Source organism: Symphalangus syndactylus, chromosome 19 (assembly GCF_028878055.3).
Source record: "Symphalangus syndactylus isolate Jambi chromosome 19, NHGRI_mSymSyn1-v2.1_pri, whole genome shotgun sequence".
In the NCBI taxonomy this organism is placed as follows: domain Eukaryota; kingdom Metazoa; phylum Chordata; class Mammalia; order Primates; family Hylobatidae; genus Symphalangus; species Symphalangus syndactylus.
This window is the reverse complement of record NC_072434.2, coordinates 16,074,140-16,215,562: the sequence shown is the minus strand read 5'-3', so window position 1 is coordinate 16,215,562 and position 141,423 is coordinate 16,074,140. Positions and strand designations below refer to the sequence as shown.

The 141,423-nt window shown below is 45.4% G+C and overlaps 5 protein-coding genes and 1 pseudogene across 21 annotated transcripts; 3 read left to right on the top strand and 3 right to left on the bottom strand.

Annotated features, from left to right (window-relative positions):
- Positions 1-10,275: 10,275 nt before the first annotated feature.
- IL20 (interleukin 20) lies at positions 10,276-15,941 on the top strand. The gene is made up of 6 exons (XM_063613578.1): positions 10,276-10,318; positions 12,546-12,734; positions 13,022-13,087; positions 13,207-13,359; positions 14,108-14,182; positions 15,209-15,941. Exons 2-6 carry the CDS (start codon positions 12,576-12,578, stop codon positions 15,284-15,286), a joined length of 531 nt encoding a protein of 176 aa, XP_063469648.1. The 5' UTR covers positions 10,276-10,318; positions 12,546-12,575; the 3' UTR covers positions 15,287-15,941.
- Positions 15,942-45,245: 29,304 nt separating this feature from the next.
- On the top strand, positions 45,246-51,270 carry IL24 (interleukin 24). Of its 3 annotated transcripts, none has more exons than XM_055234618.1 (6): positions 45,246-45,286; positions 46,770-46,971; positions 47,753-47,815; positions 48,925-49,083; positions 49,402-49,476; positions 50,372-50,455. In XM_055234618.1, exons 1-6 carry the CDS (start codon positions 45,246-45,248, stop codon positions 50,453-50,455), a joined length of 624 nt encoding a protein of 207 aa, XP_055090593.1. The 3 variants fall into 3 exon arrangements, with proteins under 3 accessions (XP_055090593.1, XP_055090592.1, XP_055090594.1); XM_055234617.1 differs by having other exon boundaries at positions 45,246-45,307; positions 46,776-46,971; XM_055234619.2 differs by lacking the exon at positions 48,925-49,083 and having other exon boundaries at positions 50,372-51,270.
- A 508-nt stretch (positions 51,271-51,778) lies between these two features.
- FCMR (Fc mu receptor) lies at positions 51,779-71,506 on the bottom strand. 14 transcript variants are annotated; one of them, XM_055234279.2, is made up of 9 exons: positions 70,104-70,288; positions 69,627-69,719; positions 61,484-61,816; positions 60,654-60,767; positions 59,455-59,677; positions 57,929-58,059; positions 57,444-57,587; positions 57,179-57,237; positions 51,779-52,566 (listed from the first exon to the last, which is right to left on the bottom strand). In XM_055234279.2, the coding sequence occupies exons 1-9, from the start codon at positions 70,138-70,140 to the stop codon at positions 52,438-52,440; spliced, it is 1,263 nt and encodes a 420-aa protein (XP_055090254.1). In that variant the 5' UTR covers positions 70,141-70,288; the 3' UTR covers positions 51,779-52,437. The 14 variants fall into 14 exon arrangements, with proteins under 14 accessions (XP_055090254.1, XP_055090255.1, XP_055090260.1 ...); XM_055234280.2 differs by lacking the exon at positions 69,627-69,719 and having other exon boundaries at positions 70,104-71,506; XM_055234285.2 differs by lacking the exon at positions 61,484-61,816.
- Positions 53,898-55,967, top strand: LOC129458788 (large ribosomal subunit protein uL13-like; annotated as a pseudogene).
- Positions 71,507-77,320: 5,814 nt separating the features above from the next.
- On the bottom strand, positions 77,321-95,461 carry PIGR (polymeric immunoglobulin receptor). The gene is made up of 11 exons (XM_055234363.1): positions 95,331-95,461; positions 89,499-89,594; positions 88,124-88,468; positions 86,085-86,741; positions 84,482-84,814; positions 83,230-83,556; positions 81,793-81,973; positions 81,263-81,384; positions 80,474-80,605; positions 80,300-80,358; positions 77,321-79,217 (listed from the first exon to the last, which is right to left on the bottom strand). Exons 2-11 carry the CDS (start codon positions 89,539-89,541, stop codon positions 79,122-79,124), a joined length of 2,295 nt encoding a protein of 764 aa, XP_055090338.1. The 5' UTR covers positions 89,542-89,594; positions 95,331-95,461; the 3' UTR covers positions 77,321-79,121.
- An 11,487-nt stretch (positions 95,462-106,948) lies between these two features.
- FCAMR (Fc alpha and mu receptor) lies at positions 106,949-119,408 on the bottom strand. Of its 2 annotated transcripts, XM_055234505.2 has the most exons (8): positions 119,035-119,408; positions 116,539-116,607; positions 116,008-116,068; positions 114,670-114,813; positions 111,167-111,505; positions 109,394-110,195; positions 108,652-108,770; positions 106,949-107,664 (listed from the first exon to the last, which is right to left on the bottom strand). In XM_055234505.2, the coding sequence occupies exons 1-8, from the start codon at positions 119,071-119,073 to the stop codon at positions 107,504-107,506; spliced, it is 1,734 nt and encodes a 577-aa protein (XP_055090480.1). In that variant the 5' UTR covers positions 119,074-119,408; the 3' UTR covers positions 106,949-107,503. The 2 variants fall into 2 exon arrangements, with proteins under 2 accessions (XP_055090480.1, XP_055090482.1); XM_055234507.2 differs by lacking the exon at positions 109,394-110,195.
- Between the last annotated feature and the right edge of the window lie 22,015 nt (positions 119,409-141,423).

Below are 141,423 nucleotides of genomic sequence, written 5' to 3'. Positions count from 1 at the left end.
CTAGGAAAACATCTAATAACCTAATCAAAACATGGGCATAAGATTTGAATAGACATTTCTCTAAAGAAGGCATACAAATGGCAAACAAGCATATGAAAAGGTGCTCAACGTCACTGATCATCAGAGAAATGCAAATCAAAACTACAATGAGATATCATGTTGCTCCAGTTAAAATGCCTTATATCCAAAAGACAGGCAATAATAAATGCTGGCAAAGATATGGAGAAAAGTAAACCCTCGTACACTGTTAGTGGGAATGTAAGTTAGTACAACCACTAAGGAGAACAGTTTGGAGGTTCCTCACAAAACTAAAAATAGAGCTACCATACAATCCAGCAATCCCACTGCTGGGTATGTACTCAAAGGAATGGAAACATTATATTGAAGAGATGTCTGCACTCCCATGTTTGCTGTAGCTCTGTTCACAATAGCCAAGATCTGGAAAATAACCTACGTGTCTGTAAACAGATGAATGGATAAAGAAAATGTGGTACATAAACACAGTGGAGTACTATTCAGCCATAAAAAAGAATGAGGTTCAGTCATTTGCAACAACATGAATGCAACTGGAGGTCATTATGTTAAGTGAAATAAGCCAGGCACAGAAAGACAAATATCACATGTTCTCACTTATTTGTGTGACTAAAAAAATCAAAACAATTGAACCCATGGAGATAGAGAGTAGAAGGATGGTTACCAGAGGCTGAGAAGAGTAGTAGGGGGTTTGGGGGGAAGGGGGGATGGTTAATGGGTAAAAAAAAAATAGAATGAATGGGACCTGGTGTTTGATGACCCAACAAGGTGACTATAGTCAATAGTAATTCGTTTGTACATTTTAGAATAACTAGAAGAGTATAACTGGACTGTTTGCAACATGGGAGATAAGTGCTTGAGGGGACAGATGCCCCATTTTTTATGATGTGGTTGTCACACATTGTATGCCTGTATCAAGGCATCTCATGTGCCCCATAAATATATACACCTGCTGTGTACTCACAAAAATTAAAAATTTTAATAAATGTTGATTGTCCTATTTAATGATTCTCAACTTTCCAATTTTATTTCCCATGTAACAGTGTTGTTTTAGGAGAGTTTTACTTGTACATTTATTTATTTATTTATTTATTTATTTATTTATTTATTTATAACTAGCAAGTATGAAGGCAAGAGACTCCGGCCCAGAGCAGCTGCACTTTCCTCTAGGTCTGCATTTCCAGATGGCTCTCTGATGTGTCCTGGCAATGGCTCTTGTAGTTTCTGCATGGCCAGCCGGGCTCCAGGTAGCCTTCCTGGTTCTCCCTGCTACTCAGGTACCCCTCCTGCAGGCTAGTCCAGTGCTCTGTTCTTCCTCTGTCACAGTACTCATCAGCGTAGGACTCTTCCCTTGATGCTATTCATACCCCTGCTTTGTTCAGCACTGATTGTCATGCCTAGAACAACCGTTGGCTCATAAGATGCACTCAATACTCCCCATGCAGCCATGAGCAATGCCGGACTGTGGTTGGCAGGGCAAAACAATTATTTCTGGATGTACGTCCACAGCAGGAGTCAGCATATCACATTTGGCCAAGAACTTTGGGAGAGGATAAATTCTTAAAAAGTTGCTATGAGCTCAAGTTACATTGTTTTTTTTTGTTTGTTTTTGTTTCTTAAGTAGCAGGTGAGACAAGGCATTCCAGAGATAGAGTGTTTTTTTTTTTTTGAAATGGAGTCTCACTCTATGGAGCAGGCTGGAGTGCAGTGGTGTGATCTTGGCTCACTGCAAGCTCCACCTCCCAGGTTCAAGCGATTCTCCTGGCTCAGCCTCCCGAGTAGCTGAGATTACAGGTGTGCACCACCACACCTGGCTAATTTTTGTATTTTTTTAGTAGAGACGGGGTTTCACCGTGTTGGCCAGGCTGGTCTCGAACTCCTTCTGACCTCAGATGATCTGCCTGCCTTGGCCCCTCAGAGTGCTAGGACTACAGGTGTGAGCCACAGAACTCGGCCCGAGATAGAGCATTCTCTAGAGCAGCAGTCTCCAACCTTTTTGGCACCAGCAACTGGTTTTGTGGAAGACGATTTTTCCACCAGGTCAAGGGTGGGGAGGGCGGATGGTTTTGGGATGAAATTGTTCCACCTCAGATCATCAGGCATTAGTTAGATTCTCATAAGGAGTGCAAGCTAGATCCCTCACCTGCGTAGTTCACTGGGGTTCACATCCTATGAGAATCTAATACCACCGTTGACCTGACAGGAGGGAGAGCTCAGGCAGTAATGCTCGCTGGCCTGCAGCCCACCTCCTACTGTGGCCTGGTTCCTAACAGGCCACCAACTGGTACTGGTCCATGTCCTGGGATTTGGGGACCCCTGCTCTAGAGCATTCTAGAGACGTCTGTATACTTCGCATTCTGTTACTGAAAGACATTCAATTAGTTCAGTTTGAGAGCTCTGCCACAGAACCACCTTCAGTGAAAATTCAAGTGCTGTAAATGAGGCTGGATCCAGCACCAGGTCCCATAGAAGGACCATCGTGGGAGTGGGAGTGGGTTCAGAATCTAGCTTTCATATCAGGAGATAAGTATGACTCAGCACACTCCGGTCTGGATGCCTCTGCTGATCACTTCCCTAACACTGTAAGAGCACTCTGTGCCTCAATATCCTTATTTGGAAAATGAAGAGAATAAGCACACATACTTCATGGGGTTGCATGAGAATTAAAGGAACTAGTAATTCATGAAGTCCATAGTGCCTGGCACACAGTAAGTGCTACAAACAAACAAGAAAGAGCCTGTGGTCACCTTCTAGTGCATCTTAACTCTACCCCTAGCACAGGCTTAAATTCCCAAGAACTGCAGCGCTTCCCCCAGGGCAGAAAGCAGTCTTCCTCTTGCTCCTTCCTCTCTACCTCCACTCCTAGTTGTGTTCCTTGGGACCCAGAATGGTTTTCCAGTTCTTGACAAGTCTGAGATATCTCAGAATCCATTTCCTGTCTCCAGATTCTGAGCTTCTGAGGGTACAGCTACTTTGTAAACGGCTGCACTCAGTATATAAATGTTCATTGAATGAATGAATGCACGCATGAAGCAAAGGCGGAGCCCACTTAAACGAAGCCTGTGGCTTTGTCATTGGTTTCGGAACTTCTCAGCCTTCTTTTTATCCTCCACTTGGATCCTCTACCTCTGTTCCATGTCCTTGGTTTCTAGCTCCATGGCAAAGGAGTCAGTTTTCTGTCTGTCCTTCTTGCCTTTCATTTCTCTTTTACCCCTGATTATTGTCCTATGGTCCTTAACTCCACATCCTGAAGCCTGAAGATTAGTGTCTCCACTCAACTCCTTGGCTGGCCAGGGCTCTGGGTGTCTTGCTAACTGGGGCCCTTCTCACCTAGGAGTGGTGCAGTCCCAAGCCTGCAGGCTAGAGGGCATCATCTGTTCCGACAAGGTCAGTAGTGGCAGAAGCAGCACCTTCTCACTTGGGCCAGAGGTCCTCAGCTTTTTCAGACCAGCCGCCCTATGAGTGGGGAGAAAGAACTCAAGACTTCACCTCTTCTTCCTCACCTCCTCAATGGCTCTAAAATGTCCTTCACACCTCACTCAAGAAGAGCAAGGTGTAAGTCTAGATGAGATACCCCTGAGGCAGAATGCAGGCAGGGTCCTTCTGGTACCACTAGGTGGCTAGAAATGGTGTCTAATGTGAAAGTGGTTGAATAGTAGAAAGCTCAGTCTCTCTGCAGGAAACCAGTGAACGAAAAAGTACTTTGAAGGCTAGAGTTTGAGACCAGCCTGGGCAACATAGCGAGACACAACAGCTACAAAAATAAAAAATTAGCCAGGCATGGTGGTGAATGCCTGTAGTCCTAGCTACTAAGGAGGCTAAGATGTGAGGGTTGCTTAAACCCAGGAGTTTGAGCTATGACTATACCACTGCACTCCAGCCTGGATGACAAAGCAAGACCCTGTCTCTATATGTCTCTCTAAAAAAAAAGGTGCTTTGAATTTGAAATTAGGGAAACACATCAGTAAGCAAGTCAGTTGACCTATTATGATGTATGAAGTTGGTCTAGATTCTGAGTGGGTTACCAAAGGAAAACAGTCACTGATTCTTAGAACGTCTCAGAGTGTAGTTTCTCAAGTTCTTGCCCACAGTTCATTGCAATTCTGCAATGAAAATTGTTTTCTGCCCAAAAATGGCTTGGTTAGGAAGCTGAGTTTGTTTCCTAGGAAGGGGAAATACCCGCTCCTGAATCCCGCCCAACATCCACAGGTCACCATACCTCAGGTATGGGAGGTAGAACTGCTCTCCGGCCTCAGGAATTTTGTTCCACTTTTCCTTACTGGAAGGGGTAAGGGTTCTTCTGACCCTGCCACATTCTCCATCCTCAAAGCTCACAAACCCATTAGTCTGTCAATGGGTTTGTGACATACTAACCCTTGCTCAAACCAGACTTTCTCTAAGAAATCTCAGATACCCTCCTTGTCCCTCAGAAGGAATCTCAGTGCCTTTCTCCTCTCCTCACCCAAATACCTATTATGAACACAGACTCTGAATTTTTTAGGAATGTCCTGATAACAAAAATCCTTTGCATCACCCCCTTTTATGTCTCCTCATTTTTCTCAGACTGTGTGTCACAACTGGGGAGTTGTGGTCACCATGCCCACAGGTATTACAGCAAGGCCTCTTAACATTTTGTGTGCCATGGATCCCTTTGGCATGCCAGTGAAGCTTATGAATTCAGAATAATATTTCTAAATGCATAAAGTAAAAGCAATAGGGTTATAAAGGAAACCAGTAGTAGTAAAATATAGCTGTCAAAATGTGGAAATGACAAATAGGTAATATATATGTGCTTCTTTATTAATGCATTAATTCATGATCTAGCAGTAGGCCTACAAACTGCTGACATTTCTAAGTAGTAATGAATATAAGTGATATTTTGAGATACTTGAAACCACTGTAATGTGATACAAAAATATTTGTGATTTCCATCAATGGCAAAGTCATTGGTACTGCTAATACTATTGTGGTTTGTATTTGTTGCCTATCCTTATAATTGAAGAAAATGCTGAATTTCAATTATCGGTTAGCAAGAAGAAAAGACATAGTGTCTTCCCATCTACCTTCTCCCAAGTTAAGAACTCCTGCATTAGAGGGTCTGTTGCCTTCATGATGCTATGAGGTCCCATGGAGGGGGATCCCAAGAGACCACATCTTTTCCACTTTGGTAGCCCTTGGGTCAATCCAGCTCAGTGGTCACACATGGGAGACTCTCTGTGCTTGTTTGTGAAATTAAAAGGAAAAGAACGGGCTGGGTGTGGTGGCTCACGCCTGTAATCCCAGGACTTTGTGAGGCTGAGGCAGGTGGATCACTTGAGCCTAGGAGTTTGAGACCAGCCTGGGCAACATGGTCAAACCTTGTCTCTACTAAAAACACAAAAATTAGCCAGGCATGGTGGCATGCACCTGTAATCCCAGCTACTTGGGAGGCTGAGTCATGAGAATTGCTTAAACCCAGGAGGCGGAGGTTGCAGTGAGCAGAGATCATGCCACTGCACTCCAGCCTGGGTGACAGGGTGAGACTCAGTCTCAAAAAATAAATTAATAAAATAAAATAAAAGGGAAAGAACTGGTACATCCCTACTCTCTCAGGTGAAGAAACTGTTAAGTCAAGTCCTTGTCTGGATTTTTGTTCCCAACTCCAATTCCAGAGGAGGAAATAAATGCCCAGTGTCTCTTGCTCCGCAGGCAGGGGGCAGGAGGAATTAACCAACTTTGGGGATCCAGCTATGTCAGAAGAAGTCTCAGGAGAAAGCCTGGAAACAAGTTGAGCTGGTTAAACAGAGCATGATGAAAAAACGCAGGAAAGGGAAATGATGTCACTCATGCTGGCAGCTTTGAGGACAAGGAACCGAAAATGTACGCTTCTGATAGTCAGCTACCCCGCCTATCCCACCCTGCTGTCTCCCAGGAAGGCAGCTGGAACTGCAAGTGGGGCAAAGCTCCCAGCACTACCAGCCTGGAAGTGGCAAGGGCCTTCATCTGCCCACCTTTTGAATTGAGGTTTTTCCTCCAGCAGAACCGAAGGCCCATGTACTTCCCTGCAAAGTGATGCAACTGGGCAGGGAGCTCAGCTGTCAGCAACTGTGACGTCCTAGACAGGGAAAACCCTGCACTGCAAACTCAGGTCTTGCTTTGGAAAAAAAGGAGTGGCTGGATTTTCTTCTTGCTGTCTAGAAAATTGTTTTCTGCCCAAAAATGGCTTGGTTAGGAAGCTGAGTTTGTTTCCTAGGAAGGGATTTTCCTTCTCTTCCTTCTGCCCGGCTTACCTTTACAATGCCACTGGCACCGATTATAGCCTGACTCCTGGGTTTGGAACCTCACTTTCTCAAGCTGGCTTGACGTGCCCATGAAATGTACCCCTGGCTTCTCTAACACAGTTGCATCCCCCATCTGTTCCACTGGAGCACTAGCAAGGTGCCAAGCACTTGCTGCCCTTGAAGACCTCATGGTTCATGCGCAGCTATTCCCACATCTCTCCCCCACTATAAGAGTCTTCAGTGGCCCTATGGCCTTAAGGGAGAAAAGTCAAGAATTACAGAATTAAGAAAGCCAAGTAGAAAGGGGCTTAATAAACCATTTCATTTATTTTCCCAGAATTTACAGATAAGGAAAGGAAGTTATTTTACCAAGACCACACAATGAGGTGAAGGTAAAGCTAGAGCTAGAACTTCAGTTTCTAGACTCCCAGCTCAAATTCATATTCTTTGGTATGGTATTCTTGGTCATTGATATTACAGCCATATTTCCAATTTGATTCTCCACGGCTTCTCCTCACGAAACCGAGCTCCAGCCAAACAAATCTATTTGCCAGTCCTCAAGTGCCTTGTGGGTTTTTCTGTCCTCTCATTTCTGTTTTGAGTGTCCTTTGTTCAACTTCGCCCTCCTCTCTATCCCTCCCAGGCATCTCTGCTCATTTAAATTCTGCCTACCTTTCAAGGCTTATCTCAAGCTCTCCTATGTGATAGTGCCCTCCTCTGTGCCCCTTGGCACTTAACTTTCTGTGCGCTCAGCAGTATTGATCTTGGTTCTGCAAAAGTACCTCTTATCCTCCAACAAGGCTGTAGGCAGGTAGTGGCCAGAGACCTGCCCGGGGCATCTCTGTAATCCTCACAGCATTCAGCACAGTGTCTTGCACATAGTAGGCATTTAATAAATATTTATTGAAAGAATGGCTTTTAAGATCTATCAGACACAAGGATGATAAAAATGATCTTATGTGTTTATAGGTTTATATAAATATGTATATATATATATAACTCCTGGGTGAGCCAGATAGACGATGTAGGTGTTATCTCCATTTTATTAATGAAACTCTGAATGCCTGAAAGGTGTAAAAACTAGACTTGGGTCACCCAAGTTCACCCTGAAAGTTGGTGAGAAAGTGAATATTAGGATTGTGTCTCCTGGCTCTCAGTCCCATGTGATCTTCAGTGCTAATACCCTCTACATTGTTTCCACTGAAGACTCATTTCTTCTACCAGAATTACGAGATGGGAAAGCCTTCCTTCTCAGTCTCATTTTTAAGAAAAGCTATTTACTATAGGAGTTTCTCATGCGTTAAGAGTGTCATGTAGTGGAATGAACACTTACTGAATACAACTTTGGGGTCTGCCTTTTACCAGGTGAATGACCTTGGGCAAGTTACTTCACCTCTCTGAACTATGGTTTCCCCATGTATACAATGAAGGAATTAGACTTGTACTTAAAAATCACTTCTTGCTCTAACAGTCCAAGAGGAATAGTCTATCATTAGATAAGGAAATTCTTGCCATTGAGGTAGAATTCCTTAATTGAAAAAATCTGTGGGCCCTTCAGGACTTATTGGAGAAGATGTGTGTCAGGGGAGCCCCAGGGTCCCCTCATAAGTTAAATCATAGAGCTCATGCTTTAGAACAAAGCAGAAAGAAGGAACAGTGACAAATCAATATATTCATCCCATAGTCATCAAATGTTCACTGAGAAGCTACTAGGAGCCTTTGGGTGTTGGGACCAAGAAGATGAACAAGGAGCTCTCAGGTTTGTGAGAGATAGAGACATACAACTAAAAAACTGTAATTGACTGTGATAAATACAAAAAGCAATATACAAGGTAAAGTTAAGGTGAAAAGGTGGGAGGAATCCATTCCGCCTTGGGAAATGGGGATGAAGAGACAGATTGGGGTGGGGCAGGGGAAGTTTTGCAGAGGAGATGAGGTAAGTTGGTATCTGTACAGAATGTGATGTGGAATGTGGTCAGTGAATTTTAAAAGAATAAAGTATTTTGAACTGGGTGTGGGATCATACCTGTAATCCCAACAATTTGGGAGGCTGAGGAGGGTGTATTGCTTGAGCCCAAGAGTTTGAGACCAGCCTGAGCAACATGGTGAAACCCCCATCACTACAAAATATACAAAAAAATTAGCCAAATGTGGTGGCATGCACCATAGTCCCAACTACTCGGGAGGCTGAGATAGGGGGACCACTTGAGCCCAGGAAATTGCAGTGAGCTGTGATTGTGCCACTGCGCTCCAGCCTGGGAGACAGAGAGGGACCCCGTCTTAAAAACAACTCAAAAAAAAAAAAAAAAAAGGATAAAGTATTTTGAGATAGGAAAAGGGGAGACTTGATTATTAAAATAGAATTGGGAGGCCAAGATAGGCGGATCATGAGGTCAGGAGATTGAGACTATCCTGGCTAACACGGTGAAACCCCATCTCTATTAAAAATACAAAAAAAGTTAGCCAGGTGGGGTGGCGGGCACCTGTAGTCCCAGCTACTCGGGAGGCTGAGGGAGGAGAATGGCGTGAACCTGGGAGGTGGAGCTCGCCGTGAGCCGAGATCGCGCCACTGCACTCCAGCCTGGGTGACAGAGTGAGACCCGTTTCAAAAAAAAAAAAAAAATAGAATTGGGATTGTGTGTGAATACTAAGTTTAATTAATCATTACAGGTAACTTAAAACAATGCAATTGGGTTCTTCTTGGTTAATGAAAAGGAATTGACTGACATGACTGGCTTATACAAGCCTAGATTCACTGAAAATCTTGATTTCAACTATTCTCATCAGATCACATCTCCCGATTTTGCTTTAATCACACTTATGTATGATCATGAGAAATGGTTGACTTGGCACCAATGATGGAAAAATAGGCATGAGCTTAAATAGTTTAAGAGATATTTAGATTAGATATTTGTACGTATTTTCAACATTTATCAAGCATTACAATAAAAAGGCATGGTCTTTATTTTCAGGAAACTTTAAGAAGGTATCAAAAGACGTTGAAAAGAACATTCTGATCCAAAAGGTAGAAACACAAAGAGTCATTGAACGTCAGAACAGGAAAAGACCTTACACACTGTTTAGTCTGTTTCTCTCATTTTACAGATTTGTAAATGAGATCCAGAACGACACAATCATATGCCAAAGTCATCCTGTAATGTGGAGTCTTTGGACTCAAATATAAGACTTCAGAATTTTAGATATTTAATTTTTAATAAGTTGATAAAGAACATATGATAGTCTCTACCATCTTTATGATTTCCAAAGCGTTGTCTGTAATTCATCCAAGGTTCTTTGAATTTAATTTTGTCCGGGAGCATGGTCCTACATGATAGACTAGTCCCAGCCTAAAAAAATTTTCCAGTGTCATTAGTGAGAAAAGACTAAGTTCCATGAAACAGAGGACAACATTAGATGCTTTCACTGCCAAAGAAAAATCTGCTGTTGGAAGTCAGAGAAGGGAGGGATTGGTATAGCCCAGAGTTGTTCAGGAATAAAGGATTTGGGTTTTGTCTTTAATGATGACTAGAGGGAAGGGTGGCCATGTTGGAGAGCAATGGTGGGGATAGCAAGGGCTGAGGAAAAACAGCAGGAATGAGCCCACAGTGTCTGGAGTTGCGGAAAAACTTGGTTAAGGGGAATTGGGTTTAGAGGAGAGAGCAGGAGAATCCCCCGGAATTCTCTTCCAGTTCAGTAACTCAGATCTTCTCTATCCTATCATTTTACCAAGCACGAAGGTGGAGCCAGAGGAGGTACATCCTTTATCCACAGCTACAACCAGTAATCCCCTCAGGCAGTGCTTCTTCCAGGAGGAAGGTGTTGGGGTAATCCGTCCTGCAATTAAACTGCTGTAGCGCTTGAGGAAGAACAACGCCACCAGAGAAATTCCAAGGTAGTTCCAGCCCTCACCTGCCTGAGCTCACTTCCTTCATGTGACATGTACATACAGATATAAATAACTTGAAGCCTTTCAACTTGAAACAGGCTCCTAGGAGACCAGAAGCAGCAGCCCTTCCTGAGCTCAGGTAAGAGACCTTACCCTCTACTGACACTGCTCACATTGTTCTGAGGATCACCTACTTCTCCTAATCATTTACCCAGGTATGTTCAAGGTCACATCTAAAGGACTCTTTTCCATGAGGACAAAATCTCTTTGAGGACAAATAATCATCATGTTTATCTTTTATCTTTGTACTTCAGTACCTAGCACAACATTCAAGACAGCGGGTGCTCATTAAATGCTCATCACATTGTTAGTTCAGGACAACTAACATCAATCTCTACTTAAAATGAATTGATCACTTGCTCTGTGCTAAGTGTATAAATCATAGATTATTGTATTTAAATAATCAATTTAAAATCAAAACAATTTCTGGGTTAAGTTTAATTATCACCATTTTGGGGTTAAGAAAATGAAACTCAGAGGTGAGTTGACTTGTCCAAGGTCACATAGAGGTAGGGTGGCCAAATCATTGCAGTTTACCTGTGGTTTTTCCAGTTTTAAAACTGAAATTTTTGTATCTCAGGAACCATCCCCTGCCCCCCAACCTCAGTCCTGGGTAAACTGGAATGACCCACATCAATGGAAACTAGTAAAGCAAGGATTTATTTGGACTCAGTTCTCTTGTCTCTGAACCCAGAATCCTCTTTGATTCTTTTGGGTTTGGTTTGCTTTTTTCCTTTTCCTACATTTGACAGTATCTCGAGTGGTCACAAATGTAAAAAATGTCTAGCATATTGCCTGGCATATAGGAAAAATTCAGTAAGTGATAATGATTATCAGTGCTGTGCCAAGCTATGGAGCCAGCCATATATATATGGATGTGTGCATATATATATATATATATATATATATATATATATATGTGGTGTGTGTGTATATATATATGTCTTTATAAATTTTATGTATGTTATTTCTTTCAAAAATATTAAACTAGTTGAGAAAATTGAAAAATTAAAAAGTAGGTTTATTACAATTCATGACTTTAAGTTTAAATATTTTATTTATGCCCCAAACAAAATTTGTTATAATTTTACTGTCCTGGTTTTAAGGGAAGGAAATTCATCAATAATATTTTCATCATATGCTTTTGAGAAACAAAGTTAATCATTAAGAATGAAACATGAAAACATGTGAATAGCAGTACATATTTTTCCTTTTGCTTCAATATGGCTCAGCATGGCACTGTCGAATTTTGTTTTTTTTAAAATTTTGATATTTTGTTCATCATAAACTTTTTGATTCACTTTGATATTGCATTAAAATATTTTTATCTTGATGACTGAGGTTTTTTAGTGCTCCCTTAAATTTTGCACCCAAAATGAGTGCCTCAATTGTTTTACCCTAACCTCACCCCATTATCATTTTATCTTAAAACTCAGCAAACACCCTAACCTGCTCTCTTACTGAGGAGCCTCATCCAAGAATAAGTGAGTTCCGTCATTGCCTTTCTTCTCTGACTTTTGGAACCATTTGCTTGGTCTAGGACCTGAGTTGCAGGGCCAGGAAAGGGAGTACCCTCGAAACCACCCAGGAGTGCCTGACTACTGTCCTCCTGCAGAGGGCGCTGTGGAGTCCCAGACACTTGAGTGTTAGGTGGAATCGGGCTGATTGCCCATCATGTCTTGCCTTTCCCTGGCAGTAGGCTTGCTATGAAATCATTGACTTTCTATTTGCCTCTGGGGCTTAAGCGAATCTGTTACCCTCAAATAACCTATCTGATCTCAGACAAATGCCAAACAGAGCTCAGTTTCTTTGCCCTGTGGGTGGTCATAAAATCCAGACAATTTCCCCCCAGGTGTTTTCGATGGCTCAGCCACAGCTTCTGTGAGATTCCGTTTCTCCCCAGTTCCTCTGTGGGTCTGAGGGGACCAGAAGGGTGAGCTACGTTGGCTTTCTGGAAGGGGAGGCTATATGCGTCACTTCCCCTGAAATGTCATCCTCTATCTAGTCACTGCAAGTGCCTGCCATTCCAGGCCTTACCTGCTGGGCACTAACGGCGCAGCCAGGATGGGGACAGAATAAAGGAGCCACGACCTGTGGCACCAACTCGCACTCAGACTCTGAACTCAGACCTGAAAGCTTCTCTTCACGGGAGGCTCGGCAGTTTTTCTTAGTAAGTTACGTGGATAGGCCACACTGTCTGAGGCCAGATAAGGCTGTTCTGTTCCCCCGTCCCCCCACCCCCCACCCCGTGGACACTTGGAGGAGAGGGAAATCAGTAAGTCACGCTCTCTTCTTTGAATTCCTAGCTCCTGTGGTCTCCAGATTTCAGGCGTAAGATGAAAGCCTCTAGTCTTGCCTTCAGCCTTCTCTCTGCTGTGTTTTGTCTCCTATGGACTCCTTCCACTGGACTGAAGACACTCAATTTGGGAAGCTGTGTGATAGCCACAAACCTTCAGGAGATACGAAATGGATTTTCTGAGATACGGGGCAGTGTGGTACGTAAGCAGGTATCTACCTCTCCTGGAAGCCTCTTCTCTTCCTTCCTTGTCCGTTTCTCTTTCCTGGCAGTCCTGGCAGTGTAATCATGAAAAGAGGCAGGCTGGGGACTGCTTGCCCAGGGGATGTATTCCCAAGAAATAACTGTAGCTCAAATATGTAAAATGTTTTGAGAAAGGACACCTCCCACTAGTTCTTGGCAGGGAGTAGATGAGAAGTCTTGATATTGAAGACCCTGGCAGCAGTCACTGACTCATCCTTGCTTGTTTTGTCTTCCTCTGTTTAGCAAGCCAAAGATGGAAACATTGACATCAGAATCTTAAGGAGGACTGAGTCTTTGCAAGACACAAAGGTATATGCTTGGCCCAGACAAACTCTGGGAGGAGAGGTGGGATGGAAGCATCTCCATCACCGCGGTCTTGTCTCTGCTCTCCCCTTTCCCCTCACCAATATACCTGTGTTTTTTTGCAGCCTGCGAATCGGTGCTGCCTCCTGCGCCATTTGCTAAGACTCTATCTGGACAGAGTATTTAAAAACTACCAGACCCCTGACGATTATACTCTCCGGAAGATCAGCAGCCTCGCCAATTCCTTTCTTTCCATCAAGAAGGACCTCCGGCTCTGTGTGAGTGTGGGTCTTGGGTGACAGGACACATCTCAGCATACAGCTTCAATGGCTTAGCAACTAAACTGTCTTTCCTACCTCCATTTAATGGATGGAGAAACTGAGTCCAAAAGTTCAAATAATCTGTGTTGAGACATGTGACTAGGTAATAAGAACTCAGTTTTATTGACTTTTGAATATATGCTCTAGGCAAAAAGTACTTTGCAAAGTCTAAAGAACTATAAGGTGCTAACTGTTTGATATTAATGATAACTCTGTTATCTTTGAAATTATACTTTTTCTGCAGGTGAGGTATCCTACAGTATATTAGTGCATCCTCTGTCTGGGCAGTCAATTAGTAGACCATTGAGCTTGACCTCAGAATATAGTCTGAATACGACCTAGGAATTCAATTCTTTTTTTTTTCTTATGGGTGCTCAAAGAGCTCTGGGATAGAGCTCCTAGACTACAGCTGGGGGTTGTGGGAGGCCAGATGGGATGCAGGGATGGCAAATGCCTTCAGTACTACCTGCCCATTTCTAAAAAAGAAGTGATGAGTTTCATGTTTGAGCCTAAAAGGTGGCTTCCTCTCCTAGCTGGTGATGAACTTAATGATTCCAAATGTGAGGTCTGAAACAGCTTTTCTATAGGAATAAGTATCCTCAGGGTTGTGCGTGAAAGAGTAGAATTTCTACCTGCTTCATGGCAATGGCAAGCGCAAAAAATCAGAATCCGTAATATAATCTATTATTCTATGGGTCCTTTTCAGCATGCCCACATGACATGCCATTGTGGGGAGGACGCAATGAAGAAATACAGCCAGATTCTGAGTCACTTTGAAGAGGTATGTGCAACTTTGGCATTGACTGGGATGGGTGTGTTTTAAGAACTGAGATCATAGGTGGGTGGGATGGATATTCACTGTTAGACATCCTGTAGCCTTCAGGTTCATGGCCCTCTGAAATCATGAGGACAAGCCCTTGCTTTAACCCAGGAGACACCCATCCAGGCTCTAGAAGAGTACCCTCGCTGGGTGATGCTCTGGAAATGGAAAGGGAATGGCCATGATTCCATCAAGTCACTACAATGACATCTGGATCTTTTAGCTGCACAAACCAGAGGCAATAGTTTTTCAATGTTCACACACTTGTACGTACCTTTGAAAACACTCACAATTTCACGCACACACCCATATCATTCAATTTCTCACCTTCACACCTTCTCATGTCTGCCAGGAAGGCCTGGAGTTCACTCCTCACTGACTAAATCCCACTCATCCTTTAAAGACTCAGCCTGGGCATCACTTTCAGGAAGGTGCTGGCTCCTTCTCTCAGAGTTAGACGCCTTCCACATCATCTTGTGGGAATTTCATCCCTTTATTCACTACACTACATTTTAGTTGCCTGTTTTTGCCGGTCTCCTCACTCAACTGTGGATAGGGATTGTGCCATTCACCTTTTCATCCCTAACCATCAGCCAGGTGATTGGCACAATCAATATCTGTTCAACTGATGTGTGCACCATAGGCAACCCCTACACACACACACAGGCACACACACACACACACATACGTTTCTTAAAGAAAATAGCTTGATTACTTTGATCTCTGTGATTCAAGAGTCTTAGGTAGCAGTTTTGCTTCTGCTACCCCCTTGCACCTCAGTTTCTGTGCATAAGACCAGGGTGATGAACTCAATGATTTCCCTTCCTTGTGTGATATCTTGAGATTCTATAACTTCTTTAAGTGCTTCATCTTGAAAAGAATGCTGTGCTCACAATTGTCAGCGACCTATCCATAAAAGAGAGAATTAACCCTGGAGCAAATGTTGTCTCATGAGTTGCTAACCACATGGGTGTGTGTCTCTTTCAGCTGGAACCTCAGGCAGCAGTTGTGAAGGCTTTGGGGGAACTAGACATTCTTCTGCAATGGATGGAGGAGACAGAATAGGAGGAAAGTGATGATGCTGCTAAGAGTATTTGAGATCAAGAGCTCCAGTCCTCAATACCTGCAGAGGCATGACCCCAAACCACCATCTCTTTACTGCACTAGTCTAGTGCTGGTCACAGTGTATCTTATTTATGCATTACTTGTTTCCTTTCGTGATTGTCTTTATGCATCCCCAATCTTAATTGAGACCATACTTGTATAAGATTTTTGTAATATCTTTCTACTACTGGATATATTTATTAGTTCATATGTTTATTTATTTTTTGCTATTTAATGTATTTATTTTTGTACTTGGACATGAGACTTTAAAAAAATTCACAGATTGTATTTATAACCTGACTAGAGCAGGTGATGTATTTTTATACAGTAAAAAAAAAACCTTGTAAATTCTAGAAGAGTGGCTAGGGAGGTTATTCATTTGTATTCAACTAAAGACATATTTACTCATTGCTGATACTCTGTGAGATATTTGAAATTGAACCAATGACTACTTAGGATGGGTCGTGTAATAAGTTTTGATGTGGAATTGCACATCTACCTTACAATTACTGACCATCCCCAGTAGACTCCCCAGTCCCATAATTGTGTATCTTCCAGCCAGGAATCCTACACGGCCAGCATGTATTTCTACAAATAAAGTTTTCTTTGCATAACAACTGCTTGGAGTTTGCAAATGTTTCAAGAGCAGAGACCACGTTGAGGATAAGTTTGAATCTCATTTCACCCCAGGTCCTCTTGCTCCTTTGAGGAAGAAGATGTAGGAACCTGGACCTTCTCTCTCCTGCAGATTTCATCCTCAGCTCTATCTCCTAATTCACACTGCTCTGACCCCACGACTGCCCTCCTCTCAAAAGGACTGTGACAGAGTGAGGGGCTTCAGCCATCTCTGCTTTCGCCTCATTGGCTTGGAACACTGTCCTATCTATACCTCTGTTTTCTTTCTCACCCCATACTCTTGCAACACAAATTACAATGGGCATGAGGCTCTATTATAAAGGTTAAAAACACACAGGTGCAAAGTGTAGGTCTAGAGTCCTGCCCAGGGAGGTGTATGAGCCCCCTTTTGAGGCCCTTCCATTTTGGATTCTGTCCAGCCTCAGAGTTTAGGTTGTTACCAGATCAAGTCCTTATCTTTGTGTCCAACTATTAAGTCAGTGTTTTCTTTCCAGGCCCCCTTCAGGTTGAGTGTCCCTGGACACCGAGGAGCCAGAGTTCTGGCCTGGCCTGGTTCCTTCCTTCTTCCCCCACCTCACTCTGAAGTGCACCCCCAGTTTAGTTGCTTAGTTTTCTCAGTCTCAGAAACAATAGTCTCAGGCTGATTCCCTGGGTCCTAAAGGTAACTCTCCTTACTGCTTTAATTTCTACTCCCTGTTCTTAGCCTGGGCCCTGACATAGTTTCAATGACTTTAACTTTTAATAACTCTCATTATACAAGTAACAACTGCCCAAAGAAAAAAAATTTGGAAGAAAACAGAAATATAAAGAAGAAAATTAAACTCACCCGTAATCCCACCACCCACAGACAACCACTTTTAAATATTTATGCTTATTTTTTCCAGATATTTTTTGATGGGTTCAAATCATGACTCAGCTCTCATTACCTAGTGATTTGTGGGAGCAAAACTGAACTTTATTTGGACTTAATTTCTTCCTTTGGGAAACAGAATGGTAATATCTACTTTACAGGGTGACGGAAGAGGTGCTCTTTTATGTTCCTTTGATTTGCTCCCTTGCTTTTATAAGTTCATACTCCCCACTGTTGTTGCCCATTTTCTATCAGGTTTTTACCCCTTTTCACCCTTTATCTATCAGATTTTTCAGTTGCATGTTTCCTGATTCTCTCTGACCAATCTGATAAACAACTTGGCTTCAACTCTGAAGAAACACAGTTGAGAGGTCAACTGTATGGAACTCAGTGCTAAAATTAGAATCATCACCTCCAAGGGATGCCACATGGCAAGGAGGAAGCTGGTTTCATCTGCTAAGGATGTGGTGAGTGTCTCCCAGATGGCCATGTCTGAGTTTCACCACAGAGCTAAAGACACAGCTCCTCTATTTGCTTCCTAGGAAGGCTTTTCTTTTTCTTTCTTTCTTTCTTTCTTTCTTTCTTTCTTTCTTTCTTTCTTTCTTTCTTTCTTTCTCTCTCTTTCTCTTTCTTTCTTTCTTTCTTTCTTTCTTTCTTTCTTTCTCTTTCTTTCTTTCTTTCTTTCTTTCTTTCTCTTTCTTCTTTCTCTCTCTCTTTCTTTCTTTCTTTCTTTCTTTCTTTCTTTCTTTCTTCTTTCTTTCTCCTTTCTTTCTTCTTTCTTTCTTTCTTTCTTTCTTTCTTTCTTTCTTTCTTTCTTTCTTTCTTTCTTTCTTTCTTTCTTTCTTTCTTTTTTTTTTCTTTCGACAGGTCTTGCTCTGTTGCCCATGCTGGTCTTGAACTCCTAAGCTCAAGAAATCTTCTGGCCAGACGTGGTGGCTCACGCCTGTAATCCCAGCACTTTGGGAGGCCGAGGCGGGCGGATCACGAGGTCAGGAGATCGAGACCATCCTGGCTAACACAGTGAAACCCCGTCTCTACTAAAAATACAAAAAATTAGCCGGGCGAGGTGGCGGGCGCCTGTAGTCCCAGCTACTCCGGAGGCTGAGGCAGGAGAATGGCGTGAACCCTGGGGGGCGGAGCCTGCAGTGAGCTGAGATTGTGCCACTGCACTCCAGCCTGGGCCACAGCGAGACTCTGTCTCAAAAAAAAAAAAAAAAAAAAGAAATCTTCTGACTTCAGCCTCCCAAGTAGCTGGGAATAGAAGTGCATACCACCACAACCAGCCAATTTTTGTATTTTTTGTAGAGACAGCCTGTTGCCCTGGCTGGTCTTGAACTCTTGAGCTTAAGCAATCCACCTGCCTCGGCCTCCAAAATGCTGAGATTACAGGACTGAAGCCACCATGCCCAGCCTTAGGAAGCATTTTCGACTCTTTTGAAAGTCTGGATGATAGGAAGCCTTGGTCTTTGGGGACTCCATGTCACTATGTTGCCATTGACTTGTTACCTCTTTGCCTGTCTATTCTTCTTCCCTGCAGAACCCATCTTCTCCTCCAAGTCATTTGTCTCTTTTCTTCCTGACTTACTGTAGCACTACATGAGGGAATTCAACAATGTTGAATAATGAGGAATTCAACAATGGAGACATCAAGCTAGACTGGAGGTTAAGGGAAAACTGCATGAAGATAGGACCGTTGAGGACAGACACTGAAGAATGGTTTATGATAGTCACTTCCGCTTACAATAACCAAAATTATTATTGTCAAGTATTAAGCACTTAGCATGTGCCAGGCATTGTAATGGAAACTTCACATATAGTACATTATTTAATCCTTAAAACAACCCTAGTCTTATTGAAACAACTGATCTTATTACCAGTTTGCAAATGACAGTGTGCTCAGAAATGGTAAGTACTTTGTGCAAGGTTTTACAGCTAATAGAAGTCAGAACCAAAATATGAATGTGGGTGGTCTGATACTACAGCCCTACATACTTTTGGACTTTCTTGTCCTTTTTCCCAACAATGGCGTCTTGTCTTCAGAAACACAGCAGAAAGGAATAATGAGGTTTGGTTTCTAGAGACATGAGTAAAAATTCTGACTCTGACTCTCACTATCGTGGACAAGTGACATCACCATCTTCAGTTTTTCATCTGCAAGTTGGGGATATTACTTGCCAGACTGAATGGATATGAGGACTAAATGAGATTGCCATAGCTAATTTGTACCAGTACTTATAATGTAAGTGTTCTAAGTGTGCTACAAATATCTGCCCATCTAATTTGCACAAGAGCATGATGAGATGTTTCCATTATTATTCTCATTTTACAGATGAAGAAATTGAAGATGAGAGGTAAAATATCATGTTCAAGTTCACTAGCTACCAATGGTGGAGATAAAATATGAATGCAGGTGGGAAGACTGGAGAGCCATGCTTTTAACCCCTGGACTTTGCTGGATGGGTAGAATGCCCAGGACATAGAAAGCACCTGACCAGTAGCAGCTCTGGCCATTATCAGAGGAAAATGATGAGGCTTCCTGCCAAGCTATAGCACTAACAATTAACTTCCTGGTGCAACTTACCTCTGCGACATCTGTGTTGAATTTTGTTTTTCTATGGGTCCAAATCTTGTTTCTTCAACAAGCAGAGCATAAGTTCCTTTGGAGATGACAAGATAAATATGTTAAATCTCAGGTTGACCTAGCAGCTCTGGTTAGTATTAGCAGTTAGACCTTAAATAGGCCACTCCCCTTCTCTGGAGGGAGTATATATTCTGCTGAGAGACTGAATATACAAACAGACAGCAGCCAGGCCATATCTGAAAATAGAACTCTGACCCAAAATCTGCAACAACCAGCCCAGGAAACCAATCCATTATCTACAGTAACCAGCCTAGGAAGCCGGCCTACTCTCATTATGTCAGACTCGCAGGAAGTAAGATCACTATCACTAGCAATGAGCCCTGGAAGCAATAACACCTTAAAAAGTTGGCTCCAAATGGGCAGGACTTGATTAATAATTGACAGCTTCCCTAATTTTTGTCCCTGCTTCCAACTTAGGATTGGCCAGAGAAAGTAAAAAATATAAACCCCAATCACAAAGCATGGCCACTTCTAGTCAGCATGCCTACAGCTTCTCCATGCAAACAGCCTCCAATCAGGAGATACCTGAAGCTTTTCTTCATTCAACTCTAAAGCTCTCCTACTCCTCTGCCTGCCTTGACATCTCTGCCAAAATGCAGGTGATGATGGCTGACTCCCTCGCTAGAGGAAGGTCTGAATAAATAGCCTTGCTTGTTCTCATTTGGTTTTCAATTATTTCCACACTGCATTTGTAGAATGACAGGATTGGAACAGATGATTCTGGGTTCTAGAAACTAGATGTGCTACCACTGTCTCAGGGAACCAGATGTAGCTGCTGCCACCATTGCCTTCCATTGGTGAAAAGGAACCTGCATGGTTTCTGTATCACCAGCTTTGGATTCAGAATTCAATGAATGCACCTGATTGCACAGGCTGAGGTGAGGCCATGTGCTCTGGATGACAAGGAGGCTGGACAAGCTTCCTCTGATAGGAGACAGGCTCTTTCTCAAAGGGAGAGGCATCCCAAACTTAGGAATGAGGTCCATGCCCAGGTGACCAAAAAGACTTTAAAAAGTCTACTGTATCCCTCATTTCCACCATGGCTTGAGATTGCTCAGATTCCCTATTTGCAAAGATTCGGGTCTTTTCTAACATACTCCACTGTAACTTTGTCTGCCAGTCCCTCTCCATATGGATGGAGAACAAATGGACCATTCCCTCAGTGGACTCCTAAGTTCCTGAAGGATAGGGCTATGTTGTCTTTTTAGCTTTTTAGCCTGCCACACCCTACCCCATCTCAGCACCGTATAATGCCTCATTATTAATAAGGACTGAATCTGAAAGCAAGATAATGGAAAGTGTTTTTTAAAAAATATATCAAATGTAGTTGCTTTTTATTTGTAAATGGCCGTTAGCTAATTTTTTCACGAGTTAAAGGCCTTTGGCCTTTGTTAGAAAACAGATAATCCACTCTGCTCTGCAAACTGGGCCTTACTCACGGGAGGCAGTACAATAAATGGCAAAAGAATGACTGAATATAGCCACTCCCTTATTTCACTGGGAGATTGGGAACAAAAAAGGTGGCATTTGCCAGTTCAATTCAACTGTCAGGAGCACAGTGAGTCAATCACTTAACAGGAAGAGAGTAGGACTCAGAGGCCTGGAGGCAGGAAGCCATGAATTGTAAGAGCGCTCACACCTTTCTGTGTACATTCTTAGTCTTCTAGAATGTTAGAAGTGGGAAGGAATGTTCATACAGAATATGCAGATCTACATAGAGAATATGCAGTTCTACATAGAGAATATGCAGATCATTTTCGAGGGTCCAGAGAGGAAAAGTGATTTGCCAAAGGTTATACAGTGAGTTATGGCTGAGTTGGCATTAAAATTCAGTTCCTGGCTGGGCATGGTGGCACATGCCTGTAATCCCAGTACTTTGGGAGGAAGAAGCGGGTGGATTGTTAGCCAGGAGTTTGAGACCAGTCTGGGCAATATAGTGAGATCTTGCCTTTACAAAAAAAAAAAAAAATTAGGTGAGAGGATCTCTTGAGCCTGAGAGATTAAGGCTGTACTTAACCGTGATCCTGCACTACACTCCTGACTGAGGGACAGAGTAAGCCTCAGGAAAAAAAAAAAAAAAAATTCAAGTCCCTGTACATCCAGGTCCAGTAAACCTCAGTTCAATTCAAGAAGAACTAAATGTTATCCAGATTACCAATTAAGAACGTATTTATTCATAGATGACATGATTATCTAGGTAGAAATATCCAATGGAATTTACAAAAAGCAACAAACTCGGTGCAATGGCTCATGCTTATAATCCCAGGACTTTGAGAGGTCAAGGCAGGAGGATCACTTGAGCTCAGGAGTTCGAGTCCAGCCTGGGCAGTAGAGTAAGTCCCCATCTCTACAAAAAGTTAGCTAGGTATGGTGGCAAGCGTCTGTGGTCCCAGCTACACAGGAGGCTGAGGTGGGAGGATTGCCTGGGCCCAGGAGGCCAAGGATGTAGTGTGCTGTGTTCCCACCACTGCACTCCAGCTTTGGTGACAGAGGGAGACCCAGTCTCGACAATAACAACAAAAGCAACTAGAACTAATAAGAAAGCTTAGTGAAGTTGCAGAATACAATATCAATATGCCAAAACAAATTGTATTTCCATACACCAGCAACACACTATTGGAGCTTGAAATTTTTAAAGATTACTAATTACAATAGCATAAAAAATGAAAATACTTGGGTATAAATTAGGGACAGAAGATTTAAAAAATCTCTACTGGAAACTGCAAACCATTGCTGGGAGAAATTAAAGATGATCTAAATAATAAATATATACCATATTCATGGGTTAAAAGATGCAACTTTATTAAGATGTTCTCCCCAACATGATCTATAAACTTAAGGCATTCACAATAAAAATTTCAGCCACTTTGTTTTAGGTAAAATTTATAAACCAATTTTAAAATTAATATAAAATGAAACAGATTAAAAATAGCCAGAATAACTTTTAAAAAGAACAAAATTGGAGGATTAATATTATCTGATTTCAAATTTATATAAAGCTATGGCAATTCAGACAGTATAGTATTGATGTAAAGGTAGAAGATCGATAAATAGGTCAATGGAACAGAATAGAAAGTCTTGAAAAGACCCATGTATATATGGACAATTGATTTTCAACAAAGTACAACAGCAATTTGGTTAAGATAAAATAGTCTTTTAAAGAGATGGTGCTATGGTAGTTGGGTAGCCAAACAGCAAAAAAAACAAGGCAAAACAAAACAAAAAAACATAAAATAAAAACAAAAAACCCAAAAAACCAAAACCAAAATCAAACAACAACAACAACAAAAACCCTTGGATTCATACCTCACTTCGTAATTAAAACTTAACTAAAAATGGACCCTGGATCTAAGTGTACAACTACACAACTTCTCAAAGAAAACCCTTGTGACTTTGGATTAGTCAAAAATTCTTTAGATTTAACAGCAAAAGCACAATCTATAAAACAACAAACTGAAAAGTTGTACTTCATCAAAGTTAAAAATTTCTGTTCTTCAAAAGGCATCTAAGAAAATGAAAAGATAATCCATAGTCAGGAGAAAACATGTATAAATCTTATATATGATAAAGAACTTGTGTCCAGAAAACAAAAAGAATACTCAGAACTCAATTACAAGAAAACAATGCAATTTTCTAAATGAGCAAAAGATTTGGACACCAAAGAAGATAGCTAAATGCCTGCCTCTGCCCTCCCCCCTCCCCCAAAAAACACATGAAAAGATGCTCAACATCATTTGTCAGTATATAAGTGCAAATTAAAGCCACAATAAGATAGTACACCTATTAGAATGGCTACAATTAAAAAGAATGACCACACTAAGTGTTGGAGAGGTTGTGGAAGAACTAAAATTGTCTTATACTGCTGATGATAAGAACATAAAATGGCAAAACCACTTTGGAAAACAGCTTGGTGGTTTCTTAAAAAGCTATATGACCCAACCATTCCACTTCTACATATTCATCCAAGACAAAAGGCAGAATATGTCCATACAAACACTTATGCAAGAATGTTCATGTCAGCTTTATTTTTAATAGTCAGCAACTTCAAACAATCTTAATGTCATTAACAAGTGAATAGATTAACTAATTACAGTAGATATGTGCATTATCTTGATGGTGGTGAAGGTTTTATAGGTGTATACATATGTTGAAACTTATCAAACTGTATACTTTAAATATGTGCAGTTTATTGCATGCTAATTATTGCCCAGTAAAGGTGTGAAAAATTCAATTCAAGATAATTTCTTTTCTAGGCATTGTGGATGTTACAAATGCATAAAGAGAGTATGTGGTAGGGCAGTCATGTCCAGCAATATGAGGCCCAATGTGATTAAGGCAAGATATTCATGCAGGGAGGTCAGGGAAGGCTTTCTGAAAAATGGATCTTGGATTGGACTTTTAAGGTCCAATTTGATGTCAGCAAGTGGCATGGGAAGACAGGGACCTTGAAGTCCTGCTAGCCCAGGGAAGTGGCTCAATCCTGAACTAATATCAATATTCCCTATCACATTTATAGCGTATTGTAGTTCACTTTTATTTAAATTATTTAATTTGCTTCTTTATGTACCACCTCCTATGAAAGTGATTGAGAGAGGCTTATATGAACACATGCAATACAACAAGAGTTAAGGAAAATAGGTGAAACACTTGGAATACAGACAATATAATGAAATTGTGCTAAGATCGTTCCACAAAGGATATATGATAAGGTTCTGAATCACAAGTTGGTAGAAGGATTAAAATTTGGCTCTGAACTTTCTAAAGGATGGAACAAAGAGAGAAGCATGTTCATTACAAAAAGTACAGAGCATTCTTTACCAATAACTTGGAAAAGGAAAAGAAAAAAGAAACAACATACCAAGCACTTTGTCTAGATTCACTCATTCAAACCTCACATACCCTGAACAGTGGGCCTGTCTTTCCTACAGATGGTAGAGATCAGTGATTTCTGGAGCTGTCGTGGAGATGGTTAATATGTGGAAGTAGCTCCTTGTTTGTCGTGCATAAAGGAGGGAACTGCTGCTGGTCTTTAAATGAATCTTTTCACTGAGAAGGATCCAGAAAGAATCTGAAAAATTCTTTTCAGAGACAGAAAACTAGCTTTGGGGATGGGTGCAGTGGCTTACACCTGTAATCCCAGCAATTTGGGAGGCCGAGGTGGGCAGATCACTTGAGGCCAGGAGTTTGAGACCAGCATGACCAACATGGCAAAACCCCATACATGCAAAATTTAGCCAGGTGTGCTGGTGGACACCTGAAATCCCAGCTACTTGGGATGATGAGGCAGGAGATTCTCTTGAACTGGGAGGTGGAGGCTGCAGTGAGCAAAGATTGTGCCACTGCACAATCACCTGCAACAAAGCAAGACTCTATCTCAAAAAAAAAAAAAAAAAAAGAAAAAAAGAAGAAAAGAAAACCAGCTTTGGATCATCTCGGGGGATTAGATCAAGATGATATGGAATTACTAATCTCCTAGCTTTCTTCTAGACACAAATGTAAATCCACCTCAGAGGAAGATAGTATTATTACAATATGAAAACATCTGAAAGTATTAGAGACGTAACAAAACAGGCACAACTATAGGGCCAAGGTTTGGGAGATGAAAACTCACAGAAGTGAGCCCAGTGTTGGGGGATGCTGTTCCCCTAGGGATATAATCTAAATTCACAAAAATTAATGTAAGTTTGGAAGACTGAGAAGCTGCGAATAAAGGTATTTTTCTCAGAGCCTGCTAAAGAAGGCTCTGGCAACCTCCTTTCCAGGCTTTGGGTTGGGATCTCAAGGTGCTACAACCTAGGAGTGAAACTGCCTTTGCAAAAATTATGACAGTGAGAGAAATCTGATAGAAAAATTATGACAGTGAAATAAATCTGACATAACCAACTCCATCTTTCTTGTAATCTTCAAGTTGCCCTTGTCCATTCCTGGGCATAAGCCAAGCTAACTATGACAGGAATTTAGTTTATAGTTTAACTTTAAAACAAAGATGATAATACCCCCTTCCTGAAACTAACTTGCTCCTTGCGCAGGGACTGAAACTACCTGTGCAAAACTAAAATTAGCAATAAGGTTAGTATTATAGTTCAGGAGTCATGTAGCCAGAGGTCACAAAATTTGTAACCTCCCCAATTGCTCCTATAGATAGCATCACTATTGTCAAACCTAAGATTGGTATTTGAGGTATTTTCCAGACCCTGCATTTTGATGGACCAGCTGATGGTCCACCTGAACCAGTAACCCATACCAAGAAACTTGCCTGTTTGGTCTTGTGACCCCCACCCAGAAACTGACTCAGCATAAGAAGGCAGCTTCGATCCCCTATGATTTCATCCCTGACCCAACCAATCAGCATTCTCCATTCCCTAGATCCCTGCCTGCCAAATATTCTTGAAAAGCCCTAGCCTCTGAGTTTTTGAGGAGGCTGATTTGAGTAACAATTACGCCTATCCATTTGCTCAGCTACCTAGCGCTATGATTATTAAACTCTTTCTCTGCTGCAATATCACTGTCTTGGTGGATTGGCTTTATCTGTGCAGTAGACAAGAAGAACCCACTTGGTGGTAACAGGAGAAATGGTAATTCATAAATAGGCTAGTTATACCAGGGACAGAAAGCCACCTTCAAATCATCTCAGTCTATGATTAGATCAAGGTAATATGGGATTACTAATCCCCTAGCTTCCTTCCAGAAGCAAATGTAAATCCATCTCAGAGGAAGATAATATTATTCCAAGTTTAACATTATTTTTATAATTTTTCATATGCAATATCTGGAGCTCAAAGACAAATAACAACATATGAGGAGACAAAATAATGTGATATAAAATAATGGAAAAAGTAATGTTAGTTTTCAAAGAAAAATAACAGACAATAGAAATAGATATACAGGGAGTGCAGATAATAGAGTTATCAGATATAGGCTTTATAGTAACTATGAAAAATACATACAGGGAAATATAAAGCAAGACCATTTCAACAGAGAACTTGGAACTATAAAAAAACTTATTTGAAATTCTAGAACAGAAAAGATAATACAAATTTAGAATTCAATGGATGAAACTTGATAGAGATTAGATATAGATAAAGGCAGAAAATATCCAGAAAGAAATAGAGAGGCAAAGAAATGGAAAATATAGAAAATCATACAAAAAATAGAGAACACAGTGAAGTCTATATACATGTAATTGAATTCCCTGAAAAAGAGGCAGAGAAAGTGTGGGACAGAAACAATATTTCTAGAGATAATAACTGGGAATTTTAAAAAGCTGATAAAAGCTATAAGACCACAGATTTTAAAAACTCCACAACCCCAGCCAATCAAAATACAAAGAAAACACATCTAAGCACATTATAGTAAAATTGCTGAAAATTAAAGATAAAAATATAATTTCAGAAACAATCAGAAGAAAAGAAAAACTACTTTCAAATGACTAAGATTAGCAACTGTCTTCTCAACAAAAACAGTGAAAGCCATAAAATAAGGAAATGATATCTTTGAATTGCTGGGAGGAAAAAACAACTATAAAGAAAAACGAGTACTGTCAACCTAAAGTTCTATAACCCGAGGAGAAATGCTTCATAAATGATGGTGAATACAGATATAATATACTCTACCAAAATCTCAACTGGCATTTTTTTTTTTTTTTTGCAGAAATTAACGAATTGATCTGTCTTAGTCAGAGTTCTCCAGAGAAACAGAACAAATAGTATATATGGATTACAGAAGCTGAGATGTCTTGAGATCTGCAGCTGGAAAGCTGGAGACCCAGGAAAGCCAAAGGCATAGTTCTAGTTTCAGTATAAAGGCCTGATAATCAGGAGGGCCAATTTTATAAGTTCCAGTCTGAGTACAAGTCTGAAGGCAGGAGAAAACCGATGCCTCAGCTTGAAGACAGTCAGGCAGAGAGAGTGAATTCTCCATTGCTCAGGGTTGTTTTGTTGTTTTTGTTTTTGTTTTGGAGACAGAGTCTCACTCTATCACCCAGGGTGGAGTGCAGTGGCACAATCACAGCTCACTGCAGCTTCGACCTCCTGGGGGCTGAAGTGATTCTCCCACCTCAGCCTCCTGGGTAGCTGGGACTACAGGTTCACACCACCACACCTGGCTAATTTTTTATATTTATTTCAGAGATGGAGTTCACCATGTTGCCCAGACTGGTCTTGAACTCCTGAGTGCAAGTAATCCTCCCACCTCGGCCTCCCAGAGTGCAGGGATTACAAATATGAGCCACTGTGCCCAGCCTCAGAGCTTTTATTCTATTCAGGACTTCAACAAATCGGATGAGGCCCACCTACATTGGGGAGGAAAATCTGCTTTACTCAGTCTACTGATTCAAATGTTAACCTCATCCAGAAACACCCTTATAGACATACCCAGAATAATGTTTAACCACATTTCTGCATATCCTATGACCCAGTCAGGTTGACACATAAAATTAACATCACATGATCTTAAATTCGTATGAAATCAAGGGAACCCAGAACAGCCAAAATAATCTTGAAAAAGATAAACAACGTTGGAAAACTCACATTTCCCAGTTTCAAACTTATTACAAAGCTATGGTAATTAAGACAGGTTCATACTGGTAAGAGACTAGACATGTAGATCAATGAAATAGTGTTGAGAGCCCAGAAATAAATCCTTACATTTATGGTCACTTGATTTTTCAACAAGGGTGACATTACTATTCAATGAGGAAAATAATAGTCTTTCCAACAAATGGTGTTGGGACAACTGGATATTCACAAGTAAAAGAATGATGCTGGACCCCTATTCACAGCATATACAAAAATTGACTAAAAATGGCAGGGGCTGGTGGCTCATTCCTGTAATCTTAGCTCTTTGGGAAGCTGAGGCAGGCAGATTGCTTGAGCCCAGGAGTTTGAGACCAGCCTTGGCAACATGGTGAAACTCCATCTCTACAAAAAATATAAAATGTTAGCTGGGCGTGGCAGCGTGTGCCTGTAGTCTCAGCTACCCAGGAGGCTGAAGTGGAAGGATCACCTGAGCCTGGGAGAGTGAGGCTGCAGTGAGCTGTGATCATGCCACTGCACTCCAGCCTGGGTGACAGAGTGAGACCCTATCTCAAAAAAAAAAAAAAGAACCAAAGTATAAAATTTATATAAGAAACCAGTAATTATTTATGACCTTGGATTAAGCAAAGCTTTCTTAGATATGACACTAAAAGCACAAGCAACATGAGAAAAAAAAATAGATAAATTGGAGTTCATGAAAATTTTAAACTGTTGTGCTTTAAAAGACACCATTGGCCGGGCATGGTGGCTCACGCCTGTGATCCCAACTCTTTAGAAGCCTGAGGCGGGCAGATCACCTGAGGTCAGGAGTTCAAGACCAGCTTGGCTAACATGGTGAAACCCCATCTCCACTTTTTAGTTGAATTTTTAATACAAATATTAGCCAGGCATGGTGGCCTATGCCTGTAATCCCAGCTATTTGAGAGGCTGAGACAGGAGAATCTCTTGAACTCGGGAGGCAGAGATTGCAGCGAGCCGAAATCATGTCACTGCGCTCCAGTCTGAGTGACAGAGTGAGACTCCATCTCACACACATAAAAAAAGGACACTATCAAGAAAGTAAAAGACAATTGCCAGAATGAAAGAACGTATTTGCAAATTATATTAGATGAGGAACTGACATAGTTTGGATATTTGTCCCCTCCCAAATCTCGTGTTGAATTGTAATACCCAATGCTGGAAGTGGGGCCTGGTGGGAGGTGTTTGGATTATGGGAGTAATCTGTCATGGCTTGGTGGTGTGTTCATGACAGTGAGTGAGTTCTTGCGAGATCCGGTTGTTTATAAGTGTGTGACACCTCCCCACCAGCTCTCTATCTCTTGCTCCTGCTTTTGCAAAGTGAAGTGCCTGCTCCTGCTTCAGCTGCTGTGAGTAAAAGCTTCCTGAGGCCTCCCCAGAAGCCCAGCAGATGTCAACACCATACTTGTACAGCCTGCAGAACTGTGAGCCAATTAAACCTCTTTTCTTTATAAATTACCCAGTCTCTGGTATTTCTTTTTTTCTTTTTTTTCTTTTCTTTGAGATGGAGTCTTGCTCTGTCGCCCAGGCTGGAGTGCAGTGGTGCAATCTCAGCTCACTGCAAGCTCCACCTCCCGGCTTCACGCCATTCTTCTGCCTCAGCCTGCCGAGCAGCTGGGACTACGGGTGTCTGCCACCATGCCCGGCTAATTTTTTTGTATTTTTAATAGAGACAGGGTTTCACCGTGTTAGCCAGGTTGGTCTCGATCTCCTGACCTTGTGATCCGCCCACCTCGGCCTCCCAAAGTGCTGGGATTACAGGCTTGAGCCACAGTGCCTGGCCTCTGGCATTTCTTAATAGCAGCACAAGAATAGCCTAATACAGGAACTTAGTCTACAGAAACTATAAAGAACATTTAAAACAGAATGATAAAAAGACAATCCAGATTGAATAGACGTCTCACCAAACCCACAAAAAAAAAGATGTATGAATGGCCAATAAGCACATGAAAAGATGCTCAACATCATAGTCATTAAGGAAAGTCAAACCAAACCTACAATGCAGTAACACTACACATCCACTAGGATGGCTCAAATATAAAAACATAGACAACAATAAGTGTTAATGAGGATGTGGGGAAGTTGGAACTCCCATACGTTGCTTTACAATCCCATTGCTGTGGGATTGTAAAATGGTGCAGAAACTTTAGAAAACAGTCTGGCAGTTTCTCAAAATGTGAAACATGGAGTTACCATATGACTTAGCAATTCCACACCCAGATATTGAAAGAGAATTGAAGAGAGGCACACACAAAAACATGGACACAAAAGTTCATAGCAGCATTATTCATGATGGTCAAAAAGTGGAAACAATGCAAAATCCTTTAATTGATGAATGTATAATGAAATGTGGTACATACATACAATAGAATATTATTCAGCAATAAAAAGGAATGAAGAACTGATACATGCTACAATGTGGATGCACTTTGAAAACATTAAGCTAAGTGAAAGAAGCCAGTCACAAAAGCTACATAGTGTACGATTCCATTCATATGAAATGCTTATAATATGATTCCGTTTATATGAAACATTCAGAACAGTCAAATCTATAGGGACAAAAAGTGAACCAGACTTCCAGCAACTAAGGAATGGGAAGAGTCAGGAATGACTGCTAATGGGTATGAGGCTTCTTTCTGGAGTGATGAAAATGTTCTGAAATTAGTGATGCTGGTTGCACAACTCTGTGAAACTACTAAAAACTGCTGAACTGTATACTTTGAAAGGATGCATTTTATGGGTATGTGAATTATGGCTCAATAAAGCTATTATTAAAAAACAAAGATGAAATAAAAACTTTTTCAGGTCATCAAACGTTAGGGGAAAGTAGAAATAGTTATTTAATTCACAATGATTTTAGAACAAAATGATTTGGCTTGTTAGAAGATGATTGCATTCACATCTACTTTCATTACTATTGTTAATCAAAAAAGAGCTTGCTCATTGAATTTGGTCCTGAAGTTTTCATGTCATATTCTCTTATGACTTGTTTTGGTATTAGATTCCTGTTATCATTTTAAAGCAACTTTACAGTCTCCTGAAACAGACTGGTAAGAACTGGGATTAACCACAGTATATTTTATTGTTTCTATCTGGGTTACTGTTATGAACACTTTACCAGGTAGTTGTCTTTTAAAAATCATATAGTTAAAGGGTGAAAAGTTGCTTGTAATTGTCTAGCCTCTCTGATCTAAGCTCTTTTTGTTAGGGAAAGGCATTGAATGTGGCACAGGAATATATAAAAATAAAATTAGCAATTGTTAATAATAGCTAATTTTTATTTTTTTCTTAAGTATTAAAAAAATAGAGACGGGGTCTCTCTATGTTGCCCAGGCTGGTGTCGAACTCTTAGGCTCAAGGGATCTGCCCACCTTGGTCTGCCCAAAGTGCAGGTGTTAGCCACCACTCCCAGCCAATAATAGCTTACTCTTTCTAGTGCTTACTAATGTGTCCAGCGCTCTTCTCTGTGCTTTGTCTGTATTTTCTCATTTAACTCTCATAAATACTTACGAAGCAGGTGATATTTTTATTCCCACTTCACAGATGAGGAAACCGAATCAAAGAAGAATCAAGTAACTTATTCAATTATTTTAATAATCATTCAAAGTCACATAGCTAATAAGTTGCAGAGCCAGGAATAGAAACACACGGTGTGACTCCATAGTCTGCCTGTTTTCCAGAACACTGTACTGCCTCCCAAGTATTTAAACTTGGAGTCAGAGACCTGGGATGAATTCTGGGTAGTTCCATTTTCTGGTTCTATGAGCTTAGGCAAACCACCAAATTTCCCTTTGCCTTGGTTTTATAATCATAATACAGAAATAATGATATCTGCTCTGTCTGATAGGGTTTTTGTGGGTATCAAATTGTAGAAGTACTTTGTAAAGCATTGCACGACCAACTGGCTCACTGGACTAGAGTTGAAACTCCCCTGCTCCCCGCCTCCAAGAAACCCAGCCAGGAGAGCTAGCTCCCCTTCCCTTACAAGTATTCATTTGCCTTCATTGAATTACAGTGGGGCTGAAGAACTTTCTGGGGAAAAGTCTTGAACTCCGTTCACACTTGGGATTCAACACTCATAGGCATGGCTGACAGATCAGAGCATACAGAATCCAGATTACAGGGGGTTAATGGGAACCCCTACCCCTTAAAGAGGATTCACCTTGAGAAAGAAAGGAGCGTGACATGTGAGCTGTGCTCAGTAACAGGAACCAATGTCACTGATATTGATGAATTCCAGTCCCATGTTACGAGAAACTTCTCCAAACCAACCACTGTGGAGGTATGTGGGCATCCTGGGGCCAAGAAGGGCTCAGAGTGTACATTGAGAAAGCTGCTTCACTGAACTCTGCAACACTTTGGATTCAATCTCCCTATTGGGGTGAATGTGACCTCGCAAAATTTTTTGGCAGGAGCAAATTAGCACTGAGAAGCTGCTGAGGAGAACCCTCTTCTCACCACCAGTGGGGTCACACATGGAGCTTGCAATAGCTGGCTCAGCCAGCCCTGAAAGCACAGACTGCGCCATGGGCTTGGAAGAAACATCCCTTTGAGAATTCTCAAAACACTCTAGGGACAGGCTTTGCAAGAGCCTGCTATGTTTATATGAGCAGATGGAATGACAGAATTTCAAGATTTTTTATTTCTAATTTTTAATCACAGGCTGTGGAAATATGAACATTCAGGTTATGCTATTCCAAATTATTTTTATTATTTTATTGTGGGAAAACAGAATTCAGTCAACTAGGATTAAGCAATAAAATCCACTTCCTTGTGGGATCATCTCTCTGGGCTAGGAAGAGGGATGGAGACTTTTCAAGGCAGAGATTGCTCCATTGAGGAAAACACCTTCTCTTCATTTTCATGAGTAATAAGTTTCCCAAGAGGATATTTTTTGGAAGTTGAAGGCAGAATTTAAATGGAAAGCCCCACCCACTGTTGCTGGAAGCAACTTCTCTTCATCCTTTCTTTGACTTTTGATGCTTCCCTGGATCTGATTATTTAGTGGTGGGCAAAGGCTGGAGATGAGAAGCCAAAAGATAAGATTTCAGTGTAAGAAATCACATCATTTGCATTTCAAGTACCATATGTAAGCTTTTTCAGGGACACAGACTCTAGTTGCTCTTATTCTGGGGCAAGCTTGGACCTGCCAGGCCTTTGCCAGTTTTAAAATCCATGTAGTAAGTGAGTGTGTGTGCTGTGAGTCTTTGTGTGTATGGGTGTGTGTGTGTGTGTGCGTGTGTGTGTGTGTGGCTGTTGGCTCATCCTAAACTTTCTACTGGCATCTTAGGCTTCTGCAAGTAGGAGATCCTCTACATTAGGGGTGCCCAACTCCTGGGCCACAGACCAGTATCCACCTGTGGCCTGTTAGAAACCAGGTTGCGGCCGGCTGCAGTGGCTCATGCCTGTAATCCCAGCACTTTGGGAGGCCGAGGCGGGTGGATCACGAGGTCAGGAGATCGAGACCATTCTGGCTAACATGGTGAAACCCCGTCTCTACTAAAAATACAAAAAAATTAGCTGGGCGTGGTGGCGGGCGCCTGTAGTCCCAGCTACTTGGGAGGCTGAGGCAGGAGAATGGCATGAACCTGGGAAGCAGAGCTTGCAGTGAGCTGAGATTGTGCCACTGCACTCCAAAAAGAAAGAAAGAAGAAGAAAGAAGAAAGAAAGAAAGAAAGAAAGAAAGAAAGAAAGAAAGAAAGAAAGAAAGAGAAAGAAAGAAAGAGAAAGAAAGAAAGAAGAAAGAAAGAAAGAAAGAAAGAAAGAAAGAAAGAAGAAAGAAAGAAAGAAAGAAAGAAAGAAAGAAAGAAAGAAAGAAAGAAAGAAAGAAAGAAAGAAACCAGGCTGCACAAAAGGTGAGGGGTGGGTGAGTGAGCCGAGCTTCATCTGTATTTACAGCCACTCCCCATCCCTTGCATTCCCACCTGTGCTCTGCCTCCTATCATATCAATGGCAGCATTAGATTCTCATAGGAGCACAAACCCTGTTGTGAACTGTGCAGGCGAGGGATCTAGGTTGCATGCTCCTTATGAGAATCTAATGCCTGGTGATCTGTCACTGCCTCCTATCACCTCCAGATGAGGCTGTATAGTTGCAGAAAAACAAGCTCAGGACTCCTAGTGATTCTATACTATGGTGAGTTGTATAATTATTTCACTGTATATGACAATGTAATAATAATAATAAAAATAAAGTGCACAATAAATGTAATGTGCTTGAATCATCCTGAAACCTAAACCCCCAACTCCTGTTTGTGAAAAAATTGTCCTCCATGAAACTGGTCCTTGGAGCCAAAATGGTTGCAGACTGCTGCTCTACATCACTCCTACCAGGAGCGAAAGGCCCTTTTCTGCAGGTCAGCTTTCAGTCTTCCATCCATCATCCCTTCCAGAGCTTTCTTCTCATTATGTGACCCCTAAGTGAACTCAGCAGCCCACTGCTAAATCCCAAAGTGGTCAGCATCATGCTATAACCTGACCTCACCCAGTTGAATGCATCATTAACTCTGTGTTCAAGGAGAAAGCAATGCTTTCCATTAAAGAAGGAATTGGAGAATCTCTGTGACTTAAAATGAGTTGACTAAATAGCATATAGAATCAAAGTTTACCTATAGCAGAGTCTAAATTCATTGAGCTTTCTAGAGCTTTATCTATAGCAGTCTAAATTCATTTGCTCCTAGCAAAGCCTAAATTCATTCTAAATGCTTTTAAAGCATTTAGAATCCTTCTCCTTTCTAACATCCCTTCTGCATTAGTCAGGTTAGGCTAAGTTATGCTGTAGTAGCAAACAACTCCTTAATGGCTCTCAGCAGTGTATTACAACAGAAGTTATTTCTCACTTATTTTATATATGGAATAGATGTTAGCATGGGGACTCTCCTCATCATGGGTACTCAGGGACAGGCTGCAGGAAATGCTATCATCCTGTAATAATGCTGCCATCTCAACATGGCAGGGGATGAGAGAGTGTGGATGATTGTGTGCTGGCTCTTAAATGCTTCCTCTAAGCATGACATGTGTTTCTTTCACTTATATTTCATTGGTCTAAACAGCCACATGGCCACGTCTAACTTCAATGGAACAGTGAAGTGCAATTTTCCTGTGTTCCAAGAAGTGGAAGACTATAAATGTGAGGGAACAACTGCAATGTCTATCATACCTTTAAGTGGATATCCAGCCTTGAATACCTTCAGGTTTAAAAGTCTTTATTCTTGCGGTGATATTAACCTGCCAAATGCAGATTTCAAGTCATCCTGAACACTTCTGACATCAAGTATCTTACTCACGATTTGCTTGTTTATTTAACTAGCTGCTACACTGTGCTGAGCAGTGTGAGCAAAAGAGAAGAACATAAGATCTGTTCCTTTGCCCTCCCATGATCTCAGCCCAGGAGAGAAAGAGAGAGAAGACTAAGTGCCACAAAAGAAGTTGAAATTGCTGCATTGTTTAGAGGCGACAGAAATTCCTTGCAGCTTTTGGGAATGGCTTCAAAGAATTGGCCTTGAAGTACTGCTAAAAAAATTTTTAACATAAGTCTCAACCTCCCTTTCTAAATTGGTGTTTGTAGAATTCTTTTATTCTTTGTTTTGTACATACAAAATAGCTTAAAGATGAAAATAAAAGCCTGCCAAGTCTGTAACCTTATTCCTTCAAAATAAGCATTCTTAAAAAGGTGTGTGTATTACACATATGTACACATACATGCTTGTATATGCATATATGTATACGTATACATACATATACAGGTAATCTGCTTTTGACAGTCAGCAACATATGCCATGTTTCTATGTTGAAGCAATAAAGGGTGGCTAGTGTTTGGCTGGTGGCAAGAACATTTCAGATCCAGCTGAACGGAGGCATGGAGGCACAAGGTGAAGATGAACCGCTCAGTTTTGCTGGTACCATGGTGTGTGGAAGTGCAGAAGAGAGAAATCTGGGAAGGTGAATAGATTGGATTTCAGAGAATGTGCAGTGTCAGGTAGGGGAATTTAAAAAATTTTCAGTGGACAATAGTGAAACTAAAGATTTACTTAAATTTACAACAGCTTTTCTAAAAGCCTTGCATTTTGTATAACTTGGAACCTACAGTTAAGCTATAGAGAAGGAAAACTCCCATGATCTCACCACTCAAAGATAATCTTGTTAACATCTCAGCGTTTATATTTCTAGGTCATTTTCAACACTTGTGCCCATTTTATCCTTTACAAAAGTGGGATCCTACTGCATATGCCATCTGTAACCTGATTTTTTTAAACCTAAAATTTTATAAAAGTTTTTTTAAGAATGTAAATATAAATTATTTTGAGTGGTGGAATAGCATTCTATTACATGGATTTTTACCCATAGAAATAACCAATTAAGGATCACACAAAAGGAAAAAGCAATTGAATTATCCTCCTCCTTAAACACATTTCATTTACCTGGTTTTGAAATTAAAAATTGATTCATGACCATTTGATGAACATTAATTTCGTGAACACATACATTCTATAAACCCCTCCCACCCACCCAGTGTGCTGGGTGGGTGGGAGGATTTGCAAAAGTAGAACAAAAGAGCAATGGGTTGTGGGGAGAGGAGGGAGGAACTTTCCTTATCAGAAACCAAAAATGATTTGGTGGCTGAGGAATAATATGATCAGACTTGTGCATTTAGAAGAATCTCCTAAATGAGGGAGAGGGATTTTAAAGGGGAATGAGACTGGAAGAGAGTCTATAAGATAGACGGGATAGGGATCATTTTTCTTCTTGGACAGAATGAGGCAGGTGGCACAGAGAAAGTAAGTGGCTTGTTCAAGGTGGCAGGATACGGCTGCTCTAGGGATAAGACTATGATATCCTCATCCACAGTCCCAGAACTCTCTCCTGTGCTGGCCTAATTGCAAATTCTGTTTCCTTGGCTTTCTATGTCCAGACGGGTGGTCATGGCATCACTTTTTGGGTTTTTACTCTTACACTGGGAACACATGCAAAGCGGATCAGTATTTAATAATGCCATTGGATGCAGGCCACATCTCAGCCTGTGGCCAGAGCCTGAGCAAAAATGAGAAATATTTGGCAAAGGTCTCTGGGCAAATAGCCTGGGAGACAATTTGACCTTGTACATAATTAGATTTGTGAACCAGTCTAATTACATAGTAGTAATTATACGACTAGACTCAGACCAATACTTTCCACCACCAAATGTGTGAGATTTTTTCTCACACTAACCAATTCTTCATTCTCAGTGGACACCAAATGGATGGCTACAACTCAATTAAAGTCCGACACTATTTACCAGGGGATAGCATCAGATCCCACGTGTTAAGGGTTCAATCTCACAAGACTGCTCCCATTTCAGACAGCAACCACAAGTCCCAGTTATCACCTGTGCTTCTGACCAAACAGCCATAAATCGGAGGTTCCCATGACACCGTCTTCTGGTTTGATCATATGCTAAAATGGCTCACAGAAATCAGGAAAATAAATTACTTATCAGATTACCAGTTTATTATGAAAGGATACAACTCAAGAACAGCTAGATGGAAGAGATGCATTGGGCAAGGTATGGGGAAACGGGCTCAGAGCCTCCGTGCACTCTCTGGGGCACCCCCCTCCCAGTACCAGCATGTGTTCACCAACCCAGAAGGTCTCCAAACCTCTTCCTTTAGGGTTTTTGTGGCGGTTTCATTACAGAGGCATGCTGATTAAATCATGGGCCATTGATCGTTGACTCAGTCTTCAGTCTCCCTCCTCTTCCTGGAGGTGGGATGGGGTGGGGTGGGGTGGAGTGAGTAGGGCTGAAAGCTCCAACCCTCTCATCTCATGGTTGATTCCCTGGCAAACAGCTCCCATCCTTAGGCTATCCAGGAACCCCCAGCCATCAGTCATGTATTAGCATAAAAAAGACACTATCATTGGTGAGATTCCAAGGGTTTTAAAAGCTGCCAAGAAAGGGAGAGGGTTATGTCACACCAGTCAAATAAAATTCACGATTTCAACAAATGCTTACTAAGCTCCCGTCCTGTGCCAGGTTCTGAGGGGAATTCTGAGATGGATAAAACTCAGTTCTAGTGCCCAGGGAGTTCACAGCCTGGTGAAGGAGACACAACCAGGGTGCAGGGAAGGATCGCCTGGGTGCCATCAAAGGGGGACTAGCAGCACTCCTAGGAGCACAGGAGAGGGGAGATTAACACTGTCCAGGAATCTGAAAATCTCTTTGTAGGTGTGGAGAATGGACTTGGATAGGAGGAAAGGGAGGGTGCTATTTTAAGAGTACAGTAGTCCCCCTTTATCTGTGGTTTCACTTCCTGTGATTTCAGTTACTGACGTCAACAGTGGTTTGAAAATATTTATTACATGGAAAATTCCAGAAATAAACAATTCACAAGTTTAAATCGCGTGCTACTCTGAGCAGCGTGATAAAGTCTCGTGCCATCCCGCTCCGTCCTGCCTGGAACGTTGAGTCCTCCCTTTGTCCAGCGCATCCGACAGTCACAGTACGGCAGTGCTTGTGTTCAAGTCACCCTTATTTTACTTAGTAACATCCCCACAGCACAAGAGTAGTGACGCTGGCATATTGTTATAATTGTTCTATTTTACTATTTGTTATTCTTGTTAATCTCTTTCTGTGTTAAAACTTCATCATAGATATGTATGTATAGGAAAAGACATCAGATACATGGGGTTTGGTACTATTTGCTGTTTCAGGCACCTACTGGGCATGATCCACTGATCAATGGTCTTGGAACGTGTCTGCCATGGATAAGGGGAGTCTACTGTATTGATTCTGATTAATGCCTGAGAATGGGATGTTATTTCATTCACACGAAAGCCTTTTTCCTTTCTTCCACTCTTTCTTTCTTTTTAAAAAATTCTCCTTAAAAAAAAAAAAAGCAACCCTGGATATATGAGACGGGGGGCAGGGTGACACGGGAAATGAACCACAGTCCTTTACCTGGATCTACTCAGAAGACTCTGTAGCTACCATTTCCCCAACATGTACCACGCCATGTATTTATTTGAATACTCATGTCCTTGTGACTCAAAGTTGATGTTCTACAGGTTGTGGGAGGTGCGGGATCCTGACTCTTGGGAGGCAGTTGCAGTTCAGAACTGGCATTCTCTTGCGGTTCTTTTTCCTGCAATTGTACAGAAGGCTTGGCTTAGAAAGTTGAGACCCTGACCCTTCTTCTCCCCTCCCCATTCCTGTCTGCAGCCCTGTGGGGTCAGTGGCACCCTAGGTCCCCTTGGGAGCCCTGAAGTTGTATTTACATAGCTTGTTCCCATTGATTTCCATGAATTATTACACGAAAGAACAATCAGTGGTCCTCTCTCTTCTAGCAGCTACCAGAACCACCTTCTCTTTGGTCCTGTCCTGTAACTATGTGGATGCCAAATGTGGAGGCTACCGGGGTCTCCAGCAAGCACCTCTCCCAGCTTTATTTTTGCTGGTGAACTCTTACTCAGGCTTCAAACTTCAGATCGAATGTCACTTCCATTGGAAAGCCTTCCCGCACCTTCCAGCACTCTGCCAGCACTGCGGGAGATTCTGCCTCACCTTGCTGTTGCCACAGGCTCCATCCTTCTGCTAATAGCACCTCTCTTAGTTTGCTTTTGTTTGCTTATAACAGAATACCTGAAATTCGGTAATTTATAAAGAAAAGGAATTTATTTCTTATAGTTATGGAGGCTTGGAAGTCCAAGGTCAGGGAGCCACATCTGGTGAAGGCTTTCTTGTTGGTGGAGACTCTGCAGAGTCCCGAGGTGGCACAGAGCATCATATGGGAAGGGGGCTGAGTAAGACAGCTCAGCTTTGTCTTCTTCTTCTTATAAAGCCACCAGTTCCATTCCCATGATAATCCATTAATCCAGGAATAGATGAGTCAATTTGTAAGGGCAGAACCCTCAAGACCCAATCGCCTTTTAAAGGTCCCACCTCTCAATACTGCCACACTGAGGATTAAGTTTCAACATGAGATTTGGAGGGAATGTTCAAACCATAGCGGTACCCATGACACAGTGTTGCCATTTATCTGTTTGCAAGTGTATCTCCACTCTACTGAGTCATTAAAGTACAAGGACTGTGTCTTAATTTATTTTAAAATAGCTTTTTAAATATATAATTTACACAACATAGGTTATCTGTTTAAAGTGCACAGTTCAATTTTTTTTAATATAGACACAGAGTTGTGCAACCATCACCATATCTAATTTCAAAACATTCTGTTACTCTCCAAAGAAACATTGTTTTCCTTAGCAGTCACTCCCTTTCCTCCCACCTACCCTATCCTTAACTCTCAGCCCTGGGCAACCATTCATCTATATTCTGTCTCTATAAATTTGCCTTTTCTGGACATTTTACATAAATGTTTTCATAGTAATTTATTTTTTGTACACTCTATTCTGCCATTCAGTAGGTGCTTAGGAAATGTTTGTTCAATGAATGAATGAATGTACTGAAGATTGAGAAATTGCTTGGAAGCGTGGCACCGGGGAAAGAATACTGGACCAAAAGCCAGAAGACCTGCACTCTAGGCCTGGTTATGTCATTTATTTTTGTGACCTAGGGAAAATCACTTGACCTTTCTGATTCTCAGCTTTCTAGTCTGTAAAGGAGGGATAATAATATCTGCCCCCCTTATTTCGAAAGTCCACAGTAAGTGTCAAATGAAAAAAATCACTTGGAAATATTTTGTATAGCTCTAAGCAGGCTGTATAGATGTAAGAATAATTTATGTTTGTGTTTACTCTCATCCCTTGAAATGCCTATAAAAATAAATCACTTATTACACGAATGACACAAGGAGGAGGAAGAACAACAGAATGCCAGTCTAAGGAGATCAACCAGTGGGATATTGGCTCCTGGAATGACTGCAACGAACTCAGGGAAAAGAGCTAACAAATGCCCTGGTTATCCCACATCCATTACCACATGCATTTCCCAGCCAAATGGGAAGATAAAAATCTGTTCTTGAGTGAAAATTAAACTCAATTCACTGGAAGAAAGATGACGATATAATTTCCTCTTATCTTTTTGCTCTTAGGAAATTCTAATTAATATGCTAATTACTTCTGTTTTCCAGGGCCTTTGCATCCATCGGAAAGAGGGGAGAATCAGGTTTAAGAGTTTAAGAGTGAGCTCTTTATTGCCTCACACAGAAGTGGAAGTGGAGAAGGAACTCTGTTCCATGATGGCTCAGTCTCTTTCTCTCCCTTTAGGTTTAGAGGATTTTGTAGGGGGAATGTGAGTATATTTATTTCTCAAATGTGAAATTCAGGCTCTGCAGAGAGATATACAGGACAGAGATGGAATGAGATTATTAGAATAAAACCTCTGAATCTAATAAGGAGTATTTTGGAGAAAAAAAACGGTCTTGCATGTGAAGATTTATCTTTAGATAAACTTTTCTTCCACCCAACATTTTTGTAAAACTCCCCAAGTTCCACCCTTTTGTAGAGGTTAGCAGAGCCTCAGACCTAGGTCTGGTCTAGGAGAGAATTTGGATAAAAATACATGAATCTGGACAAAAGGGCCAGCCCCACTTCCTTCAACCTCTTAAAGTCTGAGACTTGGGGCTTTCCCAGAGGTGGGCCGGTGAGCCAGGCCTCCCCACTGTTTCCACCTGGTGGCCTTTGGGCACTGCCTTCCAACTTGTCACCTTGTTTTTCCCATTCCCCTGATCATCTGATCAGTCTACTGCCTCCCTTCCCAATAAAGGTCATGTTCTTCTCTTCCTCTGTTCCTATTCCAGCTAGTTCCCCCATAGCCACTGCTTCCTTCTTATCCAGGGTTTCTTACCCTCAGCACTATCGACCTTAGGTCATATAGTTCTTTGTGATGAGGGGCTGTCCTGTGCCCCATAGGATGTTTAGCAGCATTCCCAGCCCATTCCACTAGATACCAATAGCACCTCCCAGTTATGACAACCAAAAATGTCTCCAGACGTTGCCCAGTGTCCCCTGAGTATGAAGTCACCTTATTGAGATCCCCTAAACCAGTCCTTCCTCCCTTCATCCGGAGCTCATGTTTATTAAACATTTATCACGGAGAAGACACTGAATTAAATCTTTCATGTGTTTTATGCTGATGGTTCTCAAAATTTAATGAACATAAGCATCACCTTGGAAGGTTCTTAAACTGCATATTCTAATTCAGTCATTTTTTGGGGGGAAGGGCTTGAGATTCTACTTTACTTTTATTTATTTTTTTCTAGACAGGGTCTTGCTCTGTCACCCAGGCTATAACGCAGTGGCAAGATCATGGCTCACTGCAGCCTTGACCTCCCAGGCTCAAATGATCCTCCTGCCTCAGCCTCCCGAGTAGCTGGGACCACAGGCATGTGCCATCACAACGAACTAATTTTTATTTATTTTTATAGACAGGGTCTTGCCATGTTGCCTAGGAGGACCTCAAACTCCTGGGCTCAAGCAATCCTCCCACCTTGGCCTCCCAAAGTGCTGGGGTTACAGACGTGAGCCACTGTACCCAGACCAAGATTGTACATTTCTAACAAGGTCCCAGATAATGCTATTACTGCTGGCTCATGGGCCACACTTGGTGAGCAAAGCTGCAGGTCATCACATCTTCATGGTCTTATGAGGACTGTATTTCACAAGTGAGGAAGGTGAGGCTCAGAGGGCTCATATGTGGCTCGATCACCTTTTGAACCCAGGTCTGCCTGCCTCCAAAGCTTGTGCTCATAACTAGATTTTCAAGTGATGTTGGGCCAAGGTTCCTAGGTGCTCTCCGTGCCCAACCTTCTCAAGTAATAATGCTATGATAAGCTCATCGGAGGCTGAGGCCCAGGCACATGTTTGCCTGAATTATCCATGTTACATGATTCCTTCCTCAGACAGAGTGAGCTACTCAACGATCCCAGGTGTATACTGAGGCCAGCCAAGGTGTATGCATGACCTCATGCCTCTGTTCCAGCCTGCCCTTTAACAGCTCATCCCACCTGCCTGCCCTCCCCGCCTATCTGCAGACAGTAGTCTAGGATTTCAGCTGCCCCGGGGGCTCATTTTCCCTCTCAGCTTCCTGCTTTAGCTGTCTCCTGCCTCCCACTCACCTATTACTCCAGCACTCTCACCTGGTCTTCTTTTCTGTCTCATCACTGCCTCTTGACATCTTTATCTCATAGTAGTTAGTTAGGGGTTCTTGGTAATGCCCTAAATCCTCATGGTGGGAAGGGAGGAGTGGGGGAAGAGAGTGCGCTGTGGGGCTGTTTCTACTATTGGAGGGTAAGACTCGGGACCTCCAGGAACAAAGGATTCTGGCTGGTGGCTGCTATAGCCGAGCAGACTGCTGGCCAGGGATTGCTAAGGAGTATTTCGTTTGCTTAAGAAAATAAACAACACTGAGTATGAGATGGAGGGAGGGGGTGGTGGTGCCAGAGAGATTGGGAAGAGTCTGCCAAGGGTGTGTTCTACTCACTCTCCTCTTTTCTTTCATCTCCACTGAGCTGGAGGCAGTTATCCTGTCCCCCACGTCACATTCCTACTCCCGTTTCCCATGCCTGGACTCAGGTTGGGCAAACTCTTCCTGTAAAGAACCAGATAGGAACTATTTTAGGCTCTGTGTGCCATATGGTCTCAGTCACAACTACTCATCTTTGCCTCTGTAGCACGAAAGCAATTAGCAACAATATGTCAACAAACATATGTGACCCCATGAAAACTTTATTTATTATGGATACGGAAACCTGCAAATAATGTCTTTCTTTTGATTTTTTCCCCAATCATTAAAAAACGTAAAAACTACGCTTAGGTCGCAAGGTTAAGCCATTCTCAGCTTAGCAGTGGCAGTCTGGATTTGGCTTGTGACCTACAGTTGGCCAATCCCTGATTCCCAAAATGTATTCCTCAGGGATGTGGGCAAATACTTATGGGAAATGCTGGATTAAACAGAGTTAAGAAGCATCAGACATTTCCAGGATGGGCTAGCACATGCCAGGGCTCTCTAACTGACCTCATTAGGATTCATCTGTTTCATGGAGGATCTTGCAAGACAAGAATTCCTCAAGCCTAGAGTCTGAGGACTGTGCTTTGGGAAACACTGCTCTGCTTGATGCCCTCACTGGGCACATGGTAGAATCTAGAGCTGAGCGCCTTGCTAGCTGGAGATAGGGTCAGAGCTCTTGACTTCCGTGGCACTCTTGACACCTCATGCTGTCTGTGTCCCCTGAGTGGTTCAGAGCCACACAGGCCAAGACTAGCTCACCAGAGCACCAGGCTTCCCAGCTTTCTGGGCTTGTCCATGCATACACTTCCTTATTCTTCCTGGTTTCCAGAACCTAAGGAGAGGCACATTTTGGTTGAGTGATTGTAACCCTAGGGACCATGGGTAGCTGCATGTCAGGAAACACTCCTCAACTTCCTGGCCCTGATGGATTAAAGGAGAGGTACTTACAGGTTATTTCTTCGCTGTGGACTACTGTCCCAGCATGAATAGGGCATCATTATTGAATTATTTTGACAGGAAGGAGACTGGTGTATGCTGCACAGTAATAATGTATTTACATGTGTACAGAGTTTACCAAGCACCTCTGTGTTGTTTTTGCATCTGTTTATTACACTTGCCCTTGGCGGGAGGTGGGACAGATTTTTAAAAAATTTATACATGCAGAGACTGCAGCTCAGAGAAGCTAAGAGACTTGCCCCTGCACACACAGCCTGAACTCAAACCCAGGTCTCATCTCACCTCAGGGGCTGCTTTCCCCATCGCTCTATTGTCTTAAAGTGATGGGTGACTAGGCAATGAAGTAATTCTCTAGGAAAGCATGACCAATTTCCCTTTCTCCACCTCCTTCATTTTCCTCCACCCCTCCCCCCTCAGCCCCCATATATATACCCAAATTTCCACAAAGCCTTGCTTGCCTGCAAACCTTTACTTCCGAAACGACTTCCATGGCTGGACGGGAACCTTCCACCCACAGCTACGCTTCTGATTGGTGAATGGTGAGGGTGCCTGTCTAACTTTTCTTTTCTGTAAAAAGAACCAGCTGCCTTCAGGCAGCCAGCCCTCAAGCATCACTTACAGGACCAGAGGTGAGCATGGGGGATTCTTGGTTACTTTTCTTTGAAGGACTAGACCTCTACTTTATTTGTGAAAGGGGGTCATGGGGGGGACAGCAGAAGTCAATTTTTTTGAGTGTTGATGTAGGGACAAGACATGACTGTGACGAGGAGCTGCTTTCGCCAATTTAACACCAAGAAGAATTGAGGCTGCATGGGAGGAAGGCCAGGAGCAACACGAGACTGAGAGATGAATTTTCAACAGAGGCTGCAAAGCCTGTGGAGTTTAGCCAGGAGCCATGGCTCATGCCTGTAATCCCAACACTTTGGGAGGCTGAGGTGGGCAGATCATTTAAGGTCAGGAGTTCGAGACCAGCCTGGCCAACATGGTGAAACCCTGTCTCTACTAAAAATACAAAAAGAAAAATAGTTGGGCATGTGTTTTCGATATTTTCAGATACAAAAATGCCAGCTATTTGGGAGACTGAGGCATGGGCATCACTTGAACCTGGTAGGCAGAGGTTGCAGTGAGCCAAGATCATGCCACTGCACTCCAGCCTGGGTGACAGAGTGAAATCCTGTCAAAAAAAAAAAAAAAAAAAAAAAAGCCTGTGCAGTTTGAAAGAACAGAATGAAAAGACATTGAGGGAGATGCTGAAGCATGGCCCCCGTCCCCCGTGACCCGTAACCCAGGGGTCGCCGCCTCCCTAGCCCGGGTGCCAGCAGAACCGGGTCTTCTCTGGTCTTCCTCCTGGTGTAGGGGTGGGAGGCAGTTTCTTTAGGTGTCAGACCAGTGCCTGGAGTAAGAAAAGGTTCTTAAATGATTGTGTAAAGACGTACGAAAGAAATGGAGAAAGTGAGAAAGGGAGAGAGTGAGAGAGGAAGGAAGGAAGGAAGGAAGGAAGGAAGGAAGGAAGGAAGGAAGGAAGGAAGGAAGGAAGAAAGGTAAGGAGGGAGGGAGAGAGGGAGGGAAAGGACAAAGGGCAAAGAAGGCAGGGGGAAAGAAATTCTCTTCATCAGTTATAATAAATACATAATGGCATTAGGTTCCCCAGCTTGGAGGCTCTTCACACAGTCCTTCCCAACTGGCACTTCAGAGGAAGGATTTAGAGATTATTCATCTGGAAATCTGATGCCTCTCTCTCATTTGGTTACTAAAAAAAGTGAATTTTTAGACTCAAGAATGAGTGGTTAGCGGAGGTGGCATAGTCTGTGTGTGACCCTGACCTGCCCTCTGTGCCCCTCCCTGGGACCAGGATTAACCCCTCGCTCCCTTGTGATGAGGAGTGAGGGACAGCCATCTCCTAGGGAGGAGAAAAAGACCTGCCTGCCTATGTGTGCCTGGTGGCTTCTGGCAGAACTTGGATAAGCACATGTCTAGTTCAGCTCTTTGTTTTCCTGGGTTTGGGCTCCCCAGACATGGCACATTAGAACCTCCCATTTCTCCACTCTTCTGGGTCAAATTCTGACTCGTAGGTTGTAGGCTAGAGAGAACTGCGATGGAGAAGGAGGAGGTGCAGGGCGTGTGGGTGTGGATGGGCAAGGTGGGGAAGAGCAGGTGGACAGATGGCAAGATGAGCGGCCTTAAGTTTGAGGGGCAGAAAGACCCCTGCTTCACCCCCAGTGCACCCTAGCAAGGCTGCCGGTTTGCAACAGTCTCAACTTTCCCATTGGAGAGCGCTCGAGATTGGCCCGGGGAGACCCTCAAAGCGTTTTCCCAGGGCATGTCACTCTGGGTCAGAGGGCTGGCCTCACAGGCTGCCTCCCTTTCTTTCAGCAGACCCTCCTGCCCTCCTTTGATGGCGACGGCCTCTCAAATGCAGATGGCTGCGCTCCCTTGCCTGGGTTTTACCCTGCTTCTCTGGAGCCAGGTACCAGGGGCCGAGGGCCAAGAATTCCAATTTGGGCCCTGCCAAGTGAAGGGGGTTGTTCCCCAGAAACTGTGGGAAGCCTTCTGGTCTGTGAAAGACACTCTGGTGAGTAAAGTGCTGTTCTGGACCCCGTCGCGGGGGTTCCTGGGGGCAGGGGGCCGGTGGGGCGAGGGGATGCTATTTTATGATTCTGGAGTCCTTCACAGCTTGCTAATCAGTTTCCAGTTTCCCATATAATAACTCTATGAGGTCAGAAGGCACCACAAGCCCCATTTACACATGAGGAAACTGGGGCTCAGAAAAAATGTGGGCAGCCTCGAGTGAAATAAGCAGTGCCCAAGGGAAACCACGAAGAGAGTTAGATTCATCCAGGCTTCGTCCCTAATGGAGTCTTCGGCTCTAAATCAGAGAACTGGAATGAGTGGCTGAGCTGCAGAGGAAGCTCCAAGGGCAAAAGGCAGCTCTGGGGTGTAGGCTGTCCTCCTTCACATCCTGCTTCCTCACCACATGGAATATGGAGCCAAAATCCTGCCCATAGAGGTTCTTAAAGCAGATAGGCTTATTTCCTCCCATCTCAAATGACCAGAGGCATCAAACAGCTTCCTTATCAAATCTATGTTCAGGCTCTAAGAATAAGAAGAACTCCTGGGACTCCATTTGCTCCTGGGGTGCCAAGCTTAGTCATTTTCGTGGCTGCAACCTTGTCTCCCTTCCCCATGGGCCAGCTCAGCCCAGCCCTTCCTGGGTCCTCCTTTGGTCCCTCTGGCCTTTGAGATCTCACAGACTAGATAGATTTAGGGGTCTAGGGAAGCAGCACATATTTGCAGAGTTGGTTTCTATGCTGACCCCTAACCTGGAGACGTCTTTTTTCTTTCTGTTTGCAAAGCAAGCTCAGGATAACATCACGAGTGTCCAGCTGCTGCAGCAGGATGTTCTGCAGAACGTCTCGGTAATCAGACCTCGGGGACACCACCCTCTGTGGGACTGGTCTACTGTGGGTGGGAGTGCAAGGCTTTCTTAGGGGAGGTTGATGAAAGCCCTTCACTTCTTCCCTGGACTGACCTTACACAGGACAGGGCCAGGCTCTGAGCCAGGGAAGTCAGTGTCTGAGGTTATTGCTATGTGGTATGTGTGTGCAGTGGTACTGGGAGATGGGGAGGGTGGAGGCTTGTAAACATCTTTCTCCATTTAGCCAGAGAATTATATATTTCTCTTTTACTTGTGTAGGCCCAATAGGCATCTACTCAGGTTCATGTCCTGTCTTCCATTTTCATCCTTTTCTCTGGGTCCTCCTTTGGTCCCTCTGGCCTTTGAGATCTCACAGACTAGATAGATTTAGGGGTCTAGGGAAGCAGCACATATTTGCAGAGCTGGTTTCTATGCTGACCCCTAACCTGGAGATATGTTTTCTTTCTGTTTGCAAAGTGAGCTCATGACTTAAAATAATACCTAACAAAAGGATTCATCTTTTCTGTCACCACAATCAGGTAGAGTATGTTATCAAGGATGGGTCACCATCTTCTCATCACCCATCTAGTGGGCACAAACCTACTGAGCCCTGAGCCCTGAAAGATGTGGCACTTCAGGAGCTTGAGGGGGCTAGAGTGTAATTGCTGTGTCCAAAGATAGTAGTTTCTCCTCATTTCTTCTGTTCTCAGTCATTTTCCAGCCAACTCTATATCACCAAGTCCAAGTTCAAGCCCTTTTCAGGGTCCATCACATCCCCATAGCTGTTAAAGAGGCCATGTGGCATAGAAGAAAGAGTATTAACCAGATGGGCAGTCATGAATCCTGGGAGCTAGGCTGCATCTGCCACTGATTGATTATGTGACCTGGAGCAGGTCATTTCTCTCCCTGGGTCTTGGTTCCTCCTCTCAAACAAAGATGCTGCTCTCCATGGCCCCTGAAGGCTCCTACAGATCTAAGGTTCATCATCACCTTCTAGAAGATCCCTATCTCTGCTGTGCTTATCTTGCCTTGGGTGGCATGTGGGTTGTTCCTTCAGGGGGTCAGGGTGGGCAGAGGCCTTGGCTCAGCAGTGACCCAGACCTTCCCCAGGATGCTGAGAGCTGTTACCTTGTCCACACCCTGCTGGAGTTCTACTTGAAAACTGTTTTCAAAACCTACCACAATAGAACAGTTGAAGTCAGGACTCTGAAGTCAGTCTCTACTCTGGCCAACAACTTTGTTCTCATCATGTCACAACTGCAACCCAGTGTGAGTAGCACAGGCTCTGGATACTGGCAGCTCTGGGTTCAAGTCTAGGTCTGCTTCCAATCTGCTGGGTGACCTTCTGCAAAGTACTCCACCTCCCTGGGCTTCAGTTTGTTATCTGTAAAATGGGGATGATCACTCCTGCCTGGCAGGATTGCTGCGAGAATTAAAGCAGGCAGCCCCTTTCACAAGGTGGGAGTTTGGTATTGGCTGCCTTGGGGATGCAGGATTCAGCCCTGGGCTCTCAGGCTTTGGGAGGCCCTTTGGCATCACCAGCTCCTACCTAAAAATTGGCACAACTTCTTTTCCCATGTTATACAGCAAGAAAACGAGATGTTTTCCATCAGAGACAGTGCACACAGGCGGTTTCTGCTATTCCGGAGAGCATTCAAACAGGTAAGGCCAAGACCTGAGAGCTTGCCCATCCAGCAGAATGGACTAGTCTGAACCACCACACGAGGGCTCCTCAGAGACCCAATGCAGAATGTAATGCAGGGGACACCATCAGCTTTGCCCTAAAGCCCCCTGACTTAGCAGGTGCACAGGTATATTTGCAGAATCATCGTAAACTAAGTGGTCTTTTTTCTTCCAGTCTTCAAGTTAAAGTGCTTTTATATTTCCCTACAAGATGATTTTACTAGAGGAACTTTCCCTGTGTTTTGTAGGTATTCGAGCTGGGCAACTGAAGTCAGAAGAGATGGAGAAAGAAGGGAGACACCCTACCCCCACCCCATACACATTTGCAGTATTTTCCATGATGCTCAACTGGTCTAGTTGTGAAAAACAATTATGGGAAATTATTTTTGCTTTTCCAAAATTATGACAACAAAGAAAACCCAAATTTCATCCCCAGCCTCCCTCAAAACATAAATGATTTTGATCACTTTTTTTTTTTTGAGGAAGAGATGCATCAGCCTTTAAATAAATGGTGAAGAGCAATACTATCTGATGGAGATGGGCCACCTGGGCTCATTTCACCTGCACAGTGGATTCAGGTGGTGGGCCATATCCACCCCATACTGCAGTTTGTGGTTCCTGTTGTTAGGGGTGCCATACATCTTTCCCTTATTCTTTGCCCACTGATACTCACTAGCCTGTTTGTTCTCACTCCTGAAGCAGATAAACATGTGTAGATGGAGGAAAAGTGACAGGCAGGTGGGCTCATTAGAGGCCATCCCAAAGGTGACCCATCCCTTGGATTGGAGTCAGGTCTATTTTAGGCATGGCAGGTTGGAAGAAAGACTATTCTCATAGCTAACATGGCTGACCTTCAACCCTCTTTTCCCTTTAGTTGGACATAGAAGCAGCTCTGACCAAAGCCCTTGGGGAAGTGGACATTCTTCTGACCTGGATGCAGAAATTCTACAAGCTCTGAATGTCTAGACCAGGATCTCCCTGCCCCTGGCACTGGTTCGTTCCCTGTGTCACTTCAAACAGTCTCCTTTCCTATGCTGTTCACTGGACACTTCACGCCCTTGGCCATGGGTCCCATTCTTGGCCCAGGATTATTGTCAAAGAAGTCATTCTTTAAGCAGCACCAGTGACAGTCAGGGAAGGTGCCTCTGGATGCTGTGAAGAGTCTACAAAGAAGATTCCTGTATTTATTACAACTCTATTTATAATTAATGTCAGTATTTCAACTGAAGTTCTATTTATTCATGAGACTGTAAGTTACATGAAGGCAGCAGAATATTGTGCCCCATGCTTCTTTACCCCTCACAATCTTTGCCACACTGTGGGGCAGTGGATGGGTGCTTAGTAAGTACTTAATAAGCTGTGGTGTTTTTTGTTTTTTTTTTTGGCCTGTCTTTGGATTGTTAAAAAACAGAGAGGGATGCTGGGATGTAAAACCGAGCTTTAGAGCATGAAAATCACACTGTCTTCTGATATCTACAGGGACAGAGCATTGGGGTGGGGGTAAGGTGCATCGGTTTGAAAAGTAAATGATAAAATGTGGATTAAACTGCCCAGCACAAAGCAGATCCTCAATAAACATTTCATTTCCCACCCACACTCATCAGCTCACCCCATCATCCCTTTCCCTTGGTGCCCTCCTTTTTTTTTATCCTAGTCATTCTTCCCTAATCTGCCACTTGAGTGTCAAGCTGACCTTCCTGATGGTGACATTGCACCTGGATGTACTGTCCAATGTGTGATGACATTCCCTGCTAATAAAAGACAACATAACTCAAGTCTGGCAGACTTTCTTCTCTATTTCTGGATGAATGCCCAGTGAGACTGTGTTGTACAGCCGGAAAAGGCCTTCTTCCCAATAGCAAGGCTGTGCATCTAGCCTCAAGCTCTGGCTGAACTTTGTGGTCGATATCAATCTAAAGATACAGTGTGCGACTATAATCTTGTTCCAAAAACCTAGGCAAAGAGTATATGTAGGAGGTGGGATATCTCTTCCATGACATAAGTGCTATTGCAGAGCCGTGGCCACCCAGAAACTCCTGACTGCTTTCCTTCCCCTCCTTGCTATACATTGTCTGGAACTGGCTAAGAAATGGGGAACATTTGTGAAAGCCAAGAAATGTAATGGTTTTGGATGAATAAAATAGACCAAAGTTAAGGTAAGTGCACAAATACCAGTGTCAGGCTATGGAAGAAAGATAAAGAGATGACAAATAGTTTTTTTTTTTTTTTTTTTTTTTAGAGGGAAGATGCTGAGGTCAGGGCACTTATATGCATCGAGTGATGGAGACAGAGTAAAGAGAATTTATGGATGTATATGCATATCTCGCTAATAAGTTTGGTTTATCATCACATCAAGACAAATTGCCTTTAGCATAGAACTTGAGATAAGTAGACATTCACTAGCAAGTGCTAACATTTGGATCAGGGCAAAGGCATTTCCAGGAGTGTTTTTATACCAGACCCCTGCCTAGTCCATGGGGCTGAGGCATGTCCACATAACTCAGAGCAAGAGCCTTCTATTTGTGTAAGACCCAACCCTGGGAAGGATGCCCGAGACAATAGCTATGCCTCTGCCCCAGCCTGATGCCATCTGATCTAGAGCCTGGACAGCAATAACCCTGTGGTCAAAGATACGGAAGAAATGCTCTGAAAATCCCACAGCCTGTTCGATGGCTTGGAAAGGAAGCAAGTGGCATTGGGACAATTGCTCTGCATGCCTACAGCTTACCTGTCAATTACAAGGGGCTGCCAAGGTGTGCAAGAGGGCCTGGGGGCAGAGCCATGCTCAGGGCACAGATAGATGGGGTGGGAGTCGAGATGGGTCATGGGAAGTGGTGAGAGCTCTGAGAACACATGAAGCAGGTATTGCACATCAGCGGACAGATGAGACCCATTGGCACCACAGTCTGAGCCTGGGGTTGGGGGACAGCTGGGGAGTTATCAGGCAGGAACATTGATGTAGTCATCTGAATCACTGTCCTCCATCTTGGTGGCAGGCTGGTGGTAGAGGCTCACATATTCACAGCTGGTCTTCAGAGATGGGGCATGGAGCCAGGGAGATTCAGACACCTGGGGACAATGAAAGAAGCATCACTGGATCTGGGTAGGGTGATTTTAATATCTCCCCAGGTGGATTTTCATAGCGGGCAATGGGGCATGGGCATGGGCATGGCTGCTGAGTTCCAGAAGGCAAAGACACAGAGATGGTTCAGCTTCATCAAGTGGAGTAGCCCTGGGGATTTTCAGGGTAGTGCCTTACCTGAGATAACTGGAAAACACTGAGACCTAATGTGGGCAGGAAATGCCTTAAATGGGGCTCAGAGTAAAATCATGTGGCTAAGCATGGGCCTGATAGAGACCCGGCTGCCAGAGGAGTATCCCCTCGGGGATAAGATGCTGTGACTTATGGAATAAATATGCATCTTCTTAGGGAGTTATTCAGAAGTAGAGTGAGTCATCCTCGGCACCTCTCTAAGGGCTCAGAGATGCTTTGATGTGGCATCGTGACAGTGCATTCCAGGAAGGGGGATGGATGGTGAAGGGGATAAGATGGCAGCCCACATGGAACACTGGTGCTCCTCTTCTCCGGACGGAAACTTCAGGATCATCCACCTTGAGGACAGTCAGTTCTCATAAGACAGGACTGTGCCAGTGACCCCAACATGGCACAGTTACTATCGCATCCACTGAGGAAGGCCACAAGGGGGACGGTTATGTATTTAAACACAAGCTCTAAGCATTAGACGTCCAGCAGCCTGAATATAGTAGGCATTCAGGAAGTATTCATGGAAAGGAACTTTTATATATTTTGTACTTTACTATAGAGGGAAGCAGCAGCAGCAACTTGCTTTGAAAATATGTCTTCCATCAGTCAAGGAAGTAAGAAGCCACAAAGCAGAAAAGAAAAAAAGAGAGAAGTTTGAAAAGAAAAGTAATAGTGAGAGCAAAGAAAACTAAGAAACAAAATTACATGGTCCTGGTATAAATGTCAGTGAGGATGAAACTCAGTCAAGTAATCAATGAAAGACAGCTAATAAGCACATGTCGGTAGCACTCCACTTAGATGATATAAGACCAGTCGAGAAAGACCTGGATCCCAGAACAGCTCAAGATGTCAACCCGAAGCAAATTAACCAGCACATAACAATAGGAGAAATGATACACAAAGTTGGAGGTGACACAGAGAAAAGAGAGATGATCAAGATAAAGTTTCCAGGGTGAGAAGGAAGGTGGTAACATCTGAGCTTCCTTTAGAGGCCAAAGAAGAGGCTGAGGACAGGGAAGAAGATGAGGCTGAGGATGGGGAAGAGGATGAGGCAGAGGAAATCCTCGATGTATGACATGGTTTTTCGTTTTTGTTTTTTTTTTGTTTTGTTTTGTTTTGTTTTGTTTTTGAGACAGAGTCTCGCTCTGTCGCCCGGGCTGGAGTGCAGTGGCGCAATCTCGGCTCACTGCAAGCTCCGCCTCCTGGGTTCACGCCATTCTCCTGCCTCAGCCTCCGAGTAGCTGGGACTACAGGCGCCCGCCACCGCGCCCGGCTAATTTTTTGTATTTTTTAGTAGAGACGGGGTTTCACCGTGGTCTCGATCTCCTGACCTCGTGATCCGCCCGCCTCGGCCTCCCAAAGTGCTGGGATTACAAGCGTGAGCCACCGCGCCCGGCCCGTTTTTGTTAACTTAAACGAACTTTGAAAAAAGTGAGCAAGCCCTTTGTTAGTTTTTCACACAATCTTCTATTATGTTTTAATTAACTTTCTTTGTCTGATAATAGAGATGGTTTTAGATTTGCTAAAAAGAAACAAAAATTTATCTTTCACTGCCGGTTATAATTCATCATTTGAGATTAACTTATTTGGCTTAAGAAATGGAAATGCTCTCCATGGAAGCTATAATAATGAGCCATTAAGCATAGGCACCTTTTCGTAAATTTGTTCCATCAAGATTTTTGCCCCTCATAGTGGCAATGAGAGTTTCAAGTAGAGAGGCAGGGTCAGCTTGGAACGAGGTGCAGGCCCAGGTGAGGGTCTGTGTGGCCACAGGGCAGTTTTAGAGAAAAGGGCTGCTGGAAAGAAGGAGTAGACAGTGTTGCGTCTGTTGTCCCTCCTGGTTGCTGCACCATCCTCTGGAGTCAATGGTCAGTATTCAGGTACCAGGACCTTGTGCACATATTTTCGAAGCAAGCTGCTGCTGCTTCACTCTTTAGTAAAGTACAAAATACATCAAAGTTCCTTTCAATGAGTACTTACTGAATGCCTACTATGTTCGGGCTGCTGAACACTGCCACGCGGGTGTGAACCTTCTCTAGCGGGGGTAGGGAAGGGCAAGCCGGAGAAGCCGGAGGGGACTGCGCAGAACTGCCTCTTGTTGCTGGGTACCACTCTCCTCTTTGTAGCCGGGCCCACGATTGCCAGCTGGGGATTAAATTTCTCAGCCTGCCTTGAAGGGAGGGTCACTACATGGTTAAGTTTCAGCCTCTAGGATGCAAGTGGAAATGGTGGGAAAAGTCAGGGTCACGGGCTTAAGAAGCAGCATTCTCTTCCTCCCTCCTGTAAGCTGGGACGTGCACACGGTCCTGGTGCCTGAGTACTGACCATGGAGCCGGCAAGACTCCAGAAGCTGGTGCAGCAACCAGACGGAGGGAGTGTCAGTCCCGAGACCACCTCTTGGCTCACTGGCTCAGGCCACCTCTTCCTGTCCCTGTCTCTGAGCCTTTACTTGGGGAGGGGGAAGTAGGCTTCCACCGTGTGGGCCCTGTCTTTTGGAGTCTGCTGCATTAGCTTAGTCTACACGGGAATTAAACAAGGGATTTTCTTTTCCCAGGCAGCTGCTGAAGGTGGCGGAGGTGCAGGTCCTGGTGCTTGACGATGGAGGCCATCTCCTGGGCCCCCCTGGCGGCCATCGTGGCTAACTAGGTACTGCTAGGCTGGAAGGTGGTGGTCGTACGCTGCGAGGGCATCAACATTTCTGGCAATTTCTACAGAAACAAGTTGAAGTACTTGGCTTTCCCCCGCAAGCGGATGAACACCAACCCTTCGCGAGCTCCCTACCACCTCCTGGCCCCCAGCCGCATCTTCTGGCACTCGTGCGAGGCTTGCTGCCCCACGAGACCAAGTGAGGCCAGGCCGCTCTGGACCGCCTCAAGGTGTTTGACGGCATCCCACCTGCCTATGACAAGAAAAAGCGGATGGTGGTTCCTGATGCCTTCAAGGTCGTGCGTCTGAAGCTTACAAGAAAGTTTGCCTATCTGGAGCGCCTGGCTCACGATGGTGGCTGGAAGTACCAGGCAGTGACAGCCACCCTGGAGGAGAAGAGGAAGGAGAAGGCCAAGATCCACTACCGGAAGAAAAAACAGCTCATGAGGCTACGGAAACGGGCCAAGAAGAACGTGGAGAAGAAAACTGACAAATACACAGAGGTCCTCAAGACCCACGGACTCCTGGTCTGAGCCCAATAAAGACTGTTAATTCCTCATGCTGGGCCTGGCCTGCCCTTCCTCCATCGTTGCCCTGGAATGTGCGGGACCCAGGGGCAGCAGCAGTCCGGGTACCACAGGCAGCCTGGGACATAGGAAGCTGGGAGCAAGGAAAGGGTCTTAGTCACTGCTTTCTGAGGTTACTTGAAAGCACTCAGAGAATTGTGCAGGTGTAATTTATCTATGACCAATAGGAAGAGCAACCAGTTACTATTAGCAAAAGGGAGCCGGAAGACTAATTGGAGGGGCCCTACCTTGTGAATGGGGTGTCTGTTTAACTTTCCGCCTGGTCATATAACTCTGCAGCTGTTAGAATGTGCAAGCGCTTGCAGACAACATGAGCTTGCTGTTGTACAAAGGGTATTTATAGAAGCATAGACTGGGAAGATGTACGACCAAGGGATTACAGGCATTGCCTGTGCTCCTCACCTGTATTTTGTAATCAGAATCAAATAAATTATTGTTAAAGAAAAAAAAAAAAAAACAGGGATTTTTACCACACCCTTTAAAAAAACTTTATTCTGGGTTCTGCATGTTTTGGACACTGTAGGCTGCTTTAGAGAATAAAAAGCTTTCTCATCTCAATTCTTAAACAAAAATGAATGGATAAAGGCTTTCTACCCAACCATCAGTGACCCTGAGTGGAAACGCGAGTTCCCTCCATCCACTCTAGATTTAAAGATGAATCCTCCTCTCTCAAGGTGTTGAACCCTGTCTACATCTCTCCCAAGTCATCCTCTAGACCAGGCTTAACCGCCTCCAGAGAAGGGTAAATTACCTCCTTTCACCTTCAAGAGTTTACTAGAAAGTTCTCGCGCACAGGAAGGTGAAACTGTCTAGGTAGCTTCCACCTCCCTAGTACCCCCTAGAAATCTAATCTCCTCCAGGAGAAAGCCTTTCACCTAACTGTGGAGCTGCCACCTATCATTCTCTGCTAAGCCAGCTGCACCCAGCACGCAGGTATCCCATGACAACTGCTTGGCTAGAAGCCCGGAACCAGGTCTTCCACAGTTCCCGGTATTCAACCTCCTGACACCAAACAAGGAGGAAACTAAAACAACTTGTTCCTCGGCTCAGGGTCCAGGAGCTGCTGGGAAACCCGCTCTCGGGATCGCGGCGGCGTCGCGGGAAGCCACACTTGGGTCCCCGCCCAGGGCTGGGGCCTCCCAGTCGGGCCGCGGCTGCCAATCAGGGCAGGAGCGGAGCTTACCTGAAGCGGGGCGGGGGGCAACGGCGCTCCGAGGCCTGGAACGGGGGCCTCCCCCTTGCCTGGGGAAGAGCGAGGGCGAGGTGAGGCGGTGGCCGAGGCTCCTGCCCCACCATCATGCTACTGCCCCCAGCTCCACCCCGTCCCACCCCCAGCTCCACCCTGCGGGAAGCCCTGGCACCTAGGAGCGCGCCCCCACGCTGCACCCGGCTTTCCCGGAGCCAGCGCACTCTTTCCGCTCCTCCCCATGGCCCGCCCGGCAGCTCACCTGCAGCATCCGCTCCACGAGCGCGCCGCGGGCAGGCGCTGTAGATGTTGTTTCGGGAGCGCGGTCGCGGCGACCCGTGGGGCCTCTGGGGGCTCTCCAGGGCGCGCATCCTCACGGCCAGTCGGCGGGCCCGCCTGGAGAGGGCTTCCCCACAAAGCCACAGGAAGAGGGAGGAAAATGGCATCAGAGGCCCGTGCCACCCTCCCCAAACGAAAGGCTGCCTCCTCCCTCGGGCTTGGCAGTGTCTGACCTGGAGATGCTCCAAGCTTGGGGAATGTACGAGGCACGGCCTCGCCCTGCCCGGAAGACCAAAGGGCCCAGGCCGCTCTCCTCCTCAGACCAGTGGCCACCACTTCCCTACACCCCAGGCTGCTCATCAAAAGCTCCCTGAGTTTCCCATGGAAGTTCAAAAGGGGGTTCTGAACGCTCTGGGCTCTTTGGGCAGCTCAGCTCTCCCTACCCAAGCCCCCAGCCCAGCCGCTCACCTTTCCTCCTCTCGACAGCTCTTTTCACCACCAGCCCCAGAAGTGCCAGCAGAAAAAGGCCCAGGATGGTCGGGACCAGGATGTGAAATCCTTGGCCTTCCCGCCCAGACAGTGAGCCATAGTCCAATGCTCTGGAGAGGGAAGGAAAGGGAGAGAGGGAGGAAGAGATTATTAAAGGAGGTGGGTTGAGGGCGTGCTCCTGTGTAGCCAACGTTTTTGGAGATGGCTTACAGGTTTGTCCTTTTGTTAACAGAATTCATTCCACTCCCCCCTCAAAAAGACTTGCCTGTGGAGTCACGAAACTTGAATTCAAATTCATATTCCGCCTTTTACTGGTCGTGTGATCTTGAACGAGTCTCCTAACCTCTCTGAGCCTTATCTCTCCATAAATAGGTATAGTAAAATCTATTTCACAGAACTGTTATGAGGATGAAATAAGAGTGGATATAAGGAATTTAATGCACCTTCCAGTGTTCAGCACCTCAGTTTCTTCACGAGATTATTGCAGATATTGACTGGGCTAGCTCCTTATAATGGTGGGGAAAAGGCTGTTTTTCTCATAGTGCTCCTTCTGCCTAGTTTTCCCCTCAATTTTCTCTGCATATTGAAATCTTACTTTTCTTAAAGGACATTGTGTAAGTCCTCTTTTCTTCCTAATTATGGTAAGCCAGATTTGTGTGTGTGTGTGTGTGTGTGTGAGAGCTTTGGGTTTCCAATTCTGTGGTCATGCCTGTTTCAGACTTTATCACAGTCAGACTTATGTTAGTAAGATCTGGATATTGCATATTGTCATCTTCTTATATCTTCAGGACATAGCACAATGCCCACCACATAGTAGAGAATAAGAAAATGCTGGTTGGACTTGATGTTTTCCCTACCAATAGGTAGGAATCAAGAGTCCTGGTTCTATCTGAAACCACTTGGTTCTCATGGCCCCAGTTTCTCCTACCTATAGAACCCAAATGATTTTGGAGGTCCTCTTTCTCACTACCACCTTTGTCTTTGCTTATGCAAAACCAATTTTGATTATTATAGGGGTTTTTTTTTGGAGTCTGCTATAATGCTTCTCCCTAGTGGTATATTGCAGTACTTCCTTGGACTGCACCTCAGCCTTTAGACTGGTGCTGTCCAGGAGAAACGTGAGTCACATACGTAATTTTAAATTTCCTAGTAGCCACATTAAAACAGTAACAAGAAATGGGTGAAAGTAATTTTATATTACTAGTTTAATAGTTAATTTTATTTTTATTCTCATTTAGTTCTTCCCCATAAAAATAGATCTGAATGAATCTAAGTGACCGGAAGAGCTGGGTCTCACTTCTTTCTACAGGATCAATGCTGGGGCATTGACAAGTGTGTTTTTGTTAAAGGAACTAATGAGTTAATGAGCTATACTCATAGGTGGTATATTTCGCAGTGGCCTAGAGACAAAGCCAAGGAGGGTGTCTAATAATGGACATTGCAGTGGGTTTCACTGGATCTCTTAATTCTAGCCTAACTCTAGATCCTGGACAGTGGTCTCTTACCTCTGCCTGTGCAGCCTGGTGTGGTGGTTGTAGCTGGGCGTCTGGGGCTTGATCAGCCCCTCCAGAGCTGAGATTTTTGAGGCTGTAGTGGATGGCAGGAAGGTTGGGGGCTTGTCACCTGCTACTGAAGATGCTCTGGACACTCGAGGGCGGTGGGTGATTTGGGTGGTGGGGGAGGAGTGGTGGACTGGAGGGACCTTGGTCCTTTGAGCTGGTGTGGTAACTGCAGGAGGTAGCAGGAAAAAGTGATGCTCCTTTTATAACTCTATTCTCCAACGGGATTAGGTCACCACCTCTTTCCACAACATATCTTTCCCTTTTATGCAGACTACTTTTATTCTTGCAGTCCTCAGGGCCTAAAATCCTTTTTAACATGCCATCTAGGCCTAGTCAATTCCAAGTATATTTGCTTCAAATACCATTTCTTCCAGGAAGTCTTCCCTGACTTCCCAGGTAGAAGAGCTTGCCTCTCTCAGAGCAGGGGGAAAACCTTTTTTTGTAGTTCTACTCCCGCTCTGCCTTGTGCTGTATTTATGTGCTAATCTCTTCTTCCCCATCTCACACCTATCAGTCACAACCTTGGCTACATGATCTGTTCAATTACACTATCCCTCTTGGCTCTTAGCAGGGTTACCTAGTGTAATAATGTTCAATTAATGTGTCGACCTCATAGGCATATGGGATAATATGATGGGAATATTGCATGCCAAAATGCATTTAAAACTGGATGATGATATCAAAATGTAAAGGTATCATTAGTATGAACATCCTTAATCTTTTAGTTGCAAAATAGAGTTAAAATCATTAGATGCCAGCAGGTGGAAGACAGCCCTACGGGAAGCACGAGACATGATGATCTCCAGCTGGGAAATGTCTGCCCAGTCTTGGTTTCCGCAGTCATTCATAAAAAGAGCTAGATTTTGTGAGTGGAGCACAAACGTCATTGCTTGTGGTGCCACCTGGTGGTAATATGAAGTTCTGCAGCTAGGACTAGGTGACCTGACTGTCGGACAGGCTTGAAGGACATGGACAGTAGATCTCAGGCAGATATGTACCCTCTCTAAAGGCAGGGAATACACACCTAAGACTCAGCTCAGCTCTGCCAGCCACTCTATGAACTGAACATAGACCCCCTCCTCCATTTTCACACTGCCACAGCATCTCACCCACCTCTCCTACCCTTGCTATGGTGAACTGACCTCTGGTTACAAATTTGGAAGAACTGGTATATGCAGGCATCTGGAACAAATAGGGCAGATGAAACCATTTTGGAGTCTTAGACATTGGCTGCTCTTCCCATGATGGCTCGTATTCTATTGGAAGGAAGAGGAATATGTTGGTGGTCTCTAGGAGGAGACTGAGGCTTGGGTGTAAACTGAAGCTAATTCAGCCAAGTGGATGACTGTGAGGGGATGAGGGCAGGGTCCACTGAAAGAAGCAGAAAAGGAGCTGGGTTGGGGGCTTCCCTGGAGGAAATACTGGTTCCCCCAGTCCAGTCAACATTCCCTGCAAAATCAGCAAAGGTCATTGGGATTCTAGGCTGTTGAATTACTGCTGCATATGTGTGGGGAACTCAGAGGAGGAAAGCAGAAAGGTGGGATTCCAGAGAAATAAAGGATCAGGTCATAGAGTAATAAGATTGGCCTATAAATGTGGCTGGATAAATTAGTGTCTTTCCTTTATTTCTCATGGGACAATTATGTAGGATAGTTATTTCCTTTTGCTTCCAATTTCCTCCATCTCAGAGCCTCTCCTCAATCTCAAGTCTCCACTCCCCTCATGCCCTGGGTAGGATGAACAATACAAAGAGAGCACCTATCTTGTTCCTTTCATCCATGTTGGGTAGAAAATCCTGTGGACCATGGAGTTAATTGACTATGAGGTTTCATATGGATCTCAATCATTATGTGGCTTATATGGCAACAGTGTAAGAGTCTAGGGGACTGTTACAGTTAGATGGCTGTCCCAATCTTCCCAAGTGGAAACATTTTCTGGGTAGTCTGAGCTTCCAATCAGCAGAGGAACCTACCACTGTGGACATTCAGGGTGACTTTCTTGGTCTTTCCCCGGTCTGTGTTCATGCCTGCTCCACAGGCGTAGACTCCGCTGTCACTTTCGGTCAGCTGTGTTACCTCCACTAGGAACAGATTCTTGTGTGGGCATTGCTTCAGAGTGACCCGGCCCTTGTATTCTGCCTTGATGAAGTTGGTGGTGGATACCACGGTACCGCATGTTCCAGATCCAGCCATCCGGCACAGATATATCCTCATATGCATTTCAGGAAGTGGGCACTTGATGGTAACTGATCCGCCCAGCTCCCCCTCTACCTTTACTTCTGGGAGGATCCTCAGGGCCCCTGATACTGCAGGGAGAGTAGATTAATGCAGAGGGAGCCCCATCTCTAGCTATATCCCAGCCCCATCTACTTCCCAGCTCCAGCTGTCTCTCCAACCCTAGCCCAGGCCCCAGCCCAACCTCACATTCATCCCGAGATCCAGCCCTGTCCCCATTGTTAGCCTGGCCTCAGCGTGTCCTTAGCCACAGGCTTATCCTCATTTCTTTTTTCTTTTCCTTTTCTTTTATTTTCCTTTCCTTGTCTTTCTTTCTTTCTTTTTCTTTCTTTCTTTCTTTTCTTTCTTTCTTTCCCTCCCTTCCTTCCTTCATTCCTTCCTTCCTTCCTTCCTCTCTTTTCTCTCTTTCTCTCTTTTTCTTTCTCTTTCTTTCTTTCCCTCCCTCCCTTCCTTCTTTCCTTCTCTCTCCTTTCTTTCTTTCCTTCTTTCTTTCTTTCCCTTTCTTCCTTCCTCTTTCTCTCTCTCTTTCTTTTCTTCTTTCTTTCTTTCTTTCTTTCTTTCTTTCTTTCTTTCTTTTTCCTTCCTTCCTTCCTCTCTCTTTTCTCTTTCTTTCTCTTTCTTTCTTTCTTTCTTTCTTTCTTTCTTTCTTTCTTTCTTTCCTTCTTCTTTCCCTCCCTTCCTTCCTTCCTTCCTCTCTCTTTTCTCTCTCTCTTTCTTTCTTTCTTTCTTTCTTTTTCCTTCCTTCCTTCCTCTCTTTCTTTTTCCTTCCTTCCTTCCTCTCTCTTTTCTCTTTCTTTTTCTTTCTTTCTTTCTTTCTTTCTTTCTTTTCTTTCTTTCTTCTTTCTTTCTTCTTTCCCTCCCTCCCTTCCTTCCTTCCTTCCTCTCTCTTTTCTCTCTTTCTCTCTCTTTCTTTCTTTCCTTCCTTTTCTTTTTTTTTTTTTTTTAATAGGATCTCACTCTGTTATGCAGGCTGGAGAGAGCAGAGGTGTGATCACGACTCACTACAGCCTCAGCCTCCTGGGCTCAAGCAATCCTCCCAGCTTAGCCTCCCAAGTAGCAGGGACTACAGGTGCATGCTGCCATATCTGGCTAATTTTTGTCTTTTTTGTAGAGATGGGGTTTTCATTATGTTGCCCAAGCTGGTCTCGAACTCATGGCCTCAAGTGATCTGCCTGCCTCGGCCTCCCAAAGTGCTGGGACTGAGCCACCATGCCCAACGCTTATTCTCGTTTCTACCCTTAGTCTCAACTTCAGCCTTGTCCCATCCCCAACCCTATTCACAACCTCAGGCCAGCTCTATGTTCACCCCCAATCCTATGCCCTAGCGTTACCTTAATTTAACCCCCAGCTTTGGCCTCACCACCAAATCCAAACCCATAAGGACCCAGACACTAAACCTTTGAGATGATAATCAAAAGTATATCACCCACTCCAAAGAGACATAATATGCCTCAGGTGACCCCAAACAGCATACAGCCCCCATGTGACCTCAGTGTGGTGCTGGGAGCGTGGTGTGGTTATGTTGCAACAGGTTTTCCTTTCCAGTTTGGTGTCGCTCAGGCGCATCCATCCAGCCATTCATCCACAGCTCCATTTATTAAATCATTCAACAAGCATTTATTGAATGCCTTTCCTGTGACAGTAAACCAGCCGGCATCCTTCCCTCAGCCACAAATCATTTAGTGAGTGATACCAATCAATGGCCAGTGAGCAGTGTAATACATCCCATGAGAGAGATTGCACAGGGTTCCCTGGAAGGAGCAAACCCGGGCACCTGATGTAGGCTGTTGCAGGGGGTGGTGTGGTCGGAGGAAGGCTTTCTGGAATAAGCGATGTCTGAGTTGTGATCTGAAGGAATGGGTATGGAGGGCAACTGAGAGAGTGACGATGCTCATCATGGAGGCAGGGGACATAGGAGGGGAAGTGAGGGTGCGTGTGCATGTGTGCATAGGTGTGCACACACTGTATGTGTGCTGGGGAGGGATAAAAGATGTGGTTCATGAGTCCCTGACATCATAAAGCTTATGTTTTGAGTGAGAGAGGTCAGGTCTAATGCACTTGAGCCAGCTACAGAAGAGGGTAAGGCCATGTCTGATTAATTGCCAACTAAGTGGATCCCATAAGTGTCTGCATATTTCTGGGAAGAAAGTTCATAGGGTAAAGTGTGTGTGTATGGTGAGGTGGGGCTGGAAGGCTGAAGCGGGGAGAAGAGATTCTTCCAAATAGCCAGAACAGTCCCCTAACAGTCCGGGATATGAGAGAGAACATAGCATGTCCATGGACGGAGAGACATTTGCAAAGGTACTGAGATTTAGCCACAGGGCACACATTAAGAAGAGCACTAACGAGTTTAGTCAAACAAGAGTCAGGGATAGCTTAGGAAAGAGGTGGGGCTTGAGGCTTTGGGATAAAGACATTCTGGGCAAAGAGAAGAATTCTGACAATGGTAGAGAGGTAAAAACAATCACGGGAGGGGAAAAGGGGGTCGGGGCGGGTGGGGAGGGTTGGAGAGGGAGGACATACAGGAGCACGTTGAGATCTAAAAGTGTAGCTGATGTAAACGTGGTAGGGACAGGCAGATGGACCAGCCAAAGCCACGAGTTCTGACATGGAAACCCTCACATGAAAAACCGAGCACTGCTTTAAACCCACTGGAAATTGAGTCATGAGGTAGCTTCATAACTAGACATTGCAATGGAAAGGTGACCTGTCACAAAGTGTCAATCAACAGACAAAGACCCAATCAAAGGAAGATCTGGAGGAATCACCTCGTGCATCCAGACAGCCCCCACCTGTGTGGGAAGTTGAATGCCGAGGGTGGAAGCACATGGAAGTATTCAAATGAGACTAACCCAGCCAGGAAGGGGGTGTGAATGCCACTTTCCCAAGAGCAAGATGGTACAAAATGGGCAGGGGAAGATAGCAGAGATGGGGTTATCACCTATGTAGCAACCTCCAGCAGCCTCAGGCCGCCCAGGGTTGAGCTTTCGGTAAATCCCTGGCTTGCCTGTTCAGCTCCTTGTGCAGACCCTGGATGGATGAAGTGCAAGGAAACCTGCTGGCTATGCTGAGCTCTGGTCCACAAGGAAGCAGCAGTTGGCGATGTGAAAATGACCAGACCCCAGGAAAAAGAAACTAGTTCTCCTCAAGTTCATGGTAGCTTCTAACCTATTCCCAAGACTTAGTAAAGCAGATTTTGAAAACAGAGAAAAGACAGATATAAGCTACTGGTTTAGATATCTAAAGCAGCACAGTGTGCATGAGACTCATCTGAGGAGAATGGCTACAATGCAGATGACCTGGTCCCATGCTTAGGAAAGTTGACTACATCTGTCTAGGGCATGGTCTAGAAATACGTGTTTTTAAACAGGTGTCCCAGGTACTCTTGCATTTCTGCAATCATGGGCTATATAACGTTTACAAATGATTCTGGGGAAGAAAGGGAGGAATGAGAGAAGGCATCGAAAGGAACCAACCTGTTCAATGGTAGTATTTTTGAGAGGCTGCTAAGTAAGTGACATTAATCTCTAAATTGGTGACTTGATTTTCAGTGGTTATGGTAGGGAAGAGGGAGATATGTGGCTTAAAGAATCACTCTCAATATATAAATGGATGTAAATACATGATTGGAAAATCGGAAAAAATTTTCACCATACAAAATACGGTCAAGGTCCATAGGTCCTTCGTGGCTGGGGAGCTCTGGAGAGGGACTCTGGCACCCACTTAGGGGTGATTTTCCAGGTGGAAGTGCAGATGAGGACCTAGTCAACTCAAATAAGAGCAGATCTCAGGAAGAGGAGAGCTGGCCTGTGATTTTTATGTTTATCAAACAGGGCATGGATTTTTTTTTGAAGGATGAGAAACATCCCACTCAGCTTCTTATTTCCAAATATAGTAACCTGGGTGTGTCCAGGCCTGCAGCCTGTCACAACAAATGAAGTGTCCACCTCCTTTCAAAGGCCAGCCCCTCCACCTGTATCCCGAGCCCATCATTCTCACCTGTTTTAGAACTTCTTGTCTGCAATGATCCTGTTTCTTTCTCTGGCTATTGGAGAAAAACAGCCTTCTCATCTAGCATTGCCATAGCTTACACACATGTCCTGCTATTGCCCATCTTTTCTTCTTCTTCTTTGTTTAAGAGAGGGTCTTTCTCTGTCGCCCAGGCTGGGGTGCAGTGGCGCAATCTTGGCTCACTGCAGCCTCCACTTCCTGGGCCCAATTGAGGCTCCCATTTCAGCCTCCTGAGTAGCTGGGATTACAGGCGCCTGCCAGCATGCACAGCAAATTTTTTTTTTTTTTTAGAGATGGGCTTTCACCATGTTGCCTAGGCTGGTCTTGAATCCCAGGCTCAAATGATCCACCCACTTCGGCCTCCCAAAGTGTTGAGATTACAGGCGTGAGCCTCCGTGCCTAGCTTTGCCCATCTTTAAAAATCCCTCAGTTGACCTTTGCCTCCCCTTCACCTGCCAACACACCTCTTTATTCTCTTTCTCAAATCAGTCATCAAATTCGCTAAATCGGATTCACTTCCATACCTCCCAATTTCTCTTCAATCCACTCCTATCACAATTTCGTGTCCAGTATTCCACTGAAACTGCTCTTGTCGAGTCACTGAAATTCTCCTGTTGCCACATGTAATGGTCACCTCTTTGTCTTCATTTCCCCTCATCCTCTCAGCGGTGGTTGACAGAATGCAACCGGCCCAGCTTGAAACACACCCTTGGTGTGGCTTCCCCAGTGCACACTCTCAACGGTGGCTCCCTGTCAGCCTGTGTTCTTCCTCTCCTTCTCTCCCACCTCTCCATCCTGGGCTAGCCCAGGGCCTGTGCCTTGGACTTCTTCTTCTCTCTGTCCTCCCTCCCTCTCTCCCCTCACTCGCTCATTGACTCCCGTGGCTTTTAAGGCTAGTGCTACAGATTCCACCAAAATGTGATCTCCAGTCTTCCTCTGAGCCCCAGACTTGCTCTGACATCTCCACTTGGACCCTACCTGAATGTGTAAGATCTATGCCAAACTTAGGACAGCTGAGAAAGAGCTGATTTCTCTTCCAAAACCTGACCTTCACATACTCTTCCAATGACCCCATCATCCACCCATCTGCTGAAGCCTAGAACTCATCTTCATGTTAAAGAATCAAGAATAAATTTTAAATGTGTGTGTGTATGTGTGTGTGTGTGTGTGTGTGTGCATGTCTGTGTATGCTGGGTCCCAGCATCAAATGTATGTATGCATGTATGTATGCATGTATGTATGTATGTATTATTATTATTAGTCAAGGTAGAAAGGTTTGAAAGCTCACACTGCATGACACTGCCTTGCTTTATTATAGAGCTCTACACAGGGCTCCAGGCAAAGTGGTCTACAGTTTGTGCCTCATGCACTGGGCCCTAGGGAGACCCACCCCAGCATTTGCAGGACCTGGAGTAGGAGTACAAATTAAGGCCCAAATATTTTTAAGTTATAAATCAAGCTAATGACTGTTAAATAAAATTCGCTTTATTTCCCTAGCTTGACTAATGCACCCTCCTTGGATGTCCACTCTACTCCGTGGCCATGCAGGGAAAACAACCCCAAGCTTCCTGCCCCCAGCCTCTGCCCACCTTCCTTCTCATCCCTTCCTCCTGCCCACAGCACAAGGGTCCTGGTATATACATAGTAGATACCCCAGCTTGCAAGTACAGTCTTTGTCCACCCCCACCTTCTTCCCAAATAGCCACCCATGGCCACCTTTTATAGGCCAGGGGTCAACATCAAGAGGAAGAGCCAGGATAGAAGCTTGCACCATCACTGAAAGGGGACCCAGAGTCATGTGGACGGGGAATTCTAGTTCTAAAAGAGAGAGTTTGGGTAGGGCATGATGGCTCAGGCCTGTAATCCCAGCACTTTGGGAGGCTGAGGCAGGCTGATCACTTGAGTCCAGGAGTTTGAGACCAGCCTGGGCAACATGGTGAGACCCTATCTCTATTAAAAATACAAAAATTAGCCAGGAGTGGTGGCATGTGCCTGTAGTCCCAGCTACTCAGGAGGCTGAGGTGGGAGGATCACTTGAGTCTGGGAAGTTGAGGTTGCAGTGAGCCGTGATCACACCACTGCACTCCAGCCTGGGTGACGGGGGTGAGATCCTGTCTCAAAAAAAAAGTGGGGTTGGGTGTGGGCTTGGGGCATGTGCATCCCCCTGGCCTGCAAACTGCTCACCCTGTGGGTATGGGCATGAGTGGAGAAGGGTGGGGCCCACAGCAGGATCCCTTTTGGCCCAGCTAGAATGAGGGTACTTCTCAAGACAGACCGAAGTGGTGCAATTTGACAACCCTTCATTCCTTTAGGTCTTCTACTCCCCACCAAATCCCCTCTTCCTCTTCAGGCCTAAGTTTAGTTAACCATCCACCATGCCCTCCTATGTCCTACTACCTCTCACAGTGTTTGATGTTTCATGTAAACTCCATTCCGTCGGACTTTTAGAGATTTTCAATCTTCAGCTCAACAAATATCTGAGTTTCTTTCATACTCAAGACATCGCAAAGAAAGCAAACATCAATAGGAAGCCATTTTAACCCACAAGGAACTTATCACCGAATAAGCCAAATTAAGATGGACACACGTTGAACATAATACAAGGCAGCTATTGGGCTTAGAAGAGGGGGCTCAGGAATGTCTACAATAAGGAGGTGAAGTTTGAGATGGACTTCGAAGAGCCCATAAAAAGTGAAGGTGGCCAGATGCAGTGGCTCAAGCCTGTAATCCCAGCACTTTGGGAGGCCGAGGCGGGTGGATCATCTGAGGTCAGGAGTTCAAGACCAGCCTGGCCAACATGGTGAAACGCCGTCTCTACTAAAAATATAAAATTTAGCCAGGCACGATGGCGCGCACCTGTAATCCCAGCTACTTGGGAAGCTGAGGCAGGAGAATTGCTTGAACCCAGGAGGCGGAGGTTGCAGTGTGGTGAGATTGTGCCACTGCACTCCAGCTGGGGTGATAGAGCGAGACTCCATCTCAAAAAAAGAAAAAAAAAACGGTGAAGGTAAGAGGAAGGGTGTTCCTGGCAGAAGGCACAGCATGGGCAAAGGCATGGTGTCAGGAGTGTGTGACTTGTGTTCAAGGAGGAGTCCTGTTGGCCACAGGTTAGGAAAGTGTTGGGGAGTATGGTTGGCTCAGAGTATGAAAGGGGATACAGGGAGGAGGGTATATTGACTTCAGTAGGCAGTAGGAGTCATTAGAGGTTCTTGGGAGAGGTAATCCGGTGATTAGAAGTCAAGTTTGAGAAAATTAATCTGGCACTGCAGGTATCCTGAGTTAGAGAAAGTGGGAAAGATAGTTAAGAGGGGATTGTGTGTTCTTTTCCTGTCCATTTCCTCTGCTACCTTCCTAGTATCAATTGCTGCTGCTTCTTATCCCAGTAGACATGGATCTCGAAACTGCAATGATTCGGCCATTGACTGGATTAAGGTCTGAATGAGGATACATGGGAAGAGGTGGTAATTAGCCATTCTGGCATTTTGTGGCTGATGATCAGAGATACTTCAGACAGGTGAAATAGCTGGTTTGGATGGTGATAAATGAGGAATTTGAGGTAAGGTTAGGCAGTTTACATTTCAAATCTTGGTGGAATGTTGAAGTAGGGGTTGCCCAGGAGACAGTTGTAAATTGAGATATGGAATTCAGGAAATAGATTAGAGCCACTGAATGGATTACAGAATTTTCGTTTAGGGTTGAAAGCTGGAAATTCGGGACTGAAAAAGATCTATAGAAAGAGTGTAGAGGTAAGAAGAAAGAAGTACGGAGACACTTGCTTTAAGATCCCATATTAATAGGCTAATATGTTTAGGAGAGATGACACCTTCAGCTCTTAAGAGTTAACACCTGGCTGGGCACAGTGGCTCGCACCTGTAATCCCAGTGCTTTGTGAAGCTGAGCCAGGAGGATCACTTAAGGCTACAAGTTCAAGACCATCCTGGGCAACATAGCAAGACCCCATCTCTACAAAAAAATTGAAAATTAGCTGGGCATGATGGCATGCACTTGCAGTCCCAGCTACTAGAGAGTCTGGGGTGGCAGGATCACTCAAGCCCAGGAGTACGAGACTGCAGTGAGCCGTGATCACACCACTGCACTCCAGCCTGGGTGATAGAGTTAACACCTGACTGAAACAGGAGAGTGTCTGGAGTGGAGAAAGGAGCATTAGCATGGAGTGGGGAGGGCATCCAACACCTCACGTGGTCTCCATTCTTGTCCTGCCCTAGGTGTTGGTTTGCAACTGAATCCATCCAGGAACATCAGAGCTAGAGCTACCAGGCAATTCTTCTACTTGTGGCCAATTCAAGCCTCATTCAGAGGTTTGAAGTGTTTCCCCACAGTACTTACTTGGCAGGAAGTAAAGTGGCCAAAGCCAGAAGTCCATTGTTCCTTCTAGAGTGCAAGGTCCATCCAAGAGCCCCTAGAGAGGGGGACGGAGACACGCTGCTTACTCAGGAGCCCTTCACAATCTGGAGCTGGAAAGAGATTTCTAGCCCCCACGAGGAACAAAGCTTGACGATGAGGAAATGACAACTTGCCTTGTTTGCTAACTATTCTTAGGCTAAAAAGAGAGTGCTGACAAACCACAGCGGAAGTCAGGAGCTGAGAAAACATGTTGTGTGGAGTAAGAAAGGGTCACCCTGTTCAAAAGGCATCTAAGCAGTTCCTCCAGACTATTAGCAGTGACCAGGCCTGATATTCTTTTGTCTTGGTGCTTTTTCTTAGCAGGGCCTCCCGTGCTTTATGTATACTCATTGGCTTCCGTGCTGGGGTCATTTGCTTTCATTCTGTCTTCGGGATAAAAGAGCCTTATCACCAATTTTCCCGGCCTGAGAAAGGCTATATGGGCAGACACTTGGGCCTGAAGTCAGAAGATGCTGACTGTAGTCCTTACCAGTCACCAGTTAACTCATCTTTACAAACGTTTTTGAGCACCTACTATGTGGGGATACTAACTATGGACTTTGAGCAATCCATTACTTTTCTCTGAGCCTGAATTTCTTCATCTAGGAAATAAACGAAGCTGGGACTAGATGATCCCTGGCATTCCCTCCTGTAGAACATAGTTCCTGGGGACTTCACCGTAGCTCCCCAGCACCTCAGCCGTCCCTCACACTTCAACTCCCCCAAGTGTCCCAAGGTGCTGCCCTGTGGCAAGGGCTCAGGCCTCTGTCCAGTGACCACCATGGCAATGCCAGAACTGGGGTGTGACAGGTCATGCAGCCACTTTGCCTGAAGTCACGGCACCCTGGTAGAGCCCTCCTTCAGGACCCCAAGGGCCCAAGGGTAAGGCCCATGACTGATGGAGAGAGATGCTGAGGCCACAGGGCATCTTGGGAAGAGTTTTGGATGCAAGTCAGAAGACCTCAGGTCTTGTCCTGGCTTGGCACTTTCTAGCTTTGGGCAAATTTCCCTGGGCCTGGGTTTTTTCCTTGATAAAGTAGGGATTGCCCCTACCCTGCCCACCTCACATGGCTTTTCTGAGGCCCAGCAGAACTCACAGGCATGGAAGTGCTTTAAGAAGCCTTCACTGTGAGCTGCGCAGGGGTATTACTTATGAGGGCATTCTCAGGGCTCTGTTCCTGGAAGTTTCATCCCTGGAGGTCAGTTCTCAGGGCCCCAACTCCAGGTGCAAGGACCTCTTGTGCCCCTGGAGGATCCGGGCTATACTCATACTGTTTCTGGGGGGATGTGACTCACAGAGCCGGGTTCCACAGTGGTCGTGTCAGCCACTCCCCGCTCGCCCCCACACAGCAGATTTGTCACATGTTCTCTAAAACAACAACATCCGTGGTGGAAGTTGAATGTGACGCTCAGAGCAGGTGCAGAGGAAGTGTGTGTGGGGGTGGGCAGCCTGCCCTGCCCCATCCGTATCTGAATCTCCCCTGGCCCAGAGCAGTTGTGGTTGTGATGTCCTCCAGCCCCGAAATGGGCCAAGATGGCAGAGGGCAGCCTCGGGCCTCTCCTTAGTGCCAGAGCTCCCAGCTGGGATCAGCCTTACCCTTCCCTACTTAGCGGGCTCTTCCCAATGCCCCAGAGCTGTCACACAGCTAGGCTCCACCATGCGCTGGGCTTGAGGCCTGGGGCTGTCTTGGAGAGACAGAGAAGGAGAATACGAGTGAATGAACATGATGTGTGTGGGGGCAAGAGTGTGTGAGTATGAATGTATGTGTGAATGAATGTGTGAGCGTGTGATGTGTGTTGTATGACTCTGACGTTTGAGCGTGTGAAGTATGTGTGGTGTGTGACTGAGGTGTGGTGTGTGAAGGTGCAATGTGTGTTGTGTGATACGTGTGTGGTGTGTGTGTGTGGTGTGTGGCTACAGTGTGAGTGTGTGTAGTGAGTGTGAACATGTAGTGTGTGGCTATGACAGTATGAGTGTGTTATGTGTAGTGTGTCTATGTGAATGTATGATGTGTGGCTATGAGTGTGTATGTGCTGTGTAGTGTGTGTGAATGTAGGGTGTGTGACTGTGTGTGATGTGTGTAGTGTGTGTGTGTGTGAATGTGTGGTGTGTGGCTGAGTGTGTGAGTGTATGCCGTGTGGCATGTGTGAGTGTGTGAATGTGATATATCAGCAAAACTTGGATTTTAAAATACTAATGTCCCTGTATTTAGGACAAAGATTTTTGGCTCTAGTGTGGCTATGAGTACGAGTGTGCACTGTGTGTCATATGTAAGTGTGAATGTGTGGTGTGTGGTTATGAGTGCGTGAGTGTGAATGTGTGGTGTGTGGCTATGAGTGTGTGTGAATGTGTGGTGTGTGGCTGAGTGTGTGTATGCTCTGTGGAGTGTGTGGTGTGTGGTCATGAGTGTGTGTAAATGTGTGGTGTGTGGCTAGGAGTGTGTGTGTGCTCTGTGTTGTGTGTGTGGTATGTGGTTATGAGTGTGTGTCAGTGTGTGGCTATGAGTGTGTGTGTGCTCTGTCTAGTGTGTGAGTGTGTGATGTGTGGTTATGTGTGTGTGTGTGTGGTGTGTGTCCATGAGTATGTGTGTGCTCTGTGTAGTGTGTGTGTGGTGTCTGAGTGTGTGTGTGATGTGTGGCTATGAGTGTGTGTGTGCTCTGTGGAGTGTGTGAGTGTGTGGTGTGTGGCTATGAGTGTGTGTGTGTGCTCTGTCTAGTGTGTGAGTGTGTGATGTGTGGTTGTGTGTGTGTGTGTGGTGTGTGTCCATGAGTATGTGTGTGCTCTGTGTAGTGTGTGTGGTGTCTGAGTGTGTGTGTGATGTGTGGCTATGAGTGTGTGCTCTGTGGAATGTGTGAGTGTGTGGTGTGTGGTTATGAGTGTGTGTGCTCTGTCTAGTGTGTGTGTGGTGTGTGGTTATGTGTGTGTGATTGTGTGTGTGGTGTGTGTCCATGAGTGTGTGTGTGCTCTGTGGAGTGTGTGTGTGGTGTGTGGCTATGAGTGTGTGTAAGTGTGTGGTATGTGGCTATGAGTGTGTGTGTGCTCTGTTGTGTGTGTGGTATGTAGTTATGAGTATGTGTCAGTGTGTGGTGTGTGGCTATGTGTGTGCGCACTCTACACTCTGTCTAGTGTGTGAGTGTGTGGTTGTGAGTGTGCGAGTGTGTGGTGTGTGGTTATGAGTGTGTGTGTGCTCTGTCTAGTGTGTGTGTGGTGTGTGGTTATTTGTGTGTAATTGTGTGTGGTGTGTGGCTATGAGTGTGTGTGTGCTCTGTGGAGTGTGTGTGGTGTGTGGCTATGAGTGTGTGTGTGCTCTGTCTAGTGTGTGTGGTGTGTGGTTATGTGTGTATGATTGTGTGTGTGGTGTGTGTCCATGAGTGTGTGTGTGCTCTGTGGAGTGTGTGTGTGGTGTGTGGCTGTGTGTGCGCTTTGTGGAGTGTGAGTGTGTGTGCATGTCTGTGAAGATCAGGGTTTGGCTGTGCTGAGGCTGGGAACTGCCGAGCAGGGCGGAAGGTGTGTAGGATGGGAGTGGGTAGGAGAGCTTTTTGCATCATGTGTGGCCCAAATGAAACCCTGAAAACATCCCATTGGGTTGTAAGACTAAGAGTTAGGGGTCTGAGGACGGCTGGGCAGGAGGCGAATATTTGGAATTTGAGGGGATCAAAACCCCCAGAACTGGGCTTGTTCCATCTACTTTCAGCTGTTGCCCCTGGGTAATGGGGGTTGGGGCCCAAGGGAAGACTGACTGCTGGTGAAATTGTGAAGTTTACAATTCTTACATCCTTATTTTCTTCTCTCTTTTTTTCTCATCTACGCTCGATTTCTCCTTTCTGACTCACAGGGCTGCCATGGTGTCCTGGCACTCCTACTCCCAGGGAGTGTCTGCCAGGCTGGAGCACACCATGGGGCAAGGGAGCCAATGGCCCAGCACCCTCTAGGGGCCAGAAGGGATGAACCTGATGGAAAACATTCATAGCCCCCCGACAGCGGCTGGAGGGAATAAATAATGCCAGATACAATGGAAAGTGTAAGTCCTTGAGGTGGTGTGTTCATTCACTCTCTATGATGACCTTTTAGCTTAGGCTCTGCCATCCTCCCTATGTTACAGATGGGCTTAGAAGAACGTTTCTCTTAAGGCTGTTGTGAGGATCACGAGGCAAGTGTTACAAGGGACTCAGCACACAGCCTGCGACGTGGTCAGAGTGCAGTGGAGATGAGCCACCGCCACTGGGTGGAGGTTGTTGTCATGGGTTCTGCTTGGTTATTGCTTTTCTCTGCTTTGACCTCCGCATGGCCGGGTTACAAGGGCCATTTTCTGGGCCTTCCCAAACTGAGGGTCTCCATCCTCAGGGGGTCCTCTCCATGACCCAACGCTGTCCTCTGCAATGACTTTCCACAAGAATCTCCTTGTCTGGTGGACTCACCAAGAACAAGCCCCCACCCCAGGTAGAGGTACCTGACTCAGGGACCCTGTTGTCCCGTCCTTCCAAGCACCACAGGACCCCAGGCTTGCCTGTCCCAGAGCAAGCCACTCCACAGCAGTAGGGCCTCGGAGCATTTACCTTTACCACAATAAGCCCATTTGTGACTTTTTTTTTTTTTTTTGACAGAGTCTCACTTTGTCCCCAGGCTGGAGTGCAGTGGCACGATCTCGGCTCACTGCAACCTCGGCCTCCTGGGTTCAGGCAATTCTCGTGCCTCAGCCTCCCAAGTAGCTGGGATTACAGGCGCCCACCACCATGCCCAGCTAAGTTTTGCATTTTTAGTAGAGACGGGGTTTCACCATCTTGGCTAGGATGGTCTCGATCACCTGACCTTGTGATCTGCCCGCCTCGGCTTCCCAAAGTGCTGGGATTACAGGTGTGAGCCACCGCGCCCGGCCATGTGACTTTTTTAAAGATAATAAATGGTAGGATTTTGGTGACTAAGATTTCTTCCCTGACTATGGCCATATTCCTATTGGAGTTCTGAGGTGAAAACTCCAAATATGCAGGACTTTTGGATCAACTTCAATGTGACATAACAGCAACAACCTGGATTTTAGGATATTCATGTCCCTGTATCTAGGACAAAGATTTTTGGCTCTAGGGAGAGTGGCTTGGCTGCCCTTTTAAGAATCAACCTTGGAAGAGACACTCCAGAGCTGCTTGGCTCCTATACTGACAATCCTCTCTCCATGCCTGCCTTGCTCCACAGCCTGCTGGGACCTTTGGTCTCAGTCTCACAGCTTGCCTCTCAGTGTGTCCACTGTCCACTTAGACATGTAGCCTTTTTGAGATGATCTCTTATTTTTGTTGCACAGACTCCTTAGTAGAGATAATTATTTTAGGAAAGCTGGGAGGGATGGGGTGGGAAACTCTACTTGTTTCTCTGCCTGGGGGACCGGTTTCATAGACCATAGCACAGTCAGTTCCTCTCGCTGCTGTTTAATGTTCTTAGGAGAGATGTTCTGTCTCGAGTTTTGGAAAAGTCTAAATCAGAGATCTATTTTTTAGCTTTACAAAACAAAATCAATTGCTATAAACAAATTCCTGGCTGGGTGCAGTGGCTCACGCCTGTCATCCCCATGCTTTGGGAGGCAGAGGCAGAAGGATTGCTTGAGGCCAGGAGTTCCAGACCAGCCTGGGCAACAAACAAGATCCTGTTTCTACAAAAAAAAAAAAATCCTAACCACTGTTCGGCCTTAATAATGCCCAGCAGTGGTTAAGCATTAATAATAGTTGGGCCTTCATAATAGTCCTGTTGGGCCTTAATAATAGTCCTATCTTTACATATTGGACTTTAAAAAAGAATAAACATTAAGATAATTCAAAAACTTGGGGAAGATTTCCTTGTCATCAAATGTTTAAATAGCTCCTTGAATGCTCAGGGCCACTGACCATTGCTAATTGGTTTATCATCATCAATCCTGCAGTTTATTGTCACTCCCCTGTACTAAGCTGACTCATATCCTCTCCAAACTCATGTCCACCGGAACCTATGAACTAGCTTCTTTATTTAAAAGGGTTTCTTGTGCTACACGAGGAGCAGACGGACTTTGGGCCTTACTGACAATATCACTTAGGAATAATATAAGATTGCTTTTAGCTTTAGTGACATTTCTTGACCTTTGCTTCAAAGGGCTGGGATAGGCTACACGAGTTCAGGACTGGCTCGCTGGTTATTGCAATGCATACAGAAGTTGCATCTTAATCCTCTACCATAAACATGGCCCTCTGGTGAGTCAGAGAACAGCTTCTTGGAAGGGTAAGACCGTGGTAGGTTCTGACACACCTTGTCATTTTGATCCTCCTGGAATGATTTGCTGTCATTCCAGAAGCTATGCATCCCCATCACAGAAGAGAGAAATACACATTTCTGATGTCCCCTCTTCTGGCTGGATAGAAGCTCAAGGCTCTGACCCAGGTCAGGGCCTGGGAACTGAGACTGAGTACTGCAGTTAGTGGGGCTGGAGGGGAGACCAAAGGAGGCCTGAAGTCTGAGTCCCAGGAAAAGGTAGGCTTGGGAAGCTCATAGCATCCACAGCATTATGTTTAAGGCCTGGGTGGAAGCAAAGGTTCACATCAGGCAGGATGGCAGACTGGGGAGAACTCTCTTGCAGAGAGAACTCTCCACACACAGAAGCCCTGTGGAAGAGTCTAGGGGTGAGATGGGGGGCTAGCTGCCAACAGACAGCTCGGGCAGCCCTTATAGGATATGACATGGTTTAGCACCTGAACCTAGGAATGATCTTAACAGACAAGGGGGTCCCGGGGTGCCTAAAAGTGGGACCAAAGCAAAAGGCAGCCAGATGCAGTGGCTCACGTCTGTGATCCCAGCACTTTGGGAGGCAGAGGTGGGAGGATCAATTGAGCCCAGGAATTCAACACCCGCATAGGCAACATGGCGAAATTCTGTCTCTACAAAAAAATACAAAAAGTTAGCCAGTGTGGTGTCGGATGCCTGTAGTCCCAGCTACTCTGGAGGCTGAGGTGGGAGGATCACTTGAAACCAGGAGGTCAAGGCTGCAGTGAGCCGTGATTGCACCACTGCACTCCAGCCTGGGCAACAGAGTGCCCTGTCTTAAAAAAAAAAAGAAAGACAGAAAAAGAAAAAGAAAAGAAAAGCTCTGAAGGGGCTGTCTGGGAGACAGAAGGTATTGGGGACAAATACAGTCTGAGCCTTGTTGGTGGCAATCACAGTCTTTAATTATTAATTGTCATATTTCTGATTTGTTAGCAAGTGCCAGCTTATAGGCTGGTTGAAGTATAGAACTCAGGAAAAAAGAAATTAAATTTTAGCTTTCTGGCGAGCAGCCCCTCTCTGGCACCATCAAACACTTCTTTGTTTCCCTTCAACTTGGAACTCTTCGAACATGAGGGGTTGTGAGGGTTTGGCTATTCTTTTATCTGAGGTCCATGTGAGTGACAGAAATGGTGGGGCCTGAGAAAGATCTCCCTCCTTTACAATTTCTCTTCTCCCTCCTCCTCTTTATTCTAAAACTGTGCCTCCAACAGAGGGGCAGGGGCTCTTGTAGAGAGATCCCTGGCCCAGGACAGGAGATGCCAAATCTAGTTTATCTCACTGGGGACCTTTGAGAAAAATGCTTCAGCGCCAGGTGCAGTGGCTCATGCCTGTAATCCCAGCACTTTGAGAGGCTGGAGAGGAGGGCGGATCACTTGAGGCCAGGAGTTCGAGACCAGTCTGGTCAACATGGCAAAATCCTGTCTCTACAAAAAAAAAAAAAAAAAATTAGTCAGACGTGGTGGCCCACGTCTGTAGTCCCAGCTACTTGAGAGGCTGAGGCATAAGAATCACTTGAACCTGGAAGGCAGAGGTTTCAGTGAGCCGAGACTGTGTCACTGCATTCCGGTCTGGGTGACACAGTGAGACTTTGTCTCAAAAAAAAAAGAAAAGAAAAAAAGAGGCTGGGCGTGGTGGCTCACGCCTGTAATCCCAGCACTTTGGGAGGCTGAGGTGGGCAAATCATGAGGTCGGGAAATGGAGACCATCCTGGCTAACACGGTGAAACCCTGTCTCTACTAAAAATACAAAAAATTAGCCAGGCATGGTGGCGGGTGCCTGTAGTCCCAGCTACTTGGGAGGCTGAGGCAGGAGAATGGTGTCAACCTGGGAGGCAGAGGTTGCAGTGAGCCGAGATTGCGCCACTGCACTCCAGCCTGGGCGACAGTGCGAGACTCCATCTCAAAAAAAAAAAAAAAAAAGAAAGAAAAAGAAAAACGCTTCACTCTTCCAAACCTCAATTTTCTCATGTGTGAAATGGTAAGAATGTGGGTTTATAATTACCTATGTGTATGCTCATCATACATGACTCCTACGGCCTTAGGACTTGAGACATTTTATGACCTCTCCCAATAGGGCCAGAGGTGAGCACACCTGGTGAAAAGTTAAGACTCAGTGAGTATAAATACTCCAAGAGGAGCTGTGGCTTCTTTCACTGGTGTCCTCAGAAAGGCGGTGAGCAGTGTTGGTAGCATACCTGTCACAGCATCTAGCAGAGCACCTGAATTCTAGTATGTATTCAAATACATCTTTTGATGGAAGGAAAGAAGAAGAGAGGAAGGACGGGAGGGAGGGATGGAGTGGAGGGAAAAATTCTGTTGACATTCCATGATAAGGGTGCAGAGGGGCGCTACACGTCTCTCCTTTCTGCAATCAGCTCTCCCACCCTGGTCCCTCTTCCTTCAAGGGACCCATGAAGACCTCTATTCTTCTCTGTACCTGAGGTTCTCTCAACAGAAAGAAGTTGCAAGTGGGACCTCCTCACGCCACCCTCATCCCCAATAGGAGCAATTAGGCCAGGCTTCGATGTCACTGGGGAGGGGACCAGCACACCTCTGAGGACAGTAGGAAAAACCTAGGCAGGTGTTAGAGCAGGGAGTGGGGTCCCCAGGAGCTGAGGGCCCCAGGATCGACATGATTCTGAAGGCGATTGTCATGGGTACAGGGAGCAGGCGGCGACACGTCTAGGCTTCCTGGGGGCCGTCCTGGGCCTCGGCAGCCACGGTGCTGGACTGGAGCAGGAAGTCTTTGTAGGCCATCTCGGCTTCCTCCTTGGATGACTAAGGGGCAAGAGGAGAGGCGTCAGTGTTGGGGGCACTGGCTCAGTGGGTGGAGTCGGGGGAGGGGAGGTGCTAAATGTCCTGAATCCATGATCTTGGTCCAAGCAACACAGGCCTGTGGGGCCCACTGTTCTCATCCCAGCCCCCATGCTCACCAAGAAGGATGCACTTTGAGAAATGGAAAGTTGCAGCCTCTAAAAATATCTCCTTCTGTCTCACTACCTCCTTCCGACACATGGAGTGGAACCGCCTCTGTTGCCCGGGCGTGTCCCCAGAAGCTGCCCACGCAGTCCACGGGCAAGGTGGCCTAGGCTGGGGTCAACCACGGTGGTGTATGTTTTTCTTTCTCTACCAGCCCAGAGAGGTAGCTTTTTGGCACCACAAAGTTAAAGCGGAAGGCGGTCTCCAGGAATAACTCGTTCTAACTTTGCTAAATGCCAGAGATGTTTCAAGAAAAAGTAGATATGATAAAAACAACAACAACAACAAAAACTATCCCCTTGGGATTAAAGGCACGAGGTGTTATTTTTCTGGGTCCCCTGAGTCCTAGGGAAGATTGAGGGGATGGTATATGGCACCCAAAGGCAGGAGTTGCCTCTGGTGGGGCTTCAAGAGAAGTGAGCAGGGGCTTCTAGCCTCAAACAGCCCACCGCAAGCAAATGTCTCCTAGGCCCAGGCAAAAAGCTGGTCCTGAGCAAACCCTCAAGGGAGGATGGGTGGCCTGAGGTCCTTGGGTCCCCCAACCCAGGAAGAGCATCCATTTAATCACCAGCATTTGGCATTGTAGCTTCCCATCTTTTATGTACCTGCTTTCCTCATCTCCCAGCCTGCCTCTCTCCTGCAGTTTTACAGCCTAATCATATAGCTCACCTCCTTCCTGGGCCTTATCCACATCAGTGTCCCACAAGCAGTAAGATATAGTTCTTCCTCAAAAATTCCTGAGGACTCCTGAGGACTGTTTATACCATCCTCCCTATTCTGGGATCGGCCCCCATGTTGAGGTAGTTCATCCTGAAGTCTAACTGCAGCCCCTCATGCTGCATTTCCTTGTCACATAGTGGGGCTTCCTTCTTCCTCCTCACCCTTTTTGCCTTCTTGGGTTCTTTGGTCTCCGTGATGCTCTCAGTGGTGGCAACAAACTCTGTGTGAAGAAAGAGGGTAGGTTAGCCCTTACTAGCCTCCTTTTCCCAACCCAGATGTGGGACCAATTCTTACTCTCCCCAGGGGCTGAGCATTCCCTTGAGTGAGGGTCATACCATCTTTTCCTCCGAGGGATGTTTCCTGAGTGATCGAAGAGGCTCCCATGTTGTCATTGGCTCCAAATTCCCTGGAGTTCTCGAAGTCTGACATGCTAATGTCTGTCCTGTAGCTTCTGATTGAAACTCGGTCTGTCCGGGAGGAAGAGGAGTTGGTGTAGGGACAGGGGCTGGGACCTAGAAGGCCAGGCTGGGCTACTTCTCTCTGGGCAGATCCACTGTAGCCCTGCAGGACAGCTGAGGTGGTGCACCTCTGACTATGACCCGGGGAGATGGAAATGATCCGAGTCTCCTCCCCATTCCCTTTTCCTGGGTAATCAGGACTCGGTAATCCCTGATCTTTGTTTGTCACTCTGGGACCTTTCAATACACAGCATCTCCTTTCGTCCTCACATCAGCCCCGTGAGGTCGTGTTTATCATCCTTGACTTGAGCCTTGAGGAAACTGAATCATGGCATAAGGATGGCCCAATGTCACACGGCTCATTAGTTATCCAATTAGTCCAAGCCCAGGGTCTCCTGAAACCCAGTCTCCTCTTCCTGGCAGCCCTGCCTCTGAACCTAGATACTGGGTAATTGGAGATAATTTTTCAGAGTTGGTATTTGGACAGCAGCTCTGAATTTCAGTTTCGAGTATATGTGGGTTTATCTTTCCCCATCCTGCTTTCTCGGGATTCTTTGTTTCAGCCCATGAAAAAGAAGAGACACAGCAGCTTCCTCTGTGGGTGGATGATTCAGGACTGAGGGCTCGGGTTGGAGGTGGGAGGCAGGGAGTATCCCAGGGACTCACCGACGTTCTTCCTGTGCCGGGCTCTGGCCACCCCCACAGCCACGGCTCCCAGTGCCAGCACCAGGCCCAGGGGCACCAGGGTGGAGACCAGCACTCTGGAGCTCCCACCTTGTTCCTCAGAGCTGGAAGAAGGCTTAAGTTAGTTCATCCCTGGAAGGGAGATCTGGGGGCCCGAGGATGTGCTGGCAAGGTTGGCTTGGTCCTTTTTCCTCCCAGGTTGATCCACCCCATCCTGCTGATGCAGCTCCCTAGCTCTGTTCTTCTAAGAAGCCTTCCCAGACTGGCAAAGGCACGCACTGGGCCTTGTTGCATCCCAGGCCTGGAAGATTGAACTGAATTGTAAACACCTCCCCAGCCATGGGAGAAGGGCAGAGGGTACCACGGGACCCTCCCAAGTATAAGTAGAGGTAGTGAGGGCTGCCCCAGTGCTTAAGAGACAGACGGGCTTTCCTCCTTGGACCTGGTGGCTCAGCCTCAGGTGCTTGGCTCTGGGGTGTTCTCCGAGTGGTGAGCCTTGAATCCTTCCTCACCTGCCGGAATCCACAGATGCTCTGCTCCCACCAGCTTGATCTCCTGTATCTGCCACCGCCTTTTCCTCTGCAAAAAGCCTGGGATCCTGAATGGCTTTGTTCTCAATCTCCCGGGCACCAGAGTCTAGCACCTTCTCATCAGGAGCAGTGTCTGCCTTCGCTAGGCTGACATCACGGGAGCCTGCAGCAGGGAAGAGTGGGCCTGGGTTGTGGTTTTTCTCTATGATCTGACTCCTCGAGCTGAAGGAGTCTGGGGAGACTTCATGAGGAATCACAGGGTCAGGGTTCAATCTCAAGACTGTTGGGGTAGGACCCAGGATGACATTAGAAACAGCCGTGATGGCCTTCTTCAGCTGTCACAGATGATCTCTGCCCCATTACTACCCAAAAGTATGGTGGGGACCTTCAAGGCTTCATGCCATAGATCAGCTGTGCATAAAGGCTGACCCATCACTTATGCCCGGGAGATTTTCAAGGCTCTGAGATGCTGACCCAGGCTTCCTGACTGCCCAGCTGGGTATGATAGTGCTGCCCCCTGGAGGTAGCCTGGCGATGGGCCCCTCAGTGAGTCCCACCAGCAGGGTCCAGACACAATAGGATTTCTTGAGGGACTACAAAATACCCTTATTAGGGCTAAAACATTTCATGTGAAATTTTAAAAGAGGACTTGAAATGCAAATTTACTAGATGTTTCCTAATTTTCTTGATCAGACCTTGTAAATGAAGGTATCTGGCCCTCTTTTGAGGGCAAGCTTTGGCAGGGGGAAGGGGGATGAACATATTGCATATGACAGTGATGTATGCATATTATTCTTCTATACAGAGAAGAATGTTTCCAGATAGAGAAGAGACTTCAATCTGGGTTGAAGTGGCAACTATGGGACTTGCCTTTTTTTTTTTTTTTTGAAATGGAATCTAGCTCTGTTGCCTAGGCTGGAGTGCGGTGGCACGATCTCAGTTCACTGCAACCCCCACCTCTTGGGTTCAAGCAATTCTCATGCCTCAGCCACCCAAATAGCTGGGATTACACCACCATGCCCAGCTAATTTTTGTATTTTTAGTAGAGATGAGTTTTCTCCATATCAGCCAGGCTAGTGTTGAACTCTTGGCCTCAAGTGATCTGCCTACCTTGGCCTCCCAAAGTGCTGGAATTAGAGGTGTGAGCCACCACATTCAGCTGGGAGTTGTCTTAATGCCGAGGTTAAATAGCAAACCCACTATTTTTACTTAGTTGGTATGTTTATTCAAGATGTCCCTTTTGAAGGGCTCAATGAGGCTATATAGGACCTAAAAGTCCCCTCCCTTCTCACCCTCCACTTTCAGCCTCTTACAGCCAAACGTAGGGGCCAGCACTGATTGAGGAGCTCTTAGGCAGGGGCCTTCAGGAAGTCCTGTCTCCGGGTCTGAGGGGTGCAGGCCCTGTCCTTGGAGACTCACCCACTGCCTTGCTCTCTTCAACTGCCACATAGACGGCTGCAGTCTCTCCATAGAAGTGGCCCTGCTTCACTCCACACCAGTACCAGCCCTCGTCAGCCCTGGTCACCGGGTTCAGGGTCAGGGAGACAAGCCGGCTGTTCTCGTCACAGTTCACGAAGGCCTCGCTGGGGCCTTCGTCTTGGCTGGGCAGGGCCTGGCAGCCCGTGTTATTCCACTTGCACCAGTATTTCTCGTACGAGGAGAATTTGCACGGGAAGTGGCAGGAGACCTTGAGAGTCTCTCCCAGCACAGCCGTGACATTCCCTGGTACCTTGAGGTTTGGTTCTCCTGGAGGAGGGAGGGAGGTAGAAATAAACAAAGAGGTTGGTACTTGGAGATGCTGCAGGGAAGTGACTCTGGTAGGAACTTTGTCCACATGTCATATATATATATATATACATATATATATATATATATACGTATATATATATATATATACGTATATATATATATACGTATATACATATATACGTATATATACACATATATATACGTATATATATACGTGTATATATATATACGTATATATATACGTATATATATATACGTATATATATATATACGTATATACGTATATATATATATACTTTTGTTTTTGTTTTTGAGACAGAGTCTCTCTCTGTCACCCAGGCTGGAGGGTAGTGGTGTGATCATAGCTCACTGCAGCTTCCATCTCCTGGGCTCAAGCGATCTTCCTGTCTTGGCCTCCCAAGGTGCTGGGATTACAGGCATGCACCACCATGCTCAGTCTACATTTCCTCTTTGGATAGCATTAGAAATAGGTATGTTATTTTGACTACATAAGAAATGTAATTGTGTGCCTAGGTAATAATTATTATTGATGAGCACCATGACCAATCCAGAGTCTACCATAGACCATAGATCTTCGCACATGGACTTCAGTTTGCTTTCCTGACTGTTCCTTCTCTTCTAGACTCAATACAAAGAGGTATCTGCAATCCTTGACTTCAGCTGATGCCTGCACACTGCCAAAGAAGCCCATGTTCTTGGTAGTAAGAGGTACCATGTATGGTAATTCAGAGTGTAGGGTGAGTGTTACAGGCATGAAAATGTGACCTCTGGATAGGTGGGCTCTCTCCTGAGGTCTGGCCCATCAGGGTGGAGGCAGGTGAAAAAGGAGGAAGAGTGGTTGGGGATGCTGCTGCTGGCTGGAGAGGTCTTAGAGCTTTCTCCCTCCCTGTTCAACTCTTACCTTCGATAATCTTGATCTCCACGGTGGTCCTCCAGCGAGTATCGCCGTTGGTCAGACACCAGTAGAAGCCGGCGTCCTGGCTGGTGAGCTGGTTGAGGATGACAGTGAAGGTGCCGTTGCCTGGCTCCTCCAGCAGGGAGAGGCGGCCCTCGTACTGCTCCTGAACCCGCCCCTGGCTCTCCACCAGCAGGGGGCAGCGGCCATTCTGGGCCCCTTCCCAGAGACACCAGTACTTGATGCTTTTGCTTTCCTTAGGGTTGTAGGGGCAGAGCACGGACACAGAGCCTCCTGCCACCCCCTTCACCACAGTGGGGCTGCGGGGAATCGTGGACTCTGGAAGCACAGACAGAGATGGGATGGGAGGATGGCCATGCAGGAAGAGCCTTGTGTGGCCTGAGAAGCCTTCTTCCCAGGGTCTCAGCCAGGATGGGGAGTGAAGTTTACATGCATCACCTTACCCTCCTCAGAAAATGAAAAGGAACTTTCCTAATGTCACAGAGCCTGCAGCTGGAGCCACCAGGGCCAGACTCTGAGGGCATGGAGTCTCCCCATCAGCCTGGACATGTTGTTCTTTTCCCCCATCTTATTCTGAGCAGAGAATGGAAGGAGTTGAAGGAGAGAATATCAGCTCTTCTTCTTTGGCTTCTTACAAAGTCTCCCTCTGTATAAGTTTTTGTCTATTTAGTACACTAACAAGTGTATTCCATAAAAGTGGCCCAATGGATTATGCCCAAATCAAGAAAATATATTTAGGATGGTATGATGTAAAATATAAAGTATGTAGCAAAGGTGAGCTTAATTGTTGGGGCCCCAAGGGGCATCTCAAAGACGATAGCCATTCTCCAGGCAGCTAAAACCGAGGTCCAGAGAGAACCAGGTGACCAAAGATGCAGGGGGTCCTGGTGAAGACCCAGAGCTGGATATGGACATGGCATGCAGGGAATATAAGCCCCTTTAAAAAAAAAGTCACAAACACAGATACTTGGAACTGCAAGTACTGGTTTGCTGCTTCTCACGAGGGCAACTCTATGCAGGGTGCTCTGGGGTGAGACGGAGCTGGGATTTAATTCTTTCACCATGCTGATGGCTCACTGCAGTAGGGCTGAGTGGGCCAGATGGTGCTGAAATTCACAAATAACCCTACGACAGTGAAACATTTAGACGCTGGGGCACTCCTGGGAACTCATTGAGACCAAGATAAGCCAATCCTTTTTCCATCTGAATGTGAGGGATAAGGCACCCATCTTGTTCAGGGGCCAGGGGAGGGGACAGAGGGCCCCTGCAGAGCCTGCCACAGCCCTGAAACACAGTCTATAAGTCCTGCCTCAATCAAGAGCTTTACTCACCTCTTGCTTGTTAAGCAGGGACAGCTATCAAAAGGACTTTGATAACAGAAGAGTAATTAGGAGCTGCCACCAGGCAGAGGCTGCTTTTTCTCGCTGTCCTGTGCAGCAGCCCACACAGCCTCCAGTTCGGGGCTGGTCATTGAGTGTATGCTGTTGGCTGATTGATGACTATTGATGAATACACTCAGAGGGAGCTGAGCTTGGCTCTCACCTGAGAGACTGCCCCACCTACTCCCTCTCCCTCTCTAGGGTCTTACCCTCATTGACGAAGAGTTGCCAGGCCTGGATGGGCGAGCCCTCCTGCAGCTGACCATCTGAGTGGGCTCCACACAGGTAGCGCCCTGCATCCTCCTTCCTCAGGCCCGTGATCACCACACTGAATGAGCCATCCTTGTCCTGGGGGTTGAGCAGGATCCTGCCCTCAAAGGCTGGGGCCCTCTTCCCCAGGGTGTTGACGACCACGTCACAGTTTTCCCCACTGCTCTCTCGGCACAGAAATTTGGCCACGTTTGCCACCTCAAGGCCCAGTGCACAGTGGAAGGTCACTGAGCCCCTCAAGTCTTCATAAACCAGCTCGGGCTCGGGCTTTAGCACTTGGAGGTCAGCATTCTTCTTATTACTATTGGAATCATCCCCAGCCTGGCAGAAATACTGCCCAGCATCGCTGAGCCTGAGTCGGTTGATGACAACACTGAACATTAACTGGCCAGTACCCTGAATATCAAGGCGTATTCTTCCCTTATAGCTGGGATTCACATAACCACTGGAGTCGATGACCAGCACAGGGTACAGGCCTATCTGCTTGTACAAGGACTTCCTCTTTGGAGCATTCTCAGTCTTGAAAGGGCAGTTGATGGTCACCGTTCTGCCCAGGTCCACTGTGTAGACTTTAGTGTCATTTAGGAGCCCAGGACCTGCAGGATGAGGGGTGCAAGGTAGGGGGCAGGCAAGTTGTGATTCTACTTTCTTGCAACATAGGACTATTTGCTATTCCTAGTTAAGGTGGGGGTGGACTTATAACCTGGAATGCCCTCCTTCCCAGAGGAACACTGTCAGAATATATCTTCCAAGGCCCAGCTTGACAGCTGTCTCCTGCATGAAAACTTTCCCAAGCTGACACTAATCTCTCCCTGCCCTGTGCTTTCTTGATACATCTGCATCACTTATTACATCTAATCTGGTGTATGGTTAATTATGTTCTCCATGGGCTGGCAGTTCCTTGAAGGCAGGAACACGTTTTTCTCATGTTTGACCCCTCTGCTGTGACAAGCACAATGCCTCTGGGTAGTAGGTGGCCAAATTAATGTGTGCTGAACTGAACAGAATGAATGTAAATGCAGGGTGATGGATTTCAATGCATACAATAGAAGTTTCTAAAAATTACAACAGTCTAAATGTGAAATGGGCTGTCTCGTGGAGCAGTGAGTTTCTGCTAAAGTGCTTAATCAGAGGCTGCATACCCATCATTGGCATGTTCTTCTAAGTGTCCGGTTAGGGTGAACTCTAAGCCCTCTTCACCTCTAAAGATTCTGTGGTTTTGAATCTCGATCCCCACCTGAATGACCTCCTCATTTAGTCCACAGACAATAGTATGCATATTCCAAAGGAGCAAAACATGTCTTTGGGAGTCCCCCTGAATTTCTTTCCTCCACAAGACCTTTCTTTTGAGTTGCCCTTGACTATCTAAAATAGCCTCATTGTTAAACCCTTGTCAGAAAGAGCTTTTCTTTTTTTCTCTTTCTCCAACTAGAATAGGCTTGTTAGCAACCCATCCTTTCGGGATCTTGGTCTTTGGTCAAGAACTAATAATCTAATTTATCCTGATAATACCGAAAGACTAAGGGTTCCCGGGTTAAAAAAAAAAAAATACACATTTTACAAGAAGCCTTTTGGCGGCCCAAACCTTGATGGAAAAGTGCATTAATGATAGGAATTTAAGGATCCCTGTAAATCTCTCCCTAAATTTTCTATCTCCTTAGCCTGATGTCAGATTTCCCTTTCTACCTGTAGCAAACATGAGAAAACTTGTCCTCCTGATACCCTTCTAAGCTGGGGTCTCCAGAAAGCCTAAAATGTTATAGGCCACCAAGTCCTAGAAGGGTTCATTCATCACCCCAAGTAGGCCCTATCTGTCTCCTTCTCCTGTTCTAAGAAGTCTTTGCTAGGGAGAGGGGAGCCTTCTGACCCCCAACCCGGCTACGCATCCTCGTCAGGAAGTTCCTCCTCTAGCCCTCCATGCATCCTAGAGAATTCCCTCTGACTTCCCCCCAGAAGCCCAAGGAGCCTGGATCCTTACCCTGGCTGACCTCCAGGCTGACGTCAAAGGACAGGCCTCGGCTATTGATGCCCAGGCCACACTTGTAGAGCCCAGAGTCATCTCGGCTCAGCTGGGCAATGTTCACCACAAATGTGCCGTTCTCCGGGAAGTTGGTGAGGTTAGCCCTGCCTGTGTAGTTGTTGGAGACGTAGCCCTCCGAGGAGATGAGGGTTACACAGCGGCCGCTGGCTCCCCGCCGGCACCAGTACTTCCGGGTGTGCCGGTTGACAGAGGAGGGTGGGTAATAGCACGTGATGGACACTGAGTTACCTTCCACACCGTTCACCTCCTCGGGACCAAATATGGGACTCTTCGTGGAGATGGCTGTGGGTACAGAAGAGAGAGGCTTTCTGAGGCCCTTGGGAGGTAAAGCCTGTTCCAGATAATCCTCTATGAGGAGATGTGGTTTTCTACCTGACACGTAGGCCCTCTGTTGATAATTTATCATATATCACGGCTGGAAAATTGCTGAGATTAAATAAAGTGACTGTTTTAATCATGATTAAATTCTAATTGTAATTCATTAGTGATAACCATTTCAAGGACAAGGGAATGACAAATTTATGATAACCCTTGTTTTTTATTTTATATATTTTTATTGTTTTGAGACAAAGTCTCTCTCTGTCGCCCAGGCTGGTGTGCAGTGGCACAATCTCGGCTCACTGTAACCTCCGCTTCCCAGGTTCAAGCGATTCTCATGCCTCAGCCTCCCAAGTAGCTGAGACTACAGGCGCATGCTGGCTAATTTTGGTTTCTATTTAGTGGAGACAAGGTTTCTCCATGTTGGCCAGGCTGGTCTTGAACTACTGACCTCAAGCAATCCACCCGCCTCGGCCTCCCAAAGTGCTGGCATTACAACTGTGAGCCAGCATCCAGCCATCCCATGTTTTTTCAAACAATAACACCACTTTCGTAAGGTGTTATATGTTTGCACTTGCCATGTGTTATTTCCTTATATTTCTAAAAACACTTTGTAGATTATTTTCTTTTCTTTTCTTTTCTTTTTCCCAGATAAAAATATTGAGAGCCAGGAAGGATAAGTAATTTCCCTCAGATTTCACAGCGGGTCATAGAGATGCTTGGTTGAAGTTAAGGTCTTTGTTATTCTCAAAGAAGATCTTTCACAGACCCCTGGCCTTGAGATTAGGAGGCACCATTCCTGTCCCTGATTTCCAGTACTCACAGACATGGCCTTTCAGCGTCTTCTCTGTATGACTCTTCCTCAAGGGAGTGCCAACTTTGAGAGGGACATCCCTGGGGATGAGTCTGATTTTAGTGTCCCCAGGGAGGTGAACCCTGGAGTCGGGCAGGCTGAAGGGGTAGAGCTTGGGGAGTTGGGACCTGGCAGACACACCTGGGAAGACCGCCAGCAGGCAGGTGAGCACGAAGAGCAGCATTGCTGGTGGGTCCTGAGCGCCGCACCACTCAGGCCAACTTCTCCTGTGCAATGCTGAAAAACAATAATCACAAGGAGATGAAGCGCCCCTTGTCTTCCAAGACTAGTTGAACTTAGAGTTTCTGCGACATCTGTTTGGCTTTGTATCTCCAGCAACTGACATAAATCCTGTTGAATGAATCAGTGCCTTCACCTTTTCCATAACAACTCAAAGTCTTATCATCCTTCAACACTTATATTTCCTTAATAGCTATAAGTAGCTTTTGTCTTCTCAACTAAGCTGCAAGCTCCTTTGGGATAGAGATATTGTGTCATTTGTTCTGTTTCCCTGCCCATGAGACACAGTCCCAGACACACCGTAAGATCTCAGGAACGGCTTGCTGGGTGATCATTTCCTACCAATATGTGGCCCCATCTTTCTGTTTCAGCTGCCCTCCCTACATTCCTGGGAGGTGAAGTGGGCTGACATATTTCACGGTGTGTTCAGATGAGGAAACAGAGACCCACAGAGGAGGTGTCATGATTATTAAGGCTGTAAATGTAATGATGATGGTCCTAACCCCATTGATTGCTCCCTTATTGTGTCTCAGGCACTGTGTTGAATAATTTATGTGTATTATCTCATATAGACTTGATATCAGCCCTATAAATTTAGTATTCTTATCCACATTCACATGGGAGGAAATGAAGGCTTCAAGGTTAAGTATTTTCCTCAAGGGCACACGGGGTTAAGTGTGTGGGGGTACACAGAATGGGGTCGGGGAAGATTTGGGCCCACCTTTGTCTGATTGCAAATTCCATGTGTTTAACCTCTCCACGACTGTATTGCACCCCAAATACAAGAGCATGCTTTTACCTTATGCTTATTTGTGTTATTTGTAGAGACCCTGTTGCTTATGAAAGCACTATCATTTACATTATTTCATTTGAGCTTTATATGTTCCCTTGAAATAAGATAGACAGGTGTAATCACAACCATTTTATGGATAAAACATTGAGATCTTAAGATACTGAATGATAGGCTTACGTTTTCCCAGCAACTTGGTTATGGAATTGGGGTTAAAAACTTAGGTGTTAGGGTATTTGTAATCCTGCCTGGTAAGGCCTGGCAGACAAAGATGAAGAATCGAAGATCAGACCACTCAGATGGAGCAGGCTGTGTGGACTTTGTCACCACCGTGGACACAGCCCAGGGCTGAGGAGAGCTGAGGGTACCAGGGGCCCGCCTGACAGCAGCTGTCATCAAGACCCCAACTACAGCCTAGAGGAGGAGAGAGAAGTCTCTACTTTCCCAGACTTTGACAGACTTTAAACTCTGGAGTTGTCTTGACAAAGAGAGTGTTAAATGATCATAAGTTTGGGCAGTAATGAGTGCCCATAAAGATAAGTACGCTGTAAGCAGGAGGAAGCTGGGCGTTATCTCCCAGACCTCCCTCACCACCCTGGCCCCTGCTCCTACTCCCAGACTCCCTTCACCAGCTTGAGCCAAAGGCAATAGAGTTGTTTATCTTGGTTATTTCTTTGTTGCAGGGGAATTTCCCAGCAAGGAACCTTTTATTTCCTTGTGAATATAAAGGTATTTTGTTTCTGCAGTTCTTTGGAAGAGTAAGGGGAGGGAGTGGGAACAAATATGGGTGTCAGATGGCAACGTTGAGGCTCTCTTGAGTCCAGTTAATTGCCCCAGACCTTTCTTACCAGGTCAATGATTAATCCCTGGAGTGGGGCCTTGGCCAAATACCAGTCAGCTCCAATATGGAAGCAATCAGGGGATGCTAGCTGGGATGTCATCACCTGCGTGGGCACTGCAAGCTGTCATGGGAGATGCTCCCAGGTGGGAGCTGCTTTCAGGAGGCCAGGAAGTCTCAGGAACAGTTGGGATGGGCTGGCTGCAAAGTCCTGAGAGATCTACCATTTGCTACTTGTGCTGGCACAGGGTGGGTGCAGTCACAGGTGGGAGGACAAAATGCTGCCTGCTTTTAAGAACCCACACCAGCAGCAGCTGTCCTTGCTTCTTGTTCCTGTCCTCACTTCTAGATAAGAAAGCTGCTTAATATTTGTGTGAGACAGGAATGGTCTTCCCACAAGCTGAGCTGGGGGAATGCAGCCCTCCTCAGGACTTGGCCTGGGTTGCAGAGAGTCGGATGCCAGCTTCTCCAAGGTGAAGACCCTGCCCTCTGTCCCAGACTTCTCATTTTGTGACATGTTTGGGCGGCTGTGCATGTTCGTGTAGAGAGGGGACATATGTGTGCACCCATTACCCTCTGCATGGTCTCAAGCCAGGGATGAGAGCATCAGGCATGCACAGACAGGTCAGGCAGATGGCAACATTGACAGGATGCACACAGTCCAGTCCTAGATGGGATGACTGGCAGGAGAGGATACCCCCACTCTCAGGAACAGGAGCTCTTCTTTGCCCAAAGCTAAAACTTGAAGCACAATTTCTCTAGTAGCGGTTGAAAGGACCCCGAGCTTTCAGAGTCATTAGAGACCCCTTCCTCTCAAAACCAGAGACTTTCTTCCAAACCTGGGGATTCAAATCTCAGGGAGACCCCCCACCCCCAGGGTGGCTGGGGCTGGATTTAAAGGATTTGCTTAAGGAATAAAAAGAACATAATGTTGGGCACCTGCTATGTGCCAAATGCTTTGCTAGGTTCTTTTCTTGTATGACTTCATCCATCAGCACAACAACCCAAGAGGCTGGTGTTGTTATCTTCATGACACAGGTCGGAAATCTAAGGGTTACAGGGATTCTTGACCCCAAGACCCACAGCAGAATCCGAATTTGAGGTCACTACCCCATTATCACTCTTTAAATGAGCAGAGGGACCTGCTTTATTGGGTTTTATATGTGTGATATTATATCATGCATGAGGGCACGTTTTCTGGTCCTTAAACTAGCAGTTGTTTTTTCACTGCTGAGGCTAGGATGTGCTAGATCACTTTCAGTTTACTGAGTTAGTATCCCAATATATGTGTAACATATGTCCCCAGAATTGTGGATTGGGGCAGGAGTGTAAGCTGTGCTGAAGAATAGTTTTTCTTTTTATAAAATGTATTTAACTAGCTCCTATTCAGTTAAAGTGACTGCACTTCGTCTCTCATGGTGTGGAGTCCAAACCTTTGTCCATCTAATCTCAGTTTTCCCTCTTTTTCAGAGGAAGGAAGGTCCCCTGGACTTGGTATGAGAATAGAAGTCTGCTCGCTGGGCATCCTGTGAAGATAGAGGGTGAGCTACTTAGGTTGGACTCATGTGGATAAGAGAGGAGACAAGCACTATGGGCTAGGCTAGAAGAACGTACACTGAGTCCTTTCCAGGTGCTTTACATGTGCTAATGTGTTTCATTTTTACAGCCACCCTAGGAGATAGGACAAAATGGGCAACCCCATTTCATGAGTGAGATAATTGAGGCACAGAGAGGTGAGACATTTGCCCAAGGTTGCACAGTTGGTAAGTGACTTAGATGGGATTCTAGATCAAGAGCATAGGCCCTTAGCCACTCTGGTCTACCTCAGAGGGTCTTCCTGTTGAGAGGAAGCAGTGGAGACAGGAAGAAGCAGGATATTCCACCTTAGCGAACTGAGAATTTGTTCAGTTCTTTCCTCTCTGCCTTTCACGGAAAAGGCAGTTCTTATAAAGAGACACCTGCAACCAGGCGTGGTGGCTCACGCCTGTAATCCCAGCACTTTGAGAGGCTGAGGTGGGCGGATCATAAGGTCAGGAGTTCAAGACCAGCCTGGCCAACATGATAAAACCCCGTCTCTCCTAAAAGTGCAAAAATTAGCTGGGTGTGGTGGCACTGGTCTGTAGTCCCAGCTACTCAGGAGACTGAGGCAGGAGAATTGCTTGAACCCGGGAGGCGGAGGTTGCAGTAAGCCGAGATCACACCACTGCATTCCAGCCTGGGCGACAGAGCAAGATTCCATCTCAAAAAAATAAAAAATTAAAAAATGAAGAGACATCTGGACCCAGGGGTAGGTGCTAACAGAGAAATTTCTTCCTGGAAAATATTAGCTGCTATTTATTTAGCACCTACCATGTGTAGGATATGTTACATAACCATATGTATAACCAGGCATGTTGACGCCAAAGCCTCTTTCCACTCCACCATACTGTGTCAATGCCAGTGACATTGGGACTCCAGCCCCAGCCCCTCCAGAGAGAGGGCAAGATGTAGATGAAGGTCTCTGCTGAGCACAATGCATAGGTATTTTTTTTTTAAGTTGGATAGTTTGCTTTTTAGGTGACATCAAAATGTCCTCATGACCATATCAAAATGGCTGTACCAAAACCTCATCGTTCAAACTTGCTGGTGACTTTACACCAGTCACATAGACTCATGGTGTCTTGATTTCCTCCACTAGGGAATGGCATCACAAAACCAACACTGCCTACCTCCTCGTTGGTATCAGGGGAGAATGAGATGAAGCTGTGAAAGCCCAGGGCAAGTGGGTTTACTAAATGGAAGCCTGTGTGACCCCATTTTTTATCACCTAAAGCCACAGAGGTCTAGAGGCTCTAGGAGATAGGCAAAGAGAGTTGCTTTCCTGACTCCTGGCTCAGCGTTCTTTCTGCTACATTAGCACATCCAGAGGCGGGAGAAGGATGGAGAGAGAATTCCAGATCTGGCTCTGAGAAGACCTATGTCCAGGCATCAGACAGCTGCCTTCTACCTAAACCCCTGAAATTGGCATCTCCTCTCCAGATGTTAAAGGATCTATAATTCTCCTAGTGAAGGGGGAAAGTGATGGCACAAAATAGGAGCAGCTCCAGTGGCCCCAGGCACCGTGGCAATTGCACAAAGGGAACTGGGGGTCAGGGATGGAGCTTGACCAGCTGCTGCCCTTGTGCCAGACAGTCCCACTGCTGGCTTGGGCTGCTGTCAGGGTGGGCAAAGGGAGGGGAAGCCCATGTCTGAGATCTGCTGGCTGCAGAGCCAGGAGGAGCCGCAGGAATTGAGCATGCCGCCTGTGGGGCTCAGCTCCACCTCACTCAGTGATCCTGTGAGGACCTCATTTTTTCTACCTCTAGGAAGGGCAGGATGATGCGATGACATACACTTATGTCTCCCGTGGCAGGAATCTGCTAGAGCAAAGCGAGGTGGAATTGGAAAGGATTTCAGAGGTTCTTGGAAGCCCAGAAAAAGGAGCTGAACTGCCTTTGCCAGAAAGCCACAAGTGGGAAACCTCAAAGACTGGAAGAGGACTTGCTAGGTGCCATACTTTATGTGCATTATCTAATTCCAGGTCTGTCTGGTGTTCAATAAATCCTTGATTAATTAAACTAAACTGAAAAATATGAAACAATTCCTATTTCATTCTAAAGGTTACAAAGCTATTTCACCTATATTTTCTCATTTGAATCCACACTGACCCTGAATGATAGGTATTTCTATCTTTGTTTTACAGATTAAGAAACAGATTAAGATCAGAGAGGTTAGGTGGCTTGCCTAAGGCCACACAGTTAATCAACTGTGAGGAGTTAGGAAATCCAGGCACAGACCAAGCTGAAAGAGTAGAACTACATATGCTGACCACAGAGGTCCCTTCCCACCTGCTGATATTTCTCAGAAAAGGATGGGGGGCTTCCACACACGTGCGTCCCTACTCGTCCCACTGGGATATGCACGCTTACTCCCCAACCACACACAGTCACACAGTCTGCCTCTTTGCTCTTCCCACCCCACTATCTAGGAGACTAGGAGTTGGGAATGGAGGGAGTTACCTGAGCCATCGTCCCGAGCCCTTTCCAGATAGCATCCCGTCTGGGGATCCCAGAGCAGTAACACTTACTTTTAATCACTTCCTTCTCTCCCGTTGATCTGACTTCAGGGACACAGACTGCTGGCCAGTTGGTAACCCCTGCCTCTCTAGGAGCTACTGGCAGGGCACTGGACACTGCTGCCAAAACTGAAACTCTGCTCAGTGTTTGACCCACACCTGGGCTCTTAAAGGGCCACTCTCCCACAGGCACCGGGGCCAGCCAGGGTCACGTGACTCTCACAGATCCCTTGCTTTCCTTTCATTTTGGCCTTCCTGGCTGGCTCCATTTGGTTTCCTTTGACCTTGGGGAGACTCTGTTAGTTGGGAATCCTCCATCATTGCAGCTTCAGGATGAGGACAGAATGTCAAGTGTGAAGCTGCTGTTCTGTCGCTTTCTAGCTGCAAGACCTTTGGCGAGTCACCTTCCTATTTCTTTTCATCTGGAAAAGAGGGATGGTAATACCAAATCTACAGGTAGAAGATATAGCCAGATATTAGCTCTAAAATACCTGGCCCAATGCTTGATTTGAAGTTGACATCATCTGATGGGGCACAGATGGCAGGAGTGGCTGTCATGGTCCTTGGTCTCATATCCCCAGTTGCTTGGGAATCCCCTCCGCCTCCCTAGGTTACTTAGCCTGGACAAAAGTGCCCTTTATACACCTCCCGCCAAGCCCCTTTTACCAGTCCCAGAGCTCCAGGAACTGGCAGGACCGTGGCCCTTCCTGTTTCACTCCCCGGAATCATGAAAGACTCACTGCTTCTGGGCTCCCCTGAACGTGGCTGACCTCAGAGTCTTGTTAGGACCCGGGCTCGGCTCCATAGCAAGGAGGGTGCCGACCTGCTGAGCTGAAGTAGCACCTCCTTCCCTATCTCACTTCCTCCATGCCAAGACATGACCTGGTTGGGACTCCCGGGTGTTCCCCAAATGATCATGGCAGTCCTGTGACAAAAGTGAAGCCCACTCCCCAACACACATGTGTATGGCCCCCCCACCCGTCACTGCAAACCCCCACAGAAACGCTGCCCCATCCCACCTGTACAGGGCTGACCCAGGCTCTCCCTACAGAGTCCTATAGGCCAAACACCAGAAGGGGAAGGAAAAATAGAGAAATAGAGCCCTGGAGAAACACAAGGCAGCCAGAGCCCTGGGTCTTATTTTAGCTAATCACTGGCTCACTTGTGGGTGTTAACACACAATCACAGATTTCAATGGCAAGCAAAAAGCCCCCATAATTTCTGTATGTAGCTTAATTTCTTTCCTTTTTTTGTGGTTCGCAAATTTGGATTTCCTTTTTTTATTTTGTTTTAGGTTCCGGGATTACACATGCACAACGTGCAGGTTTGTGACACAGGTAAACGTGTGCCATGGTGGTTTGCTGCACCCATCAACCCACCACTTAGGTATTAAGCCCCACATGCATTAGCTATTAGTCCTGATCCTCTCCCTCACCGCCCCCAACAGGCCTGAGTGTGTGATGTTCCCCTCCCTGTGTCCGTGTGTTCTCATTGTTCAGCTCCCACTTATGACTGAGAACATGTGGTGTTTGGTTTTCTGTTCCTGTGTTAGTTTGCTGAGGATGATGGCTTCCAGATGTAGCTTAATTTCAAGCCCTAAACCCATAATCTGACTGATAAAAGAAAACAAGTTACCTAGTCACTTCTAGGCAAGCTCAGTCCAGTTCAGTGATCTCTCAGTCACTTCATTCCAGATTTAAAATTTAGCCTCATTATGGAGTTCCCTTCCTTTTTGTCTCCCTTCTCTCCTCTGGGGTCCAGTCTGGAGAGAGTGGTCTTGGGTGAGGGGGTGGTCAATGTTACTGCTGAGGCAGTGAAAAGGGGTGGCCCATTATTTTGGTCTTGCTTTGTCACGATGCTGTGCTGGCCTTGGGCTCCAGAAGGAAATAGTTTTGTCTACTGAGATGTGACTTGCCCTGCCTGGTCAGTGGGCTTTGTCCCTGCTCATCCTGAGGGTTCTGTGGTCCACACTGTGCCCTCCTAGTCCATACACTGAGCTCCCTGGGGTGGGTCTGCCAGGCCCTCAGCCTCTCCTTGCCCACCTTGTGGGTGCAGGGTGAGCTTGGCTGATCGCAGGCTCCTGAGGCCTTTGGGAGATCCTGTGCAGCAGAGTCACATTTTCCCCTAACACTCTTGTAGCCTCCTGTGTGCCAGTGTTCCCATATAATTGGGGGTACAATGGATATCAGTAAGACTGTGGCCCACCAAAGTTCTATACAGGATGGGCAAAGGTGAGGGCCCCTCAATTTGGAATTCCCAAGCCCACCTGGATATCTCTATCATTGTTAATCCTCTCTCCCCTACTGTAGCCTGGACTCTGCCCCATGGTGGTGGGTGGGAGGGCACCAAGACACACCAGTAACTAAGCTCTCCTTCTTACTCTTCAGCAGTCTTTCTCCTCCCCAGTTCTGGGGTTAATGTCTAGTGGGAGGATGTGAGGGGAGACAAGGTATGCAGGTGCAGAGATGAGACAAGCCTGGTTCTGTCAGATTATAGCTCCTTTCAAAGGGTTCCCAATTTATACCTCTCTCCATTTGAACTCAATAGTCAAAATATTTGTAGGGTTTGTTTCTTCCTTCCCAAAGCAAGAAATAAGTTGCATCCAGTTGTCCGGGCTGGAGTAGAAGTCAAGGCAGGTTCACAGAACACTAGTGTAGAAATTTGACGAGTGAAGGCTTGCAGGGAGGAAGGGGAGAACACTCATTAAATCGTTTCTTCTCATGCTGCCTTGGTGGGGGCGGAGGATAGGTTGCAGATTTCCTTCCCTGCTTTGCTATTTCATGATGGTGGATAATTTACTAGATCATGTCCTGTTGCATGTTTTCAATAGTCTCCAAAACTGTCTTAGCTGACCCATGTCAGACACACACACGTACACACACAGACACAAACACACACACACACACCCCACATACCTGGAGCCCACTGATCCTACTGATCCAGTTTACAGAAAGGGGAAAATGAGAAGTAGAGCCCTGGGAAGAGGCACGGAGTCAAAAATCCTATGTTCTATTTTGGGCTCAGCCACACGCCGGTGGTGTGATTGGACTCACTTGCTTCCCCTCCCACACTGTGGTTTCCCCATCTGGGACCCAGTGGCCCTAAAATAGTACTATTTCCCAGCCCTGGGGGATGAGGGACAGGCCAAGAGATACTACTGCCCAAATCAATAATAATGATGATAACAGCAGTGATTATAGTTTCCAAACTTACAACACTTCATCTGCTCAACCCTTCCCGCTTCTTTTAAAGTAATCATACAAGAAAATATACCAGCAGAAGAATAGCTTCTCACTGGACTTTCCTGACTCTAGGACTCAGCATAAGTCACTTTGGAAAACCTTTGTTTTGTTCCCGATTCTGCCTCTAATTGCTGAGTGACCTTTGCCAGATCACTTCATCCTGTAGGTCTGCAGGATTGTTTGTTCCATCAGAGGACAGTGCCAAATGGTCCCCAAGCTTCTTTCAGTTCTAGGATTCTGTGTTTTGGTTGAACACTGTATTAGTTTCTGACAGCTGCTATAACAAATTAACACAAGTTTAGTGGCTTAAGAAAACAGAAATGTATGCTCTTTCTCTTCTGGAGACCAGAAGCCTGAAATCAAGGTGCCAGCAGGGCCACCCTGCAGGCTCTAGACGATAATCCGTTGCTTGCCTCTTCTAGCTTCTGGTTGCTGCTGACATTCTTTGGTGTTCTTTGGCATGTAGCTGTGTCACTCCAACCTCTGCCTTCATAGTCACATTGGCTTCTGTGTATGTCTCAAATAACTCTCCATTTCTCTGTTATATGGATGGCATTGAGGGCCCACCCAGCTAATCCAAGATGATGTCCTCATCTCAAGATCCTGAACTTCATCACATCTACAAAGACTCTTTTCCAAATAAGGTCACATTTCTAGGCTCCAGAGATGGAGGCATAGACAAACCTTGAGAAGGGGGGACAGTGGTTATTTCTTGGCCTACCGACCATGACCAGCTCAAGGTCCAGAGAGATTTGAGACATGCAGGAGTGTGCACCCCTGTTCCCCAAGGGCAAGTAGTCCAACTGAGGAGTCATCACTCACATGCAACACTGTCAAGGAACAACACAAGCCAGGAAGTAGCAAGCATAGAGAGCCTGTGTAGCCTTGGGGAAAGAGCAGGGCCTCTGGACCTCGATGCCCTGGGTTCATATCCAAGCCTTACCACCTGCCAGCCAGGGAACCTTGAACAAATTATTTAATGTCTCTGGGGAAAATTATACTTACCGTATAGGTATGTTATAAAGATTAAGTATAGGCCAGGTTCAGTGGTTCACACCTCTAGTCCCAGCACTTTGGGAGACCGAGGTGGGAGGATCACTTGAGGTCAGGAGTTGGAGAATAGCCTGGGCCAGATAGCAAGACCCTGTCTGTACAAAAACAGAAAGATTAGCCAGGTGTGGTGGCACACCCCTGTAGTCCCAGCTACTTGGGAGGCTGAGGTGGGAGGATTGCTTGAACCCAGGAGTTGCAGTCTGAAATGAGCTATGATTGCACCATTGCACTCCAGCCTGGGTGACAGAACAAGACCCTATCTCCCCAAAATAAAAATCTAAAAAAAGATTAGCTATAATATGTTCAGTAACTAGCATCTAATAGGTGCTTATAATTCAGCATCAAATAAATGGGACAGCAAAAGGCAAGTGTGTGTGTGTGTGTGTGTGTGTGCATACGTGTCTGACACTGTCTGCTAAGACAGTTTTGGAGACTACTAGGAGCATGTACTAGAACATGATGGAGTAACTAGAGTGATTCTCCACTGAATGATGAAGGACTAAGAATAGAAAAGTGAAATGACTTGCTCCAGTTTGCACAGGAGGTCATCACACAGATGGGTCTAGAACCAAGGTTTTCCAGAAAGCATTTTCCTCCACTTCTCAAAACTTTTGCTGTCAGGATGAATTTTTTGGATGATATTTCTACAGACAGCAAGGGACATCCATTTACACCCTTGGTTTAGCCAGAGAATATTGGATATGACCAAGCCCAGAGGCTCACACAAATCCAACCCTTCAGGCTGTCATTAGCTTGATGCTCCACGACCATGGGTTGACAAAATCACCAACAGAGAAAGGGAAGCTAGATAGCCCTTCTTCACTCTCCACTGCTCAGCAGGCATCCCTCCACATGGATGGTTCCTTTGAGTGTGGCTTTTGCCATAAAAATGAGGTAAGAGGGACAGAGGAAATGCTGTTTACTGCCAACTCTCTGCTCCTATGTACAGATCTTCACCTGAGTCAATGTTTAACCCCTGACTGGAGTCAATGTTTAATCCCAGGCCAGCCAGCCCTGCAATCCAGCATTCCTCATCTAGCCTAAAATACAGAGTCATTTTAGAATCAACCACTGAAGAATAAAATTGTGACTGAATCTTCCAAAGCTAAATAGATTGTCCCCCCTTTTTAGAGGATACTGGCTGTTTGGAATTATTCATGCTACCTGTTCCCATTAGCAGATAGTGGTATGGGGTTTGCTGACCCTAGCTGTCACTCAGTGGCAGGAGCACAGTGTTTATTCTTCCTGTTTCAGTTCTTCCTTTTGGGCTGGGGGAGAAGAGCATTGGGTGGGGACCACCGCCCTTGTTACACAGCTGGCAATGCTGCTGGCTGGCAACATGCTTCCTTGTGAAGCCACTACTTGGAATCCCACTAGAAGAGCTGGAACTTGAAAGCTCCAGTTGGCTGCATTTAGGCATGTTTTCTGGGAGTTTCTGAGCCCAGATTTATGTTCAAAGGCCTAAACCTTTTCCCAGGTGAGTCTCCCTATTAAGGGGCAGGTGGGAGAGGGAAGAGTTCATTAGAAAGACCCTGACTATTGGTGATTCTCTAGGGGCTTCCTAGAGTCCTTCCTAAGGAGCTCGGGGCATATGGCATCTACAAATGGGCAGCATTGTGTCAATTCTAAGAACAACCTTAATCAGGGAAGTCAAAGGTTGGCAAGCTGGGTGGTAGCATGCAGGGACGTGAAGAGGGAAGGAAGGCCACGGTCAGATTAGCAGCTCTAGTGTTCAGTTGGTGTTGGAGAGGTGACTCACTGGACAAACGTGTGCATGCAATGCTCAAATCTTTTCACTTTCCTCTGTGAACACACTGAGGCACCTCCTTCTCCTTGACCACCTGCCTCCCTGTGTCACTGCCCTGATGTCCCATTCTTCACCTGTTTTCCTAGCTCAGCTGCCTCCCAGTCAGAAAGTGAAAACAACATTTCTTCTGGGGCTCCCAGAGTGGAGAGGTTGTTGGTACCCTTTCTTATTTTGGCTGGTGAAGGAGTGAAGGTGGAAACTGTGGTAAAAGCCCCCTGAGATTGCCTGTGTCCAGCCCTGAGGAGCCTGCCGTGGGAAGCGGGGAGTGAGGTGGAACATAAAAGGCCCTGGAGGCTGGGCGTGGTGGCCCACACCTGTAATCCCAGCACTTCAGGAGGCCAAGGGAGGCGATCACTTGAGGCCAGGAGTTCGAGACCAGCCTGGCCAACAAATACTCTACTAAAAATACAAAAGTTAACCAGGCGTGCTGGTGCGCTCCTGCAATCCCAGCTACTCAGGTGGCTGAGGTAGGAGGACTGCTTGAACCCTGGAGGTGGAGGTTGCAGTGAGCAAAGATTGTGCCACTGCACTCCAGCCTGGGGGAGGGAGCGAGAGTCTGTCTCAAAAATAAATAAATAAATAAAAATAATTAAAAAAAAAAAAGAAAGAAAGAAAAAGGCCCTGGAAATGGAAAGTCAGCCATAGTCCAAAATCTCTCTCAATTCTTCTTTGGGCCTAGTCCCTACACTCCAAAGAGCTTTGATTCTCTGTTTCTGAGAGGCAGAGACATATGAGCAAACCTTTTTTGAGGTTACCCAACCATTGTCCTATGTGCTGTTACCTCCACACCCTGGCTAGGGAGAAGCGGAAGGAGGAAGATTTTTGGAGTAGACATCCAAAGTCAATAGGTGGAGTGTCAGGTGACAGGGCCCAGCCCCTCTCATAAGCCACTGGGGTCCTCCTGAAGACTTGCTGTTTCCTTGTTCCTGGTCTGAGCCTGGCTCTTAGCCCAAGGCTTGCCTGATAGGCAGCGATTGGAAAAATAGCCCCTGTAATCCCCTGCAGCTTGTGTTCATCTGAGCCTCAATGTTCCCATCTCTAGAATGGGAGTATGTTTCCTTTTGGTGATGTATATTGTAATTAATCTGTAGTTGTCTGTACTCCACTGGCAGAGGTAGGGAAGAAAAGTGCTGACCCCGTAAAATGTTTAGATTAGTTGCATTTACTAATCAGTCTGATCTTCCCATGCCAGGCCCTAAAGAAGCCACATTCTGAATTCTTTTTCTTGAACTCTTGTCTGAAATGAAACACAGTATCTTCAGACAAATTAGAGCATTCTGAAAACACCTTTGGACACAGTAGTCCTAGCTTTCTTCCTCTTCTCTAAAGTACTCGAGGTTAGGAAGCCAGAAGTTTGCCACTCAGGGAAAGAAGTAGCCTTTGTTTGACCCTCTATGCTCACAGCAGAACTGGTAGATCTGGATAGAGGTAGCAAATAAGTGAGCAGTGGGAACAAGGCCAGAGGTTGGCAGAGGCAGAACATAGAAGAGTTCAGATCCTACTCAGCTAATGTGTGTATTTCTGTTGTTGTTGTTTTTAGAGATGAGGTCTCACTATGTTGCCCAGGCTGGTCTCAAACTCCTGGCATCAAGTGATCCTCCTGCCTCGGGCTCCCACAGTGCTGGGATTACAGGCATGAGCCACGGTGCCTGGCTTCAATCAATGTCTTTGATGCAATGCATCCAGGAGGCAAACAGTGATCTGCAGGCCGGGGGCATTGGCACTGGTGATCGCCACATGCCTCTAGAGGTGCAGCATGGGGTTCTCTCCTGAGGCTGCCGCTTCTCTGCTGCCCACATGGGTTTCAGCTGGCCCTTTAGAGAGTAGGCAGTAGGATGACAGCTCATCATACTGCTGAGAGTGAAGGGAGCAGGCTGGCTCGGGAAGGCCAGCACCTGTAAACCAAGCTGCGTCACCGTATGAAAAATGAAGAGCTTGGTGGTGCTGGACCCTGAATGCAGGGTTTGTTTCTTTCTGAGTAGAATCTCCATTCTCCATTCCACGTTAGTCATGCTTTCAGCTCTGGGATATCTGTACCAGGGGAGCACCATCAAATAACCTGTGTCTACTTGGCTGAAGTGTGTTATGGGTCTCTCTGGGGAGGTATCTTCCTCTAGTGTCTGACTGAGGCTGTTATTAAACTGATTTTTTATGTCTCAGACCACAGTGGGCTATCGGAGGAGAGGAAGAAACCTCCAACGTGTTAGCAGAGAGCCCTCAGAAGTTGGCTTAGAGTCATGCATTTGCCCCGAGCAACCTGAGCCTGATGGACATCCCCGCAAATAAAGATCTGAGCTCCTTTTATACATATGTCAGCAAGGACCTCAGGGCTGGTCCTGAATTTTTAGCTCTAGTTCCGGCTCTCTGAACTTTTTTTTTTTAATGCCTCATTAGGCCAGGGTTGTAATAAACTAGTTAGGTGACTAAAGAGAACCAATTCCTGGAAATGATTATGAAATCTTCCATGCATGAGCCGAAGAAAGAGAGAGAGAGAGAGGGAGAGAGAGAGAGAGAGAAAGAAAGAAAGAAGCAAACCTTTAGAGCTTTACACAGGAAGGGACCTGACCAGACACTCAGACTATACATCCAAGCAAGGGGGAAGACAGGGGACACAAAGATCAGGAATGCAGCTGTAGAGGTGGGCTGCTTTGCATGAAGTCCCAGGGTGCCCTTTCCCGAGTAGTGTAACTTAACTTATCTGGTCCTCAGTTTTCCCATCTGTGAAATGGGAATGATCACACCTACCGTACAGAAATGTTACCATAACTGCGATACACAATGTGAAAACACCTAGGATAGTGCCTGCTGTGCAGAAACACGTTAACAAGCAGTAGCAGCATTAAGAAGTAACAGGGTCAAGAGAACTGCAGAATTGCGCCCTAACCTGAGAATCTGCTTGGTCTTGTGAAGATCAATGGCCTCCCTGCATCCTTGATTAGATTCTAATCCTACATTAGAAATCCCCAGGGAGGCTTCCCTGATTCTGGCCTAGAGATAGATGTTTGCCTGCCCTCATCTCAGTGGTATAGGCATCATACTAGCTGGAGGTATAAGATGAAAAACAAAAGCACTGACAATACCAAGTGGTGGAGGTGGCCTCCTCTGCCAATTTGGCCTCTGGCCCTTTAAATCAACCCTCCTGACTACTCCATGGATCAGTTAGCCCATAAAGGAGAGCTGTAAACACTTGGGGCTTCCCCGCTTCTCTCCCTGAAAGTTCTTACTCAGATCTTATCTCTGCCCCCTCCAAACTCTTGGCCCTGGGACTCTAATCTGGCTCTGCCCTGGCCTTTTGAACTCTTACCAGCTCCACCACTGGTGGAGCTTAACTTTCTCCATAACGGCCTCCCTGCTAGAAACGCTCCTGGCTCTAGCCACGTGGCCAACACTCTTGCTGGGCTGGTTGTCTCCTCCCTCCCCTTCTTCCCCTAAGATGGGGTAGTCAGACAGAACATTCTAGCTGCTGAATTCCACAATGAAAGTATCAGAGCCCTTCGGAGGAAGGAGAGGTCCTGGAGAAAGGTGGTCAGGGAAGCCCTTGAGGAAGAATAGGATCTGATCTCCAGATACTAGTGGGAACAAGAGAGTCCTGTACAATTTCATGGCTTAGTCCAGGGATTGGCAGATTCTAGCTCAAGGGCCAAATCCAGCCTCCCTCCTGTTTGGGGAAATAAAGTTTTGTTGGAACACAGCTGTGGTCATTTGTTTCTGGATTGCCTGGCTGCTTTTGTGCTGCAATGGCAGAACCGAGTAGTTGCCACAGAGACTGTATGGCCTGCAAAGCCTAAAATATTTACCACGTGGCCCTTTACTAAAGAGTTGGCCAACCCCTGGTTTAGTGCATCAGGCTTCCCCAAACAGTGATGTGAGGAACTCCAGCCCCTTGAGACTGCTTCAATGAAACACAGTAATCCAACACATCTGGGAAACACACATAATGTCCCCATCCTGAGGTGTGAAACACCAAGGTGTTTCACAATACATCTTCATATAGCAAAGGCTCCAAAAGATCCTGCATAGAAGAATGTGGTTTCCCAGCATTTCCAAAACTTCATTAATCTACCAAACCTCCTTTTCCTCGGAACACCTTTTCACATCCTGAGAATCTAGCATTAGAAACAGTCTGGGTGCTGGGCCCATCCCTGCCACAAATGAGAACCAATTCCTGGAAATGATAATGAAACCTTCCATGCACGAGCCTAAGAGAGAGAGAGAAAGAAGCGAGCCTTTAGAGCTTTACACAGGAAAGGACCTGACCAGATACCTAGATCATAAATCCAAGCAAGGGGCACAGTGATCCAGAACATAGCTGCGGAGGTGGGCTGCTCCGAGTGGCCTTTGCTGAAGTATACATCTTGCAGAGCCTGCTCCCTCATTGGTTGAATGGGATCCATGATGTCTGTCCTAGCTCCATTACTGGATTTTTTGGGGCAGGTCATTGAGAAAGTGAACAGGAAAATAGTCTCAAGGGACAACTATGGTATCCTTGATTTTTGACAATGAGTTTTGCTTTGGCACAATGCTCAGCAATGGTGAAGTGAAAAAGGCCCTGAACCAAGGTCACGAGTTCTCTCTGCTAGTCCTCACAGTGCTTTAACTAACTGGGTTAACTGGGTGACTTTAAACAAGCGCCCCCCACCTGTACCCTTAACCCTGCTGGGCCTCATGTCCCTCTCTTCTAGAATGAGGGTATTAGACTAATCTCTAAAGATCTGTTAGCTCTGAAATTCTGTGATTCCATGTGGTTAGAAGTGTGCAACTTCCCTACTTATCCAAAACAACAGGTTTCTCTTACAAGCCATGAAACCGGCATCTCCTTGGTTCTCCTGGTACAGTGTCTGTGTTCAGAACCAGATATGAGGAAGTATTACTAAAGGATTTCTATGCTGCTGACAGCTTAGAAGGCAGGACTAAGCCTTCTGGAAATGTCTACCTGGCAATTCTCAACTCGATATTGGTGCCTATCTTTCCTTTCTGCCTCCACCACTCAGACTGTTCCATCCAACAATGGAGCCCAGACAGTTTGCCAACGGATCTAGCAAAAGAAAAGAGTAGATGTGATTCCTGGAAAGGCAGTGGGGCCTAGGGTGGAGCGAAAGTTCCCTGACAGGCATGAGGTGATGTAGTTACAGGGCAGAATCCACATAAAATTCCTCTTTTGTCTCCCACCTCACCCCCAAAAACCATCTTCCAGCTTCGCCAACAGTCCTCCATATCGAGGATTTATAAGCAGCTGAACAAGAGGGGCTTTATGAAGAAGGCGAGAATATACTGAAAATACCCTGCTCCTCCATGAATGTAGGAAAATCCCAGAAAATCTTGGCCGGGTCAAAAGGTCTACGGCACAATGAGCCTGGGTCCAAATGGGGCGGGATGATGTGAGGAATGGGTGTTTGCCCTTTTGGTCTCAGTGTAGAAACCAGTTTCCTGTGGGGTCATCTAGGGGACTCCCAAAAGGAGGGGCAGAAGCCAGGGGGATCCAGAGTTCTTGCAGAGGCAGGGTGCCCAGAGGCCACTGAGCCCCCAAGTCAGTCAATCAGCCACAGGTATTTATTGGGGTCCTACTGAGTTGGAAGTTCTCTGGGGGACATCATGAGACAGATAAAATGCAATTACTGCCCTAAAGGAGCTTAGAATCTACTTGAGAAGGCAAGGCTGGTACACTTAAATATACTTAAATGTGAGTGGGAGGCTGAGGTGCTAACAGTAGTCAGAAAAGGGGCCCCCAGCAAGGGCTGGGAGTGATGATAGAGAATTTGTCACTTTCCACACTGATTGGAAGCCTCTTCTATTTTCAAACATTCAGGAATGGAAATTTCACGCTTTTCCTAGGTGACCTCTTCCAGTGTTTCGTACACTGTTCTTGAAGTCTCCTTTGAGTCATCTTGTCACCTTTGGACGTGGATAATGCTTGACTTTCTTGGGCCCAAAGACAGCCAGCCTTTCTTCCATGGGTGGAGCACTGGCTGCATCAGCTTCTCTTCCCACAGGTGGAGGAAGGATGATGCAAAGAGGCTGGGGTCCTGAAGGCCTTTGATCTTGGTCCTTCTCCCATGGTAATGAGCAGTTCATCTTTCTGTCCCTCAGGGTCCTGCATTCCTCTCTGAGACAGTCAGGCTGGCCCCAGCAGGAAGAGAGTCATCCTGGAGCATCTTTCTTTCCACATGGGGCAGCTGGTCTGGTTGGGGGTTCACTTCCAGAAAATGTGTCATCTGAATTAGGGTGACCCTTTCTGCCTCCTGAGCTGTAGAGACACAGAGCAGATCGTGAGGGTTCTGGGTAAGGAAAGTACTGACTTTGATTTTCTAAGAACCACTCCCACCCACTGCAAGTTTTCAAGAACTTTCTGACACAGAAGCAAAGGAGCCCTAGTTGGCTAGGCTAAGCCAGCCCAGCCCCTGATAGGGCTCGGACTTTGGGGCCTGGGTCTGAGAACCTAAGCCTCCTCCACTTGCTGCCAGAAAATCTCACCCTTTCTTCACTAGGTCTACATATCACAGAGCCCTCACTTTAAGAGTACTTAAACCTGGGCATGTTGCTCTCAGAGAATTTTAGCAGGGCTTTGCAGAAGGGGGAAAAATGCGAGGTTTGATCCCAGGTCTGGGCCCTGCACTCCTGCTCTCTGCTGCGAGGGTTGCTTATGGGGCTTATGGTTAACATAGGCATCATAGCCTTTGTAATACGCCAGGAGCTTCTCCTTATGCTCTGGGTTGCCATTGACACATAAGTACAGAGATAATTTCTAATTTTATTGATTAAAAACCAAGGGAGTTTGGGCAGAGTGGCTGACGCCTATAATCCCAGCAATTTGGGAGGCCAAGGATCACTTGATGTCAGGAGTTCAACACCATTCTGGCCAACATGGTGAAACCCCATCTCTACTAAAAATACAAAAATTAGCCAGGCATAATGGTACATGCCTGTAGTCCTAGCTACTAGGGAGGCTGAGGCAGGAAAATTGGTTGAATCTTGGGAGGTGGAGGTTGTAGTGAGCTGAGATCACACCATTGCACTCCAGCCTGGATGACAGAGCAAGGCTCCGTCTAAAAAAAAAAAAAAAAAAAAAGAAAGAAAGAAAAGAAACCAAGGCCAAGAGTGGTTAAATGGCTCAGCCTAGAGTTTAGCTCTCCTACATTGAAAAGTCTTGGCAGGACTCTACCCCTACCCAGCCCTGAGGGTGTCAGGTGGGAACCAGAACTCTTCTATCTAGCCTTGGGGCTACTCAACTCACAGGTCCTCCTTCTCCAGAGCTTCCTTTGCAATAGAACCAGAGCCATAAGCATAAACAGGGCCAGCATAGTAGAGACAGGAGCCAGGGTCCGAGAGCTGCTTTCATCTTCCGGAAAAGTACTAGAGTGGGGATGGAAAGAGCACAGGGGAGAGGAGGTTGGAGCTGGGCAGAAGATTAAAGACCATTGGCCCACGTCCTTATTTTACAGATGGGGGAGCTGAGGCCAAAGCAAATGGGCAGCCCTGGTTCCCATGGCAGGTTAGTGGCAGAGCTGGGACTAGAATCTCTGTCTTCAGGCTTCCAAGCTCGAATCCTTTTCCCTCTTCCACCCATCTGTGTGTGGGCCCTGCGATGACTCCCAGTGAAAAAGAGGACTAGGTGGGAGCCAGCGACTCCAGCCTCAGCACTGGGCTCTGCCACAAACTTTCCTTGTGGCTTCAGTGCATCACCCCCTCTCTCCGGAGCGCCTATTCTTTATCTTTAAAAACAGAAAGTCCTAATGAATTTTCCAGCCTAAATATTGTCCTTCTATCATTTAGATATCACTTGAAAACCACATGGAAATACTCAGGGAGCGTTCTCACAGCAAGGCCCCTTGAGTGAGGGAGGGCATCTGATGTGTATGTCACTGTCTTGTGGGTACAAAGGGAGAGAAGTGAGCAGAGGGAGAGGGGCCTCGCTTGCATGCCAGGGATGAGGCAGATGTGGGGCCCTCCGACTGGGAGAAGGTGCCTGGGGTTACCTCTTCACGGAGGACTCCTTGCCAGGGGGCCTCCAGGGTCCTACTGCCGGGGCCTGGCTCAGCGTTGCTTGGGGACCTCTGTCTCCAGTGGCAGCATCTAGGTCCCCTGCAGCACTTCCTTCCCCAGATGCTGCCTCCATGCTGGTCCACACATCTGCAGCTGGAGTTCCCAAGATCCACACATCTGCAGCTGGAGTTCCCAAGGTCCACATGCCTGCAGCTGGAGTTGTTTCTCCAATGGAGCCCAGAGATTGTTGCTTAGAAACTGGCGTTGCTTGTGGGAAGATTTCCCAGGCCAAAGTTTCTGAGACCAGAGCTGGTGGCCTAATGGTTCCTGGGACCTTTTTGGCTGCATCAAGAGCTATCCTGACCCCCTCTGTGTCCTCCCTTGGCCTATCAGCCTTGGTAGTTGTCATCTCCCTCCTGTCCTTGCTGGCTCTAACCCTGTTTGTCACCAAGCTTATGGTGCCCTCCCAAACACCTTCGGTTGTATTGGACATGCTTCTGCTTTTTGAAGCTGGACTCTCTGGAATGGGAGCTGGTACTTTGACAGAACCCTCCACCCAGCTGCCTGTCCCTGGAGCTGCTGGCCTGGTTGCTCCTGGGGTTTGTCTTCCCTCAGCTGAAGCTGTAGTCATGCTGGTTCCTGGAGTTGAAGCAACTGTGTCCTGCGCTGTCCCCTGTCCTAAGGCCTGGGTGGTTCCTGGGGTCCATCTGTTGGCCACTGGAGACGCTGTTCCATAGGATCTCATGGTGAGCTCCCCAGCAGCTGGGGTGGCTGTGGGGAGGGTGCTGGAGGGACCTGTGTGGACAGCAGAGGGAGGCCACATGGGAAGGCTGGCAGGCCGCCTACTGGATTTGGCAAAGGACACCAGGTTTAAAATGTCTGCTAAGTGGAATGCAACCTCACTAAGAGATGCTGTCTTTGACCAATAGGTTGGATAAAATAAAAAATAGGAAAATTTTTCATTCTTCAGTTTGTGGCAAACATTCTCTAGTCTGTGGCAGACACTGACGTGTTATACTCCTATTTCCTTCTCCCATGCCCACATATTTTCTATCCAGCTGTCTTGAATCGCCAAGCTGTTTTCTCCAGAGGCCCACCGCCCAGCAGGTATTGCTCTTCAAAAAAGATAAAAGAAACACTCTACTTCTAGCAGAGCAGCCAGTTGCAGCAGGTGACTGGAGAGCAGCATCTAATAGAACTAACCTGCTTTCAGGCTGCCTCCTCTGCCAAGTGCCCTTTCACAGCCTGGATGCCCTTCCTATGCTCTGGGTGCCTGACTTGGGATCAACAACCAGAACCTGCCGCAGACGGCCTAGGCCTGGGAGCTGTCAGATATCTGCTGAGGGGCTCAGCAAGAGTCTGTGTGGACAGCCCAGTTGCAATCCTTCTGCCCTGCCTGTCACACCTCCTCTGCAGTGCTGCCGCTTCTCTGCATGTCTGAACATGCAGCTATCAGGATCCTAAGAAGCCACATTATCCCATTCTTGGAGCCATCTCCAAATATATGTTTCATGACATTTGGGGGACTCAGGTGGGAGAGTGTACATGCATTCACTGGGGAAGTTATTCCTAAAATCTCCCTTTCTTTTGAAGGCAGCCTTCTTCTGAAATGAAAGCCTGCTTCTTAACGTCTTTGCCTTACCCCAGCTTTTCATTGTCACTTCCCTAATGTTTCAAGCCCTTCTAGGACTCTGAGGCTTCTCTCCCACTTTCTCCTTCCTAGAATGTGCTTCACCAAGCTTAGCCCATCAGCCGTCAGCTCATACCTGCAGAGATGGTCAGATTCATGCTTAAGAACAGCATGTTGTTTTCACTTCCAATGCCGCAGAGGTAGCATCCAATGTCATCCGGGGACAGTTGGGACAGCCTCACCACAAACAAGCCTCTCTGTGGAAAGTCTGTGAGGGCCACACGGTCACGATAGCGATGGTGAGTGTAGTGGTTGGTGGACACAATGGTCTGGCAGATCCATCTTGGGGGCCCCAGACGGCACCAGTACTTCCTCTGGTGCCTGTTGACAGATGAGGGGGCATAATGGCACTGGATGGTGACAGCTCCTCCAGGCTCCCCTGACACCAGCCTTGAGCCCTTCAATGCATTTGGAGCTGCAGACAGAGAAGGCAGTCAAAGGAGAGGGAGTGGGGAGCATAGTCACTGTTTGGGGAGTCACGAGCTCTGAACTCTGCCAGAATTAGGGGTCAAGTCAGAAGACGCCACTGTGAACATGGAGCAGAATCAATATAAAAATGGCAGAACTCAGCCATTGGGAAAGCAGATGTTGTCCCAAGGTATGGAAGATGAAGACGTAATCATAATCTTACCCACCCAGATAAGCTAACACTTATCCTGAGCTATCCTGGACCATCCAGAGCGTGGGTTCCCCTGTGCTCCAAGGCAGATGTTTAAAAAGATGCCATCTAAGCACACATAAGAGAGCTGAGGCAACATCTGACACTCACTCACTCAGTCACTCCTCACTGTAGATTTAGACAACACAGTCCAAACCATGCCACCAGTGATAACATTAAATGGTAATTTATCATTAAAAGACAAAAATATTCACAATTATAAACAAGGACCCTTTCAGGACAACAGTGATGATTCCCTGACAGAAGGGCTCTGGTTTGCATGGAATGTAAAAGTGAGATGCTAAGCAGTAAGAACATATCAGTGTACCTTTCATCTGCAAAAGATGGGGAGCCCTGAAACACAAGAATCCCGTTCTGCTTGGTGGGTACCTGTTTGGACCACTGGTTGCAAAATTTTTCACACTAGTCACTTTTCCATAGAAACAGAAACAACCAAATGCCACCATATAAGCACAGATGAGCAGTACTGTGAATATGTCCACTTGGCAACAGACATAAGGACAATTCGTAGTTGAATCACATATGTGGCCAGCTTCCTGGATGACTTAAATGTGGTGGGGTGCAAGCAGAAACAAAGTTTATTCTTTCTCTCACTGCCTCTTCATACCTTCTCCGTGGACATCTCTGATCCTTGATGAAATCTCAGGCACAATTTCATGTACAGTAGCTTTCTTTCATAATTTCTCATGGATAATAAAAAGTCCCGCCTAGTCTAAACTTACACATCCAGTCCAGTCCAATGAGAGATTACAACTCCAATCTCTTGCCCAGTCAAAACCCTTTCCTTTCTCCCAGCTGGGCTTGGAGTCTGTCATGGAGGAGGGGGGCATGGTTGCAGTCTGTTGCTTTGCTCTATCCCTTCCCCTGTTCAAAGCTTCTGTCTGGGGGTCTCTCCAGGGTTGGGCAGAGTGGGGAGAGGAGAGGTGAATGAGACAGTTGTGATCTGCCCTTGGTGCTTTCTGGGCATGGCAGATGACCAAGGCTGCCTCTTTTTTGCCTACCGATGTATTTTTAGCATATATGGCTGTCGTTCTCTCCTCATGAGAATTGCATGTTCTTCTGCTGGCCATTAGTGGCCACCACCCACAAGCCTATGACTTCTGGCGATCTGCCCTGCTCTGTGGTCATAGTGCCCTCTGGGTGGCCCTCTAGGTGGAGACCTTGCATTTAACACAGGAAGTACACCTGTGTCCTGCGGTCAGAAGAAACCTGGGACAGAGGGCAAGCTTGTTGTGTGGCTTTCTGGAAGTTCCTTCTCTTACTTCGCTTAAAGTGAGGGGAAAGTGATGTCTCCTGTCCCCTGGGACAAGTGAAGGGGACCACAACACAGGAACATCTCTCCGACACAGCCCTCTCAGTGAGCTCTGCAGCCGCTGATGATTCTCTCCCTCCCTCATTTGGCCTGGACAGCTTCCCGCGGGGCTGTTGCTGGGACCAGCTCTGTGGTGTCTTTCTACAGCCCCGTACATGTGGTTCAACATCTTGCGGTAGGATGTGGATGCCTGGCACCTATCAGTTTGTTCTGTCTTTAGGACATCTGAACCCCAGAAAGTTCAGTTTAATATCCTTGATTTGGTTTGGATGTTTGTCCCCTCCAAATCTCATGTTGAAATGTGATTCCCAATGTTGAGGGTGGGGCCTGGTGGGAAGTGATTGGGTCATGGGGGAGGATCTGTCATGAATGGTTTAGCACCATCCCCTTGGTGCTAAATGAGTTATTTCTTAGTTCACATGAGATCTGGGGCCTCCCCTCACCCCTTCTCTTGCTCCCTCTCTCGCCATGTGCTGTGCTGCCCCTGTTTTGTCTCCCCCATGAGCAAACGCTCCCTAAAGACTCACCAGAAGTCAAGCAGATACCAGCACCATGCTTCCTGTACAGCCTGCAGAACCATGAGCAAAATTACACTTCTTTTCTTTATAAATTACCCAGTCTCAGGTATTTCTTTATAGCACCGTAAAAATGGCCTAATATAATCCTGTTGCCAGGAACAGTTAAGTAGTTTGTGGGTGCCAGAGCAAAATGAAAATGCAGGACTTCTTGTTCAAAAGTTATTAAGAATTTCAACATGGCAACAGCAGAGCATTAAGCCAAGTACCTTCTGAGTATGCGGTCCTGTGTGACTGCACAGGCCCAGGAAACCTACCCTGCCTATTATGTGTGTATTCAGGTCTAATTGCTGAAAGAGTAGAGGTCATAAATGTTATGGCTGTATTGATACTCACTGTAAGTTTCATTAAACAACACACCCCAAACCATGTCACTAATGGGAAAGTTAAATTACCATTTAAATTTACCAAGTTGTGAATATTTGCAATATTCACAATTACAAACAAGGACCATTTCAGGACAATAGTGATGATGCCCTGATAAAGTGTGCATACCCCAGAATTCAGGAATTCCCCTCACCTGTATGTGGCACATTTGAGAGGAGCACGGCTCCACTAATCAGCAGGATGGGGTGATCTGACTTCACAGTAGAAAGCTGATTAAGAATCCTTAATCAACCCTTGCAAATGCACATAATTTTTTATTAATACCAAAGTTAAGAACCAATACCTTAAGGATTCATTTGATAGATCACAAATCAGTAGCTTTTTGTTATATATAATAATTAAGGTTTGGGAAATTTTATATTAACTACCGTAAGAATTCAAGACCAGGCCAGCATTTTAGGGTTAACGTGTGCCCACCTGGGGGCCCTGATGCCAATTCTCTGCCCATCCATGGAGGTAGGTGCCCTGGCTCTCATCCCCTCATTGTTACTCAGCAATTGTCTATTGCCATGGCTTCCATTAGGAGAGGCTAGGGCTGCCTATAGCTGTAGGGAGCCTGACTTGGTCTGAGAGAGCCTGAGAGGTCTGAGGTCCATGGTTGAACAAAGGGAGGGTAGGGGTTGTACCTGCAAAGGAGCTCTCCTCCCTCCAGCAGAGGGGCGAGGAAGGCGTGAGTGTTCCCATGGCCCGGAGATGGGTCCTGGAGGGGAGAGAGCCCTCCCACAGCCGTCTCGGATGGGGTCTTTTTTGTGGAAGGGCGAAAGAGGAACCTGCAGCAAAGGGAGGAGATGGGTCGTCAGGGGGCCATCCATGTGTCCACAAAGGCACCCACAGAGGAAGAAGCAAACAGACAGTTCCAAACCCCTGCCAGGCCAGATAGCTCCAGGCCATCCATCAAGTAAGAGCTGCCTGCCCTCCTGCAGCTTCTCCCTCCCACTGCTACCACCTTGCTGGGGTCTCAAGTAGCAGCTGCCTAGATGGGGAGGAGAGAGGGGTAGAAAAGAGGGAAGGCAGCAACCACACCCACTTCCTGGACTGCAGGCCTTGAGGGGATGAGGGAGTATACCTTTAAATGAAGATTAAAGTGCTGACCAAAGTATTTAACTGGAAACTTTAAATGATCAAATTTAGAATGTTTGAGACTTGAAGCAATTAACTTAGGACTATTACTTAGCAGAAAAATCATGGGCCTGCCTGAGTTGACGTTTACTGAAAAATTTTAAAAGGGACAGCAGGAGATTAAAGAGGTGGTGTGATTTTATCACGCAGAGTGCTTACTCAAATATTGGCTACATTTTTTGTTTTTGTTTTTGTTTTGAGATGGAGTCTCGCTCTGTTGCCCAGGTTGGAGTGCAGTGGTGCAATCTCAGCTCACTGCAACCTCTGCCCCCAGGGTTCAAGCGATTCTTCTGCCTCAGCCTCCCGAGTAGCTGGGACTACGGGTGCATGCCACCAGGCCCGGCTAATTTTTGTATTTTTAGTAGAGACAGGGTTTCACCATGTTGGTCAGGCTGGTCTCGAACTCCTGACCTCGTGATCTGCCTGCCTCAGCCTCCCAAAGTGCTGGGAGTACAGGTGTGAGCCACCGCGTCCAACCTTATTGGCTACCTTTGATTCATTAAAACTCTGATTTGTTTTTAAGCCAGTTGTTAGTCCTTTTTTGATATTATGATAGAATTTCCATTCATTCATTAATTTATTCAGTCATTATTTATTAAGCATCTACTTGGGACTAGATTCTAGGTACTGGGTACTCTTGGCGCATACTCACTATATTCCTCAATGGTTCCCTATTACCATCAGAATAAAATCTACTACAGCGTGGAGATGGAGCCATTTGTCATCTGAGCATGTTTTATACCTGGACAGTTTTCCCATACCAGCCTGTGAGGAACTTTAGGGCAGCCTGGAAGACTCAGGTCTGGTTTTGTAAGCCCTGAACCTGGGCTGGGTTTGGGACTCACCTTGTAGCAGGCACAGTATGAGGAAGAGGGGCATTTTCCATCCCGCCCTCCTGTTGGTGACCTGCAAAAAACACTCTAAATGAAAAGAGGCCTGAGAGAAGCTGGGTGAGGGTGGTGGGACTTGAGAGAACAAGCATCTTCTCGCTTCGGGATCTCAGTTTGCTTGGTGCAGGGGCTGGGTTGCAGATATCTGAGAATAAGACAAGCACTTCCCTCCCTGAGAAAGCATGACTTTATCCTCACACTCCCAAGCATGCACATTTTGGTCATGTCCACGAGGCCAAAATGTCCCTTACCCTTGAGGGTTCTGTGTTCAGAAGAGGTGAAACTCCCTCTGTAGAATTCTAGCCTGGGCACCCACTTGCCAGCCTGGAGCTCTGAGTTTGTGGGGAGCACCGTGTAGTGGAAAGGCCACATTTGAAGTCCAAACTCTAGTTGGAATTGTGGGACCTTGGAAGGTTAGTCTCAGGGATTTGATTCCTCTTCAGGAGAATGAAGGAATCTGCATGGAGTTGTTGTAACACAACTTACGTGAGATTGTGGTAAAGTGCCAGCAATGAGCCTGGAGTAGTCCACTTCTGTTCCTCTCCTCACCACTTCCTGTTTGCAGAAGGGGAATCGGTTTTATCAGGGGAAGATTTCTGTTTCACTGTTAGTGTGCCTCTGGTTATTAACAAGGAGTTAAAAATTAAATCTCAGACCAAGTAGCTCTCTGCACTAGGGTGCTATTCTGTTTCTTCTCCACAACTTCTAGAAAGCCCTCTCTGTCCTCCCATCCACACTGACCTTTACCCCACTCTGGTCTCTCCCACTGGCCTGGGGAGCTTCAAGAGGGGACGGCTTTGTATTTCATCCCTCTACCATCATGCTCTGAAAGGGTATCTAGCACATTGTAGATGTGAAATGCACAGCTATTGTGAACAGTAACCCTCCTCTTTTAATGGACACCATACTGATCACTACTCAATGGTCTTTTACCGCTTGCTGAGGAAAAAGACAGAGATTGTGGCCGGGTGCAGTGGCTCATGCCTGTAATCCCAGCACTTTGGGAGGCCGAGGCAGGTGGATCACGAGGTTAGGAGTTCAAGACCAGCCTGACCAACATGGTGAAACCCCATCTTTAATAAAAAATACAAAAATTAGCCCGACATGGTGGCATGCGACTGTAATCCCAGCTACTGAGGAGACTGAGGCAGTAGAATTGCTTGAACCCAGAAGGTGGAAGTTGCAGTGAGCCCATGCCACTGCACTCTCACTTGGGTGACAGAGCAAGACTCTGTCTCAACAACAACAACAACAAAAAAAGACAGAGATTGTACATCACACTTCTCTTGCATTCCCCAGAGGGTATTCATGGATGCTTTTTGATTGATTAAAAATCTACTCTTTGAATCTATCTATTACTTCTGTTTCTGGGACCTATAGATTTTTTAAAAAGCAAACTAAAGTTAGCCATTGAGTTTTTCTTCCTACCCTAATATGTTCCTCACTACTGTTAAGGACAGGCGCTAATAGTCAATGGTTTGGCCCATGGGCAGAAACCCCCTCACTCCCCAAACAGTTTAAGCCATGCAAAACCACTGGCCAGTTTGGGACACAGGCTGTGCAGGAGGGAATCACAAAGAGGAAAACAGGGAATAGGAGAAAAGAGAAGGCAGAGGAAGTAGGAGAACAGGGAGAGAAAAGGAGAGGTAGGAGGTGAAAGAAGGGAAAAGGGAAGAGAGAAGACAGAAGACAAAAGTAGAGAGTCCATGGGGTGGCCCTGAGCTTGTTTTCTTGCAACTAGACTTGGCAAGTTGTCCCCTCAACTTGGCTCTGCCCAGCCCTCTCCACTAAGACCTTTCCCTGCTCTATCCAGTTTGAGCCACAAGAATGGCCAGATCTTTAAAAGTCTGTAGGCTCTTTATGCAGCTTTCTGTCCCTTCCCCCTAGAAAGTCCCCTAGCTTGGGCACTGCGATGGCAGTCTCAGACCTTTCCCTGCCTTACAAAGCTTCCTGTCCCCACCTGGAGACTCTCCCAGGGTGTTCCTGCACCTAACTCATAATTTGATTAATATTCACCAAGTTCTGGCTGATTCTGGGGCTGGTACCTAGACTCCCCCTGGGCAAATTTTTCTAAAGCATTAAGTGCTGATGCAGCACATGTTGGGGCCAAAGTCTCTGCATCATACCATCCAGTTCCTCTGAAGCCACCGGTGCAGCAATCTCTGGGCTTCAGGAAGAAAAGCCGGCTCCGTGGGGGCAATGAGGAAGCAGGAGTATGAGATAAAATGTTTCCAGGGAGTTATCAGCTTTGATTGGAGGCTGGAAGGACAATATTCAACGGAATGTCTCCAAGTCACCCTCTCTGCCAATGACCTTCAGAAATCCTTTCTCCAGGAGACAGGGGGCCATAATTCAGTAGCCTGGGGCCACAGGTTTCTGTTATTGCACACTGCATTTTAGGGGATGAGACCACATGAGGGGACTCTCTTGTCCCTCTCGTCCTGCTGGGAAGGGCATGCACCTCATCTCAGCTTCAGCACAGGCTGCTGCATGACTTCCCAGATGCCTACTGGCCTTCCAAGCCCCAGCTCACTCCTATCCCCTCCCCACATCCGCTGGGCAGCAGATACGAAGGGAAGGAGTCAGTTTGGTGTAGAGGAGAGAGCACAGAACCAGGACTCAGGAGGGGCTGCAGCAGCCTCAGTCTGCTGCAATAACTTGGCCAATGTTCTGTTCCTCTCCTCTACAAAAGAAGAGCTTTGACCGCATGTTCTCCGTGTTTCTTCTCTTTCTAACGTTTTTTGGTTCTAAATTACCCAGTACTTCTAAGGAACCATGCACTCTGGTGGGTGTGAGCAGAATAATAGGGAGCTGAGAGGGAGCCCCTATGTTCTGGACTCTAGAACCCTTACCTGGCCTCCTGGGAAGGAGCCCACCTGCTCTGGGAAGGGCACTGAGGAGCATGTGTGACAGCTATGGCTACAGTTCACCCCCCACATTCAGAGGCAAGATCCCAACCTCCAGGAGAAAGCCTCATTTCACCTTTTGTTCTCCGGGCTTCACTGTGGCCTCTCCATCCATCTCAGTCTGGAAACAAGATCCAGGTGGACTTTTCTTCTCCTTATGAGATGCAGGTGTTTGGACGTCTTCCAGTTGCTCTTCTTTAAACCTGGAGACTGAGAAGTCAAGGTGGTATTTTGGAAAGCAGATGGAGCCAGCAACAGAAGGTCGGGGTGCAAGGCGTAGCTCTGCCACTCACCTCAAGTCACTTCTCTTTGGATTTTATTATTTATAAGAGGAAGCCAGTCCTAATCCCTTGTCGTTCTTACTGTCACTTATTCCTGAAGAACTTTTCCAGGGGTGGTAACAGTAGCTTCAAGAAAGAAAACACTGATCCATGTCCTTCCTCCTCTTGTGTCCCCTTCAGGGGTCTCAGACTATTTAGGGTGCCTTAGCTTACCAGCCCATTCAGGCATCTCCCAGTCAAGTGATGCAACAACTTGGGTAGGAGGGCAGGGAAAATTCAAAATTCAGGAGAGGAATTCCCCTGCCATTTGGCTGGCAGCTGGTGCCCTCCTGCTGACCTGGCCCCTCCAACTCTCATAGAGAAGCACTTTGGGCAGCTTGGGTCACTGACTTCAGAGTTGCGTGAGCTGGTGGTTACTAATTCACGTCCCTGACAAAGCATAATACAGTAAATTAGATGATCTTCATGGAAAGAGGACACTGAGAAGTGTGGCTTACCCAAATAGATGACACACTTGAAAAATACCCTAATATTTCCCTTTGGAAAATAGTTTATGGGTTTTTTTTTCCTTGTAAAATATGTGATCTTCCAATCTCTGTTGGTCTCAAACTTGTACAGCTGAAGCGCTCAACAATGAATGGGCACAAGGGGATGGGGGGTGCTGCAAACTGTAATTAGGGACCTTCACTAGGACCCCTGATAGATATGATAATATGGCACCTCTGAGCCAATTAGAAAGGGCAACTCTTCCTTAAGAATAAATTCAGTTGGTATATTGTTGTGTAGTTTGCTGTAGCCATAGATGGCAGCATGTATTCTCCATGCATTTCCCCTTCCAAATTTGAAGGCAGATTGAGGGTAGAAATTGAATCACTGAAAGCAATAGAAGAGGAAGAGAAAAACTCTATGGGGTGCTTGGAGTTTGGCCGTGACAGGACAACAGTGCATAGTGTGTGCTGGTAACTGTGTGCACAGCTGTGTGTGCTTCTCTCCCAGGACTTGGTCAGCAGCTTCCAGTGCTAGAGCTCCAGATCTTCACCTCCATCTACAGCCTCTCATATTAGTTAAAATACATCTACAATGTGAATGATATCTCCTTAGTAATGGCGCTCTTGAGCAGTGCACAATCTGAAGAACTGTATACAGTGGGCTTGCCTTCCAAGACTGCTTTCCAGAAATGAGTGACCTTCATGTAGGTGGTAGAGAGGTAGCTAATGCCTGGCTAGATTCTCCCCTTCCCCTCCTCATGGAGCAGTATAGCGTCATGTTTGATCACGTAGATTCTGGAGTCAGACTCCCCCCTCCTCTCAGTTAAGATCTCAGTTCTACTTTTTACTGGGAAAATGACATGGGTCAGGTTACTTTTTCTCTTTAAACCTGGTTTTCTTAATCTGTTAAACAGGAGAAAATAGCACCTAACTCATAAAGTTATTATGTGGATCAAATGTGATAATCCATATAATTCAAAGTTCTTAGCATGCAGTTAATTTTCATTAAACATTAGCTGAGAATATTATTAGCTTGGCTTGTAGCAAAGGAAGCAGGTGTTTTATCATGATCGAACTCTAAAAAAAAAATCCCTTCGATCGTTTTCATCTATTCAAGGGTCCCCTCCCTCCCTCCCTTCCTTCCTTCCTTTTCCTTTCCATTATTTTGGCATTTGAAAGATAAAAAATTCATCAATTTGTCTAAGGATACTTCTGAATTAAATTTATATTCTTAAGTAAACATTTGTCAAAGTTTCACCATTTTGTAAATGTTGCTGCTATTTGCATCCTTAAGGTCATATTTTTCTGTTTTATCTACTTCTGAACACTTTGAAGATTTTTTGATTACAGAAACCAAAAATTATAGTAAAGTACAGTTAATTGTAATGCACTGGTCCAGTTTCCAGAGCACTTTCTCAGAGCCATGATGTCCCTTCTCTGAAGCTTTATGGAGGAGAAAACTCCATACTGGCTGCTTCTCTTGGGGGTACAATTGAATTTTCTTATCCAGCAAAAAGCCCCAGGGGCTCCTTTACATATATGTATGACACTATAACCTTCTGAATTTAGGCACTAGACTCTGGAATCAGGCTTTGACCAGACATCAAATCTGGGAAGAGCTTTGTCCATTCCCTGTCCTCCAGCTCCCACCTCCAATCCCCCAGTTAGCAAATAACTTTGTTTGTTAAACATACACACGTGAGAGTAAAAACCAGCAAACAGAAAGCTAACCCAAGAAGGAAAAGCTAATTGTACTGTAAAACAATCCATATGGATCTCTTTTTTCTCCAAAATGTGCTTTCTAATGTGTAATGAAGAGCAGTGGACAGAGGTGCTTTAGATTCCCACGTGGCTCACCCAGTCCTGTCCCTTTCCTTGGTAGCCAAGACTTACCCTCCTCCTTATATGTTATGGTAGCTTTCTACTCGCTGTACTCACTTTGTAAGCTTTTTCTACCCTTGTTGTCTGCTAGAAAGGCACATTGTCCCTCCTAGCTCAGGTAGAATACCAAGTATTGAAGAAAACATTATTTAAAAACATCTGCCTTCATACAAGTCCTCGATTACTTACTTAGAAATTCACAAAGGAAGGTGAACTATGAGACTTGTCACTCCTCCAAATGAGAACGGAAGAAAGTATCTGTATAGCACAAATAATCATTTTATAATGGCATTTAGCAAGCTTTTATAACCTCAACCACCATTTACCTGATAGCAAAGCTTGCAGTTCAAAAATATTCAACCCCTAAACACAGGAGGCATTCCAAAGGCAGTTAGTTGAGTGCTGAGACAGTTTAAGTTCATGTACAGACCATTGGCAAAAGCACAAAGTAAAGAATCCCAGGAGATTATTTCATAGATGGGAGCATATTAGCCTAAGACTTTAGCTGTAGCTCATTCTAGAATGTTCGTACGAATTGCCATTGGAAAACATGATCAGCATGTCTTAGCATAATCTTTTCTGGAGTGACTTGAGTCTGGAAATGGAAATGAATACGTTTCTTACTGGTTAAGATTATTTGGTTAGGATGCTATTTTGAATACACATTCTCCTGCGATAATGAATCTCTGGTCCTTGCAGGATGGAAAGGGCCCCGAAAAAGTTACCTTGCCACCAAGGAGGCTATTGGTCTCCGTCTCCTCGAAGAATGGTGCTATTTGTGGGGGCTCGGTGTTCATCTCTGTTGCTGGTAGGTTGAAGGTTTGATAGCAACAGTAACTAACTCAGCGTGGATTAGTGGGAGCCTATACTGTTTGCTGGGCCCATGCGTAGCCTCTATCCTTCTGACAGTGCACCTTCCTTAATGTGTCCACTGCATTAGCACCAGGGTGGCCGATGGCCGAAGCTGGCTGATGTCAGAAAGCCAAGCCATTCTGTCAACTTGGCAGTTAGTGGTTCTTCCATGGTGGATTCTCTCTGCTGAGCTTAAGCACATGATACAAAGATCTTCACACTTCCTGCCTGCTCCTTTGTCCCTCCATGTTCCACTACCCCCACCTTTCACTCTGTATGTATTCTAACATCAGGCGATTTTTCCTTTCACACAAAATAGATGACCAGATGCACTGTGCAAGCTCTGTCCCTTGGATGGACTTTCTCCTGACTCTGTCTTTTAAGATCATTCCTTGTAGTACACCTGCTCTCCACTTTCGACTTGAACCAAACCAACTCATCTATAAACCAAGCTTGGGTTTTTCACCTGTCTGCCATTAGCTATCAAGTATGCTCTTCTGTGGCCCCTTATGAGCCCGGAGGGGGGCACTTGTGCAACAGTGGTAGTTATTGTGAGGGTCCGGGCTGCCTGCTTATGCAGCTTGCTGTGCTTTCAGGGCCTTGTGCTTGATCCCAGCTAAAGCACTTATAAGTCATGATGAATTGCCTGACCTTATGACTTGGTGGGTGTAATAACTCTTAGCTCACGATAGGTAGTTCCAGATGCATACTCATTTGGTATCCTGTGTTCAGGTACTCTATCTCAACTAGGACTCAGTATCACACCAGGAGTTGTTTTTCAAAAGGCACATGGTGCTCCCCTGCAGATGCCATGGCCTTGCAAAAGAGTCTTAGGGGACCACATGACTAGGTAGTGATTCTTCCACTAGGGCTTGCCATAAGCTCTGCACAGCATCTTTTCCCACCACCTAGACATCTAACCCTAGTGAGTGCAGGGCTGCTTACAGCTAAGCCTGGACCTGCTGCAGAGGCTTTTCCTGCTCTGGGCCCCATTCAAAGGTAGAAGCCTTTCATGCCACTAGGTGTGTGGGCCACAGCAGTATTTCCAGCTGTGGAATATGCTGCCTCCAGAACCAAAGAGGTCTATCAGATGTGTTGCTTCCTTCACTGTGGTAGGAGGTGCAAGGTATAATACCTTGTCTTTTACTTTGGATGGGGTTTCTTGGGAGGCTCTTTATCACTGGACTCCTAAAAATATTACCATGTGACAGGTCCCTGAATCTTCATAGGTTCGCCTCCATCCTCTGATCCACATGTCTTACGAAGGCCTCCAAAATATAGCCACTTCTTGTTCATGTGGCCTGACTAGCATGAGAGCATCAAATAATGGGTCAATGTGACATTTTTTAGGATATCTAGATGATGTTGATTCCTTTGGACTATATTATGACAGAGGACAGGGAAGTTAACATAGTCCTGGGGTGAAACTATAAATATGTATTGTTATTCGCCTGTATAGATGCAGATTGTTTCTAGCTCTCTTCTCTGAAGGGAATAGCAAAGAATGCATTCACCAAATCAAGGCTGCATGCCATGTACCTGAGGCTTTGCCAATCTGCTTGTAGCAGGTAGACAGACACAGTGGCTGAAAATGGGGTTACTCTTTGTTAGAGTGTGTGGTCCTTTACTGTCATCCTGCAGGGTCCACTTGGTTTCTGCAGGGGGCAACTATTGAATTAAATTGAGATATCATGGGAACGGCCATTCTTGTATCCTTTCGATTCTTATGGGTGATACTAATATCCAGAATTACTCCCAATACACGATATTGTTTTATATTTACTATCTTGGCTGGGGATGGGGCAGTTTCAGAGGCTTCACTTGGTCCTACTGTGATAGTTCTGAGCCCACAGGCCTAGCATCCAATGATCCAAGTAGCAAGTATATGAATCCCAATTATACATTCAGAGACTGGAGTAATTACCACTGGGTGTAAGCTGGACCTTGGCCAGGACTTTACTTATTACCTCGCTCCCACATGCCCCACTAGTTAGAACAGTAGCCATGAGGATGCTTTGATTCTCTGGGCAACATGCCAGCTTGGTACAGTTACCTGGGTAAATGATCCTGGGTCCCTTTGGGAAGGGCTTATGGAATCATTACTTTGCATGTTTGCTGGGGTGTTGCAGGGTTCTTTCTCCCAGAGACATGACTGAGTCCAAGTCTGAAAACTGGTTCAGATCCAGAAAAGGCCAAAGGATCATGACACTGTATTGGGGCTACTGCTTTCAGACTCCTTGTTATCCATCCTTGACTTCTTCTAGTGGTCTAAGCTAAGAAACACTCTTGTTGGTTGAGTATCTATTTTGCCTCTAGGGGCACTGTGTTCCTTTAATCATCTCCGTAACTCTGTGGGTCAGGCCTTCTTGGCTGCCAATCCAACCCCATTGCTCATTGTAATAACTTCATCCACCTGGCTTCTGCAGTTAAGTGCCACCACCTGGCTTCTTTAGCTCTGGGCCTATCATCACCATTGGTATCACTGAGTCAAATTCTCTACCTGGTCGGGTGCGATGGCTCATGCCAGTAATCCTAGCACTTTGGGAGGCCGAGAGGGGCGGAATGCCTGAGGTCAGGAGTTCGCAGACCAGTCTGGCCAACATGGTGAAACCCCATCTCTCCTAAAAATACAAAAAAAAATTAGCCAGTCATGGTGGCATGCGCCTGTAATCCCAGCTACTCAGGAGACTGAGGCAGGGGAATCACTTGAACCAGAGAGGTGGAAGTTGCAGTGAGCCGAGATTGCACCACTGCACACAGCCTGGACGACAGAGCGAGACTCCGTCTCAAAAAAAAAAAAAATTCTCTACCTACCTTTCCAATCATCAATCCTGGCTTACTGAGGAGATTCCCAACTGATCTTTTCAGTCATGCTATTGTCCTTCTCACTAGATCATTTCTTTTGTTTTTTGTCAATGGTATAGTCTCTGGCCCTTCTCACAGAATGGAATCACCTGGTAGGCCTTCCAGCCTCATGGTGTGTCTACTCTAGCATGATGACTTCCCTGAGCTTTTTTGTTTCTACGTCTACTGTCTGCTGGGGTAGTGCTGGCATTTCAATCACATCAAGCTTGGGCCATCACTTTCTCCCTGCTTTTGGGAGCCATTTGAGCAGCAAGGTCACATCACCTCCTGGGGTCCTTGCTAGGGTGTCAAATCCTGTATCTCTGGAGAGTGATCCCAAATCAGTAAACTCTTCCCTGTCCTACCTGATGCTCCCAGCCCCTTGATCCAGCATCTTCAGGATCCAGTCCTGCATGAACTCCTCTGACTTCTGCTGGTGTAGGCTGGCTAGGACTAGCAGCTCATTTGAGGTCTTTTCTTCCATTATCAGAGCCAGCACATACTCAGTTGGGTTATGCTATGACATATCCCTAGTTATAAGCCTAGTTACAAGGAGCAGAGATGGTGGAGAGAGGCCTGTGTATTGTCTTCAAGTAAGGTGGGGGAGGGAGAGTTGGGAAGGGAAAGAGTAGTTAGTTCTTCATAGCAACAGGTGGGCAAATCCTGCAGGATCAGAAGATTTAAAAGAATCTGGGAGTACAACATTTGGGGTTCGTCTGCTCAGATGTTCCCACCCAAGTTCCAGAGTCCGAGTGCCCTCCAAATGTCTCCATTACCTTTAGACTTAAGCCTGTAAGTGTCCATGAAATAGAAAGGGCAGAGCCAACCTTCCTTTATAGAGAGATTGTTGTGTGCCTTGCCCAACTTGCCTAAAATCACACAGAAGCCAGTAACAAGGGGGTACTCAAGGACCATGTTCCTACCAAATACTGAAAGAAGCAAATCTCCAGATTTGCTGCAATGTGACAGGCTCCATAATGATGAAGAATTTCATCTTGATTTAAGTTTGTTTAAGTTATAAAAAGTGCTGTTTAAGCACCACATTGACAAAATTGCTTAATTTAAGAAGGCAAAATATCTTACTGTCTTCAGAGATCATTACCCTTAATCTTTCACTCACTTTTTAAAATGGATCCTACACAAGAATGCCCTGGGAAATGATGAAGTTCCACTCCGTATTTCAAAAGCTGACACATAGGATCCCCAGTGTTCCTGGGGTCATCTCCTTCCTAACTGTTCAATTCATGAAGCTGAGCTTCATATTGAAAGAGAGAAGAGAAAGGGACCTTGCAGTTCCACCTACTTTGGCATTGGAGTTTTCCTCTCTGAAAGGAAGCCCTTCCTTTCTCTTTAACAAATCTTTATCAGGCACCCACAGACTACAATGCTAGGAATGTTAGGGAGTGTAGTAAGACATATATACACGGTTACTGTTCTCAAAAAATTTAGTACCTAATTGGGAAGGAATAGGAAAACTCAAATATCAAAGCAGGTCTCACATATTCAAAAAAATAAAATCTCCGAAGAGTGAGAGAAATTAATGGCCCAAAGACATTAGGAAAGGGTTCTCATGGAATCAGAAATTCTCATAGAATCATAAAGTAGGAGACCTTAGAAATGACCTAATTCAAGTCTCTACTCAATACACAGTATCTTCAGAGACTTCTTTTAAAAGTAGGCATTCAGTCTTAGTTTGGTTATCTCCAGGGACAGGGAACTCACTCAAGTTAATTCCATTTTCAAATATTTCCAGTTTTTAGCAAATTCTAATTGAGAAAAATCTAATTTCTTTTAATTCCTGCCTATTGGCACTACTTACATCTTCTGAAAGGAGAAATACAGGATTAAATCTACTCCCGCTTCTCTCAGTAGCCTTTGAAATAGTTCTCCAGAGTCTTCTGTTTGTTCACCTTGTTAAATCAAGTTTAACCTAAAGCTGCCTCCTTACATATTTTAAGTTTGGCCTAAGGGTTTCTCTGTCCGTTGTGAACTCTAACAAGTGGAAGTGTAAAGAAACAGTAGCCTACGCTTGTGCTAATTACCGACTTTTGGCCAATTAAATGTAGCCAACTGTTTGAACCGTGTTCAAATAAGGCAAACGCTGAGCTGTAACCAATCCAGTTGTTTCTGTAACTCACTTCCATTTCCTCATATGTCACTTTCCTTTTTCTGTCCATAAACCTTCCACCATGTGGCTGTGTTGGAATCTCTGAGCCTATTCTGGCTCAGGAGGTTGCTCGATTTCACAAATCGTTCATTGCTCAATGAAACTCCTTCAAATTTAATTCAGCTAAAGTTTTTATTTTATCAACCTAAACATTTCTCATTCCTTTGAACTAAAATCATAGAATATTATTGATGCAAATAGCCTTCCTTTATTACATTTTCTATTTTCTGCCAGTGCCCATGCCCGCCACGATCTCATTTAGGCATTGCAATGACCCCGTAAGTCAGATGGTATTACTATCCCTAACATATGGATAAGAATTCTGGAGCCTCAGGGAAGTTCAGCCTCCTCTCACCATCTGAGTTGTTCCTTCTAGATGAATTTGTTTGTCAATGTGTCTTGAAAGCATCTGGGAATTGAGCCTGTAGGTAATGGTTTTTTGAGCAGGATAGTGGTGGTAGACAAAATGTACTGGAAGGAAAACATTTGGAAAAATGAAAACCTTTTAAGAAACAGTGACAATAACCAAAGGTGGTAAGGTTGGGATGGCAGTGGTAAGTAGCATAAGGTCAAGTTGATTACTCTGGTGTTGGCGAGCAAGGGGATGGTGGGGTAGAGAAGGAGAAAAGATAGGGGGATTAATTTAATGAGTCTTCAAGTATTTATCAAGAAGGTACTATGCACTAGGCACTTTGCTGAGTGCTAAAAAGGGATAATGAACAAAACAGACACATCCCTTGATTGATAGTCTGCTGGGGGAGAGGAACATTAAGCCAATTAGCATAGCAAGAAGTATATACAATGTAAGTGATTTAGAAGTATTGGTAGGTATTAGGAAGGGAAAGAATAGGGCTCTAAGGAAGCAATCTGGGATCATTCTGGAATAGGAGAATGTGCTATGTGACCTTAAGGTTGGTTGGCCATTCTGACAGTGAGAAGCCCATCTCCCAGTTCTAAGTGATACGCTCCAAGTTTGGCCAGTTGTCCAGCACTCACCAGCTGCTGACTGGACTCAGAGTGAGAACCTGTTTTTAGATGGCGCCTGACTTGAAGCACCCTCTAGTGTTACGGAAAGGAAGGTAACAGCCTGAAAGAGAGGGAATTGGGGAAAGACAAAAGAAATGAAATTGAGACTTGTTTTGGGAACAGGCGGGCTGAGGAGAAGCCCCAGAGGCCTGTGCTAACAGCGTTGGAGATGGGCTTTACAGAGTGTGTCCCTGCACTCCAGCTGAGAAAGCAATGACGAACCAGGAACAATTCCACTGATCTACATGGTTTTACTCATTTACTCTTATGAGAAGTTACTAGTAGAACCCTATACTACAGGTCTGGAAACTGTGACACAGAGGCTAAATAATTTCTCTAAGGTCACATAGCTTGTAAGGGGGTAAAGAACAGAGCCAAGAACAAGTGTCACTACGAAAAATGGCCCTGGCAGATCTCTCTATCCCAGTGCAGGTTTGAGATGATTTAGATGTGCTTGGCTGAGCTTTTCTTTGCAACAGCTTACCTGGGGGCTGATAAAGAAATTCAAACAGGTGTGATAAGCTGTGCTACCTGTCGCTGGGCTGATGCTGTAGACAAATCCTAACGTCTCAACGGCTTAGCACCACAGACTTTATTTCTCACTCAAATGAAGTCCCATGGGGGGTGGCAGGGGCTCTCCAAACCACCTCTCAGGGACCAAGCTCCCTCTGTCTTGTGGCACTGCCCTCTCAACACTTGGCCTCCAAATTTACTGAGTCAGGGAAGGAAGGGAGGGAGGAGGTACACTGGCTTCATTCCAGAATTGTCACACCAAACTTCCACTGTTAATTAGGCTGAATTAGTCACATGGACCCAACTTAACTGCAAAGGACGGTGGGGAAATGGAGAGACATAGATTATTAGGAGAGCACTATGGGTTCCCTAAAATGGGGCTGACTCCGGAGCCCAGCAGCAGACCAGCAGAGGCAAGGAAAAAGCAGATGAGCATAAGCAGTGGTTCATTCCCTCCCCCACCCTGCAAAGCAAGATAACACTCTTTGGACTGTGGGAGAACATAGCCTGTCCTTGCCTTGGGTCAGCCTGTTTTAGCTTTTCCACTCTGCCCCTGTCCCAGGGAAAGAGGAGGAAAGTTGGGAAAAGGGTTACTCCACAGAGCAATGAGAAGTTGCACTTAGTTTCTGAAAGGGGAAGAAAAAATAATCTTTCATCTCTTGGATGTGTGGGGAGACAGTGACTGGGGAGAGAGCAGAGAGACTTGAGCCCCTGGAAGTTTAGCCTGAAAACCTAATCCCTGAGGAATTTGCTGTCCTTCCTCCTTGTGGGGTGTGGCTCCTGTGATCCCCACCTCCTGGTGTTTATGCCCCTGTATAGTCCCTTTCTTGGGTGTTGGTGAGACCTGTGACTTACATTTAACCAGTAGAATACAGCAAAGGTGATGAGAAGTCACTTCTGTGGTTAAATACAGAATGAGAAGATTGTAACGCCCATCTCTTGCAAGGAGACTCTGTCCTTTGCTGGCTGTCATGTTGTGAGCTGCTCAGTGGAGAGAGTCATGTGGCAAGGAATGGAGGGCAGCCTTTGGCCCACAGGCAGCAAGAAACTGAGGCTTTCAGTCTGGTCACCCACCAGGACCTGAATCCTACCAATCATCATGTGAACTTGGAAGTGGATTTTTCCCCAGTTGAGCTCTCAGATGCAAACCCAGATCTGGCTGACACCTTGACTGAAGGCTTGCAGAGGACCCAAAGCTGTGCCAGGACTGTTGACCAAAAGAAAGCAGGAGAGAAATGTGTGTTGTCCTAGGCTGCTGACTCTATGGTAGTCTTGGTATGCAGCAATGGATAAGTAATGCATGGAGGTCAGAAAGTGTGAGAGGGGAGTGCATTGGTTTCCTAGGGCTGTCATAACTAAGCACTATAAATTGGGTGGCTTAAAACAGCAGAAATCTATTCTCACAGCTCTGGAGCTAGAAGTCTGAAATCAAGTCTGAATTCAGTTCCTCTGAAGCATCTTGGGGAGGATCCATCCTTGCCTCTTCCACCATCTGGTACCTCCAGGCATTCCTCGGCTTATGGCAACATCACTCCAGTCTCTGCCTCTGGCTTCACATGGCCATCTTCTCCGTGTGTCCCTGTCTTCTCCTTTTCTTGTAAGGAGATCATATGGGATTAAGGGCCTGCCATACTCCATGTCACCTTATCTTAATTACATCTTCAATGATCCTATTTCCAAATAAGGTCATTCTGAGGGACTAGGGGTTAGGACTTCACCATATCTTTTTTGGCACATTTCAACCCATAACAAGAAAAAAAAAATAAAGAGAGAGAGAGAAGAGCTGACAATTGAAGAATCATCTGGAAAACAAGCACCTTCTTGATGGGCCAGGCGAACATATCCAAGCAGTCTGCACATTCAGCGCAAGGATGAGGGTCTTTGCAGGTGAGGATCTCAGAAACTGCAGGGAGCGGACCCTTCCCTTCTCTCCAGGAGCTGCTTGAAATTTGTGAACAAAAGCCTAACTTCACTAGCTGAGAGAATACTCACCTAGAGAATGGCTTTTCCCACAGCTGCCTAAAGGGTTGTGTGGCCGGCCTCATGGCAGAGGGTGGCCAGATGATCCTGTATTCTAAGTCCTTGCATTCTAAGGTACTCTTGTTCCATAGTTTGGTGCTGTATTTGGAAGCCTGTCCTGGGTTAATGAATGGACCCTTTTCTCTGTCTCAGATACTGGAAGGGCCCACAAGCTACAGTACGTTTTCAACTATGGGCAGCTGCTGCCACCTTGTGGCAGAAAGACTCCATGGCTAGAGTGACCAGGGACCTCAAATCAGGACACTCTGAAGGGGCACTTCTAATAATTGTTCTGGGGCAGCAGGTGTAAATCGGGATTGTCCCAGGAAAACATATGGTCACCCCTGGGGAGTGCAAGGGAGCAACAGGATTTGCAAGGATTTTCCCAAGAATAAATCTGAGTTTTCCAAAATGTTCTACTTTTCTACATTTACTCTCAGCATGAAGCTTCCTATGTCACCTATGGTGGCCATCACACCTCATGCAAGGTTAACAATACATGAAAGAGTTCTGAATTCCTCTGGCACAAAGAAGAATGAATTTCCAACTATGTCTACTAAAAGAAAAAAGTCTCTGTCTACATTGCCTTTGAACACAACATACCCCAAACACATGTAAAGCTTTATTCTGACTTTAAGGATGCATTTTAAATCAAGAAAGGAACAAAAAGCCCAGAAAGGGCCTAACTCTAACTCTCTCTCTCTCTCTCTCTCTCTCTCTCTCTCTCTCTTTGTGTGTGTGTGTGTGTGTGTGTGTGTGTGTGTTTGGTGCTTTCAAAATTGACATATTACTCAGATATGGAAAAATAAAAGTAAAAATTTTTCTTATAATTGTTTAGTGTGGGTGCTAATTTCTGTTGGTAGCAGGGATGAGGTGACATTGCCAAGATATTTGAAATGCACCAATTAATACAAAGTTAATCTCCATTGCTCAGATCTGTTTTAGGTAAAGCAGCTAATTCAAGGCTCAGACTCTAGACGGCTTGAAGGGATCTCTCCTACCCCTTGTCAGGATGGTGTCTGGGTGCAGTAATATTGCTCAGATGTCCTTGGTCCTCCCTACCCTCTGCTGAAATGCCCCTCATTCTGCTTGCTGATGAAGATGCCACTGGTTTGATCTGGTCCATGGGCATCATAGTGGCATCTGCCCCCCACCATCCACACACACACAGGTCCTTGTCATTGCCTCTGGTGACAAGAGCTCCATATTCTGGGCTTCCTTAGGAACTTGGGTCTTTTCCGCTCTCTCAGCTATCATGCATCTCAGTGGGGTGCCGGAAAACTCTCGATTGCTTTCTCTCCAATATGCTGTTGTGTGTGGACCCTTGAAGACTGCCCTCAGCATGTGCCTGTGGTTGCTAGTTCCCCTTTCTTGGATCATGTTGGATGCAGCATCCCCTGCGGTGGAGGGTTTCTCTACAAGGTCTATGGTTTCCCCAAGCTCTGCTCAGTCTGTGAAGGACAGCAGCTCCTGAAGTTCTTAGACTCTCCCGAATTTATCTTGGGGGTGGTTTTATCCAAGATGCACCTTCCTGCCCTATAACACCTCTTGTTAATGTTCCATCCTGGGGTGAGAAAGGGAGCCAGAACATTACAGGTCACCCTTTGCCCCTCTTTTCCCCCTCACTCACCCAGATCCTAATCCCAGCATTAGAAGGAAATTCTTCCTTCCTCAATGGTGAGGGCTTCACTAACATCATATTTCATGTTCTTCTCTGATCAATGGTCGATAATCTGTTCTATGATTAGTTCTCTGCCTAGCTGAAAATCCTTTCACTTTTTTTTCAACGTTCTCAAGATAGCCTAGAAAATGAAATAGGAGCTCCCATATATTTGATGGTTCTCCCCTCCCCATGAAGCTCTGGATGCCATCAGTTCAACGTATGGGGGTCACAGGCTAATCAGAGTCTAGGATATACCAGGTTAATATCTGAAAACATATTATTATTTTACAGTGAGAATTGTGAATTTGATAAATGTCATCAAATAATATTAAAGGAAAAATAGTCTTAGCTAGCAATTTAGAAAATAAATTGCTCTGATTAATTGCTAAAAAAAATTCCAGATGGATTAATTAAACAATTGAAGAAAAACCAAATTATTTTTGAAAACTAGCAGAAAATGGAAGTAAATATGTATCCTATCTCTAAAGGAGTAATTTTCTAAGTTTTAAAATCATATAAGAAAGAACATAGGAAAAGGGAAATTAAAATACTTTTTAAAAATTTGCCCTCAACAATATATAAAAAGGAAAACAAAAGACTTGGAAAATATTTCCAGCACATATGAGTCAAGGAATATTACATGGTTATATAACAGAAACTGTTATTCATTGCAGATTAAATTGATGCCTTAAGAAAGCAATTTGTCAGCCCAGCACAGTGGCTCATGCCTATAATCCCAGCACTTTGGGAGACCCAAGCGGGCAGATCATGAGGTCAGGAGTTTGAGACCAGCCTGACCAACATGGTGAAACCCCGTCTCTACTAAAAATACAAAAATTAGCCAGACTTGGTGGCGCACGCTTGTAATCCCAGCTACTCAGGAGGCTGAGGCAGGAGAATCACTTGCACCTGGGAAGTGGAGGTTGCAGTGAGCTGAAATCATGCCACTGCACTCCAGCCTGGGTGACAGAGTGAGACTCCATCTCAAATAAAATAAAATAAAATAAAATAAAATAAAATAAAATAGAAAAGAAAAGAAAGCAATTTGTCAATATAATCCAAGAATCTCGCTATTTGGAATTTATCCTAAGGAAATAATTTTAAAATAGGCACAAGTTAGCTATGCTTTTTATAATCACATTCATGTTACATTGTGGTGATCATTAGACACATTTGACTCTCCCACCAGACAATGGGACATTGTTTTTTTTTCACCTCTGAATCAGCATGCTTAATCTGGAGTCTGGCATAATTGTAGGTGGCAAATAAATGTTGCAGAATAATTATTTTGTTGTAGTATTTATATTATACTTAAAGATTGAAACAATCTTAATTTTCAACAATAGGAGAATGACTAAATAAAATACAGTGTTGTCACTTGATGGAGATATTGTCAACTAAAATAATAATGTGTTCTCAGACATGGAAAACAATTTATATAATTGTAGCAAGTATAAATGGTAGAGTACATATTCAGTTGTAGCAAAAAGTAACTTTCTTTAATTTTCTATAGTAACATTTACATTCCTTTTCAAGCCCCATTTTGACTAGTGGTCCACCCCGGTGTGTGTCCCGTTATGCTGATTCTGGGTAACCTTAAGCAATTCAAAGTCCTGCTGCCACGCGCTATTCCCAACTGCTTGCATTTTCCCTGGGGTAGTACTTAGTAGTTTGTCATTACCTGCTCCTACAGGCATCCACCAGGATGGGATGTCTATTGACTTCTTTCTCTTTGACTGTTGATCCATGCAGGACCTGGATTGTCCTCTGTTCCCTAATACAGAAGTTTTTCAGGCCAGCCTCTGACTTAGCCACATTCCATCTGCATCATCACATCACCCTGGCGCTGTGGGGAGTTCTGAGAGGTTGTCTTGGGTCCTCAGGTCCTAGCTGGGTCACCTGTAGCCTTTGCTGCTCTCATATGGTGCTAAGTAGAAGGACCTCTGTGACACTTGTCATTTCCCTAGGCTCTTTTCATGGTGGGAGTTTAGGACATATCTGTGGGGTTCTGGGGGCGCAGGTCGGGTGGGGAATGGATGCCAGGATATGCTCTTGCTCTTCTTTCTGATTCTCTGCAGCTCTGCCCTAGTTGACAAATTTATCAAGTCTTTAGGGGTGAGGAAAGCTGGCTCTGACTGTTCATTTACTTCCAGATGCCTTTGTCTTTGGCCTGGATCTCAACTGTGAAACTCATAACCCAACATTTGATTGCTTTATTATTTGGTTCTGTTGTAACAACCCTCCAGAGACAGTCTAGGCAGAGCTAAGATGTGAAACACAACAGCAGAAGCCAAAATAAAAATGGAAGCCTTGATTAATGTATCAAAATATTAGTCTACTATAAAATGCAAAAATAAACAGAACCTCAGAACTTCGTTATAACTGTGAACATTAGGCAAATACATGGAACAGGAAAAATCTTAAGCTAATTGTGTTAATCAAGAGAGAATGTGGATTTTTTTTTCTTTAGCAAATTTCCTTCATATTAGTTATGTGTAAATACCAGCCATGTTGTTTGTGAAAAGGCTTAATCTATTTTACCCCCAATAACATAGTGCCTTCTTAGCCCCCGTATTTCCCATCTAATCTCCCATCAATCCCTGATGTGGATTTTTCCTTCTAGTAAGGCCACTTCCCTTACCCACAACCTGCTTACACCATCTTCCAAGACTTTGTTTAACCCTGTGGTTCTCAAACTTTAGCTACATCAGTATCCCCTGGAGCATTTGTTGAAATACAAATGGTTGGGCCCTGCCACCAGTTTTTCTGATTCAGTAGGTCTGGGGTGGAGCCCAAGAATTTGCATTTCTAACAAGTTCCCAGGTGATACCAATGTTGCCAGTTCAGGGACCACACTTTGAAAACCACTGGCTTAGCCACACCTTTTACCTGAAATGTTCCTTCTATTTGCCTTCTTCTTTCCTCTCTCCCTTGCTTTTATAAACATGTCATGATAACCTAACATGCATAACTGGCTTGAAGCACACCTTGAGGAGCTTTGGATAGTATTAACCTGTTTATTCGTGTATTTCATCCTACCTTTTTCTCAACAAAGTCTCAGAACTCTGATTATTTAGTCTGCACCACCCCTACTACCTATATAATACAGTCAGTGCTGTATTATTTTGGATTTATTAATGCATACCTTTGCAATTATTTCATGCAACTTTTCTCTCCCTAATCAGCCCTTTGAGGCTCAAACAGGCTGTCGTTCTTTTCCTCTGTAGCAGGCACAGAACCAATGTTTGCTGATGGGGCTCACTGAAGGATGGGCATATCATTTATTAACAGAGCACTGGCTACAAAACCTGTCCCATCCGGCTGCTCTGCTCCACCCTTACTAGTCTTGTGGAATTTCCCCTCACCCTGTCCTTGTCGGGCAGTTTGCCTCTTCTCCTTTTGCAGTGAGTGAGGACCTCTGCCAATACATCCAAACCAATTCCCAGACACAGCTGTACAGAGATAGGAGCAAACTACCATTTTAAAATGGATTTCATTATAAAAGTAATAGTACCATTTCATAGTTGTGTTTTAAAAATACACAAAAACGAAAGAAGTAAATTTAAATGTACCCATATCCCCACCACGTCAAGACACACAGTTTTACTATCCCAAGGTTTATGTCTCACACGTATTTTCCCACTAAATTAGACCAATCTCTAAGTACTGTTTTTCAACCCATGTTTTTCCATTTCCCAATATATCAAGGCTTATTTACTGATGTCATTAACCTTCTTTAATATCACTTTAAGTGGTTACAAAGCATTACATCATATAAAGAGACTATAAGTTATTTAACAAACCCCTTAGTGGTTAATAACCAATCACTTGTTAATATAAATAATGATTCAGTGAATATCCTTATTCATTCCTCTTTGTATACCTGCCAATGTTTTTCCCAAAATCACATTTCAATGGCTTTGATGCATATTGAAAAATTGCGCCAAAAACTTTACACTGCTCTCAGAGGTATATATAAAGGGCCTCTGCAAACCTTCACACAGTGCTCTCAAACTGTGGAAACTTGCCAATCTTATCAGTGAAGATGGCGTCTTCTTTTAATTTGAATATATTTCATCACTTGGGGAATGAATTTCAAACGGCTGTTGATCATTTGTATTTCTTCCTCTGTGAATTGCCTGTTTTGGGTCATCTGCTTAGTTTTCTATTTTTTGTTTTTGTGATAGCAGACTAAGTTAGATATTTCAATATGATCACCAAGACCCAAGAGATAAATGACCCAGAGTGAGATGAGAGGCAGATGTGCAGAAAATTCTACAAAGAGAGCCAGTGAGGTGATTCTCTGCACTGAGGATGGGAGAGGGTGGTGGGTGGAGATTGGGAGGTGGTAAGGCAGATTTCTTTGCAGAGAGCTGTGCTGAGACTGGCCTCCCTACCCCAGTGAAGGAGGGGTGGTGCTTGCCCCTTGCCTCAAGTCTAGTGAGATGGGCTTCAGTTGACTGCTTAGAGAGTGTGTGTTCCCTGCCGTTAGGACAATAGCTGACTCCCCACTATGGTCATTAGGGAGGAGATGAGGCAGGTTACCTAGCTGCTTTGGGAGTGGAGTGAGCCAACCAGAGTTGCTGTTACCCTGAGATTGGTCTGCATCTCAGATTCTATCCAGGCAGAGAAAGTGAGCTTCCTGTGGACCAGAAGTGGAGGTGACTGGTTCAGGAAGGGTAAACACACTGGAGCCATTTTCAATCCCACCCCAAACAACTTCTGCAGTAGGTAGAATAATGGCCCCCAAAAATGTTCCCATCCCAATTCCTGGAACCTGTTGATGTGTTACCTTACCTGAAAAAAGAGACTCCCCAGATGAGATTAAGAATCTTGAGGTGGGGATATTGTCCTATTATTGGGGTGGTCCTGATGTACTCACAAAAGTCCTTAAATGTGGAAGAAAGAGGTAGAAGGATCAGAGAAGATTTTCCCATAACTTTATTTTATATATATTATATGATATATACTTATAATTTTCTGCTATGATATTGTATTTTATAATAACTTTGTCTTGTTTTCTAAATCTCCCTTTAAAAACATGTAACATTCTATTCTTGATTTATAGTTGCAGTATCTCCTTATGTTTCCAAGGATATTAATTATAGATTTTTTAAAAATTATACAGTTTTCTTGTAATTCCTGCATCATCTCTATTTTCTCTGAGTTCCTTCTTCTGGATTCTTTATTTTGATCTCTGGCTTTCATTTTGGAGGCTTTCCTCAAATGTCTAGTGGTCCTAGTATGTGTGTTCGTATTTCAGACCAAGGCGCCTAAATTTTGCTTGGGTTGTGCATATATGCAGAACTTGTCAGTCAGCAGGCTTCACTGTTGGGCTTTTGGTTTTGGTGCTTTGGTATTTTTTCAGCAAGAGCCCAAGCCATTTCATCAGAGGAAACCCCCAAATTTAGTTCCAGCAGTCATTTTCTCTGGGGTTAATTGGTTTCCCTAGAGAAGCTTCCAAAATCTTCCAATATCCTGCCTGGGGGTGTCTCAGAGGTCGGGTGTTGGAGGTGTCTGAGCCTCTCTGCTAACATTTTTGAAACCAAATGGAGAAAGAAGCTGGAGATTTCACTATTCAGTGCAGACTACCCGTTAATCCTCCAGTTCTCAGCTGAGGCTGATGTTTCTGAGTTTGGAGTTTGAAGTTTATTTGTCGTAAATTCCCCTTGGGTAGAAAACAACTTCCTCCTGAGGTGAAAGGGAGGTAATCTTCTCACTGCACAGACTAGTAGTCAATGGTCTTATTTTAAGCTGTGTCCCTCACGCTCACCTCTGCGTACCATGGTCCTCTAATCCCAGAACCTTCCATGACTTTAGCAGCTCAAAGGCTTGCTTCTCACTGAATTCCTCTCCCTGCAGGTCTGGGTTTCCACATCCCCACCCTACTTGGTCAGTTACCCCTCATTTCACCTGCTTCTCAATTTCCAGTGTTTGCCAGTTGTCCTTTTGCAGTGAGTGAGAACCTTTCCCATCTCTCATCTGCTATCATCCCCTTCTCTGTTTCTCCTCTGTCCTTGTGAATTTTTCCTTTTTTAATAAAAAATTGGGGGACATTTTAATGGGATTTGAGGACAAAGTAAAGATAAAATATTGTATCTAATTCACCATGTTTAAGTAGTACTTGGGATTTTTCTAGATAAGAACTGTTTTATTATTATCCTGCCATGCCATGGCTAGTGATCAAGAATTCTTGCTCTCTGTCTAGGCCAGTGTTGGGGCTCATAAACCAATACCCCAAAATATGGTGCTTTGGCATGCTGGACTAAAGAGGCAGCCTTAACATGTCTTTGACCTTCCACCTAACCTCATCTTCTGTCTCTCCCAAAGCGCAGAATCAAGTTGTTCTCTGAAGTCTCTTTATCTACCTAAAAGCCAAACCTGCCAAAGAACATGTCTGCCTTCTCTGAGTTTTTATGAACTTAACTCATATAGTAGGAAAAAAAAAACAAAGTCTGTCGACACTTGGATAGATGTTTGTTGCAAACCATTGTTTGTTTCGAGGGCAACAGACTTTGTCCTGGGCCACTGTATCTTCTTCAAGTCCATTCATTTTCCCTTAAAAATCGTGTTTTACTATCTCTCAAAGTACCGCGTTTCCTCCATCTCTCCTCCCCCTGTGAAGAAAGGTTATATAAACATCTGTACCTCAGTGGGTTATTGGGTAATCATTCTCGTGCCATTCCCCTATGCTGTGCAGCTTAAAATAAAGTTGTGTATACCTTTTCTCCTGTTAATCTACCATTTGTCAGTTGATTTTCAGTGAATCTTCAGAAGGCGGAGGAGAAATTCCCCTTCACCCCTACACCAGCAATCATTGTTAGCTGTGGGGTTTGCTCCTGGGATCTAAGAGCATATGCTTTCCTAGACATCAGAGGAGGCAGGGTCCCAGGTTATCAGCTTCTGCAGAAATGGTTCTTAGCTGCCACACTTTATAGTTGTAGATTGTTCTAGAATTTAGTAAATAAAATAATTCACTTCCGGTCATTTATTTAATCTCAGTAGGATTAGCCTTTGTTTTGTGAGTCTTTGAGAAAATTTAGTAATATACTTAGGGCACTTAAAAAGAAGACTAGGGAATCATTGTCCAATAAGTCACTTGCATTAAAAAATACACTGATGAGCAGTTAAATTTTATTTCCTAATCTAAACGTTCAGTTTAACCTCATTTACAAGTAAGTTAATAACTGGTATATTCATTTGCTAAGGTTGCCATAACAAAGCACCACCAACTGGATAGCTTAAACAATGGAAATGTATTGTCTCACAGTTCTGGAGGCTGGAAATCCAAAATCAAGGTGTTGGCAGGGCTCTGTTTCTTCTGAAGATGCCAGGGAAGGATCTGTTCCAGCCCCTTCTCCTAGCTCTGGTGGTCCCTTGGCTAGTGGCAGCTAACTCCAACCTTCACATGAGATTCTCCCGGTATGCATAGCTACCTGTTCAATGGGTGTTCTTTTTTTTTTTTTTTTAATAACAGCATCAGTTATATTGATAGATGTCCAGCCTATTCCAATATGATCTCATCTTAACTAATTACATCTCCAGTTACCCTATTTCCAAGTAAGGTCACATTCTGAGGTACTGGGTGTTAGGACTTCAGCATATGAATTTCAGGCATGCACAATTCAATGTATAACAAGTAGAAATGTTGAAATTTTAAAAAGAACATCTGGATAACAGAAAATAGTATGCACCCTGGAGACCAACTGGATTGGAATTCTGGATATGTCATTTATTATGTGTGTTTAAGCAAGTTGCCTAACTTCTCTGTGCCTTGGTTTTCTCACCTATTCAGTAAGAAAAGCGGTATTCCTCCTGAAAGGTTGTTTTGAGGATTAGCTGAAATAATCAATTAAAAGAATCTCCAGAGCACCTGGCACACAATCACTGTGCAGCAATTGTTGCTATCATTATTTTTCTACCTAACTTTGGGAGAGTATCTGAATGTTTCTCCCCTACATAGCTATTGTTTGCTAGGGGTCTCCAAGTATTTATAATTATACACCTCATGACCTAAAAATTTCTGAATATGCATGTGCTCTGTGTATGTACACAGAGATATACACACATACATACATATACACTTTCTACTTTCCTGATGTACTATATGCATTAGAATATACACACAAAGCAAATAAAAAGAATGAGATAAATGGAATTTTGAACATTTTCTCCCATCACTCCAATGGCTCTTTCTGTGAACCCCAGTGGGTTGACCACTCTTAACAAGGATAGAGAGGTCAGCACCTATCTATGTGATCTCTGCTCTAGTTAGAGACCAAGTGACTAGTGGTCAGCTTCCCCACAGTCCATGCAATCTCAACCCAGTTCACTCTATAGAGGCAAGCCCAGCAGCCTGGGCCATGAGCTCTGGATGTCCTGATAAACTCAAAGCTCCCAATTATTATTTTTTTTTTTTTCTGCAGTGGCGCTATCTCGGATCACTGCAACCTCTGCCTCCCGGGTTCAAGTGATTCTCCTGCTTCAGCATCCCAAATAGCTGGGACTTGACAGGTGCGTGCCACCATACCAGGCTAATTTTTTGTATTTTTAGTAGAGTTGGACTTTCACCATGTTGGCCAGGCTGGTCTTGAACTCCTGACCTAAGGTGATCCGCCCACCTTGGCCTCCCAAATTGTTGAGATTACAGGCGTGAGCCACCGTGCCAGGCCTTTCTTTTCCTTTTTAATTTTAACTTTATTTTTTTCTTCAACTTTTATTTTAAGTTCTG

Bases quoted from the DNA above. Each gene is read 5' to 3' on its own strand.
- IL24 (XM_055234617.1), top strand. From the start codon at position 45,246: ATGAATTTTCAACAGAGGCTGCAAAGCCTGTGGAGTTTAGCCAGGAGC. The intron at 45,308-46,775 runs GTAATCCCAACA...TTCTTTCAGCAG, and splicing joins AGGAGCCATGGCTCATGCCT to ACCCTCCTGCCCTCCTTTGA. The intron at 49,084-49,401 runs GTGAGTAGCACA...CATGTTATACAG, and splicing joins TGTCACAACTGCAACCCAGT to CAAGAAAACGAGATGTTTTC.
- FCMR (XM_055234279.2), bottom strand. From the start codon at position 70,140: ATGGACTTCTGGCTTTGGCCACTTTACTTCCTGCCAA. The intron at 60,768-61,483 runs GTAGGTTCCTCT...TCCTTCCAATAG, and splicing joins CACCCTGAATGTCCACAGTG to AATACGAGCCATCATGGGAA. The intron at 57,238-57,443 runs GTGAGCTGCCGG...GCTCTTCCCCAG, and splicing joins TCGTGGAGCGGATGCTGCAG to GCAAGGGGGAGGCCCCCGTT.
- PIGR (XM_055234363.1), bottom strand. From the start codon at position 89,541: ATGCTGCTCTTCGTGCTCACCTGCCTGCTGGCGGTCTTCCCAG. The intron at 84,815-86,084 runs GTAAGACCCTAG...CTGTGCTTCCAG, and splicing joins GCAACTCTTCGTCAATGAGG to AGTCCACGATTCCCCGCAGC. The intron at 81,974-83,229 runs GTGAGTCTCCAA...TCCCTGCTGCAG, and splicing joins TGAAGAGAGCAAGGCAGTGG to GCTCCCGTGATGTCAGCCTA.
- FCAMR (XM_055234505.2), bottom strand. From the start codon at position 119,073: ATGGATGGAGAGGCCACAGTGAAGCCCGGAGAACAAAAG. The intron at 116,608-119,034 runs GTGAAATGAGGC...TTCTGCAAACAG, and splicing joins TGAAGCCCGGAGAACAAAAG to GAAGTGGTGAGGAGAGGAAC. The intron at 114,814-116,007 runs GTGAGTCCCAAA...CCTTTGCTGCAG, and splicing joins CATACTGTGCCTGCTACAAG to GTTCCTCTTTCGCCCTTCCA.
- IL20 (XM_063613578.1), top strand. From the start codon at position 12,576: ATGAAAGCCTCTAGTCTTGCCTTCAGCCTTCTCTCTGCTGTGTTTTGT. The intron at 12,735-13,021 runs GTACGTAAGCAG...TCCTCTGTTTAG, and splicing joins CTGAGATACGGGGCAGTGTG to CAAGCCAAAGATGGAAACAT. The intron at 14,183-15,208 runs GTATGTGCAACT...TGTCTCTTTCAG, and splicing joins TTCTGAGTCACTTTGAAGAG to CTGGAACCTCAGGCAGCAGT.